Raw genomic sequence first — 141,658 nt, 5'->3', positions numbered from 1 at the left:
AGACTCAGAAAGGGCTCCAGTATGGGGAGAAGTTGAGTTCTCACAAATTGATCATAATTTTTTAACTGGAGACTTTTTTGGGGGAGTTCTCCTTCTTTCTCTGTGCCTTTTTATTTTTTTTTCTTCCTGGCAAAGGAATGCAGCAACAATTCAAACCAATCCCAGATTCTCGAGTGGCATTAAATGGATCACAGTCAAAGTCATAAATGAAAGTAGAAACTCATCAGGATGCACATAGGGTCAGATCTCAGTGTAGGCCAGCCAGCCCCACTGTCCGAAGTGTGAGGGTCAGAGCAAAATCCTGAATATATCTTTAAGGAGCATGTGGCCTTAAAATTAACATATATATTTGTGCCTTGGTACCTCTTGGTTTTGGTACATAAATAAATGGAGATCATGTTCTTTACCATGACTCTGGTAATGTAACAACATTTTGCTACTGTTGCTCTGAGTTGAAATTCAGCTCTGGTTGTTTTACTCTTGAAGTTGAGTTCTTAAGAACAAGCAATCACTGGTGTAAAATCACAAGACTAATCAATTTTGAAAGAGCTGAGAAAATCAAGTCAGCAGCAAGGCTACATCTGTGACGAGCGGAGTAAAAGCTCTGGATCTGCCCCTGTAGAATAATGTGATTGAACCATATTTGTATTTGATATTTGTTCTGGGAAGCAAAATGGACTTGTGTCAAAGGTGCTATCTTACCACATCAGGAAGGAAAGTCATACTCTGAGGTTATCCTTGGGCTCCCTTTTTATGCCTCATTTCTTTCCCCTTAAATGAGGGATTATATTTTCTGTTCAACTGTTTGTCTCTTATCAGCTTTAGTTTGGGAGTTCTTTGGACTGGAGAGACTTGGTTTTTGAAGACTTGTGTGCTACTGCATTGTAGTAATAGAGATTTAAATGTTTAATGATTTCCATAAGCATTCCAAATGGTATTTTCATTACATTTCTCCATACATGCTGCTGACTTGCATTATGAGTAATGTATGGTTTAAAGTACTTTGTTATCTAAAATGCTGGTTAATTTCTGAAGAGTAAATAGGTAATAGCATCTGCTGTTGAAGCCAAGAACTGTAATACAATTAGGAAAAAAATAGCCTAAAAACACTCTCATCAATCAATATGTTTCTTATATTACTAGACAGAACTGATAGTAAAAAGAGGAAACCATTCTCTATGTATCACACTGCTGAGCATTCTCCCAGCTGTATGTAAGAATCTTGTTTGAGGGGGATGTGGGGCGTGGTGCTGGCTTAACTTTAAAGGAATCGCCATAGGAAAAGCGTAACTTAAGAAGTTCTGCATCCACACAGATGAACATCTTGAATTAATTTACTTTGGAGCATGTTGCCAGAAGAGCTCATGAATTGAACTGCATATTATTCTGGAGACAGAAATAGGCTTGGTTAAGTCAAGCCTTCCTGGTCTGATTATGCATATTTGCTGGAAAGAGACACTTCTGCACCAAATATGAGGCTATCTGTGCAATGCGTATTTCATGGCAGCAGTGATAATTAGTGGTTCAGGCCATCAGTCAGAAGATGCTGCACTGAATATCTTGGCTGAATACTGTCCTGGCAGCTCTTCACCAAACACAAACACTTGAAACACTTAGTACACTTCCAGCCCCTCTAATGTCTCATGAGTCAGTGGGCACAGAAAATAAACCTTGCAAAGCCAAGTGGTCTTTGTACCTTCCCCTGGGACACCGCAGTGAACGCCCACACAGCCGCCACCTCTCTGGATGTGGGAACTAGAGCTCAAGGACAAAGCTGTTACCAGGCCCAGGAAACACAACCCCATGGCCAGCTGGACACACTTAGCTGAAGTCACTCATACCCACATCAATCCATGTGACGTACATATTTCAAACTTCCTTTTCTTTAATGTAAACTGTTCTTTGCTGTAATGCTGTAATGATGGTGCAACAACAGCAACAAAAAAAAAAGTGGCCACTGGCCTAATTTCTGTTTATTCTCCTGAGTATGCCAGTGGTAGCAGCTACATTTGATTTATTGTTCTGAAAGAACAGTGCCTTCTGAATCATTGTCAAGCAAATAGCCTGGTACATTAGGAATTCCCTCTTGATGCCACACAGCCTGCAGCCCTTCTTGAATGTCTTGCTGTTTTGTAGGTGTGTTGCTGAGGTTTATGTGTGTGGGGCAGTTGCTCAGCCCCGCTGCAGTGCCAGTGGCCTAACAGGAAACAGACTGGAACAGCAGCAAACAGAAATCTCAGTCTTGTGACACACCACATCAGGATCAAAGTTCTTCCCAAACTAGGTCTTCTGGTTACTGTTATCTGCAGTGGACCTTGGAATTTTTTTCTTTCACCTGACACAATTAAGATGAAGCAATATTTCTTTCTAAAATCTTTTCCCTGGACGTGTTTCTTGTGCTGTGACCACAAGGAGCTAGTCAATAATTAATAATACCACCAAAACATACCCTAGTGGCTCATTTAAACAGGCAAGCTGTGCAGGTAGACAGGAATATGTGCATTTACACTGCAAATAGCAAATGCCAGTGTATTTTTTCATATACTTTTTATGTCCTGGTGTTTATTCTGGTATAAGATGATTTGCAAATTGATGTTATATCTTTTGAAAGCAGATTAAGATAGCCTTCACAAAGAGTTATTTGTCTTTAGGAGCAAGAAGTAACAGAGAATGAATTAGCATCAGTAACATCTTAGTGTTTTAATTAGACAAGCATAATTAATGAGTTCTCAGAGGTCATTGAGCTGATGAGCTTTTTGGATCTCCAGTGGAATTCCTGTGATCTAACATAATTGAAATAATAATAGAAAAGTCGTAAAAAAGAAACAGTGAAGGACACCATGAATACAAAAATGTCTTATAGATCACCTTTAAAGGACCTGTTTCTAGTCTACCTGCTGAATTAGCATTCAGACATTTCTCTGACATTTACTGACAAATTTAATGGATCTCAAAGCTTCTTTGGATTGCATAGCTATTTCTCTAATTCATCTTTTGTATACTGAATTTCCAACCTGAATAATGAAAATGCAGTCTCAGTGCTTGACTCTTTTAAATTGAATCTTATCCATCAGAGAAGCTATTTCTACACTTACGCTTTCAAGAGATTAAGAGTGAAGTCATTCAAGTGAGCCCACTTGACATGCCAAATATCCTATGTCTTTCTGCAGAGTATACAAGATTTGGGAAGGTTATTGGTGGGAGAAAGCACAGCTAAATGGCAGCTCAGATTTTAAAGCGGTAGAAAGTAAGGAAAAGCTTCCTATGTCTGTCTTTCAGTGACAACTTTCCTCTCTAGATTTAAATACTCCTAAACTCCTGCCTTTGATTGTAATTTCTGATCTACCTCCTTAAAAATGCTGGTTTCTAGCTTGCAGTGGGAGCATAATGATGATGCATGGGATTTGTAGGGCACACTTGCATGACTAATACTGTTCATTTCAGCAGGACTCAGGCCAGGTTTAAACTTTGCAAGTGCAGCCCTCAGTCAGGGTATTTTTTCCAAAGTAAAGAGTGCACCTGTAACTCTCCCCTTGTCGGTTGCACATACAGTGATCTCCAAGCACTGCAATGCTACTTTTTGCATTAACTTTTATGGACTCTTGTAAGTACTCACAGTTGTGTGCTTCTATCAGCCACCACTAGACAGTATCTGCCACTCTGTGTTCAGCTTAGAAAAAACAGAGAAGGCAGATAAATGCACACAGAAGGCTGCATTAAGACTTAAGGGCTTTTTGCTTTTATTATCTCCTTTCCATATACACAGAACCATGTAGGCAGGAACTGTAGCTGTTTGACACTCAAGTAAGTTCACATACATGAGGTAATGTACAATCACGTAGACACCTGAAGTACAAGGTATGCTCCAATTAAGTGACAATAAGTCCATCATCTAGTGTACAGGCAAACTGAGCTATCTTTAATGTTTGTGAATCTCATGCTTCACAAGTACAAGGCTGAGAAGTAAGGTCAGAGGGAGGTGGGATTAGGCTTTCTGTTGCGTAGCCCCCAGCCTAGCAACTCCAGTATAACAGCCCATAAATAAATATTTTATCTTCTTTATGCAACCGAGTGCTCAGCCATCTGCAAAGACAGTGAGCGTTTGAAGTTTTCTAATCTCACATTTGAAATGACATACATTCCAGAACTTCTGTCTGGAATTCAACTAGTTACAAGAGGTGTAATTTAGCTGATAGCTGATATTGTTATAATGACCTAAACAAAGTTACTGATTGCTTATCTGAAGTTTACATTGGCTTTGCTTTCATTCTAGTACATCGATAATTAAAGCTGTTCTGGAACTGCTTACCACAGCTGGATTTGTGTGCTGTGTGGAGCAGTGTTTATAAAACAAAATTATCCCTGTGCAGAAGCATCACACATAAAATCCATTTGCCTTATCAGATGGTTCCAATCTGAATTACTTGGCTAAGAAGTTTTTGCCTTTACCACATTTCCTATGGGATCTTATACAATCTCAGTCCTTTATTAGGATATTGTAATATATAAGGAATAGAGGTTATGGGATTCAACCACCCTATTTCTGAATTGTTGCAATGGAAGACCTCACTTAGCTGCAATATTAACAAAATCAATCACACAAAATTCTTAGGAGTGCTTTTCGGACCCTTCCTGAGTGATTCAATGGAGATGCCATGTATGAATGCTGAAAGTAAGCGTTGTTCTCAGAGCATTTACAAGGACCTTCCTTCTGATGAGGAAATTATCTCTCAGTCTCACTTCTCTGTGACCTGCTTTCCGGCAGCCGCTGCACCCATGTGATTCAGAGGCTGGTCTGTGACCAGGGGACAGGGACAGTCACTGAGGACCAGTCTGCAGGCTCTCTGCAGTCTTTCTCCCCGTGCTTTTTTGTGTCCAGAGAGGCTCCCATTACCGATGCTGCTGCTTTTTTATCCTTTTCTTTTCTTTGTCTTTTTTTTTCTTTTTCCTTTTTTCTTTCTTCCCCCCCCCCTCCCCCGCCCCCCACCCCGCCCCACCCCCCTTGCCACTCTCTGTGTAACCTATTGACAAGTGTTAGTTAAGAAGAGCTTGGAAGGAATTGATATTAGCTTGGAGTAAGTTTAATTGCATTCAACCTAAGCAGTCTCCTCCCTGTGGAAACTCCTTCCCTACATCTTTAATCTTTCTGATCCTTGCTCTGGTCCTCTCTCTGTGTTACATGAGTGCAGACTTTCCTCAAGTCCTTTTCTGTGTCTCTGCTGGCTGCATGGTGGAGCCCAGTGTTTGCCTTGGCTGGGCTGCCTGTCTGACTGCCGTAGCTCCACTGCCTGTAAGTCATTTGTGGGTTTCTTGTGCTTCTGGAAATGGTAATATCAAAGTTAAAATTGTTGCTTCTATTTTCAAAGCTTGGGCAGCTCAGGTGTCTGGGCCTGTCAGGAATTACTGCTAGAAGTGAATGAAAGGAAAGATAAATACGCACAGGTCAAAAACGTGTGTTTTTACCATAATCTTCCTAGAACTGTACTGGACCTTTCTTTGCAGAGAGGCTGATTACCAGCCAAATAGCCCCAAGTATTGTGGTCCTATGAGGAGCACGTGGTAATTGTCAACCAGAATTGATGCCCTCAAGTCACAGCGCCTTACAGTTTCTGTCTCATCTAGTCTTGGCTAATGAGATGTGTCTTCTCTGATACACTAGCATGATCTGCAGGGATATTTTGAGTTAGTTATATGGTAATAATCCAGAAAAAAGTCCCCAGAGGTGCTGCTCCTTCCCCAGCTGCAAAGTGCAAATGTATGTGTCCCTAATATTTGGGCATACTTGGATCAAGCAGTTGAGCCCCAGCTAAGTTTCCCTGTATGCAGCATCCCTCACCCTCCAGAGGCACTCTACAGAGGATGTGCTAAGCTTTGAGAGTTCATTTCTGTGTTTCTGGCCTAATTGATGGGCTTAGTTTGGTGTGATGGTCAGAACTGGAAACTCCTTAGGGATGTTGGGGATGAATCAGTTGCAGATCTCACATTGTGGTGTCCCTCTGCACCACAGAAGGCAGAAGCTTGTAAGCAATTGATTATATATACACTTACTAATGAGGTAACATGTACTTAGTCTAAAATTATCATTTATGTCCTGTAGAAAAGATTGAAACAAACCCAGTAATTGATTCAGAGTGGGAAGAAGCAGGTTGAGGCTTTATGTGGATAGTTTTCCTTTTGAAATAGCTGGGATTCTCTGTTCAGTATTGGTAAAGGTGAGGAAACAGAGATGTTCTTTTCTTTCTCTGCTTCTATAAATCACCCATTTCAGTGAACCTGGCCTGACGGTTTCAATAAGCCTCTCTAGCATGACTCTACATTTAAGTCACACTTGCTAAGTCCAGAGAACACGCATCATGAAGGGGCAGGTTGTCTGGAAACAAATCAACATCTCTCAAAGTTGGCAACGCTTAGAAATGGAGCTTAGCGTGAGTACAAGGAAGTGAAATAGATTGGCTCTATAGCTGGGCTTTCCTTCAACTAGGGTACGTCTGAATCTGTGGGCTCAGGGCTCACGGCATAGATCTCCTAGAAAACAGGGTCAAGCACCATGGTGATACTGGGCCTTTACAGTGCAGAGGAGAATGAGAACTGATCAGTAAGTGCTCCACATAGTCCAACATCCTGTCCCCAGAAGAAATGTGCTCTGTATTACTGCATATAGGGCTAATGAACAATAACAGAGTAAATAACCATCAGTGTATTAGAAATTTCCACTTTTCTCCTGCCTATTTTGACTGCTGTTGTCTATTACTTATGTGTTGTTAGTTAGAAGATCCAGAAATTTTTACTTATTCATGTCTTTCTTCCACTGCTCGATATTTCTGTCCATGTTAGGAAATTATGCAAGCTATTACATCATCGTTTCTTCCTGCTAATTGTCTTTGCTGCCTGCCCTGGCAAGGCTGTGCTTGCAGTACTCAGACAGCACAGTATGTCAGCGTATTGCAAGACAAGCTCTGCTTCCGGCCTCTCTGCTCAGTTCCTGTCAACTATATTGATTTTCTTTAATACCCAGAGTGCATTTCAGCAAAGGATTACACAATGCTGCAAAGACGTTAATTGTGCTTGCTAGAGAAATTCCAGCTGTGCAGAGCATGTTTCTAGATGGCTTTGAATGGATCTAAAACCGGTTCTGTTCAGTCCCAGCTAAGCAGAGTGCCACCAACACAGAGAGGCTACTTTTGCTCCATTAAATTTTCTTCTTTATGAGCTCTTTTTAACTAGACCAAATATTTTACAGCTTGGTAACAATAACAACAGCAAAACACCCTTCAGTCTAAAACCACTTCCATGCATTTAATAACGTTCCAGAGTTGCAGTTTATTTCCTCCTTTCCTGACAAATGGCTCTGGGCAGTTTTTTAGCTGTAGGTTGTTCTGAGATTGTGGAATAATTATTTCCATTATCAAGTAGAGCTATTAGGCACATACCCTCAATTCAGAGCTGTCTGCATACATCTGTTTAATGTTTGCAGATACAGAAATGTTAATGACTGCTTACTTCTTGGTTTGTGGTCTCTCATGGAGAGGGCTGCTGCTTCCTCAGGACAGACATTCGAGCAGAGTGTAGAACAGAGCTGATTAGAGTGACTGCATTTAGAGGGAGCGTGTATTTGTATATCAGAAGGCTCCCTGGCAGAAAACTTCATGTCTGGTAGCTACTCAACTCTGCATTCAAGTTGAGATGGCACATTCCAGGGGGTACAGAACTCACCAGTTTTTCCTTCATCTTGGCAGTGTATGAGAAGCTGTGTTATAATTTAGGAGGAAAAAAAAAAAAAAGAAAAATATCGTTCCGAATTGAAATTGGGAATGAAAAATATTGCATAAGTGAGTCATTAAGGAGCACAGTGACACGTATGCAATTTCCTTGCCAGCAGAGTTTCAGTTCCTGAGGAAGTTCCATTCCATTGGCTTTGTTCTGTAGTCATCTTTGTAGAGTGGAAAGTTGATTTATGATGCTTGGAAATAGTGTCTGGGGAAAATCTTCCTGGAAAGTAGGCCTGGGTGTCTGGGCTGAGCATTCCAGAAGAGAAGACGGCTTGCTTGCTGTTGGGCATTACAAATACAGTAAATTGCACTGAAAATGGGCTGAAATATAATATACCTTCTTTCACTGTGAGTCTGAAGTACATGTGTTGTCACTTAACAGTGCTGGAGCAACGGAATGGGGATATTTATAGGATTGGTTGGTTGGTTTTTTACTGTTTTTCTTTTGGTTTTTCACTTTAAGGCCTGCTGTGCTGTGCTCAGTATGAGTTCTTTCTCTTTTGTCAGAGACTTCTTGTATTTCACCCAAGAAAATGAGGACATGATCAGAAAATAAATCTGACCACACTGTTGAAGTAGGGAAGTGCCTTGTATTTCCAAAGCATCCTAGTCTTTTAAAATGCCAACAGCATGTCCAAGAATGAATGATTTCTTTATCGTTTCTGTATGTAGTAGCTAAGCTGGTGGACGCCAAGTCGGCCATCTGTCACATCCCACCAGAAAATAAAAAGATGTTTGATCAATTGAGGTTGGATGGAACCATCAAAAAGATGCGCTCTCTGCATAGAAGACTTGCCAGCTTCTGTGATAGGAGGACTTGTGTTCTGGTGAGATTTTGCTATATCCCACATGCACTAAATTCATTCAAAACAATTCTCATCAGTCCTATTTTCCAGTTTCATCTGTGTTCCCTGGAGTTTTTCACCACTCCATCATAGTACCAGTGCTGGTACTGCTGCAGGAGTCCACTAATGCAGCCAGTACACAGATCAGGAGAGCATGGAAACAGTTCCCCCACTTGCTGGAATAAGATGGACAACAGTCCTGCTCAGATTCAAGTCTTCCTCTTGCTGTGTCTGCTGCCCACTCTCACAAGGATGAAATTAGCCCTCTAGAAAGTGCTGGCTCCTTCCCTAGGGCTTGACAAATGGTTTGAGGGCAGCTACTTTCCATCCCTAAGCAAATCCCTATTGCATGCCTGTCACCACAGAGGAGCCGGCGTAGCTGCCACTGATGTAGGTTGGTTAATTTTTAACAAGCCATTGGCCACAATTTAAACATGTGGATCTTGTTCATTGCAAATCTGCCACATGTCATATGCAGTATATAATAACTGTTGTGAGAAAGAGTTTTAACAGTACTCTAATAGAGCATGGAAGTAAAATTCCCCATTCAACTTAAACATTACTACAGCCTGTACAAACCCAGCTACGTGGTGCAGCCAGAACTCCCCTTCCTCCATTTGACACAGTGCACAAACACAGGAGCACTTTATGTCACCGAATGCTTTTGACCTGGTCTCATTAAAGGGCTGGTCGTGCTGTGGTTCCCCACACTGATTATTTACTGAGATTAGCGTTCTGCAGGCCTGGAAAGGAAAACTGTACAAGAGCTGCTAGAACTGGTGCATGCAGGTAGTGTTCACAAATCAGTCGCCAGTTGCAACAGACACTTTTATACAAGTTTTAATAAAAAAAATTCAACAAAAATATATATAATCAGGCATTTTATGCAATGCATACATTCTTTATATCTGCAGGTACAGATAAATAACAGAAGGCAAAAACAAGTATTTTGCTTATCTTTGGCCATTAACCAATAATCACCCCCAGAGAGATATTACAGGGTCAAAGAATATTAAACCGAGTCTGTAACCTTCTCTTATTACAGACAAAGCATCAGGCAATAATACAGTAGTTAAATTTTTAGAAATGTAAGGAAATATTTCTTCAGCACTGCCTAATACTTCAATAGAACCTGTTTTACTGATGTGGAACGTAAGGCCTCCTTTAGCTGACACAGGCAAAACCCCTGACTTTATACTAGATATGCTCCATCCCTCACTACCTTAACTTACTTCCCTTCACCGTACGTTGTTCTAAAAAGCTACGCTGTACCTCTCCATCAAGTACACTAACATGAATTCATAACTGTGGATCAGTTTCCTGAACCCCAACCAATGTACATACACACAGAGCAGTTAAGCTTCCTTATGTCAATATTTTTTCTAACTCAGTGTCCCAGAATAATAGTTATCCTTCCACTTTACAGCACGGATGCATCTGATGGCTCTACCAAAGCAATATATACATGACACACATCAAAAATGATAAAAGCAATGTTAAAGGTACACTGACAGCATGTAGCAGCTTATGTTTATGTATGTACATATTTTCACAGTCACATTTTAGAAAACTGAGAACATCAGGAATACTTCTACTGTGTTTTCCATAAATATTAAAAACATAACTGTCAGGCCTTTGGACAAAATATTTAGGATATCATTTTTAAATAGCTCTTGAAAAACTGTAGCGTTTTAATCATAAAGGCTGTAGAGTTTGAGGATTCTTTGAAGTGTTCAGCCAGTTTCAGCAGCTGGGCCACCTGCCAGTTTGGTAGAATTTTTACTTTCTCTCTGCTCAAATCTGGTAACAAAGAAATTCCACCACTTTTGATGGAGTAGGCAAGTTCCTGACTTGGCTTGTGGGCATCACTCTTCGAATTGCCATGCGACACAAATGCTGGAGGCTAGAGACTTGTCTTGGAGTTGCCCAGAAGAACACACTGCCGTCCTGCGTCCTGCACAGTAAAAATAAATTAGTAAGTAAACCAGAGAAAGAAAACAGAATTACTGCCCTTGATTATCTAATGGTCTTACTCCAATCCACATTTGTGGGTCTGTATTTTATTTATTCTCTAAGATAAGAAATGAGTTTATCAAGTTCTAGATTATACTGCTATTCCTGGCATGTTTAAATAAACAGAATCAGAAGTAAAATAAAGCCAGAAGCACTGAGTTGCAACTTATAACTGAAGATCCTCAGACCACTTAGCTAACAACTAACCGTGTTACTTTAATATTTAAGGGGGGGAGCATATACTTGCCCTGTAGCTAGAACACTGCCATCAGTAGAAAAGGTACAACAGAGCCCGTTGTTCAGAGGTGCAACTTGTATAGGGTAGTCTTCATCAATTCTCCAGAATCTTACCATTCTGAAAAGGAAAAAATGAAGCAGTAAGTTACGAGAATAGACATTTAACTCCATTTTGAATCACCTCTGACTCCACACACAAAAAAATGGTCTGATGCAAAATTCAGATGTGGCCTGAAATACTGTGACTTCTTCATTCCTGATATATGCCATCATTTGTATTTCTTCAACTGTTGTAACTCTGCCAATTAAAGGTGGCCTTCTGTAGCAGAAAGCAATAACCTGAAGATCTACAAAACCTCTCTTAAGTGTAATACCGGACAGGAACGCCCAACAATGCCTATCTTAACATTAAATTAAGCAAACAAAAATCAACTAAAGCATTCCTGTAATTTATATCCTTGCTGTCATATGAGAAGGCACTCTTTATATGCTTGAAGTTCCTCAAAATATAATTAGCACAATAGCAGAAACTGAATACCAGATCATGGAGTACTTTTCATTTTGCTGTGTAAACTAAAACAACACAAAATTCTTAACTGCACTGTTACTTCAATTTACATTTCTCATTGATTATAACCCCTCTTTTTTTTGTTGTTGTTATTCCAATCATCTCCCCTGCACACAGCTCATTATTTTCTACATTCAAAATGAACAGAAACACATAGCAGTCAGCTCATCTACTTTTACCAAGACTACCAAACGCCATTTATCAGTTTAAAACAAACCAACCCCAACTGTCATTAAATGTTCCCATCACATGGAAAGAATTAAAGGAGTCCAACAGATCTTTCCCCATACTCACTTATCATCAGCAAGGCTTGCAATATGTAGTCCATCGTGACTAAAAGATACTGATCTAACCCATCGGTCATTTGCACCTCCAGCAAATATTGGAGTAGGAGGTGGAAACAGATGCCTGCAGATAGAGAGACACTTAGCCAACAGCGTAATACTTAATAACTATAGCAGATCTTTCTTCTCTACTAGTTAAGCTAAAAGAAAAATGGACTAAACATTTTAACCATGAAAGCAGGGGTGGAAATTTAGCTACTGTATTTTTTGCAGTACCAAATATTTTAGCTTTACCAAAAATGCTTTAGTTAGTCCACACTGAAGTACTGGTGCTTTAAATTCTTTCTCGGAAGGAAAAACTCCACCATCCTACCGTTGTAGGACTTTTGTCAGCCGCTACTAAGATTTTCTTTGCCAGGTCTAGTTATCAGTTACAGCCAAAGAAAAGCATTAATCTTCAACAGACACCTTTGTTGTAAATTTCTGGATTTATCTGCTGCACTTACCCAAACTCCCTAAGAATTACTCCAATGTATGGATCCCAGACATAGACTCGAGTATCGTAGGATGCAGTAGCCAGTAAAGCTCCGTCAGGAGAAAACTCACAGGCTACAACATCATTGTGATGTCCTTCAAGTTTTCGTATCATGGAGTATTTATCCATATCCCAGAGAAAAACCTGCAATTAAATAAGCTAATGTTATAGCTCTGCTCAGCGAAGCAATGAAGCAATTACTTTGTTTAAGAATAGCTGCTTATTTAGGATTATATTAAAATCAGGCATTATGAATTACTACAATTAAGAAATATGCTCAGTGTCATACTCAAGATTAAAATGAAAATTTAAAAAAATAATTAAAGCAGACATGCAAATTCTAACTTGCTTGTTAAATGTTATTAACAAAATAAGACAAAATATAAGATAAAGACAACACAATTTAACCATGTAGCTTACTGAAAATCATGTATTACAAAACTATTTTATTAAAATATGCAGAAATCAATAGGGTTAAACTCTACAGTCCCCTCTTTCCAGTAACTAACAAAATTTTAAGAAATATACAGACAGAAAGTGTAAGGTTAACATATTGTTACTCCAGTGGCATCCCTTTGAGTTTAAGATCACTTGTTTACAATTGGCTTGGATCACCAACGTCAGCCTAGGAAGAGAAACAGATACTGCAAGCAAAGAGAATTTTCACAGCCAAAAGTTATGTCTCTGGCAAAACAATAGGGAAGTCTAACCATATTATTAGAAAGAATTTATGCATTTTAAATCAACAATAAAAAACCATTAATATTACAGTTTACTCAGTTAATTGCATACTGCATTATAAACAATGATAAAATATTATTCTTGGATTTTACATGCAGTTGTACATTATATATATATATATATATAATCACAACGAAAATTGTGCGTAATTACTTAATACAAACTATTGCTGTTCTGTAGCATAAGTTTATAGAAAATATATTATCTTAAGCATAAGATATTATGTCCCTGAGAGAACTTATTAGGGTCCTTGACTTTTTTCTTCCCCTTACTCGCAGATTAAAACCGAACATCTTAGATAACTATACATGTTTTAGCAAAGCAAACATGGCCTTAATGCCTCACGTACTTCCTAAAACTGAACCAATTTCTCTAAGAAGACCCCAACGTTGCATAAAAGTAGAAACTAGGTTTTAGGAGTCAAGTGTGTTTCACTGCTGTGAAAATTATTCAAAAAAGAAAAAAAAAAAAAAAAAAAAAAAGAAAGAAAGAAAGCAGAAAGTGGACATCAACCAGCACCTGCGTACGTACAGTACACCTTGCAGTCGAATGCAAGGTTACTTCATCCTATGGTAAAGTTCGCCCCCAGCCTGGTAGCCAGAGATGCCACTCTTTCTGCCCAGCTAACACCATTGTGCTCCTGTGTGAGTGGTGCCAGCTTAACTCAATCACACCAATATTGCTGCCACCACCTGTGACAGGGAAAGCAAGAAGCTTATGGAAAACACACAGCCTAAAGATATCAACGTATACATCTACATCTACTCTAATTAAAGAAAATCAAGCCCCCAAACTCAACTATTCTCTATCAAGACTGCACTGATAATTTAAAGCATAAAATGCATTTGAACAATCATCTATACAAAGCAGTATTCAACTACTGAACTGTGCTTATTAATCAGCATAGACAGGCTTCATTAAACTACCCAAAAAGCCCCTGCAACTAAACTGAACACCCTTTTCTGTCTTAATCTAGTTCTTCAGTGCCAAGAAAAGCAGCTTGCTGCATACATGCTTTACCTGCACTGCTTTCAGTTCTCTAGCAGGGCATTACAATACAGATGAAAAGAAAACCAGTATGCTGCTCTTCATTCTAGCTCTTTTAGACACGTGAGTGCCGTTTGTATTGGGAACACGCAGAAATATTTTTGTTCAGCAGGGAGATACCATGACTGCCTGACTTTAAAAAGTCCTTTTCATTGAGTAGGAGATAGAAAGGATAGAATCAATAATAAAATAGCTTTGTGCATTAGTCTATGCCTCTTCTAACACTGGAAACTTTACACATTGATTTCATACTACGAACAGGTGTGCAAGATTACTTTTCAAAGAATGCTTAAAGTTTCTTCAACTAAAAGCAGTGCAAGTTCAATTCATAAAATAAGTGTCTCAACACAACATTTGCTAGTTAAATTTCATGCACTTTTACATCATCACAAAACATTAGAAATCCATGACACAGAGCACAAGCTTACAGTTACTTAGATTAAAAATGATTATGCATGTAATTCAGTAGATTTAATGAGCAAGAAACTCTGACACATACTGCTTTACTAGCTCCAACAGAACAGAGAATGGAAGAATCTGGAGAGAATGCACAGCCATATACCCAGTTCTGATGTCCTCTCAACACTTTCATCATATTTCCTAAAAAATAAGATACATAATAATTTTAAAACATCAATTTCCATTAAATGTTACAGATGCAATTTGAAAAGCTCTGTAAGACGTTACACTCTTTCCAAACATCCTGCCATGTCAGTCTGCACAGAGATATACATTCTCCCACACAGTCTCTTTTTTCCCTATTGAAAGAAGTCTCTTCATGAACACTTTTAAGTTAGCCCAATCCGGCTGGTACCTCTGGGTCACATACAGACAGTTTTCAGAGAACATACCAAGTTAATGACTAATATAATTTTTTAATTATTATTATTTTTAAGAAGTGCTGGTGTTAACAGCAATAAACAATAGAGTAGATGCATATTTCTCCTGTGTTACAGCAGATGAACTGAAAACATACCGTCATCTTTCAGGTCCCACACTCTCAGTGTTTTGTCTCTGGATGCAGACACCAAAATCAGGCTCCCATCTGGGGCAAACGTTAAATCTCTAACAACTTCTGTGTGGTCCATCAGGTTAAGGAGGAGTTTTCCTGTTACACAAAAACACCACAATTTAAAACGAAGGGCTGTACTTTTATTCAGATGAAACCAAATATGCCCAAATTTGACATATATTCTCCCCCATACTCAAGGACAGTAAGTAACCACTTGTTTTTAAAGTCCCCTTTGTTTCAAAATATACTAAAACTAAACAATCCTGCACAAGATTTTGGTGTAAACAACTAATGTGTATAAAGTCCATCACATATGTAAGCAGTCTGCAACACCAAGGCCTCATCTCCCATCACCTACATCTCAAGGAACAACCTGAGTCTGTTGTCTGTTGGAAACAGCACGTTTCCAGTTGCAGCTCACGATTTCTTTCTTAGATCAATTTGTATTCAACATACAATTCCCAAACAGAATTCTGTAAACTATTCCTTCTTTGTATCAACGATGTTACTACCGCATAAAGTGCCTCAGAAATGCCAGCTCCCCCTCACCCACACTACCTGTGTACACATCCCAGATCTTGATGCGCCCATTGTTCAGGCCTGTTGCGAGCAGAAGCTGGTCCTGCCCAAATTTGAAGCGATGCCATTCGATATTCACACAGCGACTCTGCTTCTCAGGCACCGAAGACCCAAAAGCAAGACTCCAGACAATGTCACCGCAGTCTATGATATGTTCACAGGGCTTATTTCTCTGACTGCCGTCGCTGTTCTGTCTTGGAAGCCTTGTACTGGCTGAATTTGCAACATTCTTTGTGCTGTGCAACAAGCTGCAAGACAAAAAAAACACAAGAGGAACTCTATGAAGAGTTATCTCCTATTTTGAAATCCTCAAGTTCTTCAGGCTAATTGAAAGCCACGGAGCTTTATCTTACAAGTTAGTAAGGCACTGGGACCAGGGGACCAGCTTCACTATACGATGTCCTTGTGACCAGGCAAAGTAGGATCCATCGGGAGCAAACGCAACAGTCCAGTTCTCACGTCCACACTTCTTGTCGAAAGGAGAAGTGGGGGCCAAGAGTTCTCCAACCGCCCGTGACCGTGCTGAAAAAACAGAGGAAATTCCATTTCAACATGAATTAAGCATTTTTTAAGACGTTACGAGGAAGTGACAGTGTTACTTAATTGCCTTCTAATTCATCACTTGTAAAGCAGCTGCGGAACAGTCTCACTGTCACATCAAAAGCAGCTGACGTTTCTGTATGCCTGAGCTGCAGGACTGGCCGTGTCCTGGCTGTCATGGCAGCAGTACTGCACTACGTTCCAGCCTGCCCCGATACTCCGTAACTGAGGGAAGAAGCTGTGTAGCGCCGCTGGGTCCTGCCCACGAATGGCAGAAGCGGCTGCGGCCGAAAGAAGCCCGTCGTGAAACACGGTGCGCTGAAAGCCGCCGTCTCGTTTCTCAACCCACGGACAAAGCCGTTCTGTTTCCCCGACCGCGCGGCGAGGGGCGGCAGCGCAGCCCCGGCCCCAACACAGCGCAGCCGCTCCGCGCCCGGGGTCCAGGGTCCGGGAAGGCCGAGTTGCAGCCGCGAGGTCCGGGACCCGCTCCCGGTGAGGCCGCCCACCCCTCCCAGGCCCGAGCTGAGACGGACCGACCGACCGACCGCGCCGCCCTCACCGATGAGCTTCTCGTTAACACTCAGGGGAAAGCTGGCCATCTACGGGGCCGCCCTTCGGACCGGCTCGGGCGCGGAGCGGAACCTGCGGCCGGGCGCAACGCAGCTACAGCGACGGCCGCTCGCGGGGCACGCAGGCACTGAGACAAAATGGCGGCCGCGGCGCGGGAAGTAGAGCCGGGCGGGGAGCGCCGGCCTCGCCCAGCGGACGGGGGCGGGCGCTCATCGTCCTGCCTTCCTTCCTTCTCTCCCTTCCTCCTCCTTCGCTCCGTGCGGGGGTTCTCGGCCGCGAGCGTTGTGCCCTTACTGCCCGTTGGGTCTTTGCAGCGCTCCGTCCTTCTGCCCCTCTGGCCGGACTCCTCTCGGATCCCGAACCGCTTTCGCTGCCCTGCAGAGCTCTACACTGAGCCCTGCAGAAGCCAGCACACCTTCCTAGAGGTGGTCGCAGCCCCGAAAGTCCCCTGGCTGTGTTCACATTGTGTCTGGGAAAAAAAGATCTCATGGCATTGCTTCAGCAGGGCGGCGCGGTGTCCTGCGGTTGCCACCCGCTTTAGCAGCATCCTTCAGTCCCATCTATACCAAAAGGTAGCACACCCTGACTGCAGTAATGGACTAAACCTTGGGAAAGTGGCTCCCCCAAGCATGGGGCTCTCACTGCTGGGAGGACCACGGGGGAACCTGTTACAGCCAGATTCCCCTGTTACACTGGTGTGTGCTGATGTGGCCGGTGGGTGGGCTGTAGAGCCTCCCTGTGGGATCATAAATACTGCGTGGCTCTGCTGTCTGGCAGCATCTGGTGACACTCCTCAGTGCCTCACACAGCAGTTGTCTCATTATCTTTTAAGACAAACTGGCATTCTTGATGTCTGTGACCATGTGTCTGCAAGGCAACCCATAAACTAACAAGTATGCGAACGCTTCTATGAATGCATTGCAGTGTGTGTACCATACCAAGGTGTGCACCTGATTCCATCTTCCCTGACCAGAGGCTGGAAAACACCAGGAAGGTTACTGCTTTCCTGATATCTCTTTGTAAAGCTGTTCAGGGTCTAGATCCAGCAGGATCTGGTTTATGCTTACGTTTTTAATTTATAGTTAACATGGATGGGGTTGCCCATAAACTACTAGGTCACTCTGAGGCCATCTCAGTCTCGCTGTGGCTTTGTTTCAGTGTCTGTTTTGTACTCTCTCAGCTCACTGTCACACCAGCTTGCACTGTACTCCCTAGCAGCATAATGCAGCTTCTGCTCTGTCGGTCCTTTGCTGTCTGCAGATGGAAAAGCCCTCACCAGCTTTGCACAGCAAGGCAAATTTGCAGCCAGTGGATGTTACAAAGGATTGCTTTGGAGTTACTCATAAGTGTAAAATGTTTGAACCGGGCCCTCTCATAGCTGAGGCAATTCATGTCATGAGATTTCTCCTCAGGGCCTGAGCCTCACCTACAGCCTGAGTAACATTGCGCACTGTTTGCTTACCTTGGGGGCTGTCACAGCCAGGGAAGACAGCAGTCACATTATGAGGCTCTGTGGGAGTGTTGCCATGATACTGGCTTTCTCGCTTTTTAAAAAGAAGCAAAGTGTTGCCAATTTAATATTTCTGTAAGCTTTGGTATTCCTGTAAGGACTGCTTCAGTAGTTTGTCCTTCTTCCTCAGCTACTCCTGTTCAGTCACGTAGTAGATCTGAGGACCAGAAGAGATGATTAGCTCATTTAGTGTGGGCTTTGTCTAACACAGGAATAGAGGATGGCCTGCTGTAAGGCACCTTCTAGCAGTTACTCAGTTGTTCATTCATCACAGCTCTGGAGTCCAGCTGCCAGTCTTTGAGCTTTCCAATCTGCATTTTGTGCCTTTTGGACACAAACTGTGATAGGTAAATTCCCAGATTTGTGCAACTTCATTGGCAGTTGTTTGGTGTCCCAGGCTGTCTTGGAGGCACTACCAACAAACATCTCTCTTCACACCTGGCTGGCAGGGCTTTTGTCTCATGTTTGGAGCCCAGACAGAAGAGGCAGAAAGCTGAGTTCTGTCCACATGCTGCTGACTGAACCATTATAGCTGGTAAAAAGTGTCGTTCTAAGAATCAGTCAGAACTCAGAAAAAAACCACTCTCCCCATTCTCAGAGCTCTTGCTGTAGTTAATGCCATGTAAGTGCTGGCTGACTTTTCGGATGGTTTTTGCTGTGGGCTACTGGTGAGGCATAGCTGTGGAATCAAGGATGGCACTAATGCATACCCCACACAGTCACATGGAGCAAGGGCCTGCAGGATTGTACAGATGACTCAAGACTGATTTATGTGTTTTCCATTATCCTCCCTTGCGGATGCAGCTGCCAAATCTGCACAGCGTTATTCAGCTGGGAAGCTAATAAGCTCAGTGCCATCTTACTCCATCGAGACTCCACGAATTGTTATAAGCAGTTACAAATGAAAGAGGACTTTTGTTTTCTGTCCGCTTGAAGTACTTTTAAGGTTCAGGTTATGGAGCTTTTCCCCAGTTGCTAAGGTACCAGTATCTACTTATCAACATTCTTGTGTACTGACTTGACAAACCTACTTCAATACATTGCACTTGTTTCATCTTTTCTCTGAAAAATTTAACTAATTTGTGTGATTTGTATTTTTCAGTCAGCTTTGAGGCAGTCCTTTTGACTCGGTCACTTTCTAATAGATTGAGTGTGTCCCAAACAAGGCGCCATGCTGCTCATATAAATTGGGTTTCATACATTTGTCATACTGCCTGGAATCTGTAGAATGAGCCCAGGTATCTGCTTCCTGCATTTTCTGCCTTCTGGGCACTTGCAGGACCCTCAGTGGAGTGCTTGCTGTTTCCTTTCCATTGCTATAGCTTTCTGCTGAAAGGCTTCCAGCACAGAACGGCTGTTCATTCCAGGTAATGAATCCTGGTGTGGATCAGAAGTGAATATTGATCACAGTTTCCATTAATGCTGTGCTTAACATGCAGATCCCCATTTAGTTTGTGCAAGCCATCCCAACAAAGATTTTCTGTTTGGGGACCAGCAAGGTCATGTTTCTGTTATCTGTGGTTGTTTGGGTTCTACAGACTCAGCGCTGATAATGTATGACTGCAAAGTCCTAGAAGAGCCCATGGTGAGGCCCAGGAGTTCTGTCCCTCCTCTTCAGTAGCTGCTTTGTGGACTATACCTGGCAAATGGCAGCTAAGGGGACAGTTACAGACAGTGACAGGAAGGTCAAGGTGGCTGGTCTGTGCCGTAGTGCATGCATCTGGGTGGTCTAACTGTCATTAAAATATACTAGATATAGTCCACATTGTTAATAATTCACAAGCTGCTGTTTGTTTTGAGTACTCTCCTTGGGTTGGAGAAAGTTCAGCGTTAGTTTGTAGAAGAAGGAGAGAATGCAAAAGAAGATCAGGATGGAAGAAGGGGGCAGTGTGGGCTGAAGAGAAAAAGGGATTGCAGCAGAGAGAATGGTGAGCAGCAGAACACCGTGCTGGGCAAAGAGAGAAGTGCTGTCAGCACCCCAGGACAGAGAGTTGCACTCACTGCCACAGCGTACCCTGGAAAGGTCTTTTTTACAGACTGTGGCTGTGGGGGGGCTGAGGAAGCAGGGGAAAATCCAGGTCCACACTGAGGGGCTGTGAGTTGCCTCAGTCTTGGCTGCAGGCACAGAATAATTCTGGGCTCCTGCCTGGCTCCTCTGTGCTCTGCAAGGCCCAGGGGCTCAGCTGTGCAGGCCGCAATGGTGACCTTCCTTATGGGGAAAAACGTGCAGCAAAAGTGGATTCACTGACCCTTGAGAAAATGTATCAAATGAAGCAAAAAGGTATTTTCAAAAGTTCCAAGAATTGTATACTCAGAGCACTTGGGAACTGGACAAAAAAATTCCTTGTTCTTTGAAGACATGTAGGTGAAAGTAACCTACTTTGCAAGGTTGACAGAACTCCCAAGCAGCGATCAAATAAAAGTAAAGTTAGGCAGAAAGTGCAGGTGGTCCAAGTAGCAGCCCCACTAGCTACAGGGCTCAAAAATACATGAAAACACCCCACAGACCTGCAATAAGCTTATGGAAGTGGATGAGACTCTGTGCACCAAGCTTTGCAACTTCACATACTCACATACTATAAATATTAACAATTCTAGGCAGTCTTTGCCCATCTCAGTCTCTCCCTGCCATCCTTGTTGGCGCAGTTTCAGCAATTTCATCTCATGTACATGTTGTTCTTTGCCTGATGTCTACAAGTGATATTGGCGCTGCTCAGCTGCTTGGAATGGGACTGCTGGCCCTGAGGAGCCTGCATTCTAAACAGAGACAATCTGCCTGGCAGGGGAGTCAGGAGACGAGGCCATTTCTCAGGGTCATTGTGGAGCTCCGGGAGCAACGTCTGGCTTCCTGCAGTCACCTCGCACACGGGGTGAGGCTGCCTCCACGTTGTACTTCTGAGCTGGCATTTCCTCCATTGCTCTGTTAGTTTTCCAGAAATGGTTGTAAATTGATGCGTCTGGTATCTAAGGGGTTAATCTGTAGAGACCTGCTAAAAGCATGTTGTGGGGAAAAGCTGCACAGATGGAATATCAGAGAGATGTGCTTGTTTTTTTTCTCGGCATTCTTTTGGTCTCTTAGGGATTGTATCATTTTTAGACCACATCTTTCTGTTACAATAAATAGAGCAGATGGCTTTCTGTGTGTAGTAAACTCCACGCTTTCACCATGGGTAGCTACACAGAGCTCCAGGTTTATTCACTTCAGCTTTTGAATTAAGTGTCTTCTTTGTGCACTGGCCCTGGATGTTGAACCTTGTGGGGGAGTGCTTTCAAGAACATCTGTGCTAAATTTACCCACTGAAGCGACAAGAGCTATTATCTCAGATGGCCGAAGGTCCTGCAGAGAGGTTTGAACTTGAGCTGCCCTAAGCCATGACAGTGGAATAGGGTCCTTGTACTGCAGACAGAGCAAGGCAGTCTCTGTTGGGTCTACTGTGTCTGCACCTGATATACGCAGGGTCTGCACCTGATATATGCCAGCACAACCTCAGCTGTCTCTGACCTCTGCTGTGCAGCAGTTGCTCTCCTTTTCTCACAAACCCTTCAGACAGTGTGCTGGCTTTCTGTGCCTCCTCTGTTTGCTTTCTCTGTGGTTGACTTCTGTAGCCTCAGCTGCTAAAAGACTCCTTGCAGATGAAGGCTCCTTGCCGAGGAGCACAGTGCTGTGCTCTCCTGGTGGATTTGCAGTGACTTTCTGTTCCAGCGCACAGGGAAAAATGTTACTGAACACTTTTCTTTTGGCTTAAATTCCTGAACTCTGGTTCTGCAGTTATATCTGATTATTTACAGGTGCAAAACACCAAGTCTGTCATTATAACCAGGGTTATAAACATTGCTCTAACTATTTCACTAAAATTGGACAGGAAAGAAGACCTTCTGGCCAAAGCATGGGATGCAGTCTGAAGACCACTTCCTGTCACTGCTATATGCTGCCCAGGTGAATTTGTGCAGTTCAGTAAGTCCAGCATGAAACCAAACTTAAATAAAACCACACAGTTTGGGAGCAGTAATGTAATGCTGTGAGATAAGGATAATAGCTCTTAAGAGAATTGCAAAATACTGTATTTGAAGACTGAATTATTTTGTGGTGAGGAATGGACCCAAAGGGGCCCAGGTTGGGAAGCTGATGTGAGACCAGAGGAATGCCAAAGCAGTCACGTAGCAGTCGAAATAGGGCTGTGTCCTGACTGGCGGTGAGAGTGATCATGAGATAGCAGGGAATATTCTGAGTGGTGCCAGTTTCAAACACGTTTGTACAGATACAAAAAGGCATCACTTTTTAAAGAACAGCATCTGATCTGGGAGAAAAGCGTACAGTGATTCATGCTGACCTAAACTGTAGTCAGCAGTAAACTGCTGAATGTGTTTACAAGAAGATTTTTTGCTTTTGATGAAGTCTGTGTTCTGGCACTGGATGAGCAGGATTGTACAAGCAGAGGGAAAATCAATCACATGAAGGGTGTCCTTGTCAAATTCAATACATCTTCCAGAAATTCAATTTGTAGAAAGCAAGTTGGATTTAATAGGAAAAATGAAACAATTGAATACCTCCATTTTGCAAAGTAGATTGATCAATTAAAAAGAACAGAAAAAGTCAGCATATTGGGGAACTAGAAGGTTGCGTCTGACAGCTTCTGCCTGGAAATGGAGCAGGCTGCATTCCTGCTGCGGCTGAGTTGGGAAAGAGCAGGTTGCTCACTGATAAAGCATGTTTGCTCATAGACCAGAGGAGGGCCGGAGCTGGTAGGGAGCTGAGCCTGGAAATGTTGGGCTGGATTGTGTCCAGGCTTATTGCTGCAGTAAGTATGCAGAGGGTTACAGAAAGGGTGAAGCCTGGGAGAAATGGCAGTTCTGCTGCTGGAGGTTTGAACAAGAGAATTTTGGGAATAGGAATAAGAACAGAAGGAGAAAATGGGAACAAGCCTATCTACAATGCAGCCTCTTAGGTTAAAGAAGGCATGCCTGTGTTTGCTTAGTGTAAGGACAGATAGGCACACAAAAGCAGCATTTGTTTTGGAGGAACGTGTATCCTCACTGCTTTTGGGGAAACTCATCTGCAGATCAGAGTGCAGGATTTCTCCAGGCAGGCACATTCAGAATACTGCCTGCGGTGAGATCTGACCATTTAGCTGGATCTGTACAGATCTGAGTGCTGGCCTGCAAACATTTTGCAGTGATTGAATAAAACAGTTCAGGAAGCAAAAACATTCATAGATGGATATACACAGACAACTCCTATAGCAGGTAGAGCTGTAGCTATGTAGAAGGGCCCTAGGTGAGCACAGCTCGTTGCTGGAGTTATAGGAATAAACCACAGTAGCGCATGCACATTTATACTTTGTATCTGCCTCCACGCTGAAGGTTTTGTTTCATTGCATTTGGTTCTGAGCAGACCTGCACACAGAGGCACCAGCACTGCGGTTGTAATTTGCTTCCTGCATTGCTTTCTCCTCCACCAAAGCGTCACCCCTGGCTCTGGGATCAGCCAGATGCGGTCACATCAGTGAGTCTGGTTGCTTTTAAGGGCAGGTCCTACTCTCTGCATTAATGTAATTGCAGGTTATTTGTGTAATTCCTTCCACATCTTACTTCCTGAAGGCCTGGCACAGAAGTCTGGTTTTGTAATCTGAGTACTGAAGAGTGACTGGATGTAATTATGTGCTCCATTATTCCAGCAGCTCTGTAGCACAGAAAGTAAAAGCCCAGTGCTGCCATTAGTACTGAAAACCCAGAAGTTAACATATAATAAGTATCTCATGCAAACAGCATAGTGGGCAGTCTGTACTTCACCTTTACCTGGTAACTATTTTTATTGTCTGTGTTTCCCCAAAGAGACTGCTGAGATTTCTTGTTACACATTCATTACGTCTCCCTGGAAGTCGCAGATTGCATAGAACATGCATAGTAATAAAGTCATGGCAGTAACGATGGGTTCCTCACTGAGACAAAGCCGGATTTGGGGAGCATAATTTGCACTGTTCCCAGATGCCATTTGGGTGACCGCCCGTGGGGAGACGAGCTGTGCATGCTCAGACCTGCAGATGGATCCACTGCTGTGGAACACATTAATTGCAGCTGAATGTTTCATCTTAGAAGCTGTATGCTGCTGCCTCTTCGGTGCTGTGCATGCCTGGTCACAAGAGGTTTGGTGGCAAAAAGCTGCTGTTAAATAAAGACTCAGGAAAGGGGGAGTTGTTTTTGCAGGACCTGAAGTCTGAGTCTATATCCTGACATGAAAAGCAAATACATATGTATCCTGACTTAGTAACACTATGTTAGAAATACACTGTGTAGAATTTGGGTTGTAGGTTCTGCCCTTCAGTAACGCGTGCTATGCTCTGATGGTTCGAGCACTTTGTCCTCACACAAACAGAAGATTACGGCATTAAAGATGTAATGCTATAGCATCATGTGATGAGGCTTTGTCGTGCACTGACACAGCGTCATGTGGTGTAAACATCCCATGTCACCAGGCTCAGTTTACAGCGCAATTAAAAGGCTGAGAGCAGCCCTGGTAGGTAAACTTGAGGCAGCTTTAATCCGGGGCACTTGGACACCAGTGGCAATGGTGGGACGGGGATGCTGTCACTCCAGAAAAGCTGGTGCAGTCCAGTAAAAAGATAATGTTAGCGTAGATCTTGATGATAGTTGTAAATAAAAGTGGGTAAACTCTCTTTCTGTGCTATGTAATCCAAATTAGAAGCTACTAATTAGTGTTGATCCTCACTTAAACTGCTAAGCACCAAGCTTATGTTCTCCTAGAGACATTTAAGCTGTTCTTTGAGGTTCTGATGAGCTGGAGTTCTCTCATAGGATAGGAAGGGCATTGCTCAGGGCTGCGCTCCTGCCTTGCTGTGACAACAGAGTTAGTCAGACTGGGCTCTGTTTGCCCTTTTGACATTTGCATGTCTCATCAGCTGAGGCTGCAAAGAAGGAATTTCATTTTAATCTATATTTGTACAAGCACCTTACATAAGGGATCAAGGTTTTAGGAGCGGTCCCTACTGCACTGCAAAGAGCACAGTGCAGTGCAGAGCTGCTTCTTTGGTGTGAGGATGATAAAGCTGTCACGTGGAGGCTGGGCAGACACTGACACTCATGCCCAGCTTATGTCTGTGCAGCTTCTGATCTTAAATGCAACTGGAATTTCTCCAGTGCTAGGCTGATAGAGCCCCCAGCTCCACGGCACCCTGTCAGTGCCCTGTTGGTCTGGATTTGGAGCCCATATCAGCATCACTGAGTCCAGAAATGGTGTATTTTTATTTATTCTTTAACTTCAATCAATGTGTCACTGAGTGTCCTGCCAAAGGCGATACTTGCCCTGCTGTAGAAGTATGCAGGACTGTGCAATATTTTTGCTTTCCAGAATAGAAATAAGCTTTGATAGCAGTGTGACTATTTCTGTATGTGGAAGGAAAAGATGAGTTGCCAAGGTCCGTTCTGACAGTCTAATGCAGCACAATACCCACAGCGCTGTTCCCCTAGAGAACTAAGCTGGGAGAAGCTCACGTGCTTGATGGGTGTAACAGAAGAAAAGCAATTAAGCCCTCACCTTTTCCTTTCCCTTCTTGCTGATCTAGGATGGAGGATTTTTTCCTCTTGCCTTCTCTCCATTTCTTAATATATATTTATTTATTTGTTTGGTTTTGAGCTGGCTTTTCCTGTCATACTACATACTCTCAAAAGAGCTTGGCATTTTTCCCTGCCCTTTGCAACTTTGGAATGTTTTCTTCTCGTTTCTCAATTTCTGTTAGTACTGCAAGTAAGGCAGAAGTGACTTCTGTGTTGCACTGTTGCTTTTAATTCACGTGATGATATTTAGTTAATCTGTGTGGCTGCAGTGAAAAAAGACCACATCTGCAGAGTAGGTTCATGAGTGTCCAGCTCCCTGTAGGGTCAGGTCCATGTTGAGGGCAACAGTAGCTACTGGTGACCAGCAGCACAGGTTTACTGTGTAGTAATGTGCTTCTGTTTGAATTAAATCCCATGATGATTAGACTATCTGGCATAAACATTCTAGTATGAATATTCTGTATCCAACTCTAATTTCTCTACATTATGGTCCATTATTATATGATTACCATTAAGATAGTTCATTTACTTTCTCTTCTCAGATTTAACAGATCCTATTGCAGCCAGAGAGAAACTGGAAAGCACAATATAGAGAATAAAATCCATGGTTTAATCCATCAGAGAGTTTCTTTGCATTTTGAAATCTATACAGCACGTTGCAGGTGAGATAGTAAGGCGGATGTCAAGGATAGAACAGAAAACCACCATTCATTGATCAAATGGAAATAAAAATGGACTATTTTCTTACACTTGGAACTTCAGGGATTTCAGTGGCCTATAATGCCCTCTAATGGACAAATCTGATGGAGCAATGTCCTCTCGGTAGGAGAAACCAGCGTCTTAATGGAGATGGAGCTGGCAGCGCTGCTGGAAAGGCTGTGCAGCCTGTTGGGGGCCTGCCAGCTTTTGATGAAAATCCGTGTTTGCCGAGTTTGTAGCTTAGAGATACTGTCACCTCTTACCAAAACCTTGGCAGATCATTTCCTTCCTGCTTTTCTTCCTCATTTAACTGAACTTTGTTTGTTTAGCAAACTGCGCTTAAAAGGAGCAGGAAAATATTTTTGCCATTGGTCACAGAGTTGGCCCATTTCCTCTGGAGTGACACCCTCCATCAGGAACTGAGTTCAGATGTGACTTACAGAGGAAGGCAGATCTGACCAGGTTGTTTTCTCTGCGTGCCTTGGTTTGCTCATCTGACTCCCTATCCTCTCACACAGACAGAAAGCAGAAGTGCCAGAATACCTCCAAGGAAGTGACTCAGGGGGCAATTCTTGACTTAACTAGAATTATGACTGGAAATTTCATGAGAGGGCCTGTTCCCACCTAGGTAGATTTGCAGCTCTTGCTAAGCTGTTTGGCTCTGTAGCTTTTACGAAGCCTAAGCCTGTGCTGAGAGGCAGCAGAGAACAAAGTGGGGACTTTCCTCTTATCTGTGACCCTACCACAATTGTCTCTTTTAACAGCCAGGAAAGGAAATTTTTAGGGAGGAAAAACCATTGACATTCAGTTTAAAGCCTGACAAAACAGTGGGGTATTTTTGTGGATGAATTAGGCTGTAATTTCTTATTTGAGTTTGTATACAAGCTTAACTAAAGCTTAAAAAAAGCCCTACCAAAATAATCACGAAGCACCAGAATGCCAAAAGCTGCTGAGAAATGGTACCACAAGTTAGAATTCATCTGGAGCTAAGAGCCTTGCAATGATTTCTCTTCAAACAATACATACCTAGCAGTCATAAATTGCCATGTGTCTGCCTGCTGGAGGACAAAATCCTGCTGCTTTTCATGTGTCCAGCAGACAAAGTCCTACACCCAAATTAACAGTAGAGATGCCGTGCTTTATTTCTAGGACAGTGATTTTTAGGATAATGTGATTTGGAGCACTTTGTACTGAGCCCAGGAAGGAGAGGAAGAAAAGGAAGCAGAACATTGTGGACGAGTGACTGTGAGCAAATACTGGCTGGAGATTTCCCAAGAGTTTGAGGGAAGCACTGAGGATTTCCAGCATCACCCTCTGGGGCGCCTCTCACCCCTAAGGACTGGGAAGGCTGCAGCAAGTTGTGTTTGCTTTTAGGGAACAGATTTGCTTTGGGAAAAACACAGTTTGGTTTAGTCAGTTTTGAGGGGAAGAAGTCTTTTCCTCCTGAAGTCGAGAGCTCCCAGGATGCCTCTGTCTCAGATAATCTGACCACCCCTCATTTTTTTGCCTTTTTGAGATATGTTTTTCACATGCATATCAGTCAGCTGAAGCCTTTCTTCCCCTCCTTCCCCCCAGATTAGTTATTATTTTGATCTCGGCAGGGTGCAGAGATCCCTGTGAAGGCCGTGGCTGTGTTTCCTCAGGTAGATGTTATTCCTTCCTGATTGCGGTGGGACACTTAGATACTTAGCAACGGTGCACACGTATCGTGTAGGTTTGATTTGGATATAAGTATATATAACAAATAGAGAGAAAGTCTTTTCTAGAACATAATTCAGCATTTAGTTTTAAAAATCTTTTTGAGACATCCCGGTGCTGAGGGCTGTAAGGCACTCTAATGCAAAGGGATCGAACCGCAGTGCACTTAGCAGCCCATCAGCCATCACCAGCCATGTCCGAACGCGTTCTGCACCTCCTGATAGTACCGCGAGTTGCGCAGAGAGAAAACTGCTAGTGATTCTTCAGGCATTTGAGTTTTCTTAACACGTTTGTAACCCGTTTCTGTCTCCGTATAAAGCTGTGTGCAGTTGCTGACAGAGCACGGTGGGATTGTTTCGAGATTTTCTTCGGCTTTGGCCAAATGGAGCATACGACGAGCCCTTCCTTCAGCAGCCGGATTGCAGTTCGTTTTTCAGCCCATTCACTCCTCAGTCCTTCCCCGAGCGTTTGCCGATGTCAGTTTTCTTTCAGGAGGCCCAACCTCAGTGTGCGCGTTTATTTGTACCGTAATAACGGCCACCGGTGGGAGCCGCTGCGGTGTGTGTCCGCACCTCTAGCGAGTCACCGGGAGCGAGCGGTGCGAAATGACCGCGCTGAGCAGCGAGGGCTGCAGCCGTAACCAAAGGCGGAACTGTGCAGTAAGTGAGCTGATTAAACACCATTCCGTTATGCTTTCTAACAGGACGGGCTACACGTTACATCCGCACACAACGCACCCAAACCGCGCACCTCACCCGCCCCACAATGAAGGTGCGGCCGCCACCCGCCCACTCACAAACACACACTCACACACACACACTCACTCACACACACACACACACTCACACACACACACACACTCACACACACACACACACACTCACACACACACACACACTCACACTCACTCACACACACACACACACACTCACACACACTCACACACACACACTCACTCACACACACACACTCACACTCACTCACACACACACACTCTCACACACACACACACACACACACTCTCACACACACACACACACTCACACTCACTCACACACACACACACACACTCACACACACTCACACACACACACTCACTCACACACACACACACACTCTCACACACACACACACACACTCACACACACTCTCACACACACACACACACACACACACACACACACACTCACTCACACTCACACTCACACTCACGCACCTCCCGACTCTCAGTCCCGCTCCGCCCCTCAGCGCACGTTCGGCCACAGCGCAGGCGCAAGCGGTGCGCATGCGCAGAGCGTGTCCGGGGCCGCGCAGGCGCTGCCCGCCGCCGTGTCTCGGCGCTCCCCCTGGCGCGGCGGCCGTGGCGCTGCTGCTCGGGCGGGCGGGGGCGGCCTGGGCTCCCGCTTCCGGTGTGGTGTCATGGCGGGCCCTGCGCGCTGATGGCTGCGGGGAGCTGAGGGCCCCGGAGCGCGCCAGGGATACGAAGAGCTCCCCTCGCCCCGCTCCTCTGCCGCCGCCTCCCCCGCCCCCCCTCCCCCCACCGCGGGGATCCGCCCCCCGCCGCGGCCGGGCGGGCGGGGGGACATGGCGGCCCACAAGCCGGTGGAGTGGGTGCAGGCCGTGGTGAACCGCTTCGACGAGCAGGTAGAGGGGGCGGCCCCGGGGAGGGGGAGGCGGCGCAGGGGTCGGGGGGCCGGGAGCGGGCGAACGGCGGGGGAGAGCCGCGGCCCCGGGGCGGGGGTCTGCCGAGAGCAGCGCTGCCTGCCGCCTCTGCTCTTCTGCTCGGGCCCGGCTCGCCCGGCGCCGATGGAGCGCGGCCCGGCGCCCCTCGTGCGGGTCCGTGGGCCTGGGTGGAGCCGTGCCCGGGAGTCCAGTGGTGCTCCCGTCTCCGGGCCTGGCCACGGCCTGGGGCCGCCTCAGCCGCTGCTCGTGTAGAGCAGGGGGGGCCGAGGTGCCCGGTTCTGCCTCAGCTCTGCTCTCACCTCTCCCAGAAACGTGTTCGTCTTTTGTGGATGCCGCCGGGGTTTCTGTCTCTTTCCATCATCTTGTTCATCGGAAAGGAGTAAAGCGTCTCAAACGAGTGTAAGGAGGGCGGCTGGAGAGCTGCTCAGGCAATTCTGCCTTCTCCATCACTTAACGGTGAACATGGGTGTGAAATTTCACCCCCGGTGCGGGGAGCTGTTCTAAGGGATGGAGCAGCTCCCCAAGCTGTGGCAGTGAGGGATATTTGCTTCTGTTTACAAAAGCCAGTGTCAGCAGCTGAGAGAAGGGTTTTCTCAATGGAAGAAGGAGAGATTTGTAGGCCTTGGACTTTGTCTCTGATCCACATGAAGAAACTGCTTACTGGGATTAGGTGGCGTGACTTCCCAGCAGGGCTAAGCCTGGTGCTTAAGCTTGGCGTTTTTACTCCCAGGATGCTTTCCTGACACGTAAGTGTGCGCTGGGTTGAGTCTGAGAGGTCGGTTTCTGTTGTGTCTCGTTTGTCTGTGCTGTGAGCACATCCCTCATGGCACCAAAGGCACTTCTCTGAGGGCTCAGCCCAGCACTGGGTTAAAGCATAGGATGGGTTCTGAGCCCTGGTTTTTGTTCACCTGCCTGAGCCGTGTGTCCCTGATGGTGACGCTTGGCTTTGGACAACCTGTGGAGAGATGGCAGCTTATCTGCATGGAAATAAGCTGCTCTATTTTACATTTATTTTAAAACTGCTGTGAATGAAATTTAAGGAAAGCTTTGTCTATTGACTTTAAAACGATGCAGATTTTTTATATACATTTTGGACATGGTAGTTGCTTGGCCAATGTACTCTCCCTGCTTTCCCCTCCCCTTCCACACACCACCTTATCTTGAATCATAGGTGATTTTCTCCGTAGGCTTTAAAGGCTTGGTACTAATTATTTTCCCAGTATTGCTAGAATATGTTTCTTTGTGTACTGGTGTTAAAAAGCCCAAGGCATTGTCGTTTGCTTTGTTATGTATATTGTGGAACTGGGCTTGCCAACATCTGTTAGGAGTTAAGAACTTGAGCTTTTAAAACAGAAGTATTTTTCTGCACATTTTACAGAATAATTGCAGCAAGGTATGTGGGAGGAATCCTCTCCTGACAGGAAGGAAGCTGCTCTGCTTTTTGAGATGCTATAATATTGGAGTTGCAGGGACAATCTACATCAGACTCAGTTTTGACTGTTGTGCTCATTGGATAGTTTTGATGATGGGCTTTATTTGCAATATTTTAATCAGTTTATTGAATGCTTTAATCAGTGCAAATATTTTTTTACGCATTATGAACTAGTGAATGAAGCAGCGAGGCGATATATTAATGTCTGTTTTTTATCGGAAGTTTTCACGTTTATTAATTGCAGTTCAGGTCTCAGTTTGGTTTCTCTTCCCGCTGCCTTGCCTTGCCTGGCAGTGATCTTTGGGTGGAAAAGTGTCTCTGTTCTTAAAAGAATCCTCAAAGGGCAGCGTTCTGCTGCTAAATGAATTCTGAATCAGTGGTGCTACTTACATGCTTCTTGTAGCTGCTGACTTCTGTGTCATTACTGGGTAATCATGTGCTTGTTAAGCTGTTGACTTATGGCTTTGATCGCTCATTTGAAAATTAAGTTTTAATTAATCAAAATGTGCTGGATGCGGTGCGTGTCATTTTAGTGATGATAATGCGTTTTTGAGCCCTTGCATAGTGTGTCTGCCCTTCTGCGTGCAGGACCTTTAGATGCAGCACTGAGGGAGCCAGAATGCCACTCCACGTTATGTTATCATCCGATTTGAGTAAGGAAGGGGAGTTGTGTTGGTTTAACTTGTGAGTTGTTTTGTTTTCTGCAGGGGAGAGGACAAATGTTTTCAAGGTTTATTCCTTCTTTTACAGAGGAAGGAAATGTAACCATCTTCCTCCAAAATGTACAGACAGTCTTTTCATTCATTTTAAGACAGATGAACAACAAACTGATCTGTACTGAAAACAGCCAAAATCAGTGCAGACCAGTTTGTTCTTGTCTACTCTTGTTTATTGTTTTAAACGACGCTTTAACCAAAATCTGCTTTTGTGTGCATGATTCTCGGCCTACAATGAATGGCAAGCATAGTTTTATGAATTAACCAAGGGCTGACTGGCTGGATGCATTTTTCCAAGCTAGTGCCGGTTTTGCCCATCTGCACTCAATTCTGACACTTCAGCTGCTGCAGCGCGCTGTGTTGAGCTACCCTTGAAGACTGCTTGAAGGTTTCAGCTGGTGCAGGAAGAAGCGATTGTACGTGTGAGATTAGATCCCATTTCTTGTACAGTGCATTCACAATCAATTAAGATGCTTTGTATGTAGCAGCTATTAATATATTTTTCCAAACTTTCATGCGCTGGGCGGAAATAGGCTGCAGTAGCACCGGGAATCTGGGCTGTGCTTTAGTGAAGATCCCTTATTTCAGACATGTCCAGGAATTTGTAAGAATAAAATGGTCTCTTTTCTCCTTTGGAAATGTTCACTTTCAATTCTATGTGCTGTAATTTTTTAGAGTTCTTTAATGCGTTACAACTGAAGTCAATGGAAGGCTGATGCAGCGGTGAAATCACAGAATCACAGAGGTGGCTCTGCTGCACTTAGCAAGGAAATCTCGCTTTAACACAGTTAAATCTGGGCTGTCTTAAAGACTATCAGATAGAAATATCGATCCGGTGTAAACGTGTGGTAATTTAAACAATTATGATATACTTCAATGGAAGAAGCCCTTTATTCTGTAGGTTATGGTTTAGTCTCCCCATGCGGAGTTTGAGATATGATTACTTTCAGTTAAGAAAGCTTCTATGAAAACTGAATGCCATTAGGAATGATCCCCCCTTAACTTTCATTAAAAGGCATTACATTAAAGCAGATCTTCCCTCCTCCTGTTGCTTCTCTCTGTGGCATTTGAAATCTGTACAGAATTGCAGACCCAAAGAAGCACTCGCTGCAGGCACTGGCTTTGTGTTCTTCATTGTTGTTTTTCATCTGAGCTTGTTAAGAAACCACTAGTAGTAAGAAGTTCATATTTGAAGGGATTTCAAAGTAATTTGTGTAAGTTGTGCTGGCCGTGCTGTTGGGGCGCAGTGGGGCCCTTTGCTACAAGGAGGACCAGGCTGTGCAGAAAGTGGAGTGATTTTTCTGCAGCTACTCTGAAAAAATATTTCAGAGGTCCTGCGAAGCAAACTGTGCTGTGGCACTGGGCTGGCTTCAGCACGGAGCTGCTGCTTCCTCTCTCCCTAACATAAACCTGAAGCAGCTTTGGTCTTACCTTGCTAAACCAGCGTATGTAAAGTGTTTCTACAGAGCTGCTGTTGTGTGCAGATGTGACCTGCAGAACAGCTGCAGGAATGGCCCACGTGCAGCAGATGTTACCTGTGTCCATTCGTCAGCTGCTGAAAAGCAGCAAAGTGGTTTGATGATCCTTCCTTGTTTAAGTAGGGAAATAGGCATCTGATCATGGTACAAACCCTTAGTTAACTGTTTGAAAATTTTAAGGGCAGCGTCTGTAAACTATTGTTGAAATTCCCCGTTCTTCAGAAGGCTCAGTTATGAGGTACTTCTACTGAATTCAGACTTTTTAGAAGGTGGTGCAGTGCATGTTTATAGTTTCAGAGGGAGATGTCTGTTGATTTTTAACTGGTGATGCTGAAGAAGTAATGGTGCTGTGTATGCTTTCAGTCTCCACAATACAGCTGTGCATTACAGCCTAATGAAGAAGTTCCAATAAACTTTGAAATGGAAATTGTAGGTATATTTTTATGCTGTTAAGAATGGCACTGGTGGCTTTTGCTCTGGATGTTATGTTTGGTACTTACTCCTGATTTGCTTTCCTAGTATGAGCAGTACTTGGAATACGGGATTACTTCTGTTCTGAATTCAGGATGTGGAGGGGCTTGTATTCTCTTACTGCATCTCTTACTGCCACTGTCAGGCTCAGCTATTTAATGGCTTTTCCTTGTTTATGGCAGCAAGATTCTGTTTCGGTTCATCTTAAAATATTTAGAACTTGATAGCTGGAAGGATTCCAGATTCAGTCTACATATATTTGATTTGCCAGCTTCATAAAGGAAAGCCAGTCGTGTAGCAAAATGCCATTTTCCCCTGTCCTTTGTAGGTGATCTGACACCTAAATCTGGCTTTGTCATACTGCTGAGAGGAAGGCGGGTTGTATCATAGCACACCTCTGTGTGGGTTGTGTGTGTCCCAGTGCTCTTCATAAGGCTGCTGACTATTGCATCCTACTTTAATGGTGAGAACAGTTGAATGAGAGCACAGTGACCATCCTGTGCCAAGCTGGGATGAGTTCAAAATGATGCCTGTGTTCATGCTTGGAAACTCATGTTATATAGAAGCCTTGTGCTTTATTTCCTGGTTTAAATAAAAGCTGTACATGTTATCCATTTCCAGTCTGTATTTTTCCTAGAATAACATTTAAGAAAGTAAGGGAAGGTACTTTGGACTTTTCTTGTGAGGTTCAGATTGGATTTTGTTATGGAAGCTGAGTAGTTTCTATCTGCTCAGCGCTGCGTTTCGGTTGGGTGCAGAAAGTGCTCCAGCATGTCAAAGCACAGAGGAAATAGCTGAGGAATCTAAAAAAAATTCCATGCTAATATTTCCTTTTTGTGTAGCTTCCTTTTTCAAAAGGCAGTATAAAAAGCAGCTTTACTTCTAAGTGACCTTGCTGCAGTGGCTGTTGTGGCAGGAAGCTTCAGAAGCGTGTAACGCGATGTTTCCATTGCATGGCAGCACGCAGAACTGGATCTGACACGCTTCTTGGAGAGGCACTTCTGAGCTGTCCCATCACTCGGTGGTATTGAGCTTTCCTGCCGTTGTCAGCACGGACTTCAAAATTTCAATAAAAGTACGAGTAATGCCGAAATTTTTAATTAAATGTATCTGTCTTCCACTAATGACTTCCGAAAATATATTGTAAAAATAACATCTAGCAATGAAAACAAAGCCTGAGTCATAAATGCTTTGATGCGCCGTTTCCAGTTCTGAAATGAACATGCTGAAACGCACTGCACTGCTGGAAGCACCGCGCTCTGGAGGTCAGGATTGTGTGAGGGGTGGAGGTGTGTGCGGCCGCAGCTGCCCCGCAGTTGTGCAGGTGGCAGCGATGCTGCCTGGCCGTGTGCTCAGGGTGCAGTGCTGGGCTTGGGGATCCCAAAGCCACTGACCTGACCAAGGCGTTCCTCAGGGACCTCCTTGGTGGCATTTACTGTGTCTGCTTCTGGGACGGGCACCCAGTGTGGCACTGCAGTCATTTCTGGATGCGGACAGTGGCGGTTCTGATCATAACCTGTGGTACCCAAAAGAACCAATAGTTGGACTCTGGCTGAACTGCAATTTATGTGGAGAGGAAATTGCTCTCAGGCATAAAAGCTAGATAGTGTGCTAAAGAGGTGCATTTCCCTACAAATGGGAGGTGTGGGTGTAAATTGGTTGTGTTTAATGATGAGATCAGAACTTGGTAAGAAAAATGTTTCAAGTTTTGCATTCTTCATTACAGTTCTTGCAAAAACAGTGTGGTGTTCATTTTGAGCTATTGGTCCTTCAGAATACACCCTTACTGGGAGCTCCGGCCAGCATTAAAACTAGTGGCGGCATTTGATTAAAGTTTCTGTGGATGGGGAATTCCCAAGTCATACTAGGAAACAGAAGTGACACATAATGTATGGAAAGAGACGCCAATGCTGATTGCTTTTTTGGTTCCCATTTTTGATTACTTTATAAAAATCCTCAGTAAAATGAATGTTTACGGATTATTGCTTTTCGCGTTGTGTGATGTTTTGTAACTGACTGACTGCGATGCAGAAGCAGAGGGCAGTGGCTGTGTGCTTGGGAAGTGACTGCTTTGTGACCCTGGAAAGATCTGGGTACAACATGAAGGATGTTCTCACTTTTGTCCAGTCATCTTATAACTCTGGAAAAGCTGCGCTTCAGCCTAGCTGTCAGTGTGGGGTGTTGAAGGGGGTGACGTGGGGCTCCCTGTCCTTGAGCTCTGCCTGCAGCTGAGGCTCACATTGGGCCCCTGGGGCTCCTTCTGGGCATCCCTGAGTTCCAGGCAGGGGTCACTTAGAACTGCCCTGGTCTCCTTGCAGCTCACCTCCCTCTGTACACCTTCACCTTCATCTCCTCTTGTTTTGGCTTGCTGATATTACCATGGTGAAGACGTCTCTAGTAGGAAGAGAAGTGCAGAGAAACTGAAATAATCCATTTGTTGTGGATTTGTTGTGTCTGTTTGATAGAACGTGTTTTAAGGTTGTTCCTGGTGTCTTACTTAATCCATCTCTAATGATGTAAATTTCAGTGCAAGAAAGCTCATACATACTACTATCTCTATTTGTAGCTTCCAATAAAGGCCAGCCAGCAGAATACACACACCAAAGTCAGCACGGAGCACAACAAGGAGTGTCTCATCAACATTTCCAAGTACAAGTTCTCTCTGGTCATCAGTGGTCTCACTAATATTTTAAAAAATGTTAATAACATGGTAAGTTCTCTCATTTTGGATTGCTGGATGATTCTCAAATGATTTTTATTTATTCACATTTGCATATAGCAAAGAGTCACTGAAGCTCAGTCAATATGTTGACTGCTTTTTACTCTTACGTGCTTTCTTTTCATGCAATCACATTCAGCAACAGCACTGTGTCACAAGTGAAGGTGGGGAGATAGCTGTGGCGGAGAAGTCCAAGGGAGGGTGGTGGTTAAGGGAAGTAGTACTCTTATTCATGGGAAGGGTCTGTAGCTGGAAGGGTTGTAGGCAGCTAAGGGAACAGTCCTCTGGGCCGCTGAACAGTATTTAAGTACAAGCTGTGCAATCTGGTGGGATGCACCACTTGCTGGGAGGTGCTTTCTGTTGCCTGGAAAGGTGCTGCAGGTGGAGAAAGCTACTGTGCAAATCAGTGTTATTTGTAAAGGTATTGAGAAAAAGGTCTGTAGGGTTTGCATTCTGCCAAAAGTTGCAATTAGTTTTGAGCCAACCGCTTGAGCAGTGTGAAATGTTTGAGGGGAACCTGCTTTGGACAGCTTTAAGTTGGTTGTGGACTCTGGCAGTGGTATCCATACAGTTCTGGCTAAATCTTTTCTGCATTGTTCTGCTGTCTTCGTATTGTTGGAATCAGCCACTACCAGCAATACAATTGGGTGATAGCTTAAATGCTGGATGGATCTCTACCTCCATCCTGGTTCTGAAGTGTGGCATCTTTTTGGAGTCTCGTGTTTCTTCCTGTGGTCTGTGGCAAATTTAGCAGCACTTGAATAAGCTTGTAGATATAGATTTGTTGCAACATCATTTCTGTTAAGTAAGAAGTTGGCAATGAAATACATAATTGGAAAAGAGTCAGCAGTAATTGGTACCAAAATAGTTTCTGAAAAGGTGTAACCTTCATTTCTGAATAGTTTACAGGTCTGATGAAGGCAAGGGGCTGCAGTGCACCTCCGCTCTTATTCTGCAGTAACTGCTTGTTCTGTATTAGATTTGGCACTGCAAACTAAACAAAGATATTTCTTCAGCAATAGGGTTTTGATTTCTTATTTTAATCAGTTTATTATTTTTTTACTGGCTACGTTTCTGAACTTCACTTTAGAGCAGTAAAGGAGCCATAATTTTCTATGCAACTCTGTAATATTAATGTGTTACAAGTCAAATTTGTGCCACTCTGATGCATATCCTTTATTCCTCCAGAGAATATTTGGAGAAACTGCTGAAAAGAACTTATATCTGTCTCAACTGATTATCTTGGATACACTGGAAAAATGTCTAGCAGGGGTGAGTAGACTTGGATAAGCCTGGTATCAAGTGAGTTATGAGAGAATAAGTCAAGTGCCTGCCTGTCAGTTATTACTGGTACAAAGAATAAAACTCGGCTCATTTAGAGCAAAGTAGAATTAATGCTATTTTAAAAAGACTAGAATTTTACATATGTGAAAGTTATTTGCATAAGTGATAAATTAAGGATTTGTGGGCTGTTTTTCCTGCCTAAATTTAGTGATAGTGATTAGAAATATTTTTCCATCTAAATAGATTCAGGCAAACCCGTGAACTTGGCCTTCTCACTGCTCAGCTGATTTCTGGAGTTATAAATAATGATTTTCATGTAGTAGTTTGTTAGAAAATTTCTCACAGCTGTATTCTGTGAAGCAGATGCAACCTGGGGTAACAAGGGGAACACAGGTAAAGAATTAGACTTGGTTATCTAGCTTAGCTAGATTTCCTGCAGGACTATGAATGCATGTGCCACATTCCACTTCAAGTCTCTTGTGAGTTTCATTTGGTGAAGTAATTTTATTTCAGTTTTGTGTCATTGCACTTATAGTAGAAACTTTGCTATCACTACTCTAAAACTTACTTTTGCAGGTGCTTCCTAGTTTACATCAATTAACTGTTCAAACTTCCACTGGGAGTCTGGTCCCGGGCTTCCAGTCAGAGCTGTGCTGAAAGGCAGTTTGCTGTTACCTTTGGGATGTTGACTGTTGTACAGCTTACTGTGCTAAACTGTGTAATTGCAAAGCCAAATTTCACTGTGAAAAAAATTTGCAAGTCTGTGGTTTATTTCTTTAATAAGAAAGGGAGTTTTTTAAAGCTGTGTTCCTAGTTGAAAATCATGAAATGATATAAGCTTCTTGCTGTTTCTCTGTTTTTGAAAGTTCTTTCTTTATAAGGTAATAACTGTTGTGATTCGGTTTGTCAGGCTTATAGTAGCAAAACAGTGGATTCATCAGAATTCACAGAAGGTCCAGGTAAATGCATTTTGCATAATAAAGTACGGCTGTAAGAGCTGAAGTAAATACCTCCTTGAGTTCATTTTCCATCTTTCATATAGCAAATCAGAGGAGACCCCCCAAAACCTGTTTAATTTCTGAAATTGATTTCTTTAAAATTTTCTTTCACACATTTTGCATGAAACATCAATGCTGTTTTTTTTCCTGATATATGATAATACTTGAACAGCTTAAAGATATTCTGGGTGCTTCTTGCATTGTCCATTCAAATGAGAACAAATTGAGCCAGTATATGTATAGTAAGGCTGAGCCAAAGTCCTACACAAAGAGCGTTGTGTTCTGTGATATCTTCAGACTTATTTCTTGCTCACTGTTCTTGCTCAATGTTTCATCAAGTTCTCATGGCAACAGAGCTCAGGTCAGCAAAGTGGGAGTCTCTGAAACTTCCCAATTCCCTGTGGTAAATTCATTGGTAGAGTTTGAGAAAGCTTTAATGTTGACCCTTCTGTTAAAACTTGTTCTTACTAGAGCAAAGTTTCACTTCAGATTCTTTAGTAAATAGTTTCCTTATGTCTCATGCTGTACAAACTGGCAAAAATTGAAATTTTCTTTTACAGGAAAGTTGAGACACTTTCTGACTCTCGTAGAGCAATTCCAGGGAAGAGGAACAGAGAAGCACCTCTTTTTCAGTTCATTTAAGAAAATATTTGCTGTTTAAAGTGTAGGGGTCAGAATACTGTCCAAAAGGGAAGTACGGGTCTGTGCCCTTTGGGCTACCATTCTAAGTCATCAGAGTTAGTGCTCTACGTATGTTGACAGAGGACATTACTCAGAAAGGTAATATAATTTACTTCAGAAGAGAATTTGATGTTATTTGATGGTATTGGTTGACTTCACATTCTGCATATTTCGGAGACTAATTCAAAACTGTGACGTGGTTTGAATGATGCAGATTATTGTTCAAATGGGAAGAATCCTTTTCTGCGTAGCTTACTTGCGCCGTGGTCAGTGGTAGCATTGCAAGTGGGATTTGAAATCCAGATTCAAGTCCTGTGCTACTAGTGGCAGATGCTTCATTTTTTGCTTTCAAACCTAGAAAATTGAATATCATGAAATACCAAATGTTTATTTTTAGCAACCGAAGGATACGATGCGACTAGACGAGACTATGCTGGTTAAACAGCTGCTGCCAGAAATCTGCCACTTCATCCACACTTACCGTGAAGGGAACCAGCATGCAGCTGAACTACGCAATTCTGCCTCTGGGGTTCTTTTTTCTCTTAGCTGCAATAACTTTAACGCTGTGTTCAGCCGCATTTCCACCAGGTAGGTGTTTCAGTAGCTCCACTTAGCCACTGTGTTAGAACACCTGAAAATAAGTGCCTGGAACATTGTTCATCAACTGCAGCCTTTCATTTTTGAAAAATGTTTACTGTTTAAACAGTATTTAGTGAAATTCCCTCTGCATTTCTTACTTGACTTTCACGTGAGAAAACGTACCTGTTTCGTATCTGTTCTGGGTTACACTCAGCTTACTTCTTGAGTTGTGCTTATTGTTCTTTTTTACTTGCTTTTGTAAGTCCAAGTTAAATTCTGTTGTAAAATGGAACAGTGACTGAGAGAAATGTATTGCTGTAGGCTGAAGTTGAATAACCTGTTGTGGATGTAAAGTGTTGTGGACAAAAGAGATACTGAACATAATGGTCTGTATCCATTTTTAATGAATTTAGAATAGAATTCCAGGTTGTCCACAGCTCTGTTGGAGCCCCAGGGCTCCTCCCCTTCCTCACTTTTCCTGCTTGAAGGTTATTATGTTAAGCTTTCCTTATGCCTGAGGGGGCAAAAGAGCTGGACTGGAGCGTGGTTTGTTAGTTGTTGAAGACCCATTTGTCTTCTGACAAAGAGTTTCTCACACAGCATTTACTGTAAAAATAACATAATCTTTTATAGTATTCCAAGTTTCCATCTATCCTTTGCTCTTCTTGCTGTGCTCCAGGTCTTTCTAAGATTCAGCATTTGACAGTGATATTTCTTGAGAGATTTCTGAAGTGGCTTACCTCTGATCACATGTTGTTACAGCCAATGTAATTTGTAGTGTATTACGAGTACATTTTGCACACACTTCTATTGCTGAATAGTAATTAATATGCCAATTAATTGAAACAAAGATTTACATACTCAATGAAATGTGAAGAATATCCCTTTTAGAAATAAAACTGAAATAATTTATATGACTTTTTGTGTATTTTAAAACTTGAAAAGAGCCTTTACTTAAATAACTGCTTCAAGAGCATAACCTTGGCAGCTAATATGGAGGGTGTAGTCTTACTCAGTAGGTTAATTATGTTCTGTTGCTTGTGGAAAAGGAAACAATTTCTATTGCTCCTTTTATAGGAAATATTTTTCAGCTTAGACTTTCAGACAGTCTTTGGGTTTAATCTGTGAATCCATACTTATTCACGTGTGTGCAGCATGGCTTACTTCTCAAGCTGTAAAATTCTTCCTAGCATCAGTTTGACCGTAACGCAGTGCTTTTCCCCCCAACCTGTTTTTCTCTTCAGGATGGTGTGCACAGAAATAGTTAAATACTTGACCAATTGTTGCTGATCTCCACAGGGGTCAGCTTTCCGACAGTTAGCATTGCTGATCTTTTGACCTGTGCTTCCTGTTTAGGAATGTTTCTAGGCCTTGTACAGCAGCTGGGGGATTTTTGGCACGAAAAGCACTGCAGTGGGGACCTTCCCATTCCCAGCGTGGGCTGTTAAGTTTCCCTGGCGTTGAAGAAATGAAGAGCTGCTTTTGTGTGTAGTACTAGAAATTGCATTCCTTGTCGAAAACACATCTGTAGCTTTGGAACTAGACATGGCGATCTAATTTGTGAGAACATATGATTTAGTTATTAGTGACCTGGTATCTGATGAGTTGCTCAGTAGGTTATCCGGTACAACACTAAGAAGAGGTGCCATTGGATTTAGAATGGTACAATTAAACTTCATCCTGTTCTTTTGCACCAAATAACAGGGACCTGCTTCAGCTTACAGAGCATGATTGTAGCTCCCTTCTGTGCTATTAACTGGCATCAGTCATTGTTTTACTGTAGAGAAATTAGCTGGGGCAAGACTTGCTGCTAAGGAACGGTAGTCTAAAGGTGTCATGACTCCATCAAGTGAATAATTTGGATGAAAAGATTACAGCTACAGTATGGGAGATAGCAGGCAGCTTTAGTCAAATCTTGGCTGTAAACAAGCTGTCACCAGATGATACTGGTGTCTTGTGGGACTTACCACTGGTATTTTTGGATCTATTCTCAGTATGAGGCTGAAACACTTAATTTTGCAAAATCTGTCTTTTATTTCTACACCTGGATAAGTTTATCTGAGAGGATCATACGAGATGTGGAGATTATTTATTATCCCGCTGCTCTGCAAATGTATAGAATTGTAGGTGTATGCACACACCTATCTGACATTGTATGAAGAAGTTAATTTACTTTGCATATTTTTAGATTGCAGGAACTGACAGTTTGTTCAGAAGATAATGCTGATGTTCATGACATTGAACTTCTACAGTACATCAGTGTGGATTGTTCAAAGCTAAAACGACTCTTGCAAGGTATGATGGGAACCTGTTTTTTGAAATATTTATGTCTGAATGTGTTGTTAGAGATGACACAACGATATTGATACATTCAGCTTTTTCTTCCTTAGTCCAAATATTCTATACGTTTTTACAATCTACTTACAAGTATCCAAGTAGCTTTAAAGTATTGATTTAAAAAGTGAGGCTTTGCATTTCACATTTTTAATAAATGTCCTTTGCAGCTTTTCAGAACTAAGTTTCTCTTTAATGCAGAGATGTTTTACCTTTACAGAGACTGTATTCAAGTTCAAGGCCCTTAAGAAAGTAGCTCAGTTAGCTGTTATCAACAGTCTTGAAAAGGCAAGTACTATTAATTTTCTGTTTCATTGCTTATTTGCTGTTTTTCTGTAACTTAAAAATATATGTAATTCAGAATTTTATTGTAAAAATATGCATTGGTGCTTCCCTTTGATGCAAGAAATGTTGAGTTATTAAAAATTAAGACTAAAATCTTTATTTAAATAGTTAATTTCAGAAAATATGTTTTCTTAAGCTCCGGACTGTAAAGATGTTCTGTGTTATCTGCAGGCCTTTTGGAACTGGGTGGAAAACTATCCTGATGAATTCACAAAGCTGTATCAAACACCACAGACTGATATGGCCGGTGAGACATTGCACGTTGTTCAAAAGTTGGTTTTAACTTTTTTCTGTTAAGTCATGAGGGGTTTGCAGATATTCTTAGTTGGTTTTGTTTTCCCACAAGGCATCCCCACATTCATTTTGTCTTTTGTTCCTTCTTGTCCATCCTGCGTGTCAGAACAAATTTCTGTCAGCCTTTTTCAGGGCAGCAAGAATATATTTCTGCTTCCTTTCCTGTCCCAACTTCTAAAGAGATTCATTTTGTGGTTCACAGCACAAAGAAATAGAACCCCAAAGATGCAAAGTCTTCACATGTGTATTTTTTTTTCTTGGTACACTAAAAACAAAAAATGTTAGAGAGCATCAGCTGTATTTATCTTCAGTCCAAAAGGGATGAAAATGAATGTTTTCTGATAAGCCCGGCTTTAAATGGCTCCCGTTTTATGTTGGGTAGCATGTTTGTTGTGTGCAAAGCAGAACTTTTTTCTGTGTAGGCAGAGATATCACTGCTCTCTTATTCCTGTCTTTTCGTAATTAAAATCAGTATTGAACTTGAGGTTATATTTTATGCAGATTGTGCAGAGAAGTTGTTTGACTTGGTGGATGGCTTTGCAGAGAGCACAAAACGTAAAGCAGCGGTGTGGCCACTGCAAATCATACTCCTGGTCCTGTGTCCTGAGATAATTCAAGATATTGCAAAGGATGTGGTAGAGGAAACTAAAATGAACAAGGTAAGAAAAGAAAATTATCTTAATTCTGAGTTCTAGATGATGCTTGTCTTTGTTTATTCTGTATTCTGTTTTATTACGTCTTTTATATCTCAAGTGTATTAAAATTCCATGTATAGATTTCTTCACCCTTCTCATGTTCTCAACTGGTGTACGTTCTTTAATTGTCAATAATTCATGCAGCTAGTATGTACTAAATAATGTCATTTCAAAACTTGCCTGTTTGCTTAGAGACTTGAATCCCAGTGTTGCAGTGCCCTTGTTTCCACCAGTAGCAAGCTTAGCACTTCTTGCTGCTCTGTGTTGTACCATTCTAGGTTTCTGCAGTGTGTGTAATGTGTGTTCTGTAATTGCAATACCTGCAGAAGGAGAATTTGATGTAATTGCAAACATTTCTATTACAAGGAAACAATCATCTAATTTTATTGCATTCTGGTTGCCCTAGATGGTCCAACATGAATGTGTAATACAGATAATGCTTCTCAAAAATGCTGCATCAAGTTGTTTTTTTGCAAAATATTTTGGTATTTGTGATTTCTATTCAGGAAACACAATGTTATTTGGTTTAACGCTTCAGTTTCTGAAAACTCAGATCACAGATTACCAAAGGTCTGGTGATAAACGTTACCCATTTGAATTCTGCAGAAACTGTTCCTGGACAATCTCAGGAAAGCACTTGCCGGCCACAGTGGGAGCAGACAGCTGACTGAAAGTGCTGCTATTGCTTGTGTTAAACTGTGCAAAGCATCTACCTACATCAACTGGGAGGATAATTCCGTCATTTTCCTACTAGTGCAGTCCATGGTAGTTGATCTTAAGGTAAAACTGTGTTTCCTAGTTGCACTGAAGAGATTTAAATTTTAAATCCTCAAACTTCCCCTTAAATGAAATCCATGGTGTTCTTTAGGGAATGTTTGTTGTTTGTTTGTTTTTTTTTTTTTAATTGCAGCATTTGATTGAGTTGTTGCAATTCTTAATTTCACTCCCTTTTTATTTTTGTTAATGCCCTGCTTCTTCCTCCTGAAATTCTGCATTGTTTTCTTCATTTAGTGCCCCATGGCTGAAGCCATGACATTTGGGTCATTTATTAACTACTTCAATGCTTCCCAAAGGTGCCATGTCACAGCAGTAGATATTGATAGATACTGTTGGAAAAGAAGTGTAATTTTTAGAGTAGAATACATGCTCGTTTTTTTCCCCCCCCCATGTGATGTATTGAAAGTAGACAAGAATAATCTTGGTGTCTCTTTTTTTTCTTCTTTCTTTAACAAAAAAAATGTTCATAGAATTTGCTGTTTAATCCAAGCAAACCTTTTTCAAGAAGCAATCAGAATGCAGATGTAGACCTTATGATTGACTGCTTAGTTTCATGCTTCCGTATAAACCCGCATAATAACCAACACTTTAAGGTGAGAGCACAACGTTCTGGTAAGTCATTCTCTGCATGCTGTCAGTGACTTGTAAATTATCAAAGATGTGCCAACAACAGCTGGGAGTTGGTAAATAATTTCAGCTGTGTAAGTGTCCCTTAGTGATACATTACTTTGTGTTTCTGTAAGTCTTTTCTTAGCCGGTTAGAGTTTCTTATTCTCGTGTCTATACATTTGACACTTTTGTCAGTTTAATTAAAAGGCTCCAGTATGTTATTCAGTGTGATATGAAAGGTGTCAGAGAAAAAATGTGTCCATAAGTGGCTTTTATGTATTATTTTCATTGCAGATCTGCTTGGCACAGAGTTCCCCATCAACATTTCATTATGTATTAGTAAATTCACTCCACCGAATAATCACAAATGTAAGTTCTGGAAGTGTTTAATTAGCCCAGCTATCTGTGGTTTCTGTTCAGATCTATAGCTACCTATAAAATACAATTTAAATCCGTGCCACAAGAGTTGCTTGTTAATAGCCAAGCATGTGCAAACAGTTTGCATTGTCTGCTGGTTGGATTCTCTGTTTGAGAGGTTTTCCTCATCGTTGTGAAAATGGAACCAGTCAGTGCTGAGCAACCAGCCCTACTGACTTTATACATAATGTTATTCCAGTTCGTTTATCCCAGCATGATAATGAGAACCCTGTGTTTAACCAAAAAAATTATTAGGCATTTTGGCAAAGAGAGAAAAATGTGCTACTGTAGAAAAAACTGTGGATCTGATGGTGTATCTGGTGGAAAAATAAGGAAGTTATTTTGAGTATAGTTATATTGCTATGATATTTGTACATTTTCAAATTAATGCTGTTTTCTTATGATTAATATGTTGAATAATACAGCTTTTCAGATGTTATCAAGCACTTCGAGTATAATTTTTCTACTTTGTTTAGTGTATAAGAATGAGTTGAACACATGTGGAGCATTTAAAGTATTATCAAGCTCTCTGTATCCTGAAATCTACTCTTGTTTCCTGAACTTTTAGAGTTCATGTTTGTTCAGAAGGAGAACTGCAGTAAGCAGCTAACTTAGAGGCGTTGCACTGTTACAATTCATTTAAGACTGAAATGAAAAACTAACGTATCAGCAGTAGTGCATTAAACACTCATTTGTTTTATAAAACCTCTTGTAACTTTTAGAGATCTAAGATAATTGTGTAATCAGTCCCAGAATCACAGATAAACTGTAACATAACTCATATTATTAACTAGTGTATCTGCTGAGCATTTCTGTGTTTTCCTCTTAGTCTGCATTGGACTGGTGGCCCAGGATCGATGCTGTGTACTGCCATTCCGTGGAGCTTCGCAGCATGTTTAGTGAGACACTTCACAAAGCTATTCAGGGCTGTGGGGCACATCCAGCAATTCGTATGACTCCGGTAAGACTTTTAAGAAGTTGGTAAAACACAAACCTATTGCTTTCCCATGTCTCCATTCCATTTTGGCTTTTTCTTCATTAACTTTAGACTGGAAACTAGAGGGGGGAAGAACATGACAGTCCAAAAAGCAACAGAGAGCCATACATGCTCTGTGAAATTTCCAGGTTCTGGTGTATTAGCAACCTGTTCCTGGGCCTTAGTGATATATGTTTCTCCAATTATTTTTCATGCTGCTTTTGACCTGGCAACGTAGAAGTATTCTGTAGCTGTCCTCTGTAGCTAGCCATTCATTTTAAGCTTCCTTGCTGTGTGAATAGCTAGATATTATTTCCATTTCTGTTTAACCTGAAAAACAGAAGCATTCTGTATGTGAGGTTAATTTCTGAAAACTGGAATGCTTTTACCATGATTAGCATGACTGTTACTTCATTTTATTTGTCTTGCTTGCTTTCTGATGAGCAAGTTGACTGTTTGGTCTTGGTGACAGCATCAATGATAAAGATCTTGCAACCGTTGTGAAATGAAGTCAGTTTTCTTGGTTGTCTTAGAAAAAATTTTGGGTAAATTCAGATTTGTAGTTCATCCAGATTTATTCAGTAAGTTCTCACACAACCGCATTTCCTTCTGATCTTTCTGTGTAGGACTCTGGATGTGTCAAGTTAGCTCACTGATGTTCTGAATTGTGTCACAGTGTGTTGGATGTTTGTTTTTAGAAGGCCTAAAATTATGCATGAAAATACTCCTATTGGGCTTCTAATATGAAAGAAAAACGAGCAAAAAATACTGTTAGTTGAAAGCTACAACTTGTTTAACTTGCTTTTTACATGTGTATGTTCATCTGTTGAGAAAATAGCAGGGGTGTTGTAGTGTCAACTCTGACATTGATTGGTGGTGCTTTGTCTTCTGCTTCTTATTTTCTATTCTTATTGGCTGCTGTCGCTCATGGTCAGATGCCAACCAGTCACTGTTTTGCATGGCAGTGGGCCTCTGTTGCTGTAAGTATGACCCATAGTAACTACCGCAGAAAAGCCTTTCGTTGCTCTGACTTTTCTGTGCATAGTTACCACTGCAGTCACATCACTTCATCTCGGACACAAAAGGTGGCATGCTTTCCGTGGAGCACAGGACTGGAGGAGACCACTTCTGCTGGTCTGGCTGTTGCAATGTCATCCTTTACACAAACTTGTTTCATTGGTAAAGGCTTTTTGTTGGATCTGTTCTGTTCTTACTGCCCTCTACATTTCCATCACAACACTTTGCCAGAATCTCCCAGCTCTGTGGTTAGAACTGTTTTCTAATTTCCAGCCTAAACTTATTTATGAGTAACTTTATCCCCATGTGTTCTTGTTCCAGTGTTGTCTGCTAGCTTCAGACTGGTGTTTATCCCCTCCAATGTCTGTGCAGACAGTGGTCATGTCCCTGTCTTTAGTTTTGACAGTGTGAAGTAAATAAACACTTCACAGAAGCTGATCAGCTTCTTTTACCATGTGTCTCTTCTCCCCTACTGTAGCAAACTCAGATTTTGCACAGCCTGAGTTAGCTCTACTAGCATAGTACCGATTTCTTAATCAGATACTTGTACTAGATTGTATTCTTTTTTTATATATACTGGCCAGAAAAATAGTGCGAGCTTTGAGCATTTCTTTAAGAATTACATACTACAATATTGTACATATACTTAACTTGAGGATGAATTTGAGCTGGTTTATTTTACTGTTCAAAATTAGAACTTGTTCTTTGTCTTCACTAAGGTTATTCATTAATGTTTGAGACTTTATCAAATAATAAATTAGAGAAAATAATTGAAAAGCTGAGTTTCTAAAGTGTTCTGTCCTGTGCTGAATATCCACAATATTTTTTTGTACCGTTTACTCTCGACTGTCTTGGTAGCAGTAGGCACAAACAAATACTAGCTTATTCCCTGGTGATGGAGTTTAAAATTAAGGAAAATATAAATTCTGTACATTTACTGGAGAGAGATGAAAATCTTCTGTGTTGTTTGAGCATTCTGGGGTCTGGTTAATGCGATACATTGCGTATTCTTTTAATACATACAGAGACATAAATGAATGTTTTCACAGGCATAAGCATTTGTCCATATTTCTGATAAGGTGAAGATGCTGCAGTCGTTTGGTGTGCAACAAGGCTGATCACGTTGAAGTGTTGTGCACACTGTAGGATTGAAGCATAGTCTCAGTTTTGGAAATCCTTATGATGAGTAGCATCCATACACACTGACTGCACAGCCAACACTGTGTGACTGCTGTTAATTGTATTGGTCATATTGCTAACTGTTGTGGGAGCAGCAGTGCTGGAACACGGTACAGTTCACATGAATCCTTGATCCAAACCTTACAATGCCCTACATTTCAGATAAGGACATTGGAACAGTTACTGGTTTTTCAAACGGATCTAGCGTTTTTTAATGAAAAGATGCAATGTGTACCTTGTGAGAACTGAAAGACACAGTATTTTTCAGACATCACGTAGATGAAAATGCCTTCATCCAGACTGTAACTATGACAGAAAACAGTGTGTGTTGCTTTGGGGGAAATAAATAAATAAACAAACAAATAGATTCCCTACCCTCTCATGTGTTCAAGCTTACTTGAGATCTTTCTTTTTCCTCTCAGAACAGTTGAAATTACTCTGAATTCTTATTATTTCTTCTGTACATTTTTCACTTTGTCTGATGTAGAGCTTTTTTTAAATCACCTGCAGCTCACTAAAATATTTATTAGATAAACTTTAAAGATGTAATAGTGGTAGCATATGCATATTTAATGGAGGATTTTTAAGCAGAAGTCCATGCAGCTGTACTTGAGTGAACTGAATATACTTTTTAACTCTTTCGTGAGTCATAGTTAATATAAACAATAATGCTTCATAAGCTGTTTAGTTGTAACTACTATGTATAGTACCTTACTGACAATAACTGTGCCTTTTCCTCCTGTCAGAGTCTTACATTTAAAGAGAAAATGACAAGCCTTAAATTTAAAGAAAAACCTACTGACTTGGAAACCAAAAGCTACAAGTTCTTACTGTTATCCTTGGTAAAACTGATCCATGCTGATCCAAAGCTTTTGCTGTGTGTAAGTATATTGAATATTTCATTCAAATAGAATTTTGTTTTGAAGTTTCTAAACAAATAAAAATTACAAACATACACATGACATCCGGGCAAGTATTCTTTAAAACAGATATGTAAAATTGCTTAAGATTCATTGTACTGGTGTGAAAGAGAACTGTAACGTACTGAGCCTTATGTTTAAAAGTGCTTTCTTGTGAAGTCGTGTCAAAGTGAATATTCTGTTCTTTGTTATCTGTGACTCTGTAAATCTCGTACATCACATCTGAAAGTATTGAAGTAAACTGAGTATTGATCAAATGTCTGCATGTGAAGGGCATAGGAATGCAGCGTTGCCAAAAGTAGGGTAGTACAAGCAGTGTGCTAAACATTTTCCTTTTGTCTAGTCTGTTTATTGTTTAATTTAAATGTGTTTCTATTATGTCAAAGATAAAATATGCATGGAGTGTCTTGGCTGCTCCACTATTAATGTGGAAATCCCCTAGTTTACAGAATCACAGAATTGTAGGGGTTGGAAGGGACCTCTAGAGATCACCGAGTCCAACCCCCCTGCCAAAGCAGGTTCCCTACACCAGATTGTACAGCTCAGCGTCCAAGCGGGACTTGAATATCTCCAGAGAAGGAGACTCCACAACCCCCCTGTGCAGCCTGTTCCAGTGCTCCGTCACCCTCACCGTAAAGAAGTTCTTGCACACATTCTTGAAGAACTTCCTATGTTCCAATTTATTTCCATTTCCCCTTGTCCTGTCTCCACGTACCACTGAAAAGAGACTGGCCTCACCACTATGGCCCCCACACCTCAGATATTTATAAACCTGGATTAGATCCCCTCTCAGTCGTCTATCCTCAAGGCTAAACAGACCCAGTTCACTTAGCCTTTCTTCATAGGGGAGATGCTCCAGTCCCTTCACCATCTTTGTGGCCCTTTACTGGACTCTTTCCAAGAGGCCCCTGTCTTTCTTGTACTGGGGAGCCCAGAACTGGACACACAGTACTCCAGATGAGGCCTCACCAGGGCAGAGTAGAGGGGGAGGATCACCTCCCTCTACCTGCTTTGGTTTAGTTTAGTTACAAAACTGTTGCTTATCAGTCAGTAACATGGTCAGTCATTGACAAGCTTTGCTTCTTAAACTTGCTTTCCTTTTTGCTATTTAGAATCCAAGGAAGCAAGGGCCTGAGACACAAGGCAGCACGGCTGAATTAATTACAGGCCTTGTACAACTCGTTCCGCAATCCAGCATGCCAGATATAGCACAAGAAGCCATGGAGGTAAGAGGTGAATGTTCTATATGCCAAATGGTTAGTACAGGCTGTGCTAGACAAATCAAGGCTTTTCTAGAAGCTACAAGGTATTGATTAACTATGAAGTTGTGTCTTAGGGATGTGTCTCTATTGATCCTTTTCTAAATGTCTCCTGCATTAAAAAGTTTTACAGGAGAGACCTAGAGGGCAAATTTTAAAACATAGCTATTCAGATTGCCAGTTGATGACTGTTCTAGACTTCCTGAAACATTTTGTTCTGCCCTGTCGTTGATCAAACAGAGTTTGGCAGTTCCTGTGTTGCGCTCTGCACAGTGCTGTTGGACTTGTACTGTCTTGTGAACTATCACCAAAACTAGGACAAGTAAGCACTTAACAATAGCTTCTGGCCATTATCTATCAAAGCCTTTGGTTGTGCGGGGAATAGTTACAAAGAGGAAAGTATTTGCCTGTCCTTGGTGAAGAGATTTAACTGAAGAAATCTCGTAGTCACCACTAGAGGCTTGTGTATGTAGGATTGCTTGGAGTAATATCTTCAGTAAATATTAAAAACTTACCTGAAATGAGATGCTGTTCTGTTTGAATTTAGGCCTTGCTTGTTCTTCACCAGTTAGACAGCATTGACTTATGGAATCCTGATGCACCTATAGAAACGTTCTGGGAAATTAGGTAAGTAAACTTTGTAAGTAAGAGGAATAGGTTTTGATCTCTCTTCTTTTTTGCAATAGCTGTAGGTAGTTCAGGAAAGCTATGTAATATCAGCATGAATTGCCACTATTAAAGTATTTTTCTGGTGACAAAGTTGCATCTTCCTTATGCAATTTGAATTCTAACAAAAATATCTGCAAGTGTTTTGCAGGCTTTCTTATTGATTCTCTTCAGCCTGCTGTAGCAATGATTGTTGATATAAAAAGTTAAAGGCTTTACCCCTGCATGGAAGTGTTTATCATTTGAATTCTGTTTTATTCTGTGTGGACTGAGGGAGGGTAATGCTAAGGAGTTCTAGAAGTGTGGATTTGCTAATCTTGACTTTGAAACCCTCACCTACAGAAGGTAGTAGTTGACCCTGACCTCTGGTCTCCATTTGTCTTTCTCATGTGTTTAAAGAATCTTTATTGGTAAAATTGTCTTGCTTCTTGTAACTTTACAGCAGCTGTTGCAGTTGGTTTATTGGAGAACACTAAGGTAACCAAAGTTCCAAAAAAGTCAGTTACAAAAGAGCTGAACTGAAGACTAGGAGCTTGTAAACTCAGAATTCTAAGAACTGCATGAGCTGACCAACTTAAGAAGGAAATTTGGTGATCTCATCTGGTTTGGCATAGGAGGTTGTTTTGGAAGAAAGGGTACTAAAGTCTAGGTGATGCACATTGACTAGCATCAACAAATGGGCCTGCATGACTACTGGAGGTGGCTCTAAGGGCTTATTATGGGGTAGTTTTGGGGCTGAGTCCTACCTAGTTGGGCAATAACAAACTCATTACAGTAATTTCTAGTAATAGAAATGAATCTGTGGTCTGTTCGGGCTGGGGGAAAAACCCTTTAAAATTGACACTAATTTGGACCCTTTGGCAGTTTTAACAGAGAGTGTGAGGCCTGAATGGATATGAAGAAGGAACATCCCTAGATGTGTTCCTTCCAGAACAGAGTTGAGACACGTTATCAGAGCAGTGTAGGTAAACTTGTACTGCCACTGTCTGTGCTGTATCTGTTCTGTGGATAAATGGAGGACTTCTGAATCAACAGCCCTGGAGTCTGGACTTCTAACAAGTACCCAAATTGCTTAACTTCCTCTAAGGAACTACTGAGGCCATTTGGGTGGTGGGAAGGGTCAGAGGGGATTGTGTCATTTAAAGTACACACCCATATTATATCTACTATTGAAGTTAAAAGAAGATGTTAGCACATCTATAGGATATTCACGCTAATTGTCTATTTCTATGCAAAATGTAGTAATATCTTTTTCAAATATTTTGTTATTAGATGATAAAGTTAATGCTTCCTTTCATTTTGCTGCAGTTCACAAATGCTTTTTTATATCTGCAAGAAATTAACCAGTCATCAGATGCTCAGCAGTACGGAAATCCTCAAGTGGCTGCGAGAGATTCTCATCTGTAGGAATAAATTTCTTCTAAAAAATAAAGTATGTAAATAGCCGTTTTGTCACTCCCTTTATTTATTAAGTTATTTTTATGATTGTAGGGGTTGTAGTAGCTACACTTGTACTTTCTGTTTTCTGATTTGCACTAAGAGAAAAATGCTTTGTCTTCTGTCATCTATGACAGAATGCTCTGTGAGACATCTGTGAATAGAACCCTTAGCTGAAGTTAGGGTGAGGATTCAGCTACATATATTGTTTTACTTGCCCTGAAAATGGTTTTCCAAAACCTCAGTTATTTCTAAGGAGGCGATGCCCTATGCTTATTTCCCTAATGCAGGGGAAATATTCTGCAAGAGGAGAGAAAGAAGATGGTTATGAGAAAATGTACTTCACTGATCTTTTGTTCAGACGTGTCCTTGAACTTACCTTGCTTCCTTCTAATACTAAGATACTTTTTCTGAGCTGAACACACTTTGATCTCTGTACTTGCTAGAATTAAAACCAGACTTTTTAAATTCAAGGCCTACTACTGCAAATAAAGTTGGGTTTTTTTTTTGTGTTTTTGTTTTTGTTTTTTTTTTCTGTCTGGTTTGCGAGTAGATGTATTAACATGAGAAGATGTTATGTGTGATACGTGACATGCTTAAAGAGTCCATTGTACCAAGAGCGTTTTTATCTTTAAATTAACTTTCTTCTCTTTTCAACTTGGGTAGCTGTGTTACCCAAGACTTTGAGTTTGCTTTGATGCTGAGTGGTAGACTTTTTCCTTTATCTCCAACTTAATGTACATTTGTAAAATCTGATCTCACAGGAATATAGGCATTCTGGCTTTTTGTGAATTCAGGAAGGCTTTAATGTTTTGCCTTGAAGCAGGAATCAGCTGTCTTTGAGACACAGAGTGCACTTAATATTATAATTCTGCTATCAGCAGAGAAGTACTTAGTTGTTAAAAATCATTCGTAATGCTTATAGGATGATTATTAATATCAATATAAGAGAAAGAAAATAATTGTTACTAGAGCTCTGCTTCATGTTCTCAGTTTCTACTTTTTATGTTAAAACAAAGCGTATAGAAAATTTACAGTGCTGCTGAACTTGGCTTCTTTAGACTTAATTACACTGCAGCTGTAATCATGTTGGTATGTGTTCTGTGGAGTAAAACCAAGAAACCTATTGGGATTTCAAGAGGCCCAAGGAAGGGAGAAAAAGGTATGATGTACTTACTTCAAGGTGATACATTTTGAAGATGGTTCTCAAAATACCTCGTGTTCTTAAGGGAAAGTATAATTCTAAGATATTATTTATATGGGTGTATTTATAAGGTTGTTTTAGAGCACCAGTGTGAAAGATACACTTTAAATTCTGGGGAGCTTTTCCCCTTCATAAGGTAGAGCCATGTACTGAACCATACTGTTTCAAAATATAAGGTGGTTTATTATTTTTCTTTCCTTTCTTCATAGCAATCAGACAGAACTTCCTGTCACTTTCTCTTCCTTTATGATGTTTCTGGAGGTGGAACTAGTCAGATGTCTCTTGACCATGAAGAGATGCTGCGCTGTGCTCCTGGAGCCACCCTCAGGAAAGGAAAAGGGAATTCATCCATGGTGAGTAACATAAACCTGAAATCTCACTTTTTAATGTATTGCAAACAGTTGGAATATACTGCAAAAGGTCGTAATATCAAACATTTCAGTAAGGTATGCCATTTGACAGGCAGGGTTTTCTGGTCTACTGTTTAGCTGCAGGAAAAAGTGAACATGATTTTTTTAATATCTTCAGTGAGCAAAAAAAATTGTTTTTTTAGCACACTATTTTTGTGGGACTTCCATAAGTACATGATTGTCTTTATGAAAGTAGTTTCTTGCCACTTGGTTTATGCAGTGTCATATACAGTAGAGTTTTGATCTTGGTTAGGATTGTTTATTCTTCTGGAATTAATTTGAAAAGGATCTTGGATAAAGCTAAATTTTAGGAAATCTGACGTATTCCTAGGCAATGTTACCAAATTTGGCATTTTGTTTCCCAAGGAAAGTGCAGCAGGATGCAGTGGAACACCTATTTGTCGCCAGGCCCAAACAAAATTGGAAGTCGCCTTATACATGTTTTTGTGGAGTCCAGATATTGAGGCCGTCCTTGTTGCAATGTCCTGTTTCCGTCACCTCTGTGAGGAAGCAGATATCAGATGTGGAGTAGATGAAGTTTCAGTTCATAATTTTTTGCCAAACTACAACACTTTCATGGAGTTTGCGTCTGTTAGCAACATGATGTCAACAGGTAGGGATGATGAGTCTGGAGAATATCTTTCCCCTTGGGTAGTAGAACTGTTGGGACTGAAGTTCTTTACTATAGAGTCTTGATTTGAGTGTAACTCCTGCTTTCACTGAAATAGGTGGAATGAAGTGGGAGTTGGGGCTTGTGATGATTTGAAGGTATAAGAGGGAGAATCTTTTTTGAGACACTTTTTAAGGAGTTCTTGCTAATTTAAAAATTACTTGTTTGTCATTACTTGTGTTTACATCATGTTTGATGTAGGTAGCTTTTCAAAAACCCGTTTGATAAAAATTCTGTTCTTTGTAGGGAGAGCAGCTCTTCAGAAAAGAGTGATGGCTTTATTAAGACGCATTGAACATCCAACCGCAGGGAACACAGAGGTAAACTTTCTTATAAACTTGTATGCATATCTGTTGGTTTTGTTGGTTTTTCTTGTTGTTAGTTGGTTTGGATTTTTTGAACACAGCAAAAACTGTTGCTTCAAGTAGTTTTGAAGTTAAATCTTGATATGTCTTATTTTAGGCTTGGGAGGATACACATGCAAAATGGGAACAAGCTACAAAACTAATCCTTAACTATCCAAAGACCAAAATGGAAGATGGGCAGGTGACTATGATTTTTCCATAGGTTCAACACTTAGAAATTCAAAGTAAATACTTAAATTTATGTATTTTAAGGAATTTAACTTAAATTTAGGCATCTAATTCTATAAGAGGATATAAGTTCCATGACAGTATTCCAGAAATCAATCCTCTGTGGTCACTGATAAGAGAAATAAATAATTTTACTTAAATTGCTGCGTGGTGGATGGAGTCTGAACTTATGAACTAAAAAGAATTCTCTGAAGTACTACTAGAGAAATTGTGCAATCCTTTCCACTGAAAGGTTGATTTTCTTTTTTTATTTTTATTAAGGAACAAAAAAAACTGCTGGCAATTATGACTTAAATATGCATTATCCTGGTATTCAGCAGGGAGTCATGTAGACAGTACTCTGTGGGCTGTTTTTAGCCTTGCTTTTTCAACTTCTCAAAAAAATAGTTCTCCCAGATAAATTTCTTTTACGACCAAAATAAGCTGCAAAAGGCAAATCTTAGAAAGTTGTTGAGACTGGAATTTTAAGTGGCAGGATTTGTTATGCAATACTTTTAAATTCTGATCTCTCTTTGTTATTTTTGTTTAATTGAAGAGATTTCATCTTGAGTTGTTCTTTTTCAGGTTACTGAAAGTCTTCATAAGACAATTGTTAAGAGACGAATGTCACACGTTAGTGGGGGAGGCTCCATAGACTTGTCTGACACAGATTCTCTTCAGGAATGGATCAACATGACGGGATTCCTCTGTGCTCTCGGAGGAGTGTGCCTACAGCATCGTAGCAATGCAGGATTAGCAACCTACAGTCCACCCATGGGCCCAGTCAATGAGCGTAAGGGCTCCATGATATCTATGGTATCCACTGAGGGAAATGCAGAGACTCCTGTTAGCAAATTCATAGATCGATTATTGACTTTGATGGTCTGTAACCATGAGAAAGTGGGACTACAAATACGGACTAATATTAAAGATCTGGTGGGTTTGGAGTTGAGTCCAGCACTTTATCCAATGCTATTTAACAAATTGAAGAATACCATCAGCAAGTTTTTTGATTCTCAAGGACAGGTAAAGTGTTGATTCCTTTACATTTGTATCTTATTAAAAAGCATTGGTTTTGTCTTTCACATTTGTAGTTGAAATGAGGCATCTGTTGTGTTTTGTACAAAAAATCTGCTGACATAGTGATTGTTTGAGAACATGCATCGAGTAATTTTTATATTTGGTTCCAAGTTATATTTAGCCTAAAGTAATTAAAAATATCTTTGAATTCTTAGTAAACTCTCAGACAACAGAACCTGTGAGAATGTTCTCAGAATCTTTAAGATTGGTTAGTGTTAACCTATTTCAATATTGACATATTGTAACATTCTTTTGATCAAGTGATAATTGAAAAATGCTTGTCTGTTAGATTTTGAAATACTGCGGTATGTTTGATAAACAGCCTCACCTCCCCTTTCTTTTTTCTGTCTATAATTAAGACCAGAAATTTTCTTCTTGTAGGTTTTATTAACTGAGACCAACACACAATTTGTTGAACAAACCATTGCTATAATGAAGAACTTGCTTGACAATCATACAGAAGGGAGCTCAGAACATCTTGGACAAGCCAGTATTGAGACAATGATGCTAAATCTGGTTAGGTAAGAAACCTTCTTGACTTTTCTATACAAAGTAATATGTTTAAGGAGGAAAATTAGACTCTTTTAGTTTATACCTTTGCTTGCATCCATCAAGGAAGTTGATTGTGGTCTCCTTTCTAGTAGTCCTAATAGGTTTATTAGACATGGAGACTGTTTATACCATAGCATAAAATGAACTGATGGATGGTGACTTTTTGTTGTTGTTGTTTATCAGAACTAACCATTCCATAGCTCACCTCCTTTTCCTGGAAATATTCCTTCATTCTTTTATATGCCGTTGTGTTATTGGTTAGCAGTCAGCTGATGGGCAGGTTTCTGCTCAGTTTTATATTGATAGGGAACTTATTTTGACTGGAAGAAATTTGGTACCCATCTTTAGCTGATATATGAAAGTTGGTTTCCTTGCTCGATAAAAACATTGGCCCAAACAATTGCTAATCCGTTAGCAGGTCTGTTGCATCAGCCGGCCTGTAGGGTGTGAGGCAGAGCTGAAAGGATGTATCAGATGTGTGGGCCGTTTTTTGTGAACCATGAAGTGTTTACTTCATCTTTTTGCTATTTAACTGCAGGTATGTGCGTGTACTGGGGAATTTGGTACACGCAATTCAAATAAAAACTAAACTCTGTCAGTTGGTGGAAGTAATGATGGAGCGGAGAGATGACCTTTCATTTTGCCAAGAAATGAAATTTAGGTAAGTAAAAAATTCAAGCATTATAAAGTATTTAGGACAGTGTAACATGTACAAGTGTAATTTTGTTCTGCTATATGTTTGTTTGTTTAAAGATACCAACACTTTTTCGTAACAGTCCTTGTCATCAGAGTTAATAATTTAGAATCTGGTGCTACATTAGAATTTTGTTTTGACTTTAGGGATGTTAAATGGATGTTTAAAAAAAGAAAAGAAACCTGAATGGGGTCCAGTAAAATTCAGTGTGTGATGATTCAAATATGAGTTTGTAATAAATGAGATGAGGTAAATGGTAGTGAGTGTGCTTGAGGGAATGGATGGTTATTTAAAAACCAAAATATATTTCACAGGAACAAAATGGTGGAATATTTGACAGACTGGGTTATGGGAACATCTAATCAAGCAACAGATGAAGATGTGAAGTGCTTGACAAGGTATGCGGGGATGCTGTTATGCTGTTTCTGAAGTGGCTGATGGTGTTCCCAGTGTCATTTGATATCCACAGATCAGCTGGACTGTGTGGAATTTTTGTAGTGGTCGTAATTTTAAGGAAAATGCCAAAACTGAAACTTAAGTTTTTGATGAGCGGCAACAGGGCTGTAGTTAATGAGTGGTTTTACCTGACATGGCTCCTGAGGGGTTCCTTCAGAGTGTTCCAATTCCTATTTAATTCTCCTTAATACAATTTCTGATTTAGCATTAGGATTGTTTGTTTTAGTTTATAGTTATGTTGTCCTGTGATGCATTGTAAAGTCATCAAAAATTACAGTGTTAAATGTTTTTAGTGACATACTTGCTTTTCAGTTTTTGTCCTTCAATAACATGTTGCTTGAACCTGTACTGCATTATGTGATTGCTGTTTTCCTGCTGGACAGAATGCAGGCCTTATTCTGGCAGACTTTTCAGCTGCAATTAGGTGTGTAAGTGAAAGAGACTTGGTGCATGAAGGGAAATCTTCAAGTGGGAGCAGAGATGAATCCCGCTGAAATCTAAAATGATTCACAGCTCTTTTTTTGTTTCCAGAGATTTGGACCAAGCAAGTATGGAAGCAGTGGTCTCTCTTCTTGCTGGGCTTCCATTACAACCTGAAGAAGGGGATGGTGTTGAGTTGATGGAAGCCAAATCTCAGTTATTTCTTAAGTAAATAGTGGCTTTTAACTATTTTTTACTATACTGTGGCTCCGAGTAGATGCACCATATGTTTCTTTTCCTAAAAACTATGTTTTTTTCTTCTAGCTGAACTAATTTTACTGTCCTAATAGTGACCTCATACATCCACTGTTTCACCAAGCTCTATCTCTTATGTTTATGGAAACATGTTTGTTTAGAAAATAATTGTTAGATTTGGTTTTGTTTGCCCTTAACAGAGATATATCTTTAATTCATGGGAGGGATTAACTGGGTTTGAAATTATATTTAACTGTGAAGGTACATCTGTGAAATTCATTTTCTAGATCTGCAGAACTTTGTATTCACGTTTCTATGGCATTGCCTTCCTGTTGTTTCAATATATTCTTAGACAATTTAGCCAGTACCACAGAAAAGATTATTTGGGGCATGCATGGGATTTTTTATGGAAGGCTTACGGTTTATTTGTTCTTGTGTGCAAATCTTCATAGCGTTGCCTTCATATAATCTTTCAGTGATCAAAGTTGTTATCTTTTCCTTTAGATATTTCACGCTGTTTATGAACCTTCTAAATGACTGTAGTGAAGTTGAAGATGAAAGTGCACAAACTGGTGGCAGGAAACGTGGGATGTCCCGAAGACTGGCATCTCTGCGGCACTGCACTGTTCTTGCTATGTCAAATTTACTCAATGCAAATGTGGACAGTGGTCTTATGCATTCAATAGGTAAAGAAATAGGAGAAAACTGTGTGTAATTATGTATTCCATTTATTTTTACGGGTTTTTTTAGTAGCTTTATTGGATGTGTTCTTTGTTTTTCTTTTTTTTTTTGAAATCAGGCCTGGGCTATCATAAAGACCTCCAGACAAGAGCTACGTTTATGGAAGTCCTCACCAAAATTTTACAGCAGGGAACAGAATTTGATACATTAGCAGAAACGGTGCTGGCAGATCGGTTTGAGAGGCTGGTGGAGCTCGTTACAATGATGGGTGATCAGGGGGAGCTGCCTATTGCTATGGCGTTAGCAAATGTGGTGCCTTGTTCTCAGTGGGTAAGTTGATTTGTGCATTTAATTTCCTGTGTTTTTTGGAAATAGTAAGACTTGAAATAATTAGTGCAAACATTTTTAAGTGTAACAGTAGCCCACCAAAGTGAGATTAGACCTACCTTTTGTATTTCTTAGTATATTCTCAAGGAATGTATTCAGTTTTAAGACATCTTAATTACAAACTAGAGTTTTATTAAATAATACTTTTATTAAATTTTAGTTAATGTCTGAGTAATTTTGTATGCAATTATTATAATGCATTTGTTTTGATTGACATTACTTATTGCAGATTGTGTGCTGTAATGCAGAAAAACGAAACTTTGTTCCTCTGCAGAGATTTTAGCAAGATTAATTGGTCTTTGTTATACAGCAGAATAACTGCTTATCTATCTGGACATTCTGAATTTGCATGAGGAGTTACAGTGAAAGAGTTTTACACAGTAGCAAAGGGAAAAGAAAAGGTTGTGTGTGCTTTAATTGGATATTTACATGCAAATAGCATCTTTAAATCATTAGTACAAGCTTTAACTCGCTGCTCAGATGGACACTGCCTTGATTCCTTTCAGGATGAGCTAGCTCGTGTTCTGGTCACGCTCTTTGATTCCCGGCACTTGCTCTATCAGCTACTTTGGAATATGTTTTCAAAGGAAGTTGAACTAGCAGATTCCATGCAGACACTCTTCCGAGGAAACAGCTTAGCTAGTAAAATAATGACTTTCTGTTTTAAGGTATGTTATCTAACCTTTCCTTCTGCTTCAAATCAGGCCAGCAACAGGAATGGTTTAGTAATATAAAAATACAAAGCTAACCATCTGTGATGTTAAGCATTTGAGAAAATGGATTATATGAAAGTAGTACAAAGTGGCCTTTGAAATTCAGTTTTAGTTTGCTGTAGATTTCACTGACATCTCTTGAAAATTTAGGGGGTTTTGCGTTTAACACTTGATGAACTAATTTTTGTAGATAAAAATAATTTTGTAGGTAAAAAATGCTAATCCTTCTGGAACTGACCTTTTACCAAGACTGCCTGACCCAACTCATTGGGCTTCAATTTGCTTTTAGTCCCTTTAAAAGTTTCTGAAGTAATAAATGTTCCATTTCTCTTGGTCTGTGTGCTCTGCATTGTGGAGAAAGCTGACTGGTTGCGTAACAAAAACATGCAAGATTTGTAGGTTTGAAGACAAACTTTACTAGATATTTAGAAGATCTAACTTGGTAAAAACTGCTAAATACTTGTACAGAGTTTAGTTATTTTGAAGTCCTGACCTACATAATCTTCAGTCATAGTAAATCTCTTAAAACTTAGTGCACCTGAGTTATATGAACCCCCTTACTTAATGAGCAATTTAAAGGTGGTGAGATGAATTCCAAGCTCTTCTGTGCTTTCATTTCATTATAAAATGTGACATACTGTGCAGAGATGGAGTGTTGAGTCACTGTGCACTAAGAAGGACTCTCATCTGTTTATTATGATTAGTGAAGTGACGTATAGTTTTCTCCAAGTAATTAAAATACTTGCAGAAGTTGATCACAGCTGCATTTTAGGAGTCTGTCTTAAACCAAAACAAACAAAGTATTTTCAGGTTGTTGTAATTCACACAATTTTGTAGTGTTCCTGTGGATTGCTATCTTAATCTGGCCATATATGCTGGTTTTCTTTTTTCAACAGGTATATGGTGCTACTTATTTGCAGAAGCTTTTGGAACCTTTATTAAGAACGGTGATCACATCCTCTGAATGGCAGCATGTTAGCTTTGAGGTGGATCCTACAAGGTTTGAGATTCAAAGGGGGGAACAAATGTATTTATTTATATACTTGTCTCCCAGTCATCATGATTTTCTTGTTGCAGATATTTTCCTCACGCTTTCATGCTTTCTGCTCCACTAGCTACATCCATTGTATCTACATTTCTTACACTCAGGGAGAGTTTACAGAGCTGTCCGATAGAGTGAGATGAATTCTGCGTGTCCTCTAAGCCCTGAGGGCTTGGAGCCCTTACAAATCTCATCTACTTGCTACTTCATACTACTTCATACTTTTATGTAGGCATAATGTGGCATTTTCCAGCAGTACCAGAAGGCATCTGGTTTGGGTCATTGAATTAGTTACGGAAACAAGATGGAATGCATGTATGTTGTGTGCAGTCTTTTGTTTTAATTTCTCATGTCACTTCAAGACTTGGATTTAGTAACTGTTGCTGGTTGTTCTGATTTTTATTCTTAGAAAACTCTCAGCATTCTTTTAAAAAGCTTACCAAGAGGTAGGCCGCCTTTTTAATAGTTAATCTCTCAAACATCTGTCTCTTATCTCAGAAACTACTTCCAGAGAAACCAGCAAAATGATAGTGCAGACCTCTGGAAATGATGAATGCTTGTCTTTGTATGGAAGATAGAGTGCAACTTAGCTGTCTGTTTATTACCAAGTTTTAAACGACCTTCTACTTGTGCAATTTAAAGTATTGGTGGGAAATGTATGAAAGATTGTAAATGTTCCTATAAATGTTTTGTTTACCTTGTAGAATAAGGTAACTGCTGAAAGTACAAGTACAGATAGTGTGATTTGTTTGATTTCCAGTCTGACATTTATGGCTCTGTTTCAGACTGGAGCCCACAGAAAGCCTTGAAGAGAACCAGCGGAGCCTCTTGCAAATGACAGAAAAATTTTTCCATGCAATCATTAATTCTTCTTCGGAATTCCCACCACAGCTTCGCAGTGTGTGCCATTGTTTGTACCAGGTATGCCTGCAATGGTTGCCTGCCCCTGTACTTTGGTTTTGTTTTTTTTTCAATTCTAACAGCTTGGTCTGGGTGCACATTGGATGTTACTGAAAGACTTCTATCAGAAGTTTGGTGAATAGCAGGGATCTGAACTTGGAGACGAGATGGTGCTTTAGGAATTGAATTGGCTGTAAGGAGATGACTAAAATATTTTCTTTTTTTAAGGAATTGTATCACAGCTAAGAATTCAGAGCTAATAATCTCAGTGCTTTAGCAACTCAGTGGGAGACTGAGACGATTAACTATGGAGGTAATGGTTATATTCACTTCTGTCAGTTTGTCATACAGCTCCCTCTGTAGGGAAGGCAGCAAATAGAGAACAAAAAATCACTGCTTCTTGGACAGAATGCAAAATGACATTTTGAATATAAAAGTATTGCACTTGTTCACTTTTTATTTCTGATTTAATTGGTCTTGTTTAAAGTTAATTTATTAACTTCTTATCCTTGATCAACATAAGCTTCATGAGTATAATAGCTTCTTGTGCAGTTATTAATCTTAAGTTCTCTGCATAAAAACAGTGGCAAATTCTTCAAGGGTATTTCACCCCTGCAGTACATTTTTCCAAAACTGTCTATGAAATATCTTATCTGGATCACTGCTCTGGGAGTGTTATTTAAGGTGGACACAACCTCACACTTTGCATCTTTGATAGAAGAGCAGGCTAAAAAGATAATGAAATACTTGTAAATAAATAAATTTTAAAAGCAATTACAAAAAGCCACAAAGCTGTTTTCAGTGAGACCAAACTAGCTGAAGTTCTGAATTCTAGAATGCATGACTTGAAGCTGATTGGAGTGGAAGGGAATAAATATCTAAATTGTTTTGGCTGTATTTGATAGAGAATTGATGTTATGTGTGTATTTCCTTAAATAAGCTCTTTTACAGGTGAAATTGAGGCATTACAGTATGCAAACTTTATCATGTCTCTCAATTAAGTTCTGAAAGCAGGAGTCTCTAGTTTGCTGTGGACAACTGTAAACAAAGCCATTAACTTTTACTGGGAAGGATGTCCACTTGCATAGTATTCAGTAAATAGCATTAACCTTGCAACTGGAATGCTGCAGATGCTCTGTACTTTGAGGATGCTTAGGCAGAGGGGAAATTTTTATACTTGAGATGTAGAATGATAACGAGTACATTTTGATCTGCAAAGTAAAATACCTTCCAACTGCTTTGGGCAATACGTTCTCTTGGAGTTACTGTAGGGTTGCCTGCCAGATGCCTGGAGTACATTGTGTGCAAAGGGCTGCTGTGCTTTGCTTAAATGGGTGACCAGATATTCTTCACATACACAGTATTGACAAATAAAGCAAGTAAACAGGAGGAAGAGAACTTGGAAGAGACAAAGATAAATAAATGGATGGAGTTCTCTTCATGATGCAAATTACAAAGATTGAGTTTGTGACTTGTGGATAAAATTATTTTGTGCTGCCATATCAGCTTTGCAAAAAAAAATTACCAAACTGGGACTGCTCTTTTGCATGTTTCTGGCTCCTTTTATAAGTAATGCTCGGACAGAAAACTTGTAGAATGCTCCTGCTGCCTGTGGGACCTGTAGGGAATAGTCTCCAGTCTTGGGGGAGAATGCTGTCACAGAAAAGCTGTGCACAGCAGTTTGTGAGCTGTGAACCCTGGGGTGTTCTGGAGGAGCAGGTCTAAAGTGAAACAAGGAAAACAGAGCCTTGTTTGGAAGGAGAACATGAAAAGGAGTTACCAGCCTTAGTTGCATGTGGGAGATAGTTGTGGGAAGTGGAAGCAGACACAGAGGAGAAAAAAAGCTTGAATTAATTATGAGAAGTCAGAAACAGTTCTACACAGTAGGTACTACTTGGTTTTTGTAAGTGAATGCTGTATTTGCATTATTTCAGTAGAAATGATCATTTGTTTCTGAAACTAGATGACTGCTGGTCTCCGAATCAGTCAAACAGGTATTCTTATTCCATAAGAGGTCAGTAGCTAATTTTATTTACTGTGGCAGTGTTATAGGAACAGAGGTTCTGTATTTCATTGGATACTGCAGGCTGCACCGGCTGGTGCTTCTTTTACCAGAGCAGATTTCTAATAAGTATTTTCACATGGACACATACAGCTAACTGCTAGTTCTGCAGTAATGGCATCACCTTCACACTTGCTCGTTTTCAGGTGTTGTATGTTCTGGAACATTTTGTGGTCAAGAATGAACTGGATTATAGTCCCTTGTACAAAGAAATGGTGCTGACTGATAGAAACATAGAAAGATATGGAATTAAACACACAAACATACGTTTTTCTTATTAAAGAAAGATGGAAATTTTAGTTCCTTTGAATGAAGTAGCGAGATGAATAGAGATGGATAAGCCTGTTTCTGAAGTTACCTGTATCTTTCTGGAAATTACACAAGGTTGAAAGTTTGGTAAATGCACTGTTGGTTAAATATTAAAAGGTCTTGAATAAATTAGAACTCTTCAGTTGATAGTTTCACTCATTTGTTTTTATGCTGTCACGTTTTTAAGCTATAGGAGTTCTCTTCCAGTTCTTTTCTTCTCTGATACTCTAAAGATTATATGAACTCTTGGTGTGTGCTTGCTCTCAAACCACTGAATGTTCTGAGCTTTTCTGTTGATAGAGCTCCAGTCATCTGGTGATGCTAGTTTACTGTTGCAGCCTATATGGAAGATAGATTTTTCTCCAAGAGCAAAATGTTCCTCTTTGGAGGAGGAACATATAAGGCTGATGTGCTACAGCTTTGCTCAGATCCTGACAAAACATGAGAGAATGCTATGCTTTGTAGTGGGTCCCTTTGCCTTGAAATTAACATAATCAAAATGAATATCTTAGATGTAGACCTGCTATTTTTGTTTTCCTCCATTTTTCACAGAAGTGTTTTTATTGTTACTGTTATCGAAGTCATAATAACTGTGATGAATCACAGGTTACCAAATTGAAGGACACACAGAGAAACATTGGGATGATTTTAAACTCCAAATTTATTTTAAAAGTTAATGCACATTTCAAAGGTATAATACTCTGCTGTTTGTACTATTCAAATTATTTGGGAATGGTGAATTGCATCTGAAAACCGAATATACAATTTAATGCCCAATATTGTGTATCATGAACACCTTCATGTGGCTTGACTTTTAATCTAGCCAGAAATAGTAGAAATGATTGAAACGCAACTTTTGCTTGTTTTATATTTAGTGCTTTGTAAACAAGATTTAATTTAAAACAAAGTGGAATAAAACCTCCATCATCAGTCTTTAGTTTATATATTTCATTTTCTGTTGGTTATGTTTGTTACATTTTACTGTGCAATTTACGTACAAGTCAACATTGGTTTTTTGTTGCTGTATGTAGTTGGTGCTGTGACTTGTTTGTGCTCATCTCTGTTCTGTAGGCAACTTGCCACTCTCTACTGAATAAAGCTACCGTAAAAGAAAAAAAGGAAAACAAAAAATCAGTAAGTTTGGAGACCTTTTTACTAGCCATTTCTTTCAACCCACAACAGAAATCTTTTGCTGTTTGTTCAAAACATCTTCACTTCAGTCTGTTTGAACTCACTGTGAAATCATTCTACTAATTCTGGCACAAAATAGCTTTCATTTCAATTAACACTGGAATTAAGTTATATTTAAAATATTCTCTGTGTGCCTATCGGAGTAAACAAAAACACATTTTAACATTACTTCTTAGTATGTAATATTCTGATTCCTCTACCTCTGCCATCTTCAAATTAAAAAAAAAAAAAAAAAAAAAAAGAGAAGGAAAATGTTTTCTTTGGTTTGGGGGAAAATCTGAGTCTGTTTAGTTGTAATGCTTTGGTAGGTGACGACTTCAGCTTGCATCCTGCCAGAAGAACAGTTAACTGATGAGTTGCTGGAGAAAAAAAAGGCTCCCAGGACTTATTTCAGATATTTTCTTTTGTTTGCCTTGTGAGTAAGCAATAAAATTTAGCATTTGTGTTTATTTACTTAGAGAAGACAAGCAGATTTCCCATTGCAGCTAACTTACTGTGTATCGTGATGAAGTGGTGTCATTGAAAGCTAAGGCTTAGCCTCCTGTTTAACAGTGACTTCAAAACATAATGTATGAATAAAACTGAGGTAGAATGAAAATTTAGGATTCTATTAAATACTGTGTTACATTTTGCAGTAGCTGAGCAGCACAGTAATGTGCGGAAATACCAGATCTCTCTGCAAACTAATATTTTATGAGAACATAATATCAATAATTGTATCACAAGATAACTATGAATGAAGTTGCTACTGAACCATAGTGATTCTTGATATGTTATGTATGTGCTGATGGCTTTATGTGTTTTAAGAAGCATGATTTGAGATTGCACTAGTTTTGGTTTGAAGTATGGAAGGCTGGGGAGTATTTATGTTTTCTGTAAACAATTTAACTTGGCATATGAAACAGCTGATTTTGTTAGGTGGAAACATAGAACCAGATTTAATATTATTATTAATTGTCAGTTTTACAAAATATACGTATAGATATTGAATTTTTTTACGGCATTGTCCACTCAGCTCTGGACCATCCTGTCTTTCCTTCCTTGGCAAATCTGATGAGATATGATCGTGATGGAGAGTATTTCTAGAGACATCTCCTTCCCTCAAATTCAAATTACTCCTGAAACTTTGTTACTTATGTCACATTGATGGAGAGGGAGGACCTTGAGAATAAAAGTGAAATATGTATGCAAATAAAAAGACATGAGAATCTAAAAAGAATTATCCATGTTTCCTTGGAAGACTGCGTGCCTGCTTACAAACACTAGGCATTTGTCTACCGGCTGGAGTTAAGTAGTCAGTAACTTTGAATTTTGTGTTCAGAAATTGATCCCAGCGAGAAAGTTTGTTTGAAAGCTGAAGGAAAATCCAGTCTGTGCCTCCACAGCCATCTCACCCTTTCTCTCCTTTCCTTCTCTTTCTTGATTGTCATGCAATGCAAGACCTATCAAGGCAAGAGAATCCTACTCAGACTTGTTGAGCTTGGCTGCTATGGGAAGAATACATAATGTGGGATTGCCATACGAGACTTTTCTCCAGTTGCTTTCCCTTTAATGCAAATGTATTATTTGTAATTCTCAACTTTGTAGGTTGTTAGTCAGCGATTTCCTCAGAACAGCATTGGGGCAGTTGGAAGTGCCATGTTCCTGCGCTTCATCAATCCTGCGATCGTCTCCCCGTACGAGGCAGGGATTTTAGATAAAAAGCCTCCGCCCAGAATTGAGAGGGGACTGAAACTGATGTCAAAGGTGAATCAGCGTGCATCTTTATTTGGCTGTATTTTGTATTCTATCTCTTCTCCAATGGAGTGATGTGAGGAAGGTTTAGTTAAACTTATTTTTGTGTTGCAAAGATTATGTTTATTTGAACTAACCTTGTTTGAAAACAACATTATTTCTGGAGTAGAGAATATGCTGATATTGATTAAGTTCATATAAGTTCTAAAGAAGTGACTTTTTTCCCCCTACCCTTAATCACAAGATAGATAAGTTTAATGGTTCTGTGACCTGTGTATGTTTTTAATGTTGAGAAATGGTGATTTTCTTCAAATAAGCACACATTATTGCCATTACGCCTGTCTAAGTGAGATCTTGTCTTAATGTTTAAAATGACGTAAAAGAACATACTTCAAATTAGTTGTCTTAATGGCTTTTTCTTGTTTTGGAGTTCCATAACAACTTATTTCTGGCAGTGAGGTTATGCTGGTTATCATAGCAGTTTCAACATTAAGCCTTTTTGTGCCTTTACTTTTTTTTTTATTGTCGTTCAGATACTTCAGAGTATTGCCAACCACGTCCTGTTTACAAAAGAAGAACATATGAGGCCTTTTAATGACTTTGTAAAAAGCAATTTTGATGCAGCTCGAAGGTAGGCTCTTTGGAAACTTCCGCAAAGGATCTTTATTTTGTAAACTGTAAGCAGAGATGCGTTCTTATGGCCTTTTAATTTGTGCCTACGTGACAGATTTCCTGAATATGTTTATGGCAATCACTGGTTTTCATCTCCAGGTTTTTCCTTGATATTGCGTCTGATTGCCCAGCGAGTGACACTGTCAACCACAGCCTGTCTTTCATCAGTGATGGCAATGTTCTTGCTTTGCACCGATTGTTGTGGAACAATCAGGAGAAAATTGGCCAGTACCTTTCCAGTAATAGGTAAGACTTAGGGATGTTGTGGAAGGCACCATTAATTGGGAATGAACGTTTGGAATTTGGAATCAGATGTTTTTGTTGTTAATATTGAGCAGAATGTCATGGATAGAGTAAAGAAAGACCTGTCTTTTAAGAAATGTGCTGTTTTTAGGGACCACAAAGCTGTAGGAAGACGACCTTTTGACAAAATGGCTACTCTTCTTGCCTATCTGGGTCCACCTGAGCACAAACCTGTGGCTGATACACATTGGTCCAGTTTAAATCTCACCAGTTCGAAATTTGAAGAATTTATGACCAGGTAATAAGATTATTGTGGGTTTTTAGTCTTCAGTTGAGTAATATAAGTAGTTATTAAGCCTGCAGCTTTCATTCTGAAGGAAAGTTCAAAATGTTGGCTTCACACACACCTGTTATGCTTATGAGTAGATTTTAATAAATGAGAAACCTCAGTAGCTTTTGTGATTTAACAAAGGTTCAAGATTTTATGAACATAATACTTGTGCTTAAAGATGCAAATAGAGGGTTTGGGTTTTGCTTGTTTATTTTTTGGCAAGGTGATTGTGAAAAGTTGATGTCATGTTCTACTTCTTAGGCATCAGGTACATGAAAAAGAAGAGTTCAAAGCATTGAAAACATTAAATATTTTCTACCAAGCTGGGACATCTAAAGCTGGCAATCCTGTTTTCTACTACATTGCTCGGCGGTAAGGAATCTTTCACCTACCCTATCTAAAAGAAACATGCAGAATCAAAAGTATCAAGTATATATAAATATATTTATATTTAAACATTTAATATATTATATTTAAACAGGACTCTGAAAGTAGCTTATCTGCCAAATTTTGGAGACCATAGTTTTGAACTGTGATCAGAACTAAATTAGAACTGTCGCAGTTTTTACACCCTGGACTGTGTGGGTACCTGTAACAATGAATTTTATTTATTCTTTCACTGTTTGAAGTAAACCACCACATTACTATTTACCGCTAGACCACGTTACTGTTAACCTTTTATCAGTGGTTATAACATCCTCACATTATGAAGTATAAGATGAGTAACAAGTTAAAATGTGAGATTTGGTTTCTCAAAAAAGTCCCCTAATCCCATTTTTAAAAAGTAATGCAGGTATTTAGGAGGTTTGTATATAGTGCACCGTAGCATTGCTTCAGTTATTCGTGACAAGTAGCTTGCTGCAATACTGAATTGAGGAAGAATATTTCAAGGTTACTATTAGTCTGTTTATGATCAAACAAATAGTAATACTCTCTCTTTAAATCTGTGTTTAATTCAAATGAAATAAGGCCACAAAGGTGCTACTACAGTAAGACTGTCAATGAAACTTGGTATTTTAATTCAGTTGTTAAATAACGACCTTTTAAAATCTGTGGAGTGAAGACAGCATGTTCAAAGCAGTATCCATAGAAACTGAGATTGACTTCAAGTACTGAGCACAGACTTGTTAACAAAAGGAGCATCTTGTGCTCACAGCCAGGCGAGAGGTGCTGTGGAACCAGGCTGTCACTGGTCTCAGTGCCTGTGCCTTTCTCCTCTGGGCAGTGTTGGTGGTGCCTTTGCTGTACCCCAGTGCTACTGCTGGGCCTTATGTTCACATGGCACTCACTCATGCTGTCAGGTCTTGGTAATGCTGCTGTGGTTGGGTTGTTGCCTTGCTTTTTGGTGCCATTAGGGTTCATGGATGTGCTTCTGCTATTGCAGTGTGATTTTTCCTGGTGCTGCTGGTGGGTACAGAGCCATGCCTATATAGCTGCCCAGCACCATGCCCAGCACCATTCCCAGCACACTGTTTGTGGTTGCTTTGTCTCCTCCTGGTGCTTCTGCTGCTGATGGGGTGTTTGTGTGCTGGCTGTGGTGTGCTTGCTTGCTGTGCTGTGTTGGTGTGTGCACACTGATGGTGCACATGCTTGTTGAGGTGAGGCTGGGAACAGCTTTCGTGCTGCCCAAGGTGGTGGCTGTAGCCCCTGCTCTCACTACATAAATTTTGTTTTCTTTCCCACTTCTATCTGAACCATTTTCCAACAATTTATAGTTCTGAATTAGAAAGTATGTAAGAAAGTATATGTAAGCAAGCCTTTCATTTTCCTTTATTTGGGGAAATCAAAGTTTACATTTGAGTACTGCATTTATGCCAGACAGTAGAGAAAACATGAATGATGCCCTAGAGGTTCAGCTGGGATGCAGATTTGGCAGTAAAGTGAGTGTATCGAGTGCCAGGACTGAAACTAGCTCACCTAGCTTGTGGTCTTCCATTTGTTTGTAAGTTCTTTCTTTTCCATAGGCTCCTGCAACTAAATCTGCACGTGGTTATGAAAGTTCAGCTAAGGACCCATTTTTAATTGCTCCATCATGTAGGTGACTAGCTTGTCGTGAACACGTAAAATTGTAGATCTTTGGGTTATTCTGAAGTTGATCTCTGCATAAGCTTGAAAAAGGATATGGCGTTCTTGGGACAGCACGGTTCAGCTCAAATAAATTTGTTTTTTAAAGCCTGCTGGTTGTTTTAGACAACGTAACAACTTCATGCACTTGAATGTCAGTGGAATTTTAAAGACAAGAGGATGTGTTATGTTCACACCCCTTCTAAACTAGTTGCGTTGCTCTCAATAGAAAAAAACCACAAAACTGACATTGAAAATACAGGAATAAAAATGTTTGGAAACTCAGTTATGTTTGTTCACTGGTGTAATTGAATAAGCTTGAAAAGTTGTCATTCTTCTGTGGCAAGTTAGAAGGGTCAGCTGGGTTGTTTCATGCCTCCGCTCCTACCTGCATTTATTGCTCCTTCCTTCAGTTCCACCAGAGGCATTTTGGAAACCGCTTCTCTGAGATTTGTGGTGTATCCATCATGAGGAAAAATAATCTCTTTAGGATGGAAAAAAGCAGAACGTGTACTTTTAGGAACACTTAAGGCTTTCAAGATAACCTTTTGTTGAGGAAGATGGGTTGGAACTTGTTCTCTCTGCCCTTCTCCATATCTTACAGAAGTTATGTTGACTATATGACAACAAAAATATACCTCCTTTATATTTGAATAAATATAATTTCTGTTGAAATATATTTACAATTGCTGTTGTATCCTGGCAAAGTTAATTTTGGTGTGAGTGAGCCTGTTGAAATGAGACTTCTACCTTTCTTTAAGTGAGATGCATAGTGGGCACAAACAGATATGTGAAGGAGACTCTGAATACTTGGTAGCTGTACTTGGATTTTATTCAGCTTCTGCTTGTTTGTCTGAGAAAACATGTGAACTTTAGTGTCATTAAATGCTGATTGTGATTTTGATGTCTGATGCTCCTTGGATGAGGTGCTGGCTTGGTGTGTGGACACTGTATACAGGTGTTTGGAAGAAATCTGTCCAGGTTTGGGCAAATTGGTAATGGGCCAGCATAAAGCCAGTATGTGGGTAATGAGGCTGGATGGCACCTGTTTGTCATGTCGGTTACTGTTTATTGCCTTTACAACCTTTATATTACTTTTCCTCTTTGGCCACTATGCAAGTCTGTGGTTTCTCTCCATGAGGCTGCTGTTCAAACCTAGCAGGTGGGTCCTCTTTTCTGCGCTGATGCTGCAAACAGGGATGTGGCTGAGTGATGTTTCTTTGGGGTATTGAGCTCGTGGTTCTGAGCCAGTTGTCAAGTTTTGAGGTGTGAAATGTAGAAAGGCTGCGCAGGTCTGAGCTGCCAGTACATCTGAGGGTTTGCAGCAGGCAAGTTTTCTTTTTTTAGCTTAAAGTCTTGTTGCTAGGTCATTGTTGAGTCATTTCTCTGACATATCTGGATCAGTTTATATCCTCTTGTGCTGTGAAATTTCATCTCTTCTGTATTTTTTTCTCAGTGTTTTGTTTCCTGGGTAACAACCAGACTTCCAAAGCCAGCGCTCCTTCTGTCTTGAATCCTTGCTCTGTTACTACAGTGTTCAGTACATCAGTCTATATTGATCCTGAAGTACTGCCATTAAGTTTTAAAGCTGCTCTCAGAGTAATTAATAGGAAGCACGGGAACACAAACCTCAGAGCTGCTTCACACTGCAGCTGCCTGTGCAGCGATTTATACCTTTTGAAAGCAAATATTTCTGCAACAAGGTGTGCTGGATCGTGTTTGGATAAGCAACCAACAGATAAAGTCAGCAGCATTTTTTAAAAGACTATTAAACATTATATTGAAGTATTAGATAGTTGTATTGAAACAAAGAATTTCCTGAGAATGGATTATGGTATTTATATTTATTGTGGACTGAGTGCCCTGCCTGTTCGAAGCACAGCAAGCTGTTCTGCAGCACTCACATCCATGCGTGTTGATTTTATTTCAATCTGACTGTGCTGTTGCCAAGCAACAGGTGCCTGCCTCCCACACTGCCTGCCTACTTGTGCTCTGTTATCAACTCATTTGTATTCCAGAAAAATACAAGGGAATCCAAATTTAATCTGCTTAGTGAAGGCAGTCTGACTGAGAAGCCCTCATTGCTTCTACCCACCAAGGGCATGTTTTGGATATGGATCATGGCCCCAGTGTTCGAAGGGATGTGCCATCTCACTTCCATACACATCTGTGTTTTTTTTTCTCCCCCCCTCAGTCAGTGTGTGCCTGCAGTAAACGGCACAACCCCATTTCCACTTCCAAGTGTATATGGCATTGCTTCATACTTCAAAGCCTGGGTAGTAAGTCATTTAGTACAGGACTTGCTTGTTGCCTTGAATAACTTCTGAAAAGCAGGATTTTCCAAAGGTTTGTTGTTTACTGAGTAGTCTAATTGTAATTGCAACATTCTCAGGGTGTTTAAAAGTTAATTCCATGTAGGCTTTTTTGCATCCAATAGGATTTTGCTGAGCCATTCAGCATAGGATGCCAAGAGACGCGTCATGTTTCATGTAATTCTTTCAACATAATATAATTCACTTAAGGTGTTTTAGTCACAGCACTTCATTTTGTGATCTCTGTCTTATCTTTCAAGCTAAGCTGCTCTAAACTGTGTGGGATGACACCATGTGAATAACCTAGGAAATACCTAATTCTGAACGTAATCAGGAAGTTGATACTGTTTTAGAGCCAGTCGCAGTACTTGACAAGTATGACTCCATTCCAAAGAGGATGGCAGGCTGTGGCATTTTCTTTGTACCAGTGCTGCTTACTGGAATTCATCAGTTTACATCAGATTATTTAGCCTGGGGAAAATATATGGGTTGTGCAAGTGGGGAACTCTTTCAGATTACCTGTTGTCGCTTACTAGTATGATGCACTTCTGCATGTGTTGCTTATGATCTAGCTTCTCTAAATTTTGACTTGGGCTTCTCTAAATTTTGGCTTGGATAACTAGTTCTTACATACCTAAAATGTCACTGGTGTGGGCTTTTTGGCTTAAAATGCTTTCTGTGCTGTTTAACATGGAGATACTTTTATTTTTTTTAAGATGTAGGAAGGAGTGCCTTCTCTAATGGGTAAACACAGGTCTTGGGGGGTTGCAAGTTCAAAATGGTAAGGAGCAGAAAGGTAGGCTACTATTGTTATTTCAACAGCTTATTAATAAACAGTATTAGGGAAGTTTGAGTATCAAAATAGTACAGTTTGATCATACTGTAGTTTTTCTCAGTAAGACATAAAGATTGAGCCAAATGCCTGCTTGGAATAGATTAGTGTAATAAAATAGCATCTATTCTGTACAGTTACCTGTCTGCAAGATAATAGTGAAAAGAAACATGGTCACTAGTTCATTTCAATACAAACATAGCTTTATTTTTACTTAAATGCCAATGAAATAACTGTACAAATTCATTGTGCAACATTTACAGTACTGTTAGAAATTAAAACACATTTCTGATTATAGAAATACTGTTCACAATTGGAAAGTTGTGATTTTTCTGATACCAGTGAATATAAATGACCTACAGCCCTGAGTAATACCTAGAAGAAGTAGGTGGAGGACTGCAGTCTTGGTATTGAGGTTTTCTAGATTTTGTAGCACCTTCATGCTACAATAACTGGAAATTAAATGGCCTGAAATGCATGGAAAATATTGAATAAAGATTTGCAATATTAAGTGAATAATACTCTTACAATTAACTTGTTCTTCTGTTTTCATTTCATGCTGTTTGCAAAACTTCATCAGTAGTATATCAAGTACCTTTGCCACATAATTTTCCTGGAGGGGTCATAACCATGCGTGCATCTACTTCTACTCGCTGATGGCGCAGATGTCAAGGAGAATAGCGTTCGTGCTCATCGTTGGAAGGCAAGGCTTGGGCATGTTCAGTGCCATGGCTTGAGTTAAATTTTAAGTCACAAGATTCAAGAATTGTTTAAACGAGAGCTTTGAATGAACTGCTCCATTGATACATGTTGCATAACTTGCTTTTGGAATGGGCAGATATTTTATTTTGGTTATCAAGAAGTCGTAGTTTGAAGCATTCTGGACAAATTCTGATGTAATAACAAGTATTTCAGGTTTTTGATTGTAGGTTAAATTGCTCGATTTTGTTAATGTGTGTAGATTAAACTCCGTGTTATTGGAGAGTGTCATGGCATTGAACATGTTGCATTTTCCTCTACTTCTATCATTTTTATTTCGTACTATGAAGAGCAAGGAATAACTTGCCTGCAATTCTAAGTCAAGACAGAGCAAAAAGAGAGATCAGCCCCTACCACTCTTCCCATGCTGAAGCTGGACCATGTTAGCTTCTCAGTTTACCCCTTCTTAGTAGATAGACATCATGGCATTGCCATATTTAATTCCTAAATTCAAAATGGTTGTTCTTTGTATTTGAAATATCCTAGTACATATGAAGCAAACATAGATATACATGCTAGCAGATTTTCTCAAGAATTGCTTCTGATTAGTGAAACAGCTAGGTTTAGTTTCTTTATATTTTCCCTTCCTTATGCATGGCATCATAACTTACAAATAATCTGTGCTGCTATATTACAGGAACTTCTCACTAGCAAATCAAGCAAGACAATGCAGATATGATACAGGACTTCTATTTTTTTCAGTTGTTTAACGACAAAATAATACAATCAGTACTTAAAATTCAGATGTTTTATTCTGTGCAAGTAAAATTGAAAATTTAAATACAAAATAAGCACATTTTAAAAAACAAGATCATAAGTTAGTTTTACTCAATTAAGACATATTAAAATAAGTAGCAGCTTAGTATCGAGACATTAGTCTGCACTTCTTTAGGAACTGTTATTTTCTTTAGATCAGTCAGACTTTCAGATTTCTCCTGCTTTGATTCATTATTTGACCTGGATGTCTTCCCCCCTGCTATGTATCACAGGAATAACCTCAAAGAGTATGAGCTTCTAGCCAATAAACAGTGCCACTGCATTAAGCATTACAGCATAAAACAAACATATCTCACAGATGCTTGCTCTGGAGGGCACATCAGTATTCAGAATGCTGGTAGTGGCTTCCTCTCTCCTTAAGGTAGCAGTTGTGCTTTGAGGCATTCTGGAGTAGTTTGTTGGCATTCCACTGGTAATACCGAGAGTCATAGGAGTGGTGGATGAGCCCGTTGAATGAGTCAGGCTTGAGTTTACATCGGTTGAATCTTTAATGTAGATGGTGTGTGTGGCAGCTGCTTCATACGTGCTGACCTTCCTGGTTGTTGGCTCTTCAGGATAGAGGAGCAGGGGCCGGTCTGTGTTTGTGAACAGTACTGTCTGGCTTAACGAAGCCAAGGTAGTAACTTCCTTAGCTTTGAATTGTTTATGCATTTTTGTCATTTGGGTTGATTCAGCTGCCGCTGGAGAGGCAGTAGTGTCTGCTGCCTTCATTCCTTTAATCATGAAGCTGGCATCTGGCACAGTGGTGGAGGTTGGCGTGACGTCGGCCCACAGCATAGACTGGTCGGCGCAGGGAGCCCCTTGTACCCTGGCAGTGGTGCCCTGCACCCATTTAAGTAAATAGGAGATATTTTGTTGGTCGCTGCAGGACCATGGATTGTTGTATAGTGTTACTACTTGCAGCTGAAAGAGCTGGTCAAAAGCTTTGTCAGGAATGTATGTGAACTTGTTGTTGTGTAGGTAGAGGCTTGTGAGGTGTTGTAATCTCACCAGTGTTCCTGGAAGTATCTGAGACAAGAAGTTATTGGATAGATCCACTGTCTCTATGTTGTAGGGCATGTTGGTTGGAACTGTCCAGAGTTTGTTGCTGCTGAGGTTGAGAAACTTGAGACTACTCAGTGTGTTGTTGATCAAAACAGCTCTTTCCACCATATTCCTGGAAACATCCAGCACTTTAAGGTTCCACTGGTAAGCTGTGTCAAGTTTCTGAAGGACTTTAATGTTGTTATTTATGGCATATAATTCCCATAAGGACTTGGGCAGATGAGCAGGAACATTCTTGAGCCAATTATTTGAAATATCAAGGGTCCTCAAATTGCTGAATCTTGTCAGCTGGTGATCGAGATCTACAAACTGGTTAAATGACAGATTTAAATACGTAATGTTGTCTTGAAGTCCGTGTGGCAATACTGTTAAATTTCTGCCTGAGCAGTCCACGTTCCTGTTGTTTCCTGAGCATGTACAGTTAGAAGGACAGATACCCAGAACAGTGGGTATGAAAAACAGAAGGACCAGCAGGCAGGTAGATGTTTTCAGTATCTGGTGTTCCATTGCTGCCTAAAAATAAATATACCAAAATGACACCCTTTAAATCCATGTAATGTATTTTATTTATTTGTAAGGGCTGTCTTTGCAGTGATTGGTTGCAGCAGAAATTAAGTAAAAATATCAATAAACCCCTTTGTGGCACGGTCCTTTTTGTATTTGTTCAAGAGAGACTTTACAAAGCATCCCTTCAGAGCCTGTCATGTTGTCTGCCAGAACGAGACTTGTTTTTTCATCTGCCTTTCCCCCTCAAGCTCAAATGAGGGCTTTCTTCCGAAAATGAAAGTCTCTTCCAAACGTTATACAATGTCTGCTTCTTGTTTTTAGTGATTTCAAGCCTATATTATGTTTGGAATAATGTGTTCTTTTATACAGGATGAAAAAATGGCTGTCAACTGGATCTGCTTTACAAATCTCTGCAGTAATGTAGCAGAACCCCCCCATACATGCATGCTGTTTGCTAAAGTAGAATTGCTTAAAATACATCATAAATTGTTAGGAATTTAGTTGGAAACCCAAATTCTGCATTCATAGTAACATGCACAGTCGTACTTTTCCTTATTATTGTGTCGGTTACATTCTCAAAGCTGCTAACACATGTTTGAAAGCTGAATTCATGTTAGTAAGAAATCTCTGACACTGCAGCAAATTCCTGGTGCAAGCATCTCTTATCAACTAATAATTTCATTCTTATTTCTGTCTCTAATTTTGTAGTAGGTTTTGTGATTAAAAACAAAAAACACAAACTTACCGTAATGTCTTCTGCAATATCAGCACATTATTTCTGTGAAAGATTTAGGCTTAGAGGTCGTCTTGTTCTAGAGAGTAGCTACAGTTGCTGTCTGTGGATTGTGCTTGCCTCTTCAGCTGCATCGTATTGCTGCTAGCTGGGGCTCTGCAACCACCTGATCTGCACTACATTGGAGGACTGCAGAGCTGTCGCTGGTGCTGACTCAAATTTATTGCAAAGCATACATATTCAATAAAATAGTTGGGTTTTCTAATTTGAATCAGTTAACATCTTTATATATTTGTAGCCATGATACTGCATCAAAATGTAATGTATTAATTTTTCTTAGTGTATGAACCCATTTAAATGTCCCCATTTTAAAAGTAACTTGTGCTCTTTTCTACCTTCCCTTGGTGTCTGTTTCAGTAAGAAAGGTTGATGTTAATTTAGGTTTCCTATCTTGAGCTTACTTAAACTACCCTGACAGAATATCTTTTCCTAGTTTAAAAATCCTTGGTTTTGTGCTTTGATCAGGTTGTCTCCGTGTTGTTGGGTAATAAAACAGGCTGCAGGACTTCACTGCTTTCTATAGGAAATCTTTATCTGCTTTTCTCCAAACAATATGGCAAGGGTATGCACAGTTTGTAAAGCATACATTAGTAACATACAAAATATGTGCATATATTTTAATGTGGTTCAGTGCATAGAGCCTCAGAGTCTTTGAGTTACCAGAATGCTGTTCTTCAGGCATATGCACTCATATATCTCGTATAAACATCTTTTCCTGCTCTCTTTGTACATGCAGCAGTATTGAATTGCATATGTGCAACTTAAGACTTAATTTTTAGTGGTAGTTTTAGAAATTTAAAGTCAATTGTAATAGGTACAAACACGTGACATCCAAACATATATTCCCTCCCCCAACAAACTCAAGGCTGCAAGTTCTTTGCCATGTCTCTTTGCAGAGATGTCATGGAAACCTAGCCTTGGTATCTAGCAGCTTCTCTCTACAAATCTAGGCATTAAATGCCAGTAAAATAAGTATGTTTCTAATTCACCTCCAAGGATTCCCTTCAATTTACCATCAAATAGTTAAAATAAAAATGCATGGTTCTGTTCAGGATGATGAACTGCTCGTACTTGGGGCCCAGAAAGGAATCTCTCCAACACCTGGAGTTAAAGGAACCTGAAATCTAGACAACCTTAAACCAGTTTTTCAATAACATTGAATCCATTCTGAAAATCCTACTTGAGGGGAAGAAATTAGTAAACATGTGCAGCTAATTCTGATAGTCATTTGCCTGGATGTTCTGTGAACTGTTTGTTTCTGTAGCCATATCCTGTTTTTCACATCCACTATACTACCAAAAGTTATACTACTATATTACTGAAAGATAACTCAAAGTAATGGGAGTTTTTACATCAGTAAGCATTTCATCAGTCTTTGATCTGGAGCTCTTCTTCCTCTTAATAAAGGACTGGTAGCTGCTGGGGGCTTTGCTCTGAATACCTGTTATCCACAGTTCCCCAGCGGTTCCTCAGTCTGATGCAGAAAATAGACCTCTGAGACGGTCTGTATGTGTGCATGCCAGAGCATTTGGACTGTTTTGAATTAGAAGCTTTGTATCTAAGCGAATAACTCTGTTATGCTTTAAGCAACCAAAACATCTTCAAATTAGAAAGCTTTATTAAAATTAACTTGAATTCATTGCGTTCATTTTAGTCTAATAGAACAAACCTTTGCAAGAAACTCTGAGTCCCTCTAAAGTTTTACTCTCCACGTCCATCTGCATGTTTCATGTACTGACACACAAAGGTACACACACAGTTTTCTGCAGCCTCCAAAGCCAGGAATCGTTGGCTATCTGCACAGTGGAGTCGCTATTATGCCATGCAGTGGGCACCAGGCGTGCTGTCTTCTGGTGTGATCATGATTTGTTTCAGGCAGAAAGGGGGAGTGCTTCCCTTTTGTGAAAGCTGATGTTGAGAAATGCTGGGGAGCTGTTGCTTCTGCTGCGGTCTCACTGTTCTTGCCGGTGTCAACTTCTTCATTATTCAGTTATTTGAAGAGTACTTCACTTAAGAAAAATGAGAAGCATTTTGGAAAGTTATTTTGGCAATCTACTGGGGATGTTCTGGCTGTGGCAGAGGCTCACAAATCTCTTCAGTAATTAGCTCGGGTGGTGGAGGATATGGTTCTTTCATTTCTGAGGGCAGTTCCTCTTGCTGGCCAGGATCCGAGGTGTGCTCCTCAGCTGGCCCAGTGAGCCATTCGGGGGGAGGAGGCAGCTCGGAGCACTCAGCAAGCTGTGGGCACAGCACCTGTTCTGGACTTGCTGCTTCTGGGCTGGGAGCTGTTGCTCCAGCAGTGTTGGTGGTGGAGCAGCCATGTTCTGCTGGGGGCTGCTGCGTGCTGGTGGTGCCATTGGGTGGTTTCTCTGATGCAGGAGGGTCATGTTGTATCAATGCTTCTTCTCTTAATTTCCAAGGCAACATAAATAAAACTGATGAACGTTTGGTAGCCTGGCCAGAGTCCATAAAGGCATCTGGAGTGTCTCCATCTGCAAATGGAGACTGACCTGCCCAGTTTGAATCGGCTAGCAACGGCTTCTTGCAGCATTTCCATAGAACAATCGCACTAATAGCGATCACCATACCAACCAAAACAATGCCCATTATCATTGCTGCTACCCAGCTGCCATTAGTGGGCTCTATGTGTAGTTCAGGCCGCTGTGGCAGTGTTGTCCCAGCAGTCAGAGTTCCTGCAGGCTTCTGCATGCTGGGGCTGGTTGTTTGCAGTTGGTACGTTGTAGCCTCTGCCGGGCTCCTGGTGCTGGTATACGCGCTGCTTTCATTTGTGGAAGCATTTGAAGGTATTTCAATGGAAAGTGATTCCCAAATTTCTCCACAGAAGAGGACCAGTATTACTGCATTGTTGACCATTTTCCTTCAGTCTGTTTGAATATGTTCCCTCCTACATCAAGAATAAAGTAAAACACACTAAATTGAGCTTGAAGTGACACCACTGATGCCAGACAATTTTATATTTACAGTCTAAAAAAATTAGGCTAGATTAAACCTGCATGTTTTTTGCCATTTGTGCGATCAACAGCTTTGACACTGACATCAATATCATGGTGGGTTCTTTGTTTTCCACCTTCTCTGAAAAAGACGTTTGGAGAGAAGTGCAAAGTTTGTTTCAAGCTAACTTTTATCTATCACAGAAATGATTATGGATGCGAAATGAAATATGAAGCCCTCACAGCAGTATTGACAAGCAAGAGTAAAGAAAAGTGTCCTACTTTATGTATGGAGGACTGAGAGAAACCTAGAGATAAGCTGAGACCTGGGTAAAAGGTTCTTAAAGGTTTATTTCCTGTTCTTCCCACACTTCCGCAGTTAAGGTTAGAATGTAATAATCTTGCAAAGGTTTCCAAATATTGCAGATGCAATGGTACAGAACTCCAATGTTAAGCTGCCTTTGTAAATTAACTCCTGCATGGGGGACAGTTTTTGTAACAGGAGGTTGGGCTAACGTTAAGAGGTTGGGATGGAGCAGGCTTTTTTCCCTGCTCAGAGTTCAGGTTTCAGAATGTTTGTGTGACACAAAGCGTTAAGATACAGCCACCCATCGTGATTTCTATCTGAAGTGACTTTGTGCATTTTGAGATAATTTGTGATCACGCTGCTCATGTGAAGCTGCCTCTGGAGCTTCAGTATGTGCAACTATAGAAGTGCGTTTCAGATGCAGCAATGCAAACACAGCAGATTAATGCTTCTAGAGGACGTGATCTAAACTGTAAGAATTAAAACAGATAAAATTGACACCATTTGATTTCCTTCTGCTCAAAAATATATTCTGCTTCAAAGTCTATTAAAATGCTGCATACGTGTAGAGCTCGTGACAGCTCACAGTAGCAACAGCTTAAGAACTAGATGGAATGCCTGCACCTTCAAAGTACTCCAGGAACTTTGAATTAGCTGAGGAAGTGCTATACCAATTGCAGTTCATTTAAAAATAAATAATGCAAATATTAAGCCTTTACATTTTGAAATTTGATTCTTACCTTTGTCTTGTGTCAAGCAAGCAGTCTCTTTTCTTTGTTTGAAGCCTTAGGAGGACAGACAGTACTAGGAGTCGAGCAGCTCTAAAATGGCTTGTTTCACGTTGAAGCAAGTTTCTGCAGCTAAAGAGGAAGTTTACCAACACTTGCTGCAGGAAGTATCAAGAGTAGGAGGATTACTAAGAAGCTTAGCTCAAGGGTTGCATGATTTAAAAGCAAACTTTTCAGCTCAATTGTCTTTATGAAACTGAAATAGTTAGGTGGCCTTTGCTGTGTATGTGCCTGTTACATAGGAATTCATGAACGCTTGTTTTCCACCCTTGTTCAAAATAGATGTGGTTACAAATTTTTTGAATGACACAGAGCTAAGTTTGGATTGGATTTCATTTTTACTGATAAAAATTCAGTGGTGGTTTTGATGAGCTATCATTGTTATTAATGGAAATGCAACCGTAGGCTCACTACAGTGAGTCATAGAGTACTATCTGATCACGAGGTGCTGGCTTGCACATCTTCCTTTAGGTAGCTGTGTTACAGGCAGATAGCAGCAGATCTCACCCTTTGGCGGCCTCCCCTTCCCCACTCTGCTTTTCTGTCAGGACAGTGCTGGTACCTGTTGCCACCATTAAAGAAGGACTGTTCTAAGCAGTTGTTTTCCTGCTGACTTTCTTTGTCCATATTATAACCCAAACTACCTTTTGTCTCCTTGAGCGTTTTGGCCAAGAAAGGCTGCCTGCCAAAAGAAACATGCACAAGTCTTATCTTCATGGCATTTATTAAGTGCATTCTTGTGCCTTCCACCACAGCTATCCCATATCCCATGCCTACTGCTGTGTTCTGCTGGCTGTGCTGGCTCTTCAGTCTCTTACCAACTCCTGCTGCACATGCAAATCCCGTGCTGATATTAGGACTCGCACTTTCTTGAGTCTTTTACCTCATCCAAGTTGCCTTCAATCCTGGCAGTTTCCACCTGCCTTTGGCCACAGATCCCACCCTCATTACTGTTTCTTGTCCTTCTTTCCACTGATAGGATCATGATTCTCTACTTTTTTTTCGTGATGCTGCTGTTTTACCCCTTATGACTTTGAGAAAAAACAACATAAACTTTATTTAAAAACTGACGTTTCTGGTTTATTGATGGTTACAAAAAAGAGTTCTTATATTTTAACATACAGTGCAAACTTCACATGTTTACACCTAAATTCAAAGCAAAATGCGTGATTGCTCTCAGCCTGGTTCAAAAGCAGTTAAGCTGATTTAAGAAGTTTTGATGGAATAAACCTGCAAAGACATTTTAACAGAATAGTTCCTGATTCAATAATGGCATCAACATTGTGACTGAATTATGGTTTTCTTAGAATAGCAAGTGGGATGTGCCAATGTAGCACTTCAATCTACATAAATATAGCATATTCAAACCGTCCTTTCCTTTTTTTGTCCCTCAGTGGTCTTTAAAAATGGCAAAGTTCTGTCCTGCTTTATCCTGTTTGGTTCCTACAACCATGATTTCTGGTTAAAGGAGTTAAAACAGCCTTGGTGCTGTTTCTAAAAATCAATGCAGTCCTACTCCCTTCTAGATGTGCAGGTTTTTACAGCATACCCACTACATTAAAAATGAGAAACCTGGAGGTTTAGTCTTCCCATGTTGCAGTGTGTGTTGTTACTTGAAAGCCAAGTTTTTGTCTCGTATTAATCCAGTATAAAATGTAAAAGCTGAAGGTCTTTTTAGCTGACTAAATCTCAACTACAAAATTGGTTGAGTTGCTTTTGTGTGACATTGTTTCTTTGCTTTCGTGTTTATTATTTGTGTCTTTAGTGTAACTCTCAGTAGATTCATCTTGGGTTTTCGTTTGGATTGCAGCATCTCTCGCTGATAGCAAGTCCTGCATTACCAAGTCAGTCCCAGTTGTCTCCTTAGGTGTCCTCTGCCACGTTCCTGCTGCGCTTGGCCAGAAGCTGTTGGTAGCCAGAATATCACAATTACTCCTGGGCCGACGTTTTCCTTGTTGAGCTTTTTTGAGATAGGAGAGTTTATTTGCTATTACAATAGTTGACAGAAACAAGAAGGTGCAGATGAGTACAAGGGCTGCTATTATAATGAAGCAAATCAGTATAAGAAACTTATTGTCTTCACATGTTTCTTTTGTCATGGTGATCTTGGGTTTGCTGGTGTTCCTAGGTTCTCCAGTGTTGGGAAAACTTTGGGCAGAGGAAGATGTGGAGGAGTTTGGGTCCATTGTTGAAGATAAAGCCTGGGGGGTGGCTGTCTGCATTTCAGCAATGGATGTTGGTTTCCCATTAAAATCAGTGCCTGGAAGGGATGTTGTGTTGTCTTCTGTTATGTTCTGACTGCAAGTTAGGTTTTGGCAGATTGGATCCCAGATTTCATTGGTAACCCTGGGGTAGTCGGTACGGTTTGCACTTATTTGCAAACACAATGAAAAGATTATCCCAAGAGGGAAAGCAGAATGTGGTCTGCCGTGTCTCTTTGTCTTCATCTTCCTCTTCAGTCACCTACAAAAACAGAAATTCTGGTGTTAGGAATTAGCAATGCCAGTTCTTAGAGGTTTGAATCAGACTTCTTGGGTTTAGTATCAAGCAGCTTTTCTGGTCAGAAATGTGTTGTAACTTGGCCTCGTGCTCACCATGTGTAGGAGGGAGCATTCAGCTGCTTGGAATCCTGACTGAATTGGTGGTCTCGAACTTCAGCTCTTACAGTGTTAAATTCCAATGTTTGGAGGTTTATGTGTGATGTACATGAAGACGAAAAAAGAACATGGAACAGAGGAAAGTATTTTCTGCTGTGTGCTCAGTGATTTGTGCATGTACGTACAGAGTCTGCCGTAGTTCCTCCTCTTCAAAGCTAACCATATTACATCTTTAAGTTCATCACTTCTGCTTTTAAATGGGGAAGGGAGGCACCACCCACATAAAACCTACAAAGTACCATCTTTTCTTCACCATGTTTCCCCAAATATGGGAGAAGTAACTGCACTTGTACAGATGGCCAATTGGGGAGCTCTAATTGAAAATGTTCCTGTAAGTGGCAGCAGTAACTTCTTCTAATTCTTATTTCTTATCTCAGCTGTCTGGAGTTTTTCATAAATCCCTAGGAAAATGTTTGTTCTTTAATATCTGATTCACTGTACAAAAGGCTGTTTATCACAAACGTACTTCAGATTGTGACGTTTCCTTCAAACCTCTGAAATTATGCAGATTACCATTAGTATTCTGCTCTGCTCAACATTGGGGTAATATTCAGATTTGTGCCGTGAGTCAGAGACAAATAGGATAATCTCAGAGTGATGTTGACAAGTGAGAGAAGTTACTGCATCGTGTCTGTGCTGAGTCTTCTCAGGTTTGCACATGTGAGACACACTCAGGTCTTATGGCTGGTTGTTGTGCTCCTCATCTCTTACCTGTCCCTGTTAACAGAGTGAAACGGTTCCTCCAAATGCTGTAGATTACATCTTGTTTGCGTACAAATGCTATCATGAAGAATTACTGACATTAACAGTGCTGCTTGTAGAATTGTGTTTCTTCTTGAAGCTGTTACTTTAGAGGTAACAAAGCTCATCTATATGCTTCTAGGTTTTGGTAATTTTGAAATGTACCAAAAATAAATTTGCTTTTGCCATAGTTGAAACTTAGTTCATTTACCAGAGAACTTAATGTGTTCACACTCAAAAATCAGAAAGGTAAGCTTGCCTGTCTTTTCAGCATCCAAATGACATCTTTCATACTGCTGGAGCCCCCCAGGGAAAGGAAGGGAGTGATAGGCCTGGGGTGTAAGCAGCGAGCAGACAGTGCTGCTTACATGGCTGAGGAGAGGAAAATATATTTGTATCTTTCTTTGCAGTTCACACATCACGTAGAACTTTAGTCCTTATTGTTAAGTTTGAATTAGAAACGATCTTAGTAATCAGCTACAGCTTGGGTACAATATTTATCTTTCTATAGTAACGGTTACTTGGGGAATGTTGCACTCTTCAAAAAGGAGGAAAAGCAGCAACAGCAAAACCTTTTTGGGGGGAGGGAAACAAAACATTTCACAAAGTTTCTGCATGGCGTGCAGAAATGAGGTGCATTTCCTGGTACAGATGCACTCCAATCTTTTCTGCCCGGTAACTGCAGCTGTACGACTGTTTATTTGGACCAGATATGGCTTTCTTAAAAGTAAAGAAACCAGTATTGTTAAGGGCTTCAGTTAAAATCGTGTTAGCAAAACTGATCATTAAATGGCTTTTACTTTATAGCTCAACCCTTTGTGCCCAGGTATTGATAGGATCCTCTGCCAGTGCACAGTAAGAGCTGCAGTGCTTAGGACCTACAGAGCAGCGTAGACTGCCACTGTTGGTTCCTCAGAGTCTGACTGTGAACAAATTTTAACATCACTAGAAGCAATTGTTGATCAGATTCCTTAAATCAGGCATTGAATTGTACTTAAAAAAAACCAAAAAAAACAAAAAAGCCAAACTTACTTTCATGTATAATTTCCTACAAAATCTTAAGACCTTAATCTTGAAGTGGAACTGAAAGTAGAAGGAAAATGTGCACTTACCTTTCCAAGGTGCAGTCGAAAGCAAGCTGGTATTTAGGTATTTAGTCTTTTAACAGTAAGCTTTCTTTGTGCATGTGTTTGCTCTTTGGATGCAAACGTCAATTAACATGAAGCAAGTAGACTTGGACAGTGCTGTTGTGTTGGTTTTTTTTTTTTAAGCAAATCTGTAACTGAAATTACATGTCCTGTATTCTAAGTGGAGAACTAAAACCACAGTGATGACACACTTCCTTCTTTTTTTCTTCTTCTTTTTTTCTTTTTAAAAACAACTATGCCATGACATGTTAGAGGGGGAAAAACACCAACTTGCCCAAATTAGCTTTCTGAGTAACAGGAAGTAACACAGGAAAACAAAGTCTCTTGGGCAGACAAATGCATTTGTGAAGTGTATCTCCTTCGTTATGCTGTGCTCAGTTGATTTACCTCAGATGTCACCAAGAGCAGCATCTCTCTGATCAAAATGACTTGAGCTTGCAGTAGCGTTTTCCATAGGCTGTTTTGCTTTGAAAGAGTTGAGTTGATACTAGCTCAAAGCAGGCACGAGTACTTAGTACTTAGTACTTAGTACTTAGTACTTAGTACTTAGTACTGCTGAGTTTGACTTTTTAATTCTTTCTAGTAAAATTTAATCTGTGCTAACTCCGAAAACTTGGTTCAGACAGCTCTGCCCAATCTCATAAAATTCAGCAGATCATTAAATGAGAAAAAAGGGTTCTTAATATTTCCATAGTACCTGAATGCTTACCAGGTAAGAGTTACTTCACAGATGGATCCTCTGTACTACTCAAAGGACCAGCCGTTCTTAGTAATGATCCACTGAGCATCAGAGTACGTTATTGTGCTTTCTGCAGTATTTGGCAGATAAAGTGAGCTGAAAAAAATTATATGTGGGTGTTTAATTAGTCTTAACCAAGACTATTTAAATAATTTATTTCTATGTATAAAAGTAGGTATAATATGAATGTGTAGAAATGTGTTAAAAATAATAATAATAAAAATGGAGTTTGGGGTAATACTTTACATCTTTTTTCAAAGAATCCCTTAACTTGCATCAGCTTTGAGCCAATTGGTGCACTCTTCCTCACCAGTGTGGATTTTATTTCTCCTTTTGTTGGAGATGCTGGATGAGCCCCCTGGCTGTCCAGAGACTTCATGACTGTGGTAGGTGGTGTGGCACTACAAAATGAAGTTAAATCCAAACCAAGCTTTAGCATACTGGACACTGAATGTGGTTGGAGTATGAGCCGTGACAGAAATTAGGCTATGGATGCCAGTCCAATATCATTGCTTTGAGTCTGACATTTTTGGGACTATGTAAATGTCAATCTGTTTTAGTGTAGCAGTGTCTGACGCACCACTGAAATGTTCTGTTATGGATCTAAAAGGCAAACCCAACAGCGTCTGTCATGTTTTCTTACAGTTTCAAGACTGGTCAGATCAATGGAGATTTATTGATATACCACGTCCTGCTAACTCTGAAGCCATACTACGCAAAGCCATATGAAATTGTAGTGGACCTCACGCATGCTGGCCCCAGCAATCGCTTTAAAACAGACTTTCTTTCTAAATGGTTTGTAGTTTTTCCAGGCTTTGCTTATGAAAATGTCTCAGCAGTTTTTATTTACAACTGTAATTCTTGGGTCAGAGAATACACCAAATACCACGAAAGACTCTTGACAGGTTTGAAAGGAAGCAAAAGGCTTATTTTTATAGACTCTCCAGGAAAACTGGCGGAGCACATTGAACATGACCAGCAGAAACTTCCAGCAGCTACCTTAGCTTTGGAAGAGGACTTGAAAGTATTTCACAATGCCCTCAAATTGGCTCACAAAGACACCAAAGTGTCTATCAAAGTAAGTATTTTGATGCTTTACTAGTGAATTGTTCTGTTTTGATAAGATCTTGAATGCATTTCTGCTTTTAATTTTCTTCCCTATCTCATAGAGAAATCACAGCACAAAGTATTATTGCATACAGTTTCATACATTTATCTCGGTCAGATAGAAATGTCAGCCTTGTCTCTCTGTGTCATTAAAAGCAGGTGCGCAACCATTTCTTTATTCTCTTTCTAAGGTTGGATCAACGGCTGTGCAGGTGACATCAGCAGAACGAACACGAGTCCTGGGACAGACAGTGTTTTTAAATGATATATACTATGCCTCTGAAATTGAGGAAATATGTCTTGTTGATGAGAATCAGTTTACACTGACGATTGCCAACCAGGGAACACCACTCACCTTCATGCATCAGGAGTGTGAAGCCATTGTGAGGTCCATTATTCATATACGGACACGGTGGGAGCTGTCACAACCAGACTCCATCCCACAGCACACTAAAATTCGCCCTAAGGATGTTCCTGGAACACTACTGAACATAGCGTTGCTCAACCTGGGAAGCTCAGACCCCAGTTTGCGGTATTGATCTTTTAAATTAATTTCCCTTTATAAGGAAAAGTGCAGCTTGCAATATATGTTTATTGGGTACATTTGATCTGCTTGGTGTTGAACTTCCTGCTTAATAACTGTACCTTGCAGAGCAAGTTCTTGGGTCTCATCAGAGAGGGCTGCCTCCAAAAATGAGTCCTTGCTCACTGGGAGCCTCTGTGGCCCTTGGCTCCTGCCTCTCAGGTGCATTTGGAAATACTTAGCATTTCCAGGAACTGGATGCTCTTCTGAGGAGTCCAGTACCAAGTTCTTCAAGCATACTCTGTCACCTTGTCAGAAACAGTTTAAAATGAAGGAGTAATTTAATTCATTTGTCCAAGGCAAATGTTGCCTCTGAATCTTAACTGATGCAGAAAAGCAGCTCAGGGTTTAAATATAGTACATTATATAACAATATTGATTTGGTTTTGGAAATGTGACTGCCATTACTGTGATGTCTCAGTGTAATGTGTGTATTTTAAAACAGACAAGAAGACTATTACAAATCACATTGCTTGCTTTGTTACAGGTCTGCTGCCTATAATCTTCTGTGTGCCTTAACCTGTACCTTTAATTTAAAGATTGAGGGCCAGTTACTGGAAACTTCAGGTCTATGTATTCCTGCCAACAACACACTCTTTATTGTGTCTATTAGTAAGACTCTTGCAGCTAACGAGCCACACCTTACCCTAGAATTCTTGGAAGAGTGTATTTCAGGATTTAGCAAATCTAGTAAGTAACACTGGTCTTCCTCAGTACTAACCATGAACACGAAACAACTAAAGCTGATAGCTGTCAAGTTTAACAATTTAGTCATGTTGCTGAATCACAGCAAGTTTAAGTTACTAATGCTTCCTGGAACTGATGTGGACGTTTTCAAGATGACCCGCTTATATTTGTTTCTTAATAATCAAGTTTTATCAGATAATTCTGTATTTCTGTGATTCTCAGAAGCCAATGTTGTGACCTGGGGGGGCATCTGTTGGAGCAGAAACTCCAACAGTACTTTGATTTACACACTTGAATGTACCCTTTTCTTTCTGCGTGGAAAGAAATGAAGCAGCCCAAGCCCAGTCTTTGTAGCTTTCACCAGCCATCTCATTTATCTAGACACTTACTCAGTGTGATCACAGCACAAATTATTTATTTCATACCCCTGACAGTTTTGTACAGTGAGTTCTCTGGTGGACAGATCTATCACATCTATTGCTTTTAATTCAGCAGAATTGAGAATGTTGCAGAACAAAAACCAACCAACCAAACAAAAGAACTTGGTGAAGTTTTGAGTTCTAGCAGATACCTTAAGGAAACAGTTAGTGTCTTTCAAATTTAACCCTTTCAGATTGATGATCTCTCTCCTACCTGGTACTGCTATTCTGCCTTTGCTATCTCTGTTTTCCAGACATAAAATAGCTCTGATCTTACTGCTGGGAGCTGATTGGAATACATTCTCAAGATTAAAAAGAAATTGTCTTTAATCCCACTTCATACTAAGTGTACACATCTTTGTCACACGTCCTAATCTACTAAAATGTCAGAATCTCTGTGCTAGATTCAGACAGACGTTTACTGGATGTTATTACTAATAATGTAGTAATTACTAGTAATTACTAATAGCCTTATGAAAGCTGTGTTTTGGGGTATTGTTTGCTCAGATCCGATAGTCATTATTTTAGGTGGAAAATGAAAGGAGTAATGCTCGCAAATAACTATTTACCTGTTAATAGGAATCAACAGTGATCCCTATGTTACAAAGTGAATTTTATTTCAGGTATTGAACTGAAACATCTTTGTCTGGAGTACATGACTCCTTGGCTGTCCAATCTGGTCCGATTCTGCAAACACAATGACGATGCGAAGCGCCAACGAGTCACTGCTATTCTTGATAAACTTATAACAATGACAATAAATGAGAAGCAGATGTACCCTTCTATTCAGGCTAAAATATGGGGAAGTCTTGGACAGGTACAAATTCTGCATGATTTCTTGTAATTTGTTTATAAGCAGATTATAGTGTTTTCAGTCACTTACATAAGGATAAAGTTTTAGACAGACTGGATCTTGCTTATTTCCCAGAAGTATGTTTTGGGTTTTTTTCTACCTCAAATCCAGTTTCTTCTCAATAACTGCAGCATTTTATGAATAGCTGTACTTTGAAGCAGAGAACAAAACAAAAGTGATACCGTATCATACTTCTGCAGCTGTGAAGCATTTTGATCTGATGCAATTCATTTTACATTTCTAATATTTCAGTAGGCTTTTTCCAAAAAGACAACAAGTCGCTAGGATTGCTGCTTCTAATTATGGTGGCTATGCACCTTCAACTAAAAAACACAAAGATTTACTTATTCAGAAGGTTATTTACCGTAGAAAAATTATGTTAACCAAATAATAACGAAGGCTTTTTTGTCTCTACCAGATCACAGATCTCCTTGACGTAGTGCTGGACAGTTTCATCAAAACTAGTGCCACAGGGGGCTTAGGATCCATTAAGGCTGAGGTTATGGCAGACACAGCAGTAGCGCTTGCTTCTGGAAATGTAAAATTGGTTTCAAGCAAAGTGAGTTCCCTCTTTGCTTCCTAAACAGTAATTTCACCTTTAGATAACGTAGCACTGAGGTGCTTTCTGAGGACTCAGCAGTAATGGAACAAAAAATATATATATATAGAATAACCGCAATGTTAATTTGTAACTGATTTTACTGAAATTTTGAGCTCTGCTCTTTGTTCCACACAATGGTTGCTCTCTTTTCAGGTGATTGGAAGGATGTGCAAAATAATTGACAAGACTTGTCTGTCTCCAACTCCCACTCTGGAACAGCACCTGATGTGGGATGATATTGCCATTCTAGCACGTTACATGCTGATGCTCTCCTTCAACAATTCTCTGGATGTGGCTGCACATCTTCCCTACCTCTTTCATGTGGTTACTTTGTTGGTGGCCACTGGACCCCTTTCTCTCAGAGCTTCCACTCATGGCCTTGTCATCAACATCATTCATTCTCTGTGCACTTGCTCACAGCTTCATTTTAGTGGTAAGTTCTAAACAGATTTTTGATTGATTGCTTTTTCGTTTCAGAAATACCAGAGTTATCTGTCACTCTTTCAACAATTCTGAGCTTGAAAATACTGTGGTGCTGTTGAGCTTTTGTAGAAACTAGAATAAGGGTATGAGCCAGAATAACTATGAAGGGAGAGTTAAAATGTGGCTGGTTTTGAGCAGGTGTGCAGTATAAATTGTAAATGGGTCTTTGAAAAAGGGAACAAAGTAAGTACCGATAAGTTCCTGTAATGCAGATTAAGGATAAAATACATCTGTGCTAAAACTGGCTGATGTACATCTTTTGAATAGTTGCATAGTGTGGTAACAAATATCAGTTACATAAGAACATTTTGAAACTGCATGGTTAAAGCAGGAATGTTGCATACAGCTGTATTACAGCAGTCCTAAAATGTGTGAGATAGCAAGGATACAGCAGTCACAGAGGTACAGTGTAAAATCAGGATGGATTTCGTGAAAAAAAATCAAGAAGCTTATGTAATCTTGTGTTTTTAAATATCTGAAAGCTCCTTTTATATCTATGTGAATGTGTGCATAGACACAGACATTTGTATTTAAAGACAAGCCTTCCTGTTTAAAAAGTGAGTTTGAAGTACACCGTAACGGAGCAAAGTTCAGAACTGTAAAAATATGCAGTGCCAGTCCCAGGGCCTTCATTTTCTTCTGATCTAAGTGACTTAATTGCAGTGGGAGCCAAAGCCAGAATTGAACTGCAGTTTGAACTTACAATAATGTTGACCTTCCAAACCAGGAGCACTCCGTGTTTCTGTTTACCTAACAAAAATGAGGAAAGGCCTCAGAGAATCACATCTTTAGACAAATTTGTTCTTATCTATTTTCAGACTGCATTTCTCTCATGACTGCTTTCAGTGGTCTGTGCAACAGGCCACAGTTGTTCTGGCATGTTCTGAAACAAGTAGCAAAGAAAACAGTATTGAAATGTGCATAGGTTTATCATCTGCTTGTGTACTTGTGGAGAATGAGCTTAAGTGTGTTTAAAATGTGAATTGTATGTCAGTGTTTTACGTCTAATGTGTAAAACTTTATTCAACAGAGGAGACCAAGCAAGTTTTAAGACTGAGCTTGACTGAATTTTCTCTGCCTAAATTTTATTTGCTGTTTGGAATCAGCAAAGTGAAATCAGCTGCAGTCATAGCATTCCGCTCCAGCTATCGAGACAGGTCATTTTCACCTGGCTCCTACGAGAGGGAGACTTTTGCACTGACCTCCTTGGAAACTGTTACTGAAGCTTTGTTGGAGATCATGGAGGTACGTGTTTCAAAATGAAATGCTGCTTATTCTACAACGAGCAGCAGTGACATGATAAGGAACACTTCCAAAAACTAAAATAACTGAACATTCTGAATTAAAATAATACATTTTCTTTATGTTCTGTATGTTCAAACAATGTCATTCTTTTTAGGCTTGTATGAGAGATATTCCAACATGCAAGTGGCTGGACCAGTGGACCGAACTAGCTCAAAAGTATGTTATAGATCTCAAAACATAACCCCTAACTGCCTGTGTAGTACACTTAAACTTTTCAGTTTTCCATTGTGCAGCTTGCCTGTTGTATATTCATTTAATGTAGTGTACTCTGTTTCTTCACAGGTTTGCATTCCAGTATAATCCATCCCTGCAGCCAAGAGCACTTGTTGTCTTTGGCTGTATAAGTAAGCGTGTGTCTCATGGACAAATAAAACAAATAATCCGAATTCTTAGCAAGGTAGTATTTGGGTCTCTGTTTGTTTTCCTCTCTGACTCATAAAGTAACTCAATTTTTTTAATATTCCTATTGAATATAAAACTCAGCATAATTTCACAGTAAATGCATTCTTCAAGCATATTCTTCTACAGAGAAACCTGATGGGAAACTGTCTTTGTAGGCCTGGCTTTTCATGTTAAATTAGTTTGGTGACAATAAGTTTATCAGCAGCTACTTCTAGAGTAACATTAGTTTTCAATACTGAGTTTAAAATTTGGGACACTGCATTTAGATCCAGAAGAGCCAGTATTTCAATAAATGAGAAATTTTCTGGCAGTGCAGCTACCTGCATGTGTGTTATTCTTTTTTTTCTTCTTTTTTAAGGAAGTTAACAATGTGTAGCAACTAAATTCAAGAAGAAGCAGAATGTTTATATGAGAAAACATTAAACATACTAACTAGCTTAACTAGCTTTGCAATTATGTCCATATTTTCAAAGAAGGTTGTGTTCTATAGCAGCTGAATAGTGGTAAATTTCTTTAAGTATTTTTATGTGGACATAAAATTTAACTGTGCGGTGTCTGAACTGCAGAAGAGCCATTCTGTAGCTCTTGCACTCTTCTCTTTAAATAACCCATTGCGTGATTGTTTACAACAATAAATAAATGTTGGTGTAAATCTTCGTTTCTAAAACTCCTTTCAGATTGGTTTAAAGGGAACTCAGGCTTTGTAAACTAATTGAGAACCACATTATAGTTTAGAGCTTTCATCTTTTCACAAAGCAAAATCTAATTATGGGTTCCGTTTTCTTCTTATTATTCTTTTTTTTCTACAAAAAGGGTCTTGAGAGCTGTTTAAAAGGCCCTGATAATTACAATAGCCAAGTTCTAATAGAAGCTACGGTTATAGCACTCACCAAATTGCAGCCTCTTCTTAACAAGGTAAGCAACTGGATTTCTGGAGTAAACAGAATGTATTTTGTAAGTGAAAGTTATAATTACAAGTATAAACTCAAAAATGTAAGTAAGTCTTGTGGTATCTGACGTTCACACGTTGCTGCTATGACTCACGCTTGAAACACTGCATATGGGAAGTATGTCACAGATGTTCATATGTGCAAAAGCTTTAAAAAGACTTCAGAATGTACTGTTCTGCTTCATCAAACTGGGCCATAGCAATATACGCAAAGGCTGCACCACAGTTTGTGTTCATTCTTAACATGGATTTTCCATCTTGGCTTTCAAATGTGCAATTGCTCATACATCTTTCTGATCAAGCCTTGTAATAAGTTTTGATGATGTCTTATGTGATATTAATGTAGCCATTTGATGTTACTTTGGTGAACTGATCAGCATATCAGAAGGTACACCATCGATGAATCACTTCAGATTTACCTGTGGAGTGGCATTGTCATGCATACCTAAAAGAACACAGTTCTATGGCAAAGTTCTGAAAGGGCTTCTAGAGAATATGGATGTGTCTGCAACTCCTGCTTTGTTGATACCTTTTAAAATATACTTAATAAATAAATAAATAAATAATATATTTTTTTCCCTGTCAGATGTATTTGAATGGCTGCTTTAATGTGCATATTTGACTTTCATTCACATAGCCAAGGACTTTAAAAAAAAGTTTAAAATTAACGTAGATTTGTTTCACTCTTACTTGGTTGCTTTGCACTGTCTTATGTGAAAGTAGAATCGTGACCTTTTCATTTCCCTTCTCCTTCTAGGACTCCCCTATGCACAAGGCCCTCTTCTGGGTAGCCATGGCAGTACTGCAGTTGGATGAGGTCAACCTATACTCAGCAGGTACAGCACTGCTTGAACAGAATCTGCATACCTTGGATAGCCTTCGAGTGTTCAATGATAAGGTAAGCAAGGCCTCTGCTAGTAATCCGCTGTGATTAAACGTTAAACCTTAGTTCCTGTAAGCAGTTAGTTCTATTCAAAAGAAAAAATATAAATATTCCTTGTCCTGGTGAACAGTTAAAACTGAAATTTGCATTGCAAGCTGTTTACTTTTGTAATATCAGCAGTACACTGTGATGTAGAGATGGCAGCCTAACTATTCTGTCCCAAAATGCAACTGAGAAATACATAGATGTATTCAAGTCAGAAGTGCAGTCAGTAGGTTCCTGTACATTCTTAAATTACCATGTTTTGTCACTGTTCTAGTTTACTGTGATGAGTAACCTTCAATCAAATAGGATGTTCTGAAGAAATTCATAATGGGGGCAATGAGGCCCTGGCACAGGCTGCACAGAGCAGCTGTGGGTGTCCCATACCTGGGAATGTTCAAGGCCTGGCTGGGACCTGGGCAGCCTGAACTGGTGGGAGGTGTCCCTGCCCATGGCAGAAGATGTGCACAGAGGTCCCAGCCAAATCCACTCTTTGATTGTATGAAATATTTTTATGTCTTATTTTCTCTGAGTCAGAGCCCAGAAGAGGTGTTCATGGAGATCAGGAGACCACTTGAATGGCACTGCAAACAGATGGATCATTTTGTTGGGCTCAATTTCAACTCTAACTTCAACTTTGCACTAGTGGGGCACCTCCTGAAAGGTAAGAATGCATGTTGCTGCTCATGTGTGAAAATGAATGTGTAGTTTCATTTGCTACAGTACATTACTTCTTTCTCCTGGAATACTTTCTGTGCTTGCCTGTATCTGCTCACTGTAGATTGATTTGTGAGATAATAGAAGCAATATATGCACAGACATTTGTGATTGTGCGATTTTGGACTGAGGGACTGAATTAGTAGCTTTGAATGTGCCATTTCTGTTAGTGTTGTACTCCCTTACCATATGAATGAAGTGTCCTGAGAACATGCTGGAAAATAGTTATAAATGCTTTTTTAAAATATTTATGCTTTGTAAATATGTTCTAAAAAATTAAATATGAGATTTGGTGCTTAAACCTCATTTTGCAGGGTACAGGCATCCTTCACCTACCACTGTAGCAAGAACAGTAAGGATTCTACATACACTACTAGCTCTGGTTAACAAACACAGAAACTGTGACAAGTTTGAGGTGAACACCCAGAGTGTGGCTTACCTAGCAGGTAAGATTAAACAAACGTTCTTCTGAACATGGGTTAACTGAAAGGGAATGGGATATTGTGGGAATATCTTCTGGTGTTGGGCTAATGACTCTGTTATCAGTATAAAAGGAACTTGTAACTGGAGATGGACGAGAGTCTGGGTTAGGCTGCTGTGCGTCACTGACGCAGTGTGGTCTGAAGGCTTGTCGGTGCAGCACCTACTGGGCAACGTCCAGAATGCTTCAGGGAGACTGAAGGTGTTTTGGTTTAAATTCTAAAGTGTGTTTTTCCTTACAGAATTTACATTTCTAGTTGTCTAGAAACAGAAATCATGGCTGTATGAGGGCAGATGATTAGATCATGGAATTCTAGTTGGTTTGAGAATACAGTTATTTTTTTAATGACCTACTTCTAATCTGTACATTTCAGTAAGGTGTAATTACATCTCCGTGGTCTTTTTTGTCGTAAGTAGAAACTTCAAGTAGATGCTTACATTCTTCACCGTATTCCTGACAGAAAATTTGCACCAACTTTCTTTGATTTTATTATTTTTTAGCTTTGCTGACAGTGTCTGAGGAAGTTCGAAGTCGCTGCAGCCTAAAACATAGGAAGTCTCTCCTGTTGACAGATGTCACAATGGAAAATGTTCCTATGGATACATATCCCATCCATCACAGTGACACTAGCTATAGGTTGGTTGTCTATCTTTTCGAGAATAAAAGTTACCCAAATTTCAATGTCTGTTTTCATTACTAAGTCATCTAAAGGTGAGCTGCAATAAGTAGAAAACTAAACCCCATGTTCATTAAATCTAAGTTAATATTCAGCTGCACATTGGTGGTACCTGACCAATATGCTCCTGTGGTCAAGAATCATAGGGAAATTTGTGTATTGAGTCCGTAGAAGTAGGATTTTGAGATCTGCAAAGCAATTTCAGACTTCAGTTAACTGCTTTGGAGATACTTAAATCTTTATTGATAACCCTCTCCTATGAGACCTAATCTCGCTTCGTTCTTCATTTGCATTTTAGAATAAATTTTTTTGTCTTTTTAAGAAGAAAGGACATGCCAAGTGATTGCTTGATTCCTGTCATTGGAAAACTTTGACATCTTATCAGCTGTCCATATGCAGCCACTGGAGTAAGCTAGGAAGTCAACCTAGAAGTGCCACGCAGAGTCAGTTTTTCTCAGTACAGAGCACTTTACTCAGTAGCTCTGTTTTTAGTATCCAGTATGGAGCAGCAGATAATAAATGTCTTACGTTTTGCCCTATAGGCAGATTCGCTTGTGTTCTTGTTGCTTTATATTCAGCTCTTCAGCATTAGGTTCGTACCAGATTGTCAGTTTTGACTAGCTCAGACATTTTTCTAGCAAAATAATTACTTTTTATTGATACATATTTCTGCTAGAAAATAAAGGATACCTTGGCTAGCTGAAAAATTAATATCTAAATATGCAAAAGTTTTAAAGACTTTCTTAATTTCTCTGCACTTTCAGGACACTAAAAGAAAATCAACCGTGGTCATCGCCAAAGGGGTCAGACAGACATCTGGCTGCCAGTTACCCGACAGTGGGACAGATAAGCCCTCGAACACGAAAGTCCATGAGTTTGGATATGGGGCAGCCTTCGCAAGCAAACACTAAAAAGCTCCTAGGTTATTAAGATTCCTGATTTACTAATTTGTCTGCGGGATACTCCATGAAATGTTACTGGAGAAAAATTGTATTTGTTCTGACTTCAAGTGCTTATTCTTGATTCAGAGAAATGCACGTGATTTGTACAAAATGCAAATAGAGGACACTACAATTGAAGAGAAATAATTTAGTTTGGTTTGCGTTGGTCAGGAAGATGGAAATGTTACTCAGAATGTGCATGCTGAAGTGATTAAAAAAAAAAAAAAGATATTTCAGACACTAAAGGTTCATAGTGTCAGTTTTCTGGGGAACAGGCTCCTTGGCAAGGTCTGTTGTGTCAGACCAAGGGGCAGTGGTTTCAATCTATGAAGGAGGAGATACAGTTTGGATATAAGAAGGAAGTTCTTTACAACAAGGATGGTGAGGTGCTGGAATGGGTTGCCCTGATAAATGGTGGTGCCCCATCCTTGGAGACAGTCAAGGTCAGGCTGGACCAGGCTCTGAGCACCTGGTGGAGCTGCGGATGTCCCTGTTCACTGCAGGGGGATGGGACAAGATGATCCATAAAGGTCTCTTCCAACTCAAAAGATACTATGAAACAAGATCAGTTCACCACATCACTTATGGTTACTGTTCTACATTGTAGTGTACATGGAAGAAGAGAGACATTTCTTTCATTACAATCCCGTTACTGCTTCCTTTCCAGTAATCACATTTTGGCATGTTTATTCAATGTGATGTGTTGACCAGGAAACCATAGCATGCCCACAGCTTACATACTTGAATAAATTGCATGCTATTCTCATATGCATTGTGAAGCATTTTGGAAACTGTGATGGAGAGCGGCATGGTGTAACCGTAATTTCTCTACCATCTCTGAAAGCAGTGAAAATGTCCCCAGATTCCTACTGACATGTTGCAGATAGGATAGTAGCCAATCAGAAATACTTAAAGTATGGATTTAGGTTTAATGTTTTTAATTTCCTGATAAATTGTTTTTAGGTACAAGGAAAAGTTTTGACCATTTGATATCGGACACAAAGGCTCCTAAAAGGCAAGACATGGAATCTGGAATCACAACGCCTCCCAAAATGAGGAGAGTAGCCGAAAATGATTATGAAATGGGTGAGAAACAGGACTAACATTTTCAGAATAACACTAATTATAAATGCTTTGTATTTATATACAAAGGATTGTTTCCAAATTCAATGTTTATTTTCTTAGGTTACTGCAAGGTCAGGGAGAAATACCTTAATAATGGCTTATGGAGAGTGTAGGCTTTCATATCACTGGCAATTGAGGTTTGAATTAGAGTTGCTCAGTTTGCAGATGCAGGATAAGGGGCAGCTATAAAGTCCTATATACAGGAGTGAAATAAGTAAAATTCGGCTTTTTGTGGCTTACTGAGCCCTAGCTGCAGATTTTGCAAGTGGAATCTGACATGATGCCTAGAATGCCTCTCTTCATCTTCTCCCACATCTGCTTCCTGTGACCCCATCCCCAATTGCAATGCAAGACCAGGGTTCTTCTGTTGTATCTGATGTCAGTCTGCTGCCTGACGCTGAAAACGTTACTTACCACCCCTGGGCCTGTATTTCACTGAATAGGAAATTGGGGTTATTGTTTGCCATTTGATAATACATCCCATGTGACAGTCTAGCTCTGCTAGTATTACAGCATAATTGTTGCTTTTATACTTTATGAGAAGTCTGGTGAAATCTGAAGTTTGCATATAATTGGACTTGTTATGCAAGATCTGATTCTGTTTTGGTGTAGGTTTATTTCCCTTTTGATTAGTTGGTCTTTTTTGTTTGGCAGAAACCCAGAGGATATCACCGCAGCAGCACCCCCATCTCCGAAAGGTTTCTGTTTCTGAGTCAAATGTGCTCCTGGATGAAGAAGTTCTGACTGATCCAAAAATCCAAGCACTGCTGCTTACAGTTCTTGTAAGCCTCTTTCTGTGTATCATTGTCTGTTACTTTCTGATGGTCTTTCATCGTCCAGAGAAATGTTCCTCGTGGTGGAACAAAATCCATTTTGATCCATTTCACATGGATCAAAATTAGAATGCATTGTGCCACTCCGTTCTTTGCTGCTTTTCTTCAGACTTTCTAAGAATTACTTTTATAATCCCATTAAAAAAAAACAACATGGGGGGAAATTGGGAATTTCCATGATTCTGTATCTGTAGTGCAGAACATGTCGAACACTTGGTTCCTTTTCCTGACAGAATTTTATTACAAACTGATTTTATGTAACAAGAACCTATTTTATGTATAACATATTTTAAAAGTTAAGAAGAGAAAATTGTTAGAATACCAGCACAGTCCAACTTAAACCTTGACTAAACGGCAATATAGCAACCAGTACGTTAGTGCTTTCACCAGGTACACCGATACACTTTGCGTTCCTGTTGTAATGCAGAAAGTTTGTCAAAAACTGATTAGCTAATTCTGGGCCAAAATAGAAGCTATTATCAACTGTTCTTTTTGTTTCCCATGGCATAAAGCAACTTAATTTCATGTCTCCAAATTAATCTTCTGTAATGCTGCTTCTTCTGGAATCCTGAAATCTTACAGACCTTAAACTATAACAACAAGCGAAAAAGCCTGTAACTACTCAGCCTCCCTTAGAAGCGTGCTGATTTAGTCCTTTGCATTATCACAGGCAACGTTAGTGAAGTACACTACTGATGAATTTGACCAGCGGATTCTGTATGAGTATTTAGCAGAAGCCAGTGTTGTCTTCCCAAAGGTCTTTCCTGTTGTGTAAGTATCTGAAGCTGTTTGTGATGACTCTGTACTTGGCCTTCCTTTAAAATGTCTCTGGTCCAGGGCAAGCATGTGTGAGTTGCTTTACTCATTTCTACATTACGAGCTTCACTCTGCCCTTTGCTTGAGACAGATGTCCATCTCAATTTGAGAACATTGCATTCACTTAACATAGGGGAGAAAGGAGTGTTCTTACAGGAATGGGCATCCTCACGTGGCACTGCCACAGGCGGCCCTCTGGAACACATCAGTTCTCTGGGCAGGTTGGCAGAGCAGCCAGGGAGCCTGTCTGTGCAGCCATCCATTCCTACCGAAAGCTTTCAGCATTGCTGCTGCCATTACAGCAGGCTGGTGACTCACTGTGGCTTTGGCACTTATTTGGTACTGTGGAAAATCACATTTCTTTTTGACATGGTCGTATAGTTTTCTATATAAGTCAACACATACAATTTTAGATGTTTTTGTACTAGTTAGACTCAATTTTTTTAATCAGTACTCGAGTGCAGATCAAAACTGATGTCAAGTGTTCTTCCAGATATTCTTTCAATATATTTTTTTAGCTATGGGCTAGAAGTCTTTTGCTGTAAAGTTGTTGAGAACTGCATATTTGTTTTGTGGAAAAAAAATAATCTTCTGTTCTTTTCTTTAGGCATAATTTATTGGATTCCAAGATCAATACCCTTTTGTCACTGTGTCAGGATCCAAATTTGTTGAATCCAATTCATGGAATCGTTCAGAGTGTTGTTTACCATGAGGAGTCTCCACCCCAATACCAAACTTCTTATCTACAAAGTAATTGTTTTTTAATTGCTGAATTCCAAGTTAGATTCCCTAATGCCTCAGCAAGAGAGCTGATGAATTTTGTTGTGTGGTTTCTTTCTTGACTTCGTAAATCCTTCCTAACATTAAGTTTGTTGTTGCAGGTTTTGGATTTAATGGCTTGTGGAGATTTGCTGGCCCATTTTCCAAGGTAAGAGATAAATTCAGGAATGATGCAGATAAGTGATAAGTGATAAAATTGATATGAGCAAGTCAGAAACGTAAGGGTTGCTCTTATGACTGGAAGTTTTTCGGCCTGCAGCAGCTGTTTTGATGAAGTCAATCAGGTTGAAGTTTATTGAAGTTGGATAAAAATAGTCAAGTGGTAGATACAGCTTTTCAGCACCCTAAAGTTTGCAAAGAGTCCGAAGACATGGAATGTTATTCAGAGACTATGGTTTGTTGTCTGCATCTTACTGTTTAAGAGTTCAAATCAGTAAGAGTGATAATTCCACGAGATTAAATTCTATGTTACAGCAGAAGAAATAAAAGCATTGACCATCTGTGCTCCCATTTGTTGCCTCTAGTCATTGCTACAGAAACTACATGAGCAGAGTAGGCAGTGTTCTGGCAGTAAGGTAATACTCCTAGTAACATCTTAAGTTTGGGTGATTTGGAACTTAAGAATGGAACAGCCCCCTCTTCTGGCTGTGCGGTTCTTAGATGTACTAAAATCGCATCTGCGAGTGATCTGTAGTATTACATTTAGACTAATCTGGGAAGGACCCCAAATGGGTTTTCACACGTAGTTGCACCCAGATGCTTTTTATACATTTCAGGCAGAACCATTGTAAACTTACGGTGAGTCAGGGGTGCAGCTCATCGACAGAAAAGTAGGAGGAAGTGACACAACCTTTTTTTTTCCCAGCAAACACAAATCCCAGACTATGCTGAACTCATAGTGAAGTTTCTTGATGCCTTGATTGACACGTATTTGCCTGGAATTGATGAAGAAACCAGTGAAGAATCTCTCCTGACACCCACATCTCCGTATCCTCCTGCAGTGCAGAGCCAGCTCAGCATTACAGCTAACCTTAACCTTTCCAATTCCATGACCTCGCTCGCAACTTCCCAGCACTCCCCAGGTCAGTAGCAGTTGTGGTACTACATAGGTAAGGAAATGTACTGAATTTATAAAGCCAGGTACTCTATCTCACTGTGTTTTTAATATGTTTACACATCAAACATGATTGCGTTCTTGAGTCAAATGACTATTAAATTGTTGACTAAGCTGTTACACTGGTATTTCAGATGCTGGATTTTGTCAAGCACAAAAGCTGTCTCCCAAGTCATTATGCATGGAGAAAATAACATGAAGTACATCTGAATGAATAGCAGCTGCATCTTAACATGGAACATATGCAACAATGAATCCTAGAAAGCTGATAAAGACAAATACATAATCTTGAAATTTTGCAAGGAAAATAATTTCCACTTAGGCAGTACAAACTAGCACATATAGGAAAAATAACCCAGAGCCGTGCTGTGATTGAGAGTGCCTGGACTGACTGTTTCAGTTGGCTACGTGGGATAAAGCTGAGACTCCTACAGGCAGCACCAAATGGGGCTCAGACTGCTTGGAGGAAGAAGGAAAAAAAAGTATGACAGTGTTCAGAAGTGCAGCCATCACTGGCTGCAAATGGAAATGCTAAATTCTGTCTGGCTTGGAGAGAGGGGAATTAAAGAAGGATGCAGAGGTTAAATGTAGCAGCATAGATTTTTGGGGTGAAAAATGAAAAAATAAGACTAAAAAGGTTTTGACATAGAATATGAGACAGAAACTAGAGAAAATGGAATGTAGGAAGAAAACTGAACGTATGTCAAAGAGATCTACCAGAAGATTCTGCTTGAAGTGATTCTGGTTATTGGCTCATACGCTGAGAAAATGCTTTGCTCTTCTTTGTCAAGCAGTTACACAGTCTGATGTTTCTCAAATAGTGATTTAACTGCTGCAATTCTGAACACTGAAATCAATCAGCCTTTTATTTTGGCTTTATTTCTTACCTAATGACTCGAGACCACTCAGATTTGCGTGTGAGACTTAGAGAAGCATGTTGGGTTTTTTGACTCTTTACTGATTGGTTTCTGGTAGCTCTGACATAAGTCTTACTTAGTTGTGCATAGCTCTATTCATGGTTTTTTGACTATTACAAGTTTGCAGAGGTAAGGCGTGCAGAGGTGAGATTGTGTTCTGTGGTGCTCCAGTAGTGTGGGAATGGCAGTTTCCTTTTTTTCGTGCAGTGAGAAGTGACTACAATTCTTCACCAGTCTGAGAACTCAGTTCAAGTTATTTATGTTTGGAGTGATCACTTCTTGATGTATTGATTCTGAGTTCTAGAAATATGCTCTTAAAATTCCTGTCAAAAACAGGACTTGATTTCCAGTCACACGAGTACAAGATGTGTTACATTAAATAATGTTGTCTGAAGTGAGGAGAGAAAATATGAGAGGTATTTTGCACAGTTGTTACCTCTTTTTCTGATACTTAATTAATAGTAAAGTTTCTAGACTAGAGGAGACTGTGGTTGTCATTGTGACGTTGATATTGATTCCTTGTTTTGCATTCCTGCCTGGGACAAGTAAGAAAAGAACGCTGATTTGAAAGGAACTTACTGTTTGTGTCCTCCTTTTACCCCTCACTTTATGTTCTTACATGGAAGGAATTGAGGCAGCTCTTCAATTTTGTTGTTTCTATTCAAGTGTTGCACAAACAGATGGGTTTTGATGAATGCTGGTTAAGAGCCCATCTCCACCAGCAGCATTTGGGAGGAACTGGCAAACTTGTTAAGTGATGCAGGTCTGTAATAATGCATTTTTGATACTGAATGCATGGTTTTCTGGGAGGTAAAATGTTAGCCTCTATGAAGCAAAGGAGATTACTGAGGGATAACTGCTGTTATCACAGGACTTCCCCATGCAAGGCTGGAGCCTGTTAGCTGCTGCTGGTTATCAAGTAGGTATATTTTTCAGTTTGTTTTATCAGCTTTTTCTTGAGATTTTGTTGTTGTTTTTTTGTTTCCCTTTATCAAAAGCTGAAAGGAATGCAAAGGACAGTAAGAAAATTCAGCCATGAGGACTGTCGTGCTTATTTGAATAGGCTTGAGTGCCTTCAGAAACTTAGAAAGTGGTTTTCCAGCATTTCATTTTGTTTCCATATCCCACATCTATTACCCTGCTCCACCTAAGTCAACTTGCTGTTTCTCTCATTTAAACTGTTTCATTAACCAATGCAACTTTGCATAAAACATGCTTTGCTTTTTAGGCTGCTTAATTGTTTCAAAAATCTTGTTCTGACACTTTATACAGCTCCCTTTTGCATTCTCCTTCACTGTGCCTTGAGGCGTCGTGCTGAGGGAGTAAGCAATGAGAGATGTAATGTATCTGCCAATATAGAACCATTGGGAGAAGAACTGCAGGATAGGAAGTAAACATGGGCACTGGGCTGCTGAAGGCAGAACCACGGCTGTGGGGCTGGCATGAGATGTAGGCCCTTCATCTGCTTGCTGTGATAAAACTACTGAGAAAATAAAGTATTTAGCAGTGGTGAATTGAATTAAAGAAACAGTTGGATCCAAGTATGTTTTTTTATTATGTTAACAAATACATTAAATTGCTCATAATGTATTTCTTGAATCCAGAAACAAGTAGACAAGATTGTTTATATGTTTTGTCTGTCATCTGTCCCCACCCCATCCCCCTTGTCATGGACATTATTCACTTACGTTTTTTCTTTCATTCTGTGTTTGTAAAGCTTCTCTGCCTTGCTCTAAATCTGCAGTTTTCATGCAGCTTCCTCATCAAGGTACTCTCTACTTCCATCATATTTGCACGAGATGCTGCTTGATCTGCTTTAGGGTTGGGCTTGTGGCATGAGAAGTGTTTTACTAATCCTGAATACAGGAATGGCTTCAGTGTAAGTGCTAAGCTGTTGCATTTCTCGTGTAATGCAAGTAATATTTACTGGTGTAGCGTCAAATGCCATTCACATCTTCAAGAATAAGATACATTTGGTAATAGTGGAAGCTCAGTGTGTGAAATTGTTCTGCTGCACATATTAAGCTAAAATGTAAAATTATTTCCTGAGCTCTTCAGTTTGACAGGTCAGCTTCAGCATCATTGGTGCTCCACCAGGAAACAGACACCAGTTATTTGGACTAAATGGCAGCAGACAGAGGGTTCATTAAAATGAATTCTCATCAACACCATTTGATTTCTGCTTCTGTGTGGAGAAATAAATAGGTCTGCAGAAGACATTTTTTACTCACACATGCAGGTTGCTTCCTGTTCTCATCATAGCTTGTGACTTCATGAGCTCGCACACACAGGCAGCGGAAAGATGGCAGCCTTCAGACAGCTTCTGAATGTAGTTTTGATTTTCACTGCAACTGTGAATTGGAGGAGAGTAATCACTATTCTTGCTTGTGAGAATCAATTTCTTAGAAGGGTGAAACGTAGAACTGTGGGAGATACTGTTTGTAGTGATGGGATTTTGCTCTAACCTTTTTATTTGCTGTCAGACATCCTAATTTTTGCTTCTAGTTATACTTTGAACCTCTCCCATTAAATTATCATTCCTGCTACTCATTCCAATGCTGTACATGTACTGTAAGTGTTTAGTGTTAAATGTGCCTCAAACATACTCATCGTGTTGCAGAAGTAATGTGACAGCTGCATGAAGATACACAAGTGATTAACTCAGAGTAGGGTTAGCATAAAAGTAATGACTGAAAACACGTCTGCACTGAGCAGGAGTCTTAGCTTTTAAGTCTTCAAATGACAGACTGTATCCAGGGTTGTAGGGCAGTGGCTCATACCCAGTCATGCACTGTCATCTTGTCATCATGAAGTTACACTGGTGGGGTTTGTTTAGGAGGGTTGTTTCGTGTGATTCCTTTAGCACAACACAGTAGAAGTTCCCTTGTCCTGCAGCGAACATCTAAAGCTCAAGAAGAGTACGTGCATTTGGGTAGAAATCCTGGTTTCATTTTTACCTTCTACCTCCTGCCTCTGTCTGGGAGTGCAGCACTTTGGCAACAACAGTCATGAAAATTTCCAGACTCGCCTCTTGTTTGCATAATTGTGCAATTATGTCCAAGGTTTGGCCCTAGAGTTTCTTTACTCTTGATTTGGGAGGGTAGGGATGGAGCATTTTATTTTCAATTACCCTTGTTCATTCTGCCCACAAATACATCAGAGGATGTGCTCTTGCAAGCAAGCAGCCTCGTGCACAGGCAGCCCTGATGCTGCTGTCAGCTGCAGGATGTTGAGGCAGCTCCAAAGCGGAGCACTCTGCCCTTCCTTCTGAACTGGACCTGACTCTCACTGTCCTGTGTGTTACTAATGGAGTATTTGCAGTGACTTTTCCTGTCCTTACGAAGGATAGCACAGAGAGGTGTTGGATCTGGTCAGGGCTGTGCTTACTCTGAACGCAGAGCTGTACATTTGATCTGAAAAAATGATTGTTCATATTACAGTACTGCATCAGATTTCTCATCGTCAGCAGTGAGGATGTGTTACTTCTTGCCGAGAGAGTTACAAGTTGTTTTAAATACTTTGTTAGTTGGATGTCTGAACTGCTTTCCCAGCTGTAGGGCAGCACCGCTGGCTGCTTGTGTTCCCAGAGGCTGTCTCCTCACCGCCACCTGTTCGCATGGCAGACCTGGGTTGTGTCCTGAGCACAGTCACTGAGTGCCACCTGTGTCGCCGTTGCCTGGCCCCATGTGGTCCAGCGGGGTGCCTTGATTCTGGCATCGAGGGTGTCGCAGCATTTTGTCCCGTGAAGGCGCCTACATGCTAACCTGTTCATTTGCAGAAACGTCTGTCCTGAGGGTGCTGAGCCGCAGGGTGGCAAAGCAGGGAAACTAACGTTGGTCTGTGTGTTTTCCCAGGGATCGACAAGGAGAACGTGGAGCTCTCGCCCACCGCTGGCCACACCAACAGCGGGAGGATGCGCCACGGCTCCGCCAGCCAGGTGCAAAAGCAGCGAAGCGCTGGCAGCTTGAAACGTCACAGCATTAAGAAGATTGTGTGAAACTTGGGGTTGGTTTTTGGTTTGATCAGTTTTTGGGTTGTTTTTTTTTTGGGGAAACTGACTGACGTACGTGGGCCTCTTGCAAAGGGCCCCCACCAGTTGTGATGCTGCACTTAATTCTTCAAGTTCCCATCCTGTCAGCCATGTTGCCAGATGATCAACTCCTGAAACATTGCCTGAATTCTAATGCCTTCTTTCTTTTCTTCTGTTGTTTGTTTTTTAATTTAAGCCAGTGTTTCAGAACCGCTTGTAGATCCTGAAGGACTTTGTAGGCAAAGGAGCTGTGAGTTCTTTAACGCTGCAGAACATACCTTGTCCAAATATGAAAGCCATTTCCCATAGACGGTTCTGCCTTGCTTTTGTGATTCGCCTTGTTTGTTTCTTCTCTAAAGGAAAGTGTTAATACTTAATCCTGTTTGCACACTTCTCAAGGTAGTTGCTTTATGACCCAGGGGAAGTTACTATCAGCCTGGTTTTAATTCAAACCTGTAGGATTTTTAGCTGTGGACTTTTTTTTACCATGCTTAAAAGAAACTTAACAGTAGCTGCAGTACAGTGAGCTTAGCCAGAATTGGTCGATTAGATTAAATTCCTAGTAATTAGCAATAAATTGATAGGACAAGGAGGCTTCATGAGTCTCTTCATTCCCCAGACCATAGCTTCAAACACTTGGACTGTATATGGACCAGACTGGATAAACTGGCTTTTTTCCAAAGCAATGTTTTTTTGCCGTACTTTAACTGCACTAAAAAGGTTGTACAGTGGAAAGAAAACCGTCAAGAACTGACTATTACGGTGTCGTTATAGCAGTGTTTAAAATTGAGTGCTGCTTTCTTCCATTTAACGTATGCTTTAGTTTTGCCCTTCTAACAATGCGCACCTTCGAGAAATTCCTGGCAGAAAAACTATTGGGATACGGAGGGGAAAATGTTATTGATGAACTTCCAGCCCTGGGAGGTTGCTTGGCAAAGCTGCTTTTGTGCTGTCCAAGCAGTGCTATAGAAACAGTAATGTTTGCTTAAGGTACACAACTTTGAAACTAACTGACACTTTGTCAAATCCAGGTTATGTTTGAATGTTTGCAGTGCAATTTCTGCTATCGGTGCAGACATCTGCAGTCAGACTTTTCTTGCAGAACTTTCAAGGGGTTTTAGTTTGTAAGGGCTCGTATTTGGGGGTTAAATGAAACTGAAATTGCTGTCACTGTGAAAGACTTGTCAGCCACAGTAATGAATTAGCAATGGGGACTGTGATAATATGCTGCTATGTTGAATGAGGTGTAAAGGTGTGGCACGGGGTGCTGCAGACGTTACCTGCACGGACTGAAGATGTGCAGAGCGTTGGGTCTCAGAGGTGAATAGGCATTCTGACAAAGGCCTGTCAGCCGGGTGCTCATTGTGGGGCTATACACAAATCTACTGCTACAGAACAGTTAAACTTCCTAGATTCAAATCTATGTTGTATGTTAGAAGTTAACAACAATAAATGGCTTTAGAAGGGAAAAAAAAAGTATATCCACTATATGAAAAGGTTAAAATCCTCTAGTGCAATCTTATTAGTGGCTTTCAGTAAATCAAACTCCACAGCTAAATTATTAGAGAATGGTACAATTATAAGTGTTCAGATTTTATTGATACAGCACATAATTCACGTGTATCCACACAGTAACAATGTAACATTTATGTAAATAAAAATGCCTTTATTGTATTGATTCATAAAATAACAATTCTTCTAATTTGTTTACAGTCCTGGAAGAACTATGAACTTAATAAGCTTAATATGCAAATAGTTTGCCAAAACAAGAAGAAAATGTAGAATCGAAATAGAATCATTGGAAAAGATGACAAGTTGTGCAGTTTACCACGTGTTTTTATTCTTGATTGTGTAGGAGCAGCCGTAGAAACGATTCCTGAACTGTTAGATCTATGGAAGGGTTACAAGGCCAGACTTAAATGAAGGAACTGAGCGCTGACTGGTGCCGAGTTTTTGAGCTGCTGCGCATTTGTCACTTGGGAGTCACTGATTTAGAAACCTTTTTCATCTCATACATCAAATCACTAATAGCCACCTTCGGTATCGCTGTTGGTTTGCACCTGATTATGCTGAATCCAGCTATTCCCAGCCCTTCCTGTTTTGCTGAAGACAATGAATTGTAGAATCCTGGAGTTATTCCCTCCATCGGTGGGAGGAAAAAAGAATCTCTTGTCATTTTCTGATACAAAAATAGGATTTTCAGTCATTTCTCCGTGAGCAGATTTTTTTTTAATGATTCCAGATGAACTGCTCTGCTCTGTCTGGACTGAGTGCGTTTGAGAGCAACTCTTCCAACATTCTGCATTGCCTGTATAACAGATGCACCATGAAATAAGAAGTAATGCATTCTTAGAGATACGAGTACGGTGAAACCAAAATTACCTTTTCTGTGAGAACTTAGAACTGCTGTAAGCTCTTGGTCCTGGCTGAAACAAATGATGCATTGATAAAGTCAGCAAAATATCATCTGTTCTGTTTCCTGGGAAGGAGTCGTTTAACATTTTCACTGTGTGGTTGAGTGAGGGACCCAAACCTTCAGAGCAGGGGTGTCAAACATTTTAGGTAAAAAGAGCTGAACTTGAGTGTTACTGCAGACACAGAACCATAGAATGGTTTGGATGGAAGGGGCCTTAAAGCTCACCTTGCAGCCCCTGCCATGGTGGGGCACCTCCCACCAGCACAGGCTGCTGAGGGCCCACCCAGCCTGGCCTCCAGCACCTCCAGGCATGGAGCACCCACAGCTCCTCTGGGCAGTCTGTGGCAAGGCCTCACCACCCTCATTGTGAGGAATTTCTTCCCTTTTCCTGCTCTAAGTCTACTTTTTTAGTTTAAAGCCCTCACCCGTTGTGCTGTTACACTCCCTGTCAGTCCATTCCTGCAGCTCCCGAAGGCTGCTGTGAGGTCTTCCAGAGCCTTCTCCAGGCTAAACAGCCCATCTCCCTCAGCCCGTCTGCACAGGAGGTGCTTCAGCCCTCAGCATCCTCCTGGCCTCTTCTGGACTTGCTCCAGCAGGTCCATGTCTGCCTTTGGGGAGCCCAGACCTGAATGCAGAGCTCTAGGTGGTCACAGCCTACAGCTACAGATGTACTTCAGGGCTATGTTTGCCCTCGTACACAGCAGTACCAGGGTTTGGGAAGTCTGTGCTTATATCAAAGGGGAAAACACCTCCCTTTCATTTGTAAACTTTGATTAGTAAATGGTTGGTCAGTGCCTTACTGTCATCCATCACCATGAAAACCTGCTCCATCTAACAGCCATTGCTGCTGCTTTACTTTTTTGTTTTCTTTCTCACATCCTCCTTTATTTGTTCCCTTTTCCCATTCTGCATATTCTGTGTCGTGCTCTGTTTCATTCCTGTGAGCGCCGCACTCCACCTCTAATCCAGCCTCTTTCACCCCTCTCCTCATCCTGTCTCTCCATTGATGCTAGTGATCAGCAGTCAGTTGCTGATGATGATGCTTCAAGATCGGGCTTGAAACCTGGTGTTAAAGTGGGAGACTCCCAATGTCAGACCTTCCAGTCACTGTTTCAGGCAGCACGCAGCCTACAGTACTTCGGAATGAGAACTTAAATGCAGAAAAATGGGATTGTAACACATGGACCACGTAGCTACACTATGGGGACTGTATGTTTGACACCCCTGGTTTTGAACATGCTATCCATTACGTACTAACTACAGTTCAGTACTGTAAAGATGATTAACATTTTGTGTTTGTATTTTCCCTGACTTAAAGATAATTCAGTAGTATTTGAATAGTACATAACCTACCTGTTAATTATGCCAATGTTTCTGCTTTAATGTGCATGAAGTTTCCAAGAAGAGGAAACTTTTCAGTAAGTATTGTGGAGGAGCACTGGGGAGCATTCCAGGGCTCTCTTCCTAAATGGGTTGTAGGTTTTAGGGCTTTTTCTGTTCCATCCTAAGTTTAATTTTTACAGATGTAATGAAGCACGTCTTACTGTTATGCAACAAACTTACCACACAAAGTCACTTTTAGTGTTGGTCCCACCATTTTTTTTAATGCAGTATATTCACCTGTAAATATTTTTTGTGTAAAATTTGACAGAAAAGTATATTTACTACACTGTAAATACATGTGACGATATATTGTATTATTTTGCTTTTTTTGTAAAGCAGTTAGTTGCTGTATATGTATAACATACAAATTTGATTATTCTAGTGTTAGTCATTGTTAACTACTACTTCTCCTTCCTGCTGTTGCGTTGCGTCATTTAAAAACAAAGCTGTGTACTATAAACTCACACTGTGTATGATATCTTCCTCTTTCCACTTGGGCCTCAACGTCCCCTCGATCCACAGTCCTGTTCCCATGGTAAGCAAGTGTGCCAGGGTGGGCCGGAGCTCTGCTGATTCAGACACAGCTGGTGAGCTTAGGCAGAAGTGGTAGAAGCCTGGTTTCAGGTAACTTGTTCCTCCCATCTTCTCCTCATGTATGTACTTTGCCTTTTTTTGAAGTAAAATGTAAATTCAACCTGCGTCAAGTTGTTTGAAGGTCATTCGCTTATGGGACGGAGTTGGTCTATTCTGAAATGCTTCCTCTGTTTCTTGGAACACGGATTTGGATGGGGCTGAAAGTGAGATTTGAAAAGCTGTTCTCCCTGGGGAAGATGAGAACCAGTTGCCTCGGGGTTTGTCTGTCAGACAAATGTGCTTCTGTGTGGGTGTGATCCTGCAAGGTTCTGAACAGCAGCAAAACTGCCTGTGGATAACTGAGGACAGCATGTGGACAGAACAAAGCCAGCCCCTTGTCATGAATTTCATGTCACTTCAGTAAGATGGTTATAACTGAAAGAATCAGACTTTTTAATGTAAATTCAGTATTTTAATAAAACAGCTGCTTGGCCTTTAAAGAACACAGCAGTATAATTTGTCTATTTGGGCTTTTTTAGCTTAAAAAATTCAAAGTCCCAACTGTCAGGCAACCTTTATGACAAATATATTTATTTCTCTTTTAGGGGAATACTTTTCTACTAAAAATGTGTAAGTACTTATATGCTGCCTTTGTGAATCATTCATCCGTATCAGTAATAGCAGCACTGTGTATAAGAGGAGCCCTAAGAGGTATTTCCTGAAGCCGTGCTAAGTGACTGCTGCTAAAAATGCTGTCATTCCTCTTTTGGACTCCTGACCTTCCCTGGTACTTTTGGTTCAGTGGTAGTGAATGAAAGGGGAGTTATTTTAGCTCAGTCTTTATGCAGTCTTTATGGGGAAAAAATGGCATCCTCAGAGCAACCACTTCTCTATTTGGAAATGGCTTCAGAATCCCTGCCCAGCTGGCACCTCACTGCCGGAATGTTTTACAAAGGGAAAAAAGAGTCTGAGTTCAGAACTTCTTTGATGAAAGGGTACAAATTTTATTCTAGAGTTCAATAAGGGTAAAAGTGTACAAGTAAAACTGCAATTGTTAGAACTGCTGCAGTAAGACTGACCTGCAGTAGATAAGTCCTAAATACTAAGCTGTCTCTGGCCAGCATAAATACTTCCAAGTACCCCAATGGAATAACACGTCTTCCCAATATTCACACTCTAGATATCCCAGATGTTTCATAAAAAAACTGTAGTTCTCGTAATGGTAATGTCAGACTTTAATGTGAATGCCCTAAAAAACAACAAAACGTGCACAGATGTAAAAACTGAAAGCCTTTTCCAGAAGCTGGTGGGGAGGCAGCACAGAGGGAAACTATGGCACAAATATGGAGCTGAATCTGATACCTCTGAATGCTAACATTGCTGCAAGGATCAGCCTCATCTCAGGCTGCTTCACAGCTGTGTGCAGCTGGCTTAAGGAAACACAGCAGATGAAAGCAAGGTGGCTGTGGTTTACCACACTGTGCTGCTTCGACGTCCCGTTCTTCGGCCCACTTTGCTGACCCCAGGGTGGCTCAGAGCCTTTTGTGGCCAAACGCTGTCATGGGAGAACTGCTACATTGAGAAACACCCGCGTGCACAAAATGTAGGTGCAGTCTGGTCCTTCAGCATCCTACCACAGCACCCAGTTCTGCTGCAAGTTGGTCACTTCTGAGATCGTCAAATGCTTCTTATTTTTCTTTCCTCCCTTCAAGCCCATCTGGATTGGTAAGGCAGGCAGCAAACACTTTAACCTGATCAAGTGTATCGTGCTCAGGCACAGTGCCATGGAACTAAGAACTAAAGCTCTTGTTGCTGTGAAGAGTGCTACTGACTATTCCCTATCAAAGCAATGCTGTTCTGTTTCCACCAGTAGCAGCATTGTGGAACATTTGTTTCTGTGCTGCTGTGCTTAACAAGTTCTCAGATGGAAATAAATCCTGGGGTTGTGTGGGTGGACAGCGCAGAATAAAGTTACGATGTTAACTTGTTAAAACAAGTACAGGTTTGCTGCTCAATGCAACAATGAAAACGTTCAGCTGCATCTTAAGTTACAGTCAGAGGATAGCACCATAGTGATGACTAACTCTGTGTTTAAGAAACAGTGAACTGCTAACCTTTTTTTTTATAGCACACCGTCCTTTAGGAAAATGAAAAAGATCTGCTCTGCAGTTTCTGCTCCTGATCAGTGTGCTCAGGGAATGCAGAGCTGGATGCTCAACAGAATGGCTCTGCTGAACTGTACAAGAATTGGTCATCCAGACCGGGGCATTAAAGATGCAGGTAAGTGAAGTGTCGTGTCCTGAAGAGGCAGATCAGAGACAGGCCTGACTGGGGCTGAGTCTTCCAAGCCATCGTTTATTAATTCAGCTTCCCAAGGCAACTTGTGGTTAAGATGCAATATAAGGTGCCAGGTGAGGGTCGCACTGACTGCCTCTGCCTCCTCACCTGTCCTGGGCTCCCTTCTCTGTGCCTTAACTTGCATTTTGTGAAGTGCATTCACTGCTGGCTCTGCCCTCCCTTTCCCTGCAATATCAGCCAGGGTTGTTTTCCCTTTTTGCTGGTTCTTCCAGCTCTCCTTACAGTGAGAGCATGTGCAGCGTTCTGCAGTGTGTGAGAGCCACCCAACTGTCTATAGACAGACTGAACATGGGGCAGAAACAGCAGAGTGGTGGTGAGCCAAAGGAGCCTGCTTAAAAGCAGCACAAAGCATAGGAAGGAATAAAGGCCCCACCGTACAAACACAAGTGAGGCCAGGGGCTGGCAGGGGCAGGACAACAAAACAAGAAGAAACTTACACGTTTCTTCCAAATATTTGGCTGCTGAATTTCTGTGAGCTGAATTACTGCTCTTGGAAGGAGGAGGGGCTGTCACCAGCTCTGCGTATCACGTCCTTTGGAAAGCTGGATGGGATCTTTTCCCCCAGGTGCAATTCTGCTCTGGTCCCTTTCCAGCCAGGGCTGTCATTGGTTTCAGTGCTGGAAAAGGAAAAATTACCGCTGCCCCCTTTGTAACTGCAGCTGACACCTGGCCACGCTGCTCTGCACTCAGAGCGACACGCAGCCAGCACAAAACAGTGCGGGTTCAGAGAGATGAAAGCGGGCTCACACTGAAAGCCAGCACCCTGCTATCGCACTGCAGTGATGAAATGCCCTGCAAAGCAAGTCTGCAAGAAAGCTCCTGTTGGCCTTCTTACTTCTCAATGCTGTTGGAGATGTTAATGGTAGGGCTGTAGTGAGATGTTATGGTAGGGCTGTAGTGAGATGTTCTGGTAGGGCTGTAATTCACAACAAAGGCAGAAGTTTAAAAAAAAAAGAAAGAAAAAAAGCCAATTGTAGGAACGGTTACAATGACACACACACACGCCGCGACCTTCTCTAAATGAACTCCTCACCATCAGGAGCCGCAACTGCCCGCAGCGTCACCCCAAACTTTTCCGCTGACAGGGCCGGGGCCGCGCAGCGCTGCGGGCAACGCCGCCACCTCACGCCGGAACGAAAGCGGAGCGCCCGCGGCCCGCAGCGCGGCATTACCGGCCCCGACGAGCTCCGTGCTCTCCGCCGAACGGCGCTCGGCAGCGCGGGGCTGAGCGCGGAGCGGCACGGCGGGAGGACGGACAGATCCGAGCGGGAAGGGCTGGGGCGGGGCGGGGCCGCGATGCTCCTCACGGCGGGGCGGGGCGGGCGCGGCCGTTGTGGCGCCCCGCGGGCGCCGTTGGGACGCAGTGCGCATGCTCGGCGCGGGTGGAGGGGGGGGCGGTCCCGGCGGGAGGTGCCGCTCTCGCGAGAGGGGCGTGGCTCGCGGGCGGGGCGCGGTGCGTGTCCCAGCGCGGCGGCCCGGCCGGGCGGCACGTGGGTCGGCGGGTGGGATCGGGACCGGTTCGGGTCTCCGGCGCCGGGAGGGGGCAGCGCCGTGCCGGACCGTCCGTAAGTACCGCGCGTAGCCGGGTCCCCGTCGCCCGGGAGCTCCGCGGCCCGAGCTGTCAGCTCTCGGCCTCGGGCCCGGCGCTTCTGCCGTTCCGCTGGTACCGGGGGAGGGTCCGCGCCCGCCGCCCGCCCCGGCGCGCCGCCGCTCGTCGCGCTCTGGGGGGGCCGCGGAGGGTCCCGCACGGCCGCGCCGAGCCCAAGGTCAGCGCCGGCGGCCCGGCCTGGAGGTCACCCGGCGGGACGGCGGAGCCCCCCGGGGCCGCTCTGGGCCGCGTGGCGATCGGCTCCGCGAGGCGGCCGCTGTCGGCTGAGGGCGGGCGGTGCCGCGCGTGCTGCGGGATCGCGGCGGGGCTGAGGCCGAGCTGCTGCCGACCTGCGGCGTGAGGCGGCGGGGCCTGGCCGTGCTGCGGGCATTGCCGCTCAGCTGCCGCTCAACAACTGCCGCCCGGTGCAGCGCGTGCGCCTCCGCTCGTGGGTTCGTTGGTTTGTTTTGCGCTCCGCAGCGGTTACGGTCCGGCTGGTCGCTGCTCGCGGAGCCGCGCTCGAACCGTCCCGCTCTCTTCAGGCTCCCGCGCCGCTTCCCCGCCTCGTACCGGAGGCAGGTCCCGCTTACCGGGCTGTGCCGTGCCGCCTTCCGCAGCTCGGCGATGTCCCGGTGCGGGCGGCCTCGGCACAATTGCTGGCACCGGCCGGGAGCTGCTCCCGCCGCAGCGGATCCGTCTGTCGGGGGGCGGTTGGCGGGCGCGCGGCCGCTCGCCGTTTGCAGGGCCGTGAGCTGCCTTGGTAAGGCCGGGGAGCGTTATCAGAGCCGCTGTGGACTTTGTCTCAGGTGAAAGGAAACGGCTCGTTGCTGGGGAAAGTTGTAGCAAGAGAAGCAACTTTATTTTTCCCGTGTTTACTTGGTCTGTGAATGATCTACTGAGCATGTGCCGGGACGGAGGCCGGGCCGGGAGCCGCGGAGCTGCGCTGGGCTCCGCCCGCCCCTCCGCCGGAGGGCCCCGTGGGACGCGGTTCGGCTGCTGAACTCCGCGGTCTGTAACGAGCTTCCTGGGTGAAGCAGCGCGGTGTGCCCGGCGCCGGCCGGTGTCCGTCATCCCTTCAGCATGAAGGCAGCGCTGCTCTCTGCACGCCTTCATTTCACAGCGTCGTTCTTGTCTGATTGGTTTGCTTGTGTGTGCTGCCTGCTGCACTGAAGACAACTCGAGTTTTAGTAAGTGAAAGGGAGTGAGAAACCTGTAGGACTCAAACTGTGCTTGGCTCTCAGTAGAAGCTGCCTTAATGCATCATTTGCTTGCTGCTCGCCCGGCACCTGCCGCTCCCAGTGCTTTGTAGAGCTCCTGAAGGACTCAGCAGCTCCTGTGCAGGGGCTGGTGGCTGTTGGACGTGAGACACCTGATGCTGTTGGAGATCTGTATGGGACAGTGCTGCAGGAACCCATTTTTTGTACACTCTGGTGGCTGCTCCTTATTTAGGTTTGCTCTTGTTAGTCATGCCAAGCTTAAATACCCACTGGAGGAACTGCATTCCTTAAAGCTCTGGAGATGTGCTGGGGTGCTTGCATACAGAGCTTCCCTCTCTTTCATCAGCTGCCCTGAAAGCCTTGGGGTAAAGGTAGCTGCTCCCCATTGCACGGGGTGAGACCAGGAATTCCCCTCACCACACACGGTGTGTGGGGCGGTACCTGAGGGTCAGACCCGTCAGTCTGTGGACTCTGAGCCCCCACAGGTTCCCTGGGAGTCAATGACAGCAACATGAGGGCTGCAGGCAAAGCTGCTCCGTGTTCAGAGCTGCTGGCTGCTGTGTTGAGACTCAAGCTCACTTTGGAAGCACTGCAGGCTGACTTGGGGCATAATGGAGACCGAGTGTGTTTGTGCAGCAGCAGAGCTACATGAGCATGATGCTCTAAAATAACGTGCTCTGCTTATCACAGAATGGCCCAGGTTGGGAGGGGCCTCAAGGATCATGAAGCTCCAAACCCCCACCTGCCACAGGGCCCTTGTGGCTCTATGGCTCTTGTCTTTTGTGTGTGCTTAACTGATGTGAAAAAGTTATTTAAGATATTTCTGCTGTCCAGAGGGACGGTGAGCTCAGGTTTGGTGTCCCCAGGTGCCCTTAGCAACGTCTGTAAGTCATTAAAAACCATTAATTATTTCTGATCATGTAATATTTCGGATCTAATGACTGGCTTTCTAAAATCCTGATCCCTGACTACGGCGCTTCTGTGGAACGCTTCACACAAATGGCTGGCGGAACCTGAAGCTGCCAACTTCAACCACCTTGAGGTGTCTGCAGGAGGCTGTGCTGTTCAGCACGACTGTGCTGCTGGAAGGTCAGGCTGTTGGGTTTGCTCCTTGCAGGGGTTGCAGGAGGTGGTGTGTTTCCGTGTCAGTCACTGCTTCTGCACATGATCTCTTCAGCTGTTGCTCTGCTTTGTTGCTCAGCACGCGAGGGCCCCATGCATTGCTGTTAGCAAAGGTGAGCTGAGAGAGAGAGAGAGAGATTCAAAGAGATTGTTTTAAATCGTTCTTCAGCAAACAAATCTGTGCTTGTAGACCTTGAAGAGGTCCTTAGGAGATCTGCCTGTGACCTCTGCTGCCACCTGGCAATGAGGATGAGAAACTTCCCATGTGCTCTAGCTGGTTTGGGCTCCCTAGGTATAAATAGCAGCAGTTCCTAGCAAGAGCTCATGGTCTGCATGTGCCTCTCATACCGGGGCTTTAGCTGCGCTTGGGGATGTATCAGTGATTTGGAAGCCTGAAGTCTCTGGAACAAGGATTGGAGAGAAAAATCTCTCTATAAAAGTCAAGAGTGTGATCGTGTGTTTTTTCCCCTTTCCTTAATGAGGAGCCTCTTCTGTTTGTGAGCTTGGGATTTGTTCAGTTTCCTGTTGAATTGTGGGGATAAGGACAAGTATGGTGTTTGGGGTTGCAGGAAAGAAGTTTTCACATCACAGCTCCAAGTATTTTGAAGGAATAGCATATAGTGCCCTGTTTGCTGGCTGGTAAGCAGGGTGGGCTCCTGTCTGTCTGCTCGCAGTACCTCTTTCTGCTCCTTGTGTGTGTGCAGCTCGGACTGGCTGCAGGAAGGTTGTTGTGTGAGCTGCCCCCAGCAGTGGGCTGTGGTCTGGGGGAGCCGTCCTGTGCATGAGAACAGCCCCCAGCACAGTTGGGGCGAGGGCTTGTAGCTGCTCCTGTAATATAGATCAAAGTGAAGCTCGTCTCTCTGATTAGGTCTCAAGTATGTTGTATAACTTCTTGTAGCAGGCTTATTAATGCATAAAAGTCATCTTCCTGCTTGTTTGGTTTAAGTATTGTGCTGAAACCTTTGCTGCTCCTTCTCAGTGTAGGTGACTATGGAGTGCTTTTTACAACAGATGTTCAATATCCTTCCACACGCTTCTCAGGTTTATTTGCAGTGAGCTGAGCCCTAGGCACACAGTTTCCTGCTGAGCAACACCACTTCTTGCTGTTCTGTTTTAGCCCGGTTTTGTTTTGAGAAGTGTGTTCTGTCAAGGTCTCGTTGCGGTGAGCACCAGGTGCGGGTCTGGCGCTGCTCTCCACATCCCTGCTTGGTCCCCCGCTGCCTCCTACAGCACTATCAGCGCCGTGATGTGAACCTCCCCGTTCTGTCTCCTTGAAAATTCAGGTCTGTTTTGTTGTGTGTTGTGCAGAGCACAGTGGAAGCTGTTGGTTAGTTTAGTCTCTGCTCCTGGGTGTTGTGTGTGTCGGGGTTTTGGAAATCAGCGTGTGTGCCACGCATTCTGCTTCACTCAGTTGCTTAGATTTTCAACTGTAAGCCACACCTGCAGTGGACACTAATGTTGCCCATAGCAAGGCTGAGTTTTGTATTGATGTAGAAGCAAATTCAAGGCACATATGTGTTGGATGTGTTTGTTCTGAAGTCCAGGGAAGTGATTTCCAAGCTGGGTAACAATGCAGAAAGAAGGAAAGATGATAAAAATCTTTTTTAAAATGATTATATGTTAGTAAATTGTAAAGGAAATCAAAGCAGCTTTCCCTGTACTACCAAGGAGAGATTCTCTTCAGTATTTTATGGAAAATGCTTTTGAAACCATTGAGTTGCCCCTGGTGCAATGTGGGCCACGCAGTGGGGACATAGCATGGCCATGCTGGCTGCTGCCCACCTGGAGATGAGTCATCAGCACGGCTGGGCTGCGTGAAGCTGTAGGTGGGGGAGCACGGAGTGGTGCTGCTCCTGGAGGAGATATCTGTGCACAGGGGTGGGTAGCTCGAATCCAGGGGCTTTCTCTGCTGTCTGAAGCCAAACAATAATGGAAAGGTTATGCGGCCCCTGGCCAGTGTGCTAAACTTCTGGCTAGCTCGAAGCAACAGAACGTTTGTTCTGGCTCTGCTTCAGAAGCAGACTCAAACTGGAAAACTTGCTGAAACGTTTGAGAGGAGAAGAGTAAAGGCGGTACTGATGGAGTGGTGCAGGAGCTGCTTCTGGAGTTCACCTTTCTGGTAAAGCAGCAAGTTGATCTTGGCCTTCTCTGTGACAGAGGGCTCCCAGCAAGGCACCAGCGTGGCTGAGGAAGCTGAATAATGAAACAAGGGAGCAGAAAGGTACCAAGTGCAGTAAGGAGCTTGATAATCTGTTAGGGTTACTGTTAGTTACATAGAGTAACCTGTGGCTTGTTGCATAGCAGGTGGAATCAGCTCAGGGCCTCATATTAATCCATGCAGCAATGCAGGCAAGGATGGCTGCTGGTGCTGGATGGTTGTGTATGCATGAGCTGCTTTGTGATTTGAGACGTCTACAAAAAAAACCATATTGTTTGGCGAAACTGATACTTTCATTGTAAACCTCTGCTTGCAAGTATGTCCATACAAACGGCTGTGAGCCTTGCTTTGGGCCTCAAAGTGATGCAGCTGGAGCTGAGCAGATCTGCCGCTCCAATCTCAGGCTCCTCGGTGGGGCAGAAGGCACAGAAGCAGAGCTGTAGGATGAAGCAGTGATTAAAGTTGGGCTGTCAGCACAGTAGCTTCAGCTGCAGAGGAAGGGAGTTAGCTGTTGTAGGAACATCAGTGGAGCTGATTACACCAAAAGTAGTCTTTATCTCTGAGATAAAAGGCAGCCTGGTGTTAGTGTTTCATGTTCCAGAGTGCTAGTTTAGTTCTACGACAACCAACTTTTCCAGCCCTTGCTTGTTGTAATAACCCCTCTGCAGCTAGGACTTGGGTTTTTAATACTTGAAGGTTGTAGAGTGGCTTTGTTAATAGCTTCCATCTGCAGGAAAGGCAGCTTTGTAAGCTGTGTAGTTGGTGAAGGGAGGTGTTGCCTCCGGAGCATCCCCTGCTGCTCTTGTCTCCCAGTGCTGATGTTAGTGACAGGAATTGCTGCAGAACACTTTAATTAAGTATAGAGAAACTCACCTGTTGACTTATTTTTTAAAGTACATTCCATCATGTCTGAGATCTGCCTGCCATCGGATCCTTGCTGTTTCTGAGTCACATCTCCTGAGCGCTCTGCTCTCGGTGTTCTTTCTGACTGGTACTCTGCCCTGGGAGGACAGGGTGGGACGGGCAGGAGTCTGAAATGCTGTGATGTCCTGCAGCTGCTTGGTGCCTTGGGTGGGTGACACAAGGCTGGTGGGGGTGTGGCAGATGGCTGCAGCTTCGTGGCCCATCCTGTGAGGTCCGTGTTGGGCACCACTCACTGCAGCCTGACCTGCAGCCTCCCACAGAGGCAGCTGGGCACTGGTGGGGAGGCAGGTCGCTGCAGCTTGGGTTTCCCATCTCTGGGCTGTTCCTGTGCAGCAGTTCCTCTGTTCTTGCTTGTAGGGCTTCCAGTTCTTTAGTTTTTTGTCTACTCTTGTTCATCTGTGTCCTATGAGGCAGTGTGTGCTGCAGGTTATTTTTGGTATGGAAAGTTTTAAGAGGCCACGTGTACCCTTGCAGCTTTAACCAAGGCAGCCTTGCCCAGTTCTCTTTCACCCAGATAGTATTCATTTCCCAACTGCTGTATCGCTAACTGCAGGGCTTGCTGGGGGGTGTCCCGGCCTCGCTGGGAAAGCCGTACTTCAATGTAGCTGCCTGCTTGCTCTGGTCAGGGCGGTGCTGAGCTCCAGCTGTGTCTCATCCTGCTGGTAGGCTCTGGGTGGGACCCCGTAGTGCTGTGTGAGGGGCCGGGCTGTGGGGCAGTGCCCCCAGTGCGCCTTCCTGTGCTCCAGGGATGGCCGTGCTCCCCTCTCAGGCCTTAGGAATGAGCTGTCTGGCGTCCCTGCAAAGCTCGTCCTGCAAACATTTCTAACCTTATAAGGATGCGTGCACTGAAGGATTGCTTGGCCTGGCTGGAAAAGCAAGGTGGCTTCCTTGGATCCCTATTGCAAACCAGTAGAACGAGCTGACTGTCCTCAGCTTTTTCTTTCTTTTTTTTTTTTCTTTTTTAAGGTAGGTGAACACATGTGCCCATCCTTGTCCTCATCTCCCAGGTCCTCGCCAGGAGTTCTCCATAAATCAAGTCAGAATGTGACCTGGATTGCTGCCTGCTGCCTTCCCTGCTGTCCTGATCCCTCCCCAGGGCAGCGCTCAGCAGGGAGCTGCATGGCTGGGCCTTGGTGTGCGCTGTGATGTTCAGAGCGGACTCCTGAGATGCCGATGGTGTGAGTTCTGTTGTGCCATGGCTCCTCTTGGTGCAGGTAGAACGGACCCAGGCACAAGTGCTTGGTGCTGCCTCTGGTGCTGGCACACTGATCACCTCTGGGCTGAGCTTCTGGAGCTGCTGAGCTTCCCCCACGGGCTCCTCACGCTGTGAGGGCTGCAGTGCTGGGCCCCTCTGCTCTGGCAGTGCTCAGGGCCATGTGACTTGACAAACTGCCATCTTGTGCCCTGCTGCTGGCAGGGGAGGCCACAGCACTCAGCCTTGTGTGTGTAAATGGTCCCGTTGCCCCCCGTGTGCCCAAATGGTCAGACGAGCAGTGGGGAGGGGGCTCTGACACTCAGGAACGTGTTGGAAAACGGATGCGACTTTGGGAACTCTCATTCGGGAGATGAAGGAGGTGTACATCCTAGCACCTTCTGCAGCTCGGTCCAGCGGAGCAGCCTTTGGTCAGCCATGTGCAGCCAGGGTCCTCCCTGCTGCTCCCTGGGGCTGTGGCAGCCGCCAGCCCAGTGTGGGGCATTCACGGCCCTTCTGGCTGCGGCTCCCTGGGAGCAGAACGCAGCGCTCGCAGGAACGAGACCAGCAGCAAACCAGAAATGAAATGGGCTTCCCAAGGAGCGCTCAGCCGAACTGCCAGTTCCCTCTGATTTAAATATCACGGAAGAGTAAAGATTGTTTTCTTTAATGATTGTACTGTTCAAAATAACTCTTGGAAGTGTTCGGTCTGCCAGGCCCAGCCCTGTAGGGCATCCTGCTGCTCTCTGCTGCGCTGCAGATCTGCATGGGACTGTTGTCTGTGCAGCTCTGTAGGGATGGGTCATAATGGGACTGTCTGGTATGGGGGAGCTTGCTGGGAATGGGCTCTTGTGAGCTACTTTAATTAGAGCTTGTCGTATGAGACAGCTTGTGGGGTGGTTCTGCATTAATTACAACAAACTTAAGTGGACAGCAGACAAGCAGCAGCAGTGGCTCACAATGCCCCATTGTACTGCAGAGGATGCATGCAAACCTTTGTCTTAGCAGTGTGCAGGCTTTCCAGTGACCAAGTTCAAAAGCAAACAGTGACAAAAAAACCTCCAAACAAAATCCAAATTACTGCACAAACTGAGTGATTTTTTCACCTCGATTCCAAATCCAGAGCACACTCACCAAAATGGTGTTCCCAGCTATGAGCTCTGCCACCTGACTGCAAGGGGGTGACTCGTGCACAACAAATCAGAAGTGCCCAGTGCGCGCAGCTTCTGCACAGAACAATTAAAAGCCTCATTCATGAGGAACGGGAGGTGTTGCTGTGTTTCTTAACTCGTATCTGCATTGAACCAGGAGGTGAGGCTGGTGAGTGAGCCGGCTCAGCTGAAGTTGTGAGCGTGGCTGGAGGAAAAGGAATGAAAAACACAGCTAATATTGTCTTGTCTGGGACCTGAATGCTGAGAGCTGAAGGGAGGCATGTTTTTGTTGCCCAGCTCCTCCTGAAGACTGGGAGGGTTGTACTTGGAAGCTGCAGGTGGAACACTTGCTCTGATAATCTTCTTTTTTTTCCAGTGGAGACAGACTAAGCATCGCCAACAGACTGCCCTGATTGTTGATTCTTCTCTAAGAAATATTACGCTTCTCAAAGGGAACCAGATAATACTCTTTCAGTGGGTGGTTCCCGCTTCTGTGGCTGCTATCTCCTGAAAACAGGTCTTATTTGTGTTGCTCATTTATAGAAGTCATAACCTGGTTGGAGGGAAGTCTGTTGTGTGTGGGTATTGTCAGGCATGTCGTGTTTTGCTTTAATTCCTGCTCCAGGAAAATGTAAACTGTGAGCGCTCGGAGGTGAGGCTGCTGTGGGAGGCGGGCAGCGGTTTGGTTTGTGTTCCAGCTTTCCTTAAGGAAAGGCACATCAGCCCTGCAGGGATGGTGAGCGGGGAGAGCGGCTGCAGTGTGGTGCCAGCAGAGCTGGGCAGGGAAGAGCCGGTGTGCTTCCTGCAGGGACAGGCAGCTTGCAACTAGCAGAAGTTCAAGGGTAGCAGCTGTTCACCAAGGCAGTTTATGTGGGTATAGGACAGACTTTGAGGCTGAGCTTCTAAGAAGCGAGATCTCTATCCAGGTGGGTTCTGCTGGACAGGTATTGCTGTTCAGGGGGTGTTAAAACGTATTTCTAATCTTTACTACTTGAAACTGCTCATTGAGGCATCCCCGAAGGTCTGAAGTGATGCTGTTTGGCTCTGGGTGCTGAGCTGAGGTGTATGGAGCTTGCCTGCCCTTCTCAGGGCAGGGTTTGGAGCAGAGCAAGAGCGTGGGCCTCAGCCTGCAGTGCAGGAGAGCCCTGCAGGTCTGCTGCCGTAACTCACTGGGAGTGCTGGAGCTTATGGTGGGTGTGATGTCCCTGCCAGGCAGACAGAGCACCCAGTTGGGCTGCAGGGAGGTGTGCATCGCAGCAGTGGTGGCACAGAGTAGGGCAGCTGCTCTGAAAATCCCCAGTGTGGGTTCTCCTGTCTTCAGAGAGCAGCGGGGACGCAGGGTGCAAGTGCCCTTACCTAGCTAAGAGCAGGGAGTGCGCAAGTCACCTGTGTGACCTGGACACTCATTAATGTGGTGGAATTAATGCACAGTGATGTCTGTCTTTATCCAAGCAGCATGCTGATGCAAAGAAGCAAAGTGCCATCTTGCTTATTGCTCTATTTATAGACATGAAAGCATGCTCTGAAGTTGCTTCGGTGCTTAAAAAACCCACAGAACCCCTTTTAACAAAGGCTGAAACTGCAATTAAGAGGTATTCTGTTCGGTATGTTAGAAATGTGTTGGTGTCCTGGATTCTGGTCTTTGCATGACCACAACTGAGCAGTGAGCGATGCAGGAGGATGATGTGCTGTGCTGGGCCCTGGAGGGCTGCATGCTCACAGTGCGGCCCTGGCTGTGCTGTCCCTACCTCAGAGCTTCAGGTGTGATGAGGAGCTGCTGCTGAGGCATTCAGGGTGCATCCCTCTGCTGGCTGTCCCTGTGCAGATGGGTAGATATGTCTTCAGTTTTCACAGCATCTTTCTGAAACAGTGTGCAGTGACTGAAGCTCTGAACTCATGACATCATGTTCTTGGACACCAGCTGAATAAGTTTTACAAGGCCTTTGTTGCTGGGAGTGAAGGCAAGATACTCCATCTGTAAGTGCTTGTCTCCAGCTGACACAAAGCCTACACACCTTGAGTGGTGTTCCTGGCTGGAGCAGCCCTGAATGTAGTCTCTTCCTGCTTGTTAATGGTGGCACGAAGACAGTAACTTAGATGGTGTAGGCAAGCTTTGAGACCATCCTGCTGTCCACCATAATGCACCAGGAGCTTTGTGCAGCTTATCCCAGCCAGAGTTCCTGTGGTGTTAGGGACGCTCAGGGCTGCTTTGTTTGTTCTCCCTCTGTTGTATTGTGAAGTTGAAGCAACTGAAATAACGTTTCTCTAAGCAAACTATCTGTCTTACTTTGCAAGGTTCAGTTTTTCAGTTAGAGTGGTAGGATGATTCCAGTTGAAAGGCTTCAGAGAACGAGCAGTGGGATCCTTCTAACATGGATAAAAGAGCTGCTGCCCTGCTGACACAGAACCCTCTGCCTTCTACTTGTGCCTTCTGCTGGAGTGCCCACCCGCTGCCTTAGTGGAAGGCCTGGGTGCCCTTGCCCTGTGGGTTGGTGGTGGCTTTCTGAGTCATCAGCGCATGGTAAACTGGGGGTTTGGCTGCTCTGTGTGTTCAGAGCTCATTTTAACTGGCTGAGCACTTTATGCGCTTCTCAGAGCCCAGAAAGCATGCTATGACTGGCTTATTGCATCCAGTAGCTACCTCTGCAGGCACTAGGGTGCTTTGTGGATCTTGGCATGCTGCTGTCTCTGTAGGTTATCTTCAACTGCAGGCCTTGCTGTTCTACACCGGTCATGTAGCCACATGAAAGCTTGCAAATGTTGTTCGTCAGTCACTGAGTGATCGAGGTCGGGTTGCAGAGACATGCCAGGCACTTGTGGATCAGAGCCGGTCCTGCAGCACCTTCTGTTAGCGGTATCCCTGGCATCGTCCTGCAGCAGGGTGGAGTAACTCTCTCCTGCCCATGTTGTCCTCCCTGCTCGGATGTGTGGTCACATCCAGCTGGTCTTGTGACACCTGTTGGCTTGGGGGCTGCTTTTTCCAGAGAGGGGAACTTGCCCGTCTTAGTGCCGTAACCTGATTTAGTGCTGTGGTTCTCCCTTTATATAGCTCTGTTCTTTTAGCAGAAACCACACTGCAGACAGATGGGCGATAAGATCAGTGTCAGCCCTCCCATCTGCTTAGCTTGCAAATCCAGTGATTGATGTTTGCCATGGAGGGATCTGCAGGTTCTGAGTGGACTTACTGTCCCCTGGTTTCTAATGTATACCCGTCCTGTGGTGGTCTTGGCTAGTTAAGAGAAAGGATACGGTTTGGGTTTGTTGTGTTTGTTTTTATAGCTGTGTTGGGTTTCCGGTGGAAAGTGTGAAATCTTTCCAAGGCACTTCTGGCTGTTGCAGACCCTTGCATCATCATGAGGACAGGCATGATGCTTTGTGCATAAGACAATGGTTAGCTACACAGTGCTCTTCTGCACCTCCAGAAGTGCTGGCATGGGCTGTGTGCCACGTGCTGCCCTCCTGCAGTGATGTGGGTGAGGAGGGTTGTGAAGCAGTTCTCCTTCAGTCTCTCAAATGTAGTAAGTCAGTGGTGTTTGTCAGCCTATGAAATGCTTTTGGGAGTGTGATGCTGTATCTCAAAGAAGAGAGCAGGGGAGACCTGTGATGTATCAACTCTGAGCTGCCGAATGCTTGCAGTGCAGCTGTGCTGGGATCTCAGCCTGGTGCGGGAGAAGTGTGCTGTGCGGGATGCTGCCCTGTCTGTAGCACTGACCTGCAAGGGCAAGTCAGGAGAAAGAAGGTGAAGCTGTTGGCCAGGATAAATGCACTGGTGAGAGCTGTCCAGATATCCCTATGCTAGGTGAGGGTTGTGGTCTCAGGTCTGCTGACAGAGCAGAGATGTGAATTTAAAGCAGCTGGAGAGCAGCCCTGTTGTGCTAAAGGAAACAGCTCGAGGCACTTGTGAAACTTCTCGTTGCCTTTTCTGTGACTGTTTTAACACCGTTTTTGTTTCCCTTTCTAGGATTAATTGCTGAGGCTTTGTAAAATGGCTTTACGCTTTCGCACTTTCTTCCCATACGCCATACCTGGAGTGCTGGCACTTCTTGGCTGCTGGTGGATCTATTCCCATAGAAAAAAGCATCCAAGCAATCACAAGAGACGAGCAATAGCCATTGTGGAAGAGAAGCAGAAAGAACTGCCAGAGAATGACTCACCACCCAAAACAGAAGCATGTGTTCCTCAAAGACTGCCTCTCTCCCCAGAAGAGGAACGCCCAGAGAATGAAACCTCGACCTCCCTGCTGCCGGCAGGGCTGATGACACCCTCTCTTACGCGTCAGACTCGCGAGAGGTTAGATTTCTCACGGGACCTTTCAGCCCCAGCAATAAGGACAACTCAGCCCAGCACCATTGAGGACGACAGTGAAAAACTAGAAATTAAAGATGAAAGCAGCGTCCCTGCTTGTGTTTCTCTCCCTCTGATCTCAAAGAGCGCTAAGTGTTGCAGCGGTGCTGCAGTCAGCCCTGAAGAGGATTCAGGCTCTAGTGCAAACCAAGCTAAGTGCCCATCAGCATCGGTGGTGCTGACACAGGGGCCTTTTGGAATCGCGGAGGAGATCAGCAATGCAGAGCAGTCAGATGAGTCTTCATTTAAGCCCCCTAAGGAAAGCCAGATGCCAGAAATTGCGCTGTCGGATACTGGCTGTGTGACAGCCCTTCACTTGGGATTGGAGAAGGAAGCCGATACCCCACAAGCCCTTCTCACTAATGAAGTTGTATTGAGTCACCAGGATTCTGCAGTGAGGATGTTATCAGACAGTTTGCAGTCTGCCTGTTTGGAGCAATGTAGGGAAGAAAAGATATCCGAGTCAAATGACAGTACTGTACCTGTGTGTCATGGGGAGGACACACATGCAAAAGGAAATGAGCTGGAGAGAGAGACGATCAGAGGAGTGAGTTTGGACAAAGAAGAAGTTGAGAAAATCGAGCAAGTAGCAATACAAATAATTTCCAAGGTCATTTTGGCAGCAACTGAGGAAGTGCTGTCTGGTTCTGTAAGCGATGTGTCCAGTCGCATCTGCCAGGCTGCAGCCAGCCGAGTTGAGAGACCTCAGGAGAGAGCAAACGCTGTTTCTTCTGATGAGCTGCTTGTGGCAGAAGCTGGAGGAGGGGATAACAACACAGCACTTAAGAGTGATGCTGCAGTACCAATGTCCCTGCCAACAGAGGAATGCGATCAGTGCGTGACATATTCCAGCTGTTCAGCACTTGGCCATTTATCCAGCCTGGTTCAGAGAGATGCACAAGACCATCAGGAAAAGAACTGTGTGCACAGTGAGTCCCAAGGAGGTGACAGAACTCTTGTGGCAAGCCACGGAGAGTCACTGGGAAAGTCACACTTGATTGTGGAGGACTCTGGATGCAGCACATGTGCATCTGAAGGTGGGACAAGTGTGGAGGACCTGTTGCAGAACACAATGCTGTCTGTTGCATCAGGCCAGCATTCGGACTTATTGAGCACATCTGCAGCCCAAGACACTTCTGCTGAGCAGAGCTCAGAACCAGGTGAAAAACCTACCATGAAGCTACCTGAAAACAGCAAAGTGCCATACAGTAATGGGATGCTGAAAGAAGACGGTTCGGATTCGCGCCATGAGGGTAACTGGGTGGCAGAGACGGATGGAGATCACTCGGGGGGTAAGGGGTTTGTAAAGCTTCTAACAAAATATGGTGAACAAACATTTCATGGGCAGTAACACCTTGCTTCACAACACATCCAGATAATTCCTTTTTGTATTTAACATTTTCCCAGCAGGTGAATGTTTAGCCTTGTTCAGATGGGTATCCAAAGTAACACTGGATGTTCAACATATCGTGAAATCATGGGGTTCTGTGATGTGCTGCAAAGGGATGAACAAGCTGATTCCCTTTCAGCAAAGTGCTCGCTGCCTAAAGCAAAGTATGTGATTGTCCCCATGATATGGTGTGACTGGATATAGACCAAGCGTTGAACACCTTAATGGTTTGAAAGTTGCTAATGCAAATGGTTTCTGCTCCAGTTCAGGCAACCTCTAGTAAGCACTGAGTTCTTATCTCCATTTGTGGGTTGCTTCTGAAGGGAGGCTGCAGGGCAGGCTTCTGAGGTGCTGCTGGGTGAACCAGTGGAGTGCTCTAATAAATCCTGATAAAATCTGTTGGTTGCAGACCAATTACCCTGAAGCCTTTTTTGCTTGGAAGGGTAGGTGCACGCCAAGAATTCTCAACAGGCAGCAATGCTTGTGGAGTTCCTCCATCTGTCTGTGTGTTGTTTTTGCCTTCTAGATCCTGGATGATGCATGTCTGGCAGAATACAAAACTGTCTGAGCAAATGTTGACCCATGTGACCTTGGGGATGGGTGTTAAAATCCTTTAGGATCCTGTGGCGCCAACAGCTCTTAATGACAGGATGTCTTTTGTAATTGCTGCATAGTAGGGTTGCTTCTTGTTGCAAGACAAGGGTTGAGTTTGCCAAGAATTAAGGATTAAACCTGCAGAACATCTTCACTAGTGAGAATAATTATGGGAAGAGAATGGTTTTGCCTTGCTGTCAGTGCTGATGTGATGGGAAGATGTAAGAACGGGTTGTGGTGCCTGCTGATAAATAGCAAGAGCTGAAAGCTCTGTGCTAAAGCTGAAGGCTGGGAAGGAAGGATACAGCAGGTAAAGCTGTTAGTGTGACTGTTGGATAAGAGGTCCTACAGCTGACCTTCACACCCTGGCTGTGGGATTTCAGTCCTCCTCTTGTCTGGAGAATCTGTGTCAAGCAGCTGTGCTGTTTGTTTCTGACTTTCTTGGCATCTGTGCTGTTTTACTAGTTGAGATGTAGCAAATGCAAAGTAGCTGTTCAGTTACTTTTCTTTTTGGTCTTGTACTGGATGGTCTTCATGTTTCTGCATGTTGATCTGCAGGAAGGATCAACTTTGTGATACACTGACCTGAAGGAAGCTGTTTGTTTTTCCCCTTCCCAAGAGAAACCTTCTTGATACAGACTTGACAGTTTGGGAACAAACCGTAGCTCAGCTTTGGTGCTGGGTTTCTTCAGGCATAAGAGGTGTTAAGGCAAGAGGCAGTTTGGGTGTGCTGAGGATTCACTTTGCAACCCTTGTTTGTCCAGGAATGTGATAAGCAGACAAATAGGTTGTGTTCCTCCCTGCAAGGAGCACTGTGTAAGCCATGGGGAAAATGCAGAGTATCTTTCCACAGCAGTAGCTCTGTGTTGATGCTACCATAGCTTCCATTCAGCTGGTAGTGGTGACTTCAGTGTCCTGTCTGTGTAAGGTGTCACCCTGTTAGAAGGACTTATGCTGAATTCTGGCTTCCTTCTGTTGTATTCCCAGAGGTACTCCAGGAACAAAAGAAAACTGTTTAGAATGTGCATGGCAGGGCCCAATCTGTACTGAAATGGTGCAGAACTCAGTACAGGAACATGTCACATGACTATATGTAAGAAAAGCTCAGCCTGCAAGATGATGTTGTGTGTGGTAGTTGGGTGGATAATGAGAGTAATTGGAGTGCTGGTGTGTGTGTGTGTGTGTGTTTTGTAGGTTCGGATGTGAACAGCATGGATTCTGTGGACAGTGGCTGTGCCCTGGGGAAGACAGAGACCCACCAGAACTCTAAGCCAGGAGGAGAATCCAGCAAGTCCGACCTCACTATCTGGGAAATCGAGGTTCCAAAGGTAACCAGCCACCAGCCCATCGTGCTTCTTGCCCTGCCCTACATAGCGATCATCTGGTTCTTGCAGTCTGGTAGTGGCTCAGTGCCGTCCCAAGGAGATCGACAAATAAACAAGGATTTAAGCATTTAGCTCCTGTTGCAACTGACCAGGAGTGAAGAGCCTGTACACAGCTGTAACCAAGAGGCACGTAAGGTCTATACCCAGGGTAATGTTGGGTGTTAAACCCTTTACTCCCCATTATCTTCCACCCCAGCCCGTTAGTGCACTGCTTCAAAAGTGTTTCTAGAATGGTTTGAGGGTACACGGTTATTAAGAGCAGGTGAGGATTTGTTTTTTCACTGTATAGGAGGATTATGTTATAACATGAGCCTGTCTAAACTCCTCACAAACAGAATGCTGATCTGAGCTGTTATGTGGAGCAGTTTGCATCTATCTTTATAATGAGTTTTCTTTTGCATTTGAGAGAGAGGATATGGTTTTGGGGACCGTATTCATCCCTTCTCTCCTACTTTGTGTATGCGGTCACCCATGGCTGCTGTACACATCGTTGCTGTTGCAGTTCTGTTCCCCAGCAGGCCTACATGCTGACAGTCGGTGAAGTGAAACAGCAGCTGTCGGATAAGCATGCTGTTGCCTTGAGTGCACACTGCACAGCTGCTTTAGGACTGTATGCTCTGGCACGTGATAGCCTGATTTACTGTCTTTTTAATCTAATTAGCTTGTGCTAAACCTGACACGTTTTATTCAAAATGTAAAGTAGGATGTTGAATACAGTCTCCTAAAAACAAAAATACGTCTGGGTTGGGAGATGTTCTTTCACTTGCTGTAAGAAGGCTGTCTGTAGCCTTTACCACATTTAGTTTTGTTTTCATGTTTTTTGCAAGATGTGAAGGTGTTAAAACGATCAGTACACGCTGAACCAGTGTCTGTACAAACTGCCTAATCGCAGACCAACAAAACTGGTCCTATGTTGCTTTGTACTCATCCTGCCTGGCCATTTGTGTGCTGGGAAGTGGGAATGCGGGTGAAAGAAGGCATGGAGAGCAGAATTGTCTGATCCATTTCTGTTCCTGACTGTTTTCTTATCTCTTTTGTAAAGCATTTAGTTGGCCGATTGATTGGCAAACAAGGGAGGTATGTGAGCTTCCTGAAGCAAACGTCTGGTGCCAAAATTTATATCTCAACACTACCTTATTCCCACGACTTCCAAATCTGTCACATTGAAGGTGAGATGTGTCTATTCATGGTCTGAGCTTATGGGATGTAGTTCAATGGGCAAGGAATTTAAAGCAGTTTTACAGGCTTAATGAGTCCAGTGCTCTATGAAACTTTTCTGCTCACAGACAGTGCAGTTACAGTAGAGGTGTGTGCCAAGTCACCTGTATCCTGGCTTGTGAACTCTCTATTCTGGAGGTGAGAGTGCAGTTTAGCATCCTGAGCTGCTGTAGTTTGTAACCATCACCTTTGGAGGATCACTTAGTGCTGAGGGAGGAGCCAGGGGATGTGCGTTGACAAATGGACTCTGACTGTGTGGGAATTAGACTTAAATGTGGCTGAAAAAAATCTACTAGTACTCTGTGAAATAGGTCATCCTGGAGCCTAATGCTGTTGAAGTGATGGCCTGGAAACCTGCATTGCTCATGTTGGCCCTAGCATCAGATTTAATGGCCAGTCTTTAAAGTTCTAGAAATTGTTGATGTAGCCTAGGAAGTTTCTTGTATCCTACATGAATCAATACAGCTACATGTATATCCTCAGAATATCTGTGCAACAGACTCTGTGCTGGACTTGTGTCTTCCAGGTTCCCAGCATCATGTGGAAAAAGCACTGAGCCTTATTGGCAAGAAGTTCAAAGAGCTGAGTCTCACCAACATCTACGCTCCACCTCCACCATCGCTGGCGCTTCATTCCCTCCCTATAACTTCCTGGGTAAGCCCTGGTTTGCTGGCTCTGGTGGCATTATGGTACCTAATTGCATTGGGGAATGCTTACACATTAGTGTTTCATAGATTAATTTTTTTGCTTTTTTTTTGCTGCTCTTGCTACAAGATGCTTAGAAACACTGCTTGCATTGGGCATCTAGAATCTGTACATGGATCTGTACAGATCTGATTTCCTTTAGTGTAGAGTAACGCTGGATATCTTTCTGGTTCTGATCCATAGCAGCCTTTGGAAGCCAGCTACCAGAATGCTGGTTTTCTCCCACCAGTGGCTGTTAGCTTTAGGAGTTGCTCATGGAACAAGGAATTAAACAGTGTTTCTAAATGCAACTGAAGCTTATGTGACAGGCAAAGCTGATGAGTATTTCTTTCCTTCCTGTGGTAGTTGATGCTCCCAGATGGAGTCACTGTAGAAGTGGTTGTGGCTAACCAAGTCAATGCTGGACACATGTTTCTACAGCAGCATACGCACCCCACCTTCCATGTCTTGCGTAGCCTGGACCAGCAGATGTATGTCTGCTATTCTCAACCTGGAATTCCAACCCTGCCAACACCTGTGGAAGGTAAGTGACTTGGACTTAATGTGAAGTGCATAACAGCGAAGGAGTAATCAACACTTGCTTTCCTTGTTGGAGACAGCAGATCTGGCTGCTAGTGACCAGAGGCTGGAAAAGAAGTGGATATTTGCACAAAACAGCATCGTAGTGGCTGAGATTTAGTGGTAGAATGCATATTGCTGGTCTCACCTGCAGGCCCTCTCACCTGGGAATGTGAGAGGTGTGAAAGAAAATAAAAGCAATGTAGGAAATGCTGTTGACTCTTAGTAAATGTGCAGTACCAGTAAGGTGTGAAGTGCTGTTTTCTAGAAATCTATTAATACTGAGCCTCTCTTCTCTGTACTTTTGTTCTTTGCAGTTGGTATCATCTGTGCTGCTCCAGGCCTGGATGGGGCATGGTGGCGGGCACAAGTTGTTGGCTACTTCAAAGACAGTGGTGAAGTGGAGATCAGATATGTTGACTACGGAGGTTATGAGAGAGTAAAGATTGACACACTCAGACAAATCAGGTCTGTAGTTTCTTTTCCACAGCCTGAGGCAATATCTGGCTTCAATCAGCATAAAATGCATCCATCTAGATTGAAATACTGAAGTGGGAGATGGTAAAATGGTTTGTCCCAGCAGTGTGGCTGTGGACTTGTTGGGTGTGTGGTAAACCCTTGCAATTTGTCTCCACTTTCATTCAAAAAAAGCCATGCAACTTCGGCCACTTCAGCTTGGAAACTGAGCAAGTGTACCATTAATGGATGAGGTGGGACTAAAATTCAGATTCTGTGTTCTCCATCCACATTGGCTGGGGGAACTGCATACAAGCCTGTTAAATACTTGATTGTTTTAGAAGGAGTGCCCAACGGCTTGGAGGTAAGAAGCAGAGGCTCTGTTATAGAGCTGATATTTGCTTGGAGCTCAAACTGACTTGGCCTGTTAAGCAGACAATTTATTGCTTCTAGTTAGGTTGTTGGTGGAATAGTTTGCTTTTTGATTGGTTGTTCTTTTTTTTCCATTATCATTTATAAACTGAGTTCCTATTAGAGCAGTTGGTTAATCAATGTCACCTTAAAGAACACAGAAGTAATTTGAAGCCATGTTCTTATTTTGATCTGATTCTCTTCTTAAGGTCTGATTTTGTAACACTACCTTTCCAAGGAGCAGAAGTTTTACTAGACAATGTGGTGCCACTTCCAGGTAATGGAGCTCTTCAGCTACCGTTGGTGTTCCTCCTGCAGGTTTAAATGCACACCAGCTGTGTGCAAGCAGTGATTGTCTAAACTTTATCCCTCCTATTGCAAGTGCAGCCTCTGAAGTGATGAGATCAAGGATTGGAAAAAATATGTTTTATTCTTCTGGATCTGCTGGTGTGACACAATCTGTTTTACTCAAGAGGAGGATAATAAGTATCCAGGCTTTTTCCCATATAGGGGTGAGAATGAATTACTCTCCTGAACAGCAGCATGTCAGGACTGGCAGGATGTAACTGAAGCAGCTGTGAAGATTCTGCTGCCTTCAGACATAGTATAACTAAATGCAAACTTGGTTTTCAGTCTTCTAGACAAATACCAAATATTTTCCTGCTGAAAAGATTGATGTGCACGTTATGCCTTGAAAAGACTGCCTCCAAGCGCTCTGATGTCAGTTGCTGCCTAGAAATGCTTGCTGTGTTTTCAGGTGTTTCTTCTCACCCCCTGGTGGCAGACTCTGGCCTTGCTAGCAATGTTTCCTGTACTGGTGTCTAAAATCCTGTCCCCCTGGGTGCAGAAGGGGGGGTACAACATTGGGCAGAGCTGTAATCTCTGGAACTTGTGGCTGGCAGGACTCCAGCGTGGGTTCTGCCAAGGCTGTAGATGGGTGGCAGGGTTTATGCTGCTGCTAGCAGAAGGTGAGGGGTTTGCACATGCCCTGAGGAAATCTGCCTCCTTTGGTGTTCTGGAGGTGCAGGGAATTCCTTTGTTTCTGGTGATCATCTCAAGGTGGGGAGCACAAAGAAGAAACTATTTTGTAACCCGTAGGTAGGAAATGAACGGATTTCTTCCAAAATGAAGCCATGTCCTGTCTCATCTTCACTGAGTGGGTTTTAATTTTATTGGCTGGGACATGAGAGTTTCCTGCTGCATCGTGTGTGTGGAGTTAGCAGCAGTACCCCTGTAAGTTGTGCAGGTTGTGAGATTTGCAGTGCTTGCAGAGTGCGCTTGGCACCATTCAAGTGCCAGCCAGCCTGTGGGAGAAACGTTTCAGAGCTTCTATTTGTAGCATTGCACGCTGCAGGGTCAGGAAAGGCCTGAGGCTCCTGAGCTTACTTCATTTAGGATCAAAATATTAATGGCAGAGGTACTGCAAAAGAACACTTCTGTCTTTAAAGCTTCCTCGTTCCTCAACCGCTCATGTTCACGTGAAGTTAGCTAGTGGCTTTGAAAAGCACTGCATCCTCTCCCTTCAGCAACACAGCAGGCGTAATACTTGTGATCTCCAGCTTAATAGACTGGTTTCAGCAAATGCCTGCAGCAGCAATCGGTGAGGATTCTCTCTGGCCTAACTTATGTGGGAGGTCAGACGAGATTAGATTAATGGTGCCTTCTGGACTTTAAAGCCTGTGAATATCTCACTTGTTTTCTCCTGTTCTTTTCTTTCCAAAGATGAGGATCACTTTTCATCAGAAGCTGATGCTGCTGTTAGTGAGATGACCAGAGGGGCAGCACTGCTGGCACAGGTACATGAGAGCTGTCTGGAAAAGACATGCTGATGATTTTACTGCTACTCTTATCCTCTCTACCCCTAGTACAGTGTGTGTTAATCAGAAACAAAGTCCAGAACCTGTAAGCCTGGCTGCTGGGCAAGATTCTTGTTGAGAAGCCTCAGCTCCTGAGAACAGGCTTGTGTAGCATCCTTGTATAGCACCACCACTGCATGGGACTGTGTGCCTCTAAGAGCTGCATAAAGAAAGGGGCAAGAATCCCTTTTGTCAGCTGATGCAGATGGTGAGGATGGATACATAAATTGGCTTATGGAGCCAAAGCAGACTGTTCAGGTAAAGCACTGTGCTGCCCTGCCAGCCTGGAGTGTTCCTGCCACACTGGTGTAGAAGATGTGGGCTGTGGCTGGTTAGTGAGAGAAGAAGGGCTTCTAGTGGAGCTCACAGGCTTCCATGCACGGCACTAGGTCTTACTGTAGGGAACTTTACCTCTTTTGTAGTGCTTCTCATAGTGGCTGTAACTATCAGTGTAAACTAATTGAAATAAGATGAGTGGGAAGCTTGATAGTGTTTGTGATAGCTTTACAGCTTCCTTTGGCTTAACACAGTGCCCAAAGGCATCAGTAATTCTGGCAAGGGCAGAGATTTGAGCAAATAAAGTAAACTTGCCAGCAGTATCTGAGCTGTGTGGTGGCAGCAGCTGATTCCTCTGATGTAGCATATGGGTTGAGGAAGTGAGTACCATGCAGTGAATAACACCGGCTTTGCACCTATCATGAATGAGACCAAATTGCTGCACACTGTTTTCTGTTTCCAGGTCACGAATTATGACAGTGCAACAGGTCTGCCACTGATACAGTTGTGGAGTATGATGGGAGATGAGGTATGCTGCCATGCTGTTGTTTAACATGTTTCAGTTCTGATTATGCACGCTGCTGATTTGGAACGTGGCCTTTCCTGTTAGTGGTTTGTTCATTCTTTTTTTCCTCTATCTTTAGGTGGTGTCAATAAACAGAACTCTCGTGGAAAGAGGATTTGCTCAGTGGGTTGACAACTACTAGCGGTGTCCTGGATGCCTCGACAACATTTTCCTAACGGGGAAAAAAAAATAATCCTGTTTTGCACTGTTACAATTCGGTTTGGCAACCTCTTACAGAAGATCTGTTTACACCTGCCTGCAGAGTTTTGTGGTCCATTGAAAACTGTTTTGCTCAACTGTTACCATTTCACTAGAAACACATACCTCATCTCAGTGAAAGGCAGGGTGTTAAAAGCCATAATGAGAGATACTGTAGCTTTAAGGCAAAAAATTCTCCCTGGCCTCTACTTAAAAGGCAAAAGCCTTTCAAATCCTGGGGCTTGCTTGAAGCTACCAAATGCCCCTGGAATGTTAGCTGTGGCTACATTTGTGTTGGAGATGTATAGTGCCCCATGAAGTTGGTGTCTGCTTTTCCTGGAAGTTACAGTGGTTGTCCTTTTTATTCTATAAACAGGCTCTGCCTGTGAAGTTAATGAATGTTATTCAGGAATTTAATGTTCATTTACGGAGTTTTCTATATGGTGCCACTGACGTGCATAAATTGCATTCATCTTTTATCTTCTTGATGCCAGGAGGTTGATGAGGTGCATTTGTTGCACATACTGTGACACGTCTCACTGCGATCATGCTTTTTACGCTTGATATGCTTAAGGAAGAAGTGCTTGAAGAGCAGGATACATAACCACTACAATTTTGCTCTGAAATATCATGTATTTAAAGAAAAGAACCGATTGCCAAGCCTAATTGTAATTTGTATTTTTTCTAGCTGTGCAAGTATGTAAATATATATAAAAACATTGTAATATTTTGTACAAGAAAAACACTGGAAACAAAGGGAACTTTACAGAAACTTTTTCACACCAAAATGTCCTTTGTAGGTAGAACTGGTTTGGAGTGCATTAGGATAGCCAACGTATTTGGAGCATCTGGAGATGGGAGTGTTTCTGCTGTAGTGTACACAGGATTAGCATTCCCGTAGGTTGCTGTCTGGTTTGAGCTGTGATCACTGCATTCTTTGCTATGTTGCTGTACAGACCTGTTAAAAAAAAGAAAAAGAAGTACGGATTTGGCATTCATGTGGCAGTGGTTTTCTCTCTCACTGTTGTGTTTTGGTTTTTGTTTGGTTTCTGTTTGGTTTTTTTGCTCCTTTTTAGATTTATTTGTATCACAAACTGAAAACATTTATTTTTTTTTTGCCCCAGTAATTTAAGCTGACTTAATACTCTTAAGCACGTGCCCTCTAACGTTTATCACTTTAGATATGTATTGAGTTGGGATTTATTGCTGGTGGAGAAGATACTTGCCAGGCAAATTATGTAGTCAGGGCCTCCCAGGTTTTTTCAGGTGGATTCAGATGTGTCTTTACATCCAATGAGCCCATGTGTCACTGTGTCATGCATTTGGATAACTGCCTACAAAAGTATTTGGTCCAGTCCCTTCTGATATGGAATGATTATGGAATCCTTTCTTGAATTTTCTCCTATTTGGTGCTTAATGATTTAATGTTCGTATTTGCAATAACTTCCAATGGAAACTAAATTTGGTAATTCAGTTAAATCTATACGACCTATATCTTTTTGGAATGTTTCTTTCCATTTCAATTAAAGCTCAAATTTTAAGCCATCTTAATCAAACTGTGATGACTAAGAGCCTTCATTTCTAGACCTCTTGGGATGTAGAGCTGGAAGAGAGCTCAGGGGGATAAGCAGGTGAGGCGAGGTCCCAATGGCTTTTCAATAGGTACATAAAGGTCAAGCTTCAAATCTCCTGGTTTTGGGATTGGTTTTTTTTTTCCCACCTCAAATTTTGTGAAAGAGCTGAAAACTGGCCTTAACCTTGTGATGAATTGCTTGTTAGAGAGCCTCTGTTGGAGCAGCGGTACTCACAGCTGTTGTCTGCATGGTGCAGTGAATTTACCCTGTGGATTTGGGAAGCTGCTCGGTCCCACATGTGTGTTGAAAGCTCCTAAAACTTGGGAATCATCCTGTTGTGCAGAGACTAAACCTCTTCAAAATGCTGCCAAGTTCATTATTCGAGTCAAGCAGAGCAATGATGTGAATCGTGAGCAGTTTATCCATACCTGGTACCAGAGCACCCTGCAATTGGTCAGGTATTTTTTGGGCAGCAGGCTGTATCTGCTTTCTGAAAGGAAGAGAAATGAAGGCACTGACTGCACTGACTCCTGGGGCAGCACAAAACAGTGTTAAACTTGAGAGTATTGCCTTCGTGAGTGCATACGTATCTGTGGACCATATAGTTGTTCAAGGATATCAGTCTTCCTGGTCTGAGGTTTAAAACCAGTCTCTTGGGTTTATGTACACAGTCTGTGGATGCCGTGGACTACACCTTGCTGCTGTGTAGGTAAGGGACAGGACACAACGCATCTTGATGCTGGGAGGTGCAGTGGTTTGGAGGTTGCAGAGTTCAGCAGTGTCCTTCCTTGCTTCTCACTGCAGAAGGTGAGTTTCATTTTGTGAGATCCCACAGTGCTTGCAGTCACACCCAGCATCTGCTGAGGGATGGCTTTGCCATGGGGGATGGCCTCCCAGGTAAGAAGCTGATGGCAGCTGCTGTGGGTGGTTAACGTTACTGCTTCCTAGCACACCTGGTGGGGGCTGGCAGCTGTACAGGCACACAGCTCTGCCCCAGCTGCAGGCAATCTGGACTGGCTGGTTCAAAGTGCCTGCCTGGGAAGTGCCTTTCTAGATGTCGAGGTGGAGAATACAGTTTAGCCTGGCAGTCCAGGGATGCTGTCGCCATCCCAAGGTAATG

At 42.1% G+C, this 141,658-nt stretch overlaps 6 protein-coding genes across 11 annotated transcripts; 2 read left to right on the top strand and 4 right to left on the bottom strand.

The window, feature by feature from the left end:
- Positions 1–9,438: 9,438 nt before the first annotated feature.
- On the bottom strand, positions 9,439–16,907 carry WSB1 (WD repeat and SOCS box containing 1). Its single transcript, XM_072353615.1, has 9 exons — positions 16,730–16,907; positions 15,984–16,152; positions 15,610–15,878; positions 15,016–15,147; positions 14,539–14,639; positions 12,223–12,395; positions 11,727–11,840; positions 10,875–10,982; positions 9,439–10,568 (listed from the first exon to the last, which is right to left on the bottom strand). The coding sequence occupies exons 1-9, from the start codon at positions 16,767–16,769 to the stop codon at positions 10,409–10,411; spliced, it is 1,266 nt and encodes a 421-aa protein (XP_072209716.1). The 5' UTR covers positions 16,770–16,907; the 3' UTR covers positions 9,439–10,408.
- Positions 16,908–29,537: 12,630 nt separating this feature from the next.
- On the top strand, positions 29,538–113,792 carry NF1 (neurofibromin 1). Of its 5 annotated transcripts, XM_072353786.1 has the most exons (59): positions 29,538–29,863; positions 36,566–36,709; positions 37,907–37,990; positions 40,079–40,269; positions 42,449–42,555; positions 42,815–42,882; positions 43,111–43,186; positions 43,735–43,892; positions 44,535–44,708; positions 45,176–45,298; positions 45,609–45,683; positions 46,561–46,692; positions 47,643–47,687; positions 49,650–49,784; positions 50,936–51,049; positions 51,630–51,709; positions 53,057–53,180; positions 54,599–54,742; positions 55,166–55,412; positions 55,716–55,789; positions 55,932–56,015; positions 56,627–57,067; positions 57,503–57,642; positions 58,212–58,334; positions 58,682–58,765; positions 59,355–59,471; positions 60,003–60,184; positions 60,298–60,509; positions 61,073–61,234; positions 62,176–62,279; positions 63,107–63,242; positions 66,664–66,726; positions 68,371–68,529; positions 69,051–69,148; positions 69,289–69,435; positions 69,584–69,730; positions 70,025–70,135; positions 88,828–89,260; positions 89,481–89,821; positions 90,360–90,562; positions 91,602–91,795; positions 92,250–92,390; positions 92,586–92,865; positions 93,946–94,160; positions 94,315–94,376; positions 94,503–94,617; positions 95,436–95,537; positions 96,329–96,469; positions 97,034–97,160; positions 97,528–97,659; positions 98,195–98,330; positions 99,135–99,292; positions 100,275–100,397; positions 101,091–101,218; positions 101,940–102,040; positions 102,693–102,835; positions 102,967–103,013; positions 103,731–103,947; positions 108,751–113,792. In XM_072353786.1, exons 1-59 carry the CDS (start codon positions 29,804–29,806, stop codon positions 108,891–108,893), a joined length of 8,547 nt encoding a protein of 2,848 aa, XP_072209887.1. In that variant the 5' UTR covers positions 29,538–29,803; the 3' UTR covers positions 108,894–113,792. The 5 variants fall into 5 exon arrangements, with proteins under 5 accessions (XP_072209887.1, XP_072209888.1, XP_072209889.1 ...); XM_072353787.1 differs by lacking the exon at positions 47,643–47,687; XM_072353788.1 differs by lacking the exon at positions 66,664–66,726.
- OMG (oligodendrocyte myelin glycoprotein) lies at positions 75,157–78,961 on the bottom strand. Its single transcript, XM_072353792.1, has 2 exons — positions 78,804–78,961; positions 75,157–78,064 (listed from the first exon to the last, which is right to left on the bottom strand). Exon 2 carries the CDS (start codon positions 78,056–78,058, stop codon positions 76,745–76,747), a length of 1,314 nt encoding a protein of 437 aa, XP_072209893.1. The 5' UTR covers positions 78,059–78,064; positions 78,804–78,961; the 3' UTR covers positions 75,157–76,744.
- On the bottom strand, positions 80,778–82,960 carry EVI2B (ecotropic viral integration site 2B). The gene is made up of 2 exons (XM_072353759.1): positions 82,850–82,960; positions 80,778–81,756 (listed from the first exon to the last, which is right to left on the bottom strand). The coding sequence occupies exon 2, from the start codon at positions 81,723–81,725 to the stop codon at positions 80,904–80,906; it is 822 nt and encodes a 273-aa protein (XP_072209860.1). The 5' UTR covers positions 81,726–81,756; positions 82,850–82,960; the 3' UTR covers positions 80,778–80,903.
- Positions 84,486–87,542, bottom strand: EVI2A (ecotropic viral integration site 2A). The gene is made up of 2 exons (XM_072353748.1): positions 87,408–87,542; positions 84,486–85,360 (listed from the first exon to the last, which is right to left on the bottom strand). The coding sequence occupies exon 2, from the start codon at positions 85,342–85,344 to the stop codon at positions 84,580–84,582; it is 765 nt and encodes a 254-aa protein (XP_072209849.1). The 5' UTR covers positions 85,345–85,360; positions 87,408–87,542; the 3' UTR covers positions 84,486–84,579.
- A 3,266-nt stretch (positions 113,793–117,058) lies between the features above and the next one.
- On the top strand, positions 117,059–140,518 carry AKAP1 (A-kinase anchoring protein 1). Of its 2 annotated transcripts, none has more exons than XM_072353586.1 (11): positions 117,059–117,109; positions 128,970–130,644; positions 132,531–132,664; positions 133,764–133,890; positions 134,466–134,593; positions 134,990–135,167; positions 135,520–135,670; positions 136,279–136,346; positions 137,792–137,865; positions 138,665–138,730; positions 138,846–140,518. In XM_072353586.1, the coding sequence occupies exons 2-11, from the start codon at positions 128,994–128,996 to the stop codon at positions 138,906–138,908; spliced, it is 2,640 nt and encodes an 879-aa protein (XP_072209687.1). In that variant the 5' UTR covers positions 117,059–117,109; positions 128,970–128,993; the 3' UTR covers positions 138,909–140,518. The 2 variants fall into 2 exon arrangements, with proteins under 2 accessions (XP_072209687.1, XP_072209686.1); XM_072353585.1 differs by having other exon boundaries at positions 117,086–117,221.
- Positions 140,519–141,658: the final 1,140 nt, after the last annotated feature.

The sequence above is a fragment of the Excalfactoria chinensis genome, chromosome 19, assembly GCF_039878825.1.
Source record: "Excalfactoria chinensis isolate bCotChi1 chromosome 19, bCotChi1.hap2, whole genome shotgun sequence".
Taxonomy (NCBI): Eukaryota; Metazoa; Chordata; class Aves; order Galliformes; family Phasianidae; genus Excalfactoria; species Excalfactoria chinensis.
This window is presented reverse-complemented; position numbering and strand designations above follow the sequence as displayed.

Coding starts and splice junctions, on each gene's coding strand:
- EVI2A (XM_072353748.1), bottom strand. CDS start 85,344: ATGAAGACAAAGAGACACGGCAGACCACATTCTGCTTTCCCTCTTGGG.
- NF1 (XM_072353786.1), top strand. CDS start 29,804: ATGGCGGCCCACAAGCCGGTGGAGTGGGTGCAGGCCGTGGTGAACCGC. Junction 69,149..69,288: donor AATTTTGATGCAGCTCGAAG/GTAGGCTCTTTG, acceptor TTTCATCTCCAG/GTTTTTCCTTGATATTGCGT. Junction 102,041..102,692: donor CCAAAGGTCTTTCCTGTTGT/GTAAGTATCTGA, acceptor TCTTTTCTTTAG/GCATAATTTATTGGATTCCA.
- WSB1 (XM_072353615.1), bottom strand. CDS start 16,769: ATGGCCAGCTTTCCCCTGAGTGTTAACGAGAAGCTCATCG. Junction 14,640..15,015: donor GTGGGACCTGAAAGATGACG/GTATGTTTTCAG, acceptor CTTATTTTTTAG/GAAATATGATGAAAGTGTTG. Junction 12,396..14,538: donor CTGTTGGAGCTAGTAAAGCA/GTATGTGTCAGA, acceptor ATTTAATTGCAG/GTTTTTCTCTGGGATATGGA.
- OMG (XM_072353792.1), bottom strand. CDS start 78,058: ATGGAACACCAGATACTGAAAACATCTACCTGCCTGCTGGTCCTTCTG.
- AKAP1 (XM_072353586.1), top strand. CDS start 128,994: ATGGCTTTACGCTTTCGCACTTTCTTCCCATACGCCATACCTGGAGTG. Junction 135,671..136,278: donor GACACACTCAGACAAATCAG/GTCTGTAGTTTC, acceptor TCTCTTCTTAAG/GTCTGATTTTGTAACACTAC. Junction 136,347..137,791: donor CAATGTGGTGCCACTTCCAG/GTAATGGAGCTC, acceptor TTCTTTCCAAAG/ATGAGGATCACTTTTCATCA.
- EVI2B (XM_072353759.1), bottom strand. CDS start 81,725: ATGGTCAACAATGCAGTAATACTGGTCCTCTTCTGTGGAGAAATTTGG.